The following is a 129,942-nucleotide window of genomic DNA, read 5'->3' as shown; positions in this document are numbered from 1 at the left end:
TACACTTTAAATACAATTTAAATAAATTGTTTAGCTGCAGAATTTTCTATATACAGCAAGCATCTGATTTCTATTTTGTATGTCTGTCTGTGCATGTGTGTGTTCACATCTTTTCGTTCACAGGGGAGCAAGTGTGTCAGTGAGTGTAGAGGCCAAAATATCAACCTAGACTTTTATTACTTAGGAGTAGTCCACCTTGTTTATTGTGGCCATGTCTTTCACTGGCCTGGGAGTACACAATTAGACCAGGATGGCTCCCCAGTGAACCCCAGGGATCCACTGTCTCTGCCTCTGTTGTGTTGGATGGTGTTACAAGTGAAGTTTACCACCACAACTGGATTAGAAAGTGGATTTTAATATAGATTCTTGAAATTAACCTCAGGTCCTCATGCTTGCATAGCAAACACTTTACCACCTAAGCCACTTCCCTAACCCTAAGTAGTTAGTTTCTAAATAAGGAAGCTCTTACTTTGCTAGACTTCTCCCAAAAGTGCCCTTCGATTAACTGTCTGGGAAAGAAAGAACCATTGGAATCCTAGAAAAGTGCTCTCACTCGCTGGCTCTTGCTCTCTCTCTCTCTCTCTCTCTCTCTCTCTCTCTCTCTCTCTCCCTCCCTCCCTCCCTCCCCTCTCCCTCTCCCTCTTTCTAGCTCTCTCTCTCCCTCCCTCCCTCCCTCCCTCTCTCCCTCTCCCTCTCTCTAGCTTGCTCTCTCCCTCCTCCCCCCTCTCCCCTCTTCCTTCCCTCTCTCTCCCTTCTCCCCTCTCTTGTTTTTAGCCATGCTCCAGTGTCATCAGAGCTCTCATACGTTTGTCTTCCTCAGTTGTCTTTTATCTCCCTTCCTTTCAAATTCACTACCCAGTTCTTTTCATTCTTCAGTTCATCCTTCTAACACGGACTCCTTTATCTATAGCTTCACCTTTCAGTAAGGATCACAAGAAACTACTGGAAAAAAGTACACAAGCAAGCATGCTTCTTGTATTAAAGCCCTACATACTAGAAGTAAATAAGAACCATGATCATATACTGGTGTGCACATGGATGTGCACATGTGTGCGTGAGTGAGTGTACATGTGCATGTGAGTCTGCGTGCGTGTGTGTGTGTGTGTGTGTGTGTGTGTGTGTGTGTGTGTGTGGTAACCCAGGAAGGAAGACATCTTTTCTTTAATGTACTCGGTCAAATGCTGGGTCTGACAGCTATTGCCGTGAGATGTGTACTTCCACATCTCCTGCAGTAAATCCCAGTTACAGGTGGATAAAAGATCTTGTCTGCTCTACACAGGTCTAGAGGGGAGAAAAGAGGGAAACCTGTTCTGTAAGCAGAAATATAATCAGAGGCAGGGCATCTTTCATAGTCTCCTCAGTGTCAACGATTTTATTAATGACTCTCATATTTCAGTTATATGTAGAATAATACAGGGTTTGAAGAAATTGTTATATGCAGCTTTCACAGCTGCTGTAATATTTTCTGGTCCTCCAGAGTGTATCGAGGTTCCACAGAGGTTGTGTTATTTGTGAGAAATGATTGCTTGGGACAATACTTAAGGCTGCAATTTACTTCGACCTCCTACCACCGCATCCATCTCTGACTTGACAGGTAAAGTAGAGAAGATTTTTGCAAGATGGTAAAATGTTGGGCAATTTATGGCTCCTAGACTTTCGTACAAAATTGTTTTCATGACTCACCTGGATATTTCCAATGGCATGGCACCCTTCCACCACAGCTGAGGACCAGGGCAGAAAGTTAAGCACAAAACAGAAGATGACTCTAGGTTCCACTTTGTTCCTCACATTTTGGATCATAATTTTCCAATCCTTCTCCTGGTTCTGTTTCCTTGGTGCTGTAACTGTTGACTGTATCCAAGTGGTTCCATATCTTGCTACAGTGACACAATACCACCAGCTCCATGCAACAGAAGGTTACTTTTGGCTCAATTAAGGTGGAGATGGGGGCTCTCTGGGACTCTTCTCTGTTGATGAACCATTAGGCTACTTCCCATTTCCAGTAACTCTCCTTTGGAATTTCTTCTACAATCACTAGCTGGAGAATGAATCACTGTTGCTGAAATGTCTTCTGTTCAGAGTGAAACCTAACAATCTCTACTCATATTTAGTTGTCCAAAACTAAACCTAGGACTCTGTCGAAGTTGTTGTGATAGAATAATTCTAATAACAGAAGTGGACTTTGGTCATATCAGGAACATTTGCTTCAGGATGAGACTAAATAAGTGGATTTCTTTACACACACACACACACACACACACACACACACACACACACACACACACCCATATGACTGGTTGGTTATGTTTCACTTAGCCACAAGACTAAACTCAAAAAATACATCTTTAAGTGAAGTCAGTGTTATACAAACCTGAGTAAGATATTACACACACACACACACACACACACACACACACACACACACGTTGACTATGTGGTCTAATCCATCACTCCTAAGCTAAACCTTCCACAGCATGTTGCTATCCTGAATTTGATAGGCACTCCTAGTACATGTTAAGTACTTTTGGATCTAACCATATTGAGGATATAGTGCCAGGGATGAAAACTGGCATACCGTGCAAAGGCAATTCCCCGAGTGAAGCTTCCAGCACTTAGAGATTATTCTGGGTGAGTTGGCGAGTGAGTGATGAATGTATATGAAGACGGGAGAGCTTGTGCACAGCTCTGTGGACTTTGTAAACACAATATGCACAGGCTATTCTAATGTTATACAAAATATTTGCTTCAGTAATTAAAGGTTACCATATTGAAACCTGTTTACGTTAAGAGCTATTTTTTAAACGTTTTTTAAACGTTCTGTATTTGTATCTAAATACAGAAACACATGGTATCACCATACACTGTTATTTTTTAAATTTGGATTTTATTTATTTACATTTATATTTTAAAATACATATTTAAATTTTCCAAGCTTATTTTCTTTTGGGCTAAAACTAAGAAAACACACACACACACACACACACACACACACACACACACACACACTAGCTGATTCCTAAACAGGGTCAGGCTTACTATCACTGTGCTCTACAATTTCTGTATCATGTCCCATCGGAGGGTCCTCGGGGCCATAATATTTGGAGTGTGACCTGTGATCACAAAGTCTTTGAGAAGGACCTGCCCTGGAGCTGTTTACATTTAACTTTAAAAAAAAACCAAGTAGAAGGAATACCCTCTTAAGTGTCTATTAACGTATATTACAGTAAATATAAACCAATAATATACAATGCAACAGTTGTCTATTAGAGATGTAACAATTGACTGTCAGTGCACTGGTTTATACGGGTGATCTGACCTGTTGTCAAGAGCAATGTTTTGTGCTATGACATTGGAATATCACTAGATGGCAGTAGTTCTTCAGTTACATCATATCTTCATGAGTCACTATAACAAAAGCAGTCAGCAGGCCGGTACTGATTTGGGATTCAGACTGCCAGGCAAGCACTTGAGTCTCAATCAGAAGGGTTACTCCTGGTCTTTCACTCACCGGTAAGCAAGTGTTTGTTAAACACTTAACTCTGATTAATTCAAGATTGACATGTGTGCTTTGTATGTGGTTTCTTTGAATTTATGGCATTCTTGAGAGGTCTGTTCTCAGCCTATCCCAGCGTGTTGTGATCTTCCATGTAAGGAAGATGGTGAGCCTGAAGGATTTTCAACATCTCAGTCAAGGTCCAAGTGTCTGCACCTCTGCCCTTCTCAGCCCCCTTACATCTTTCTTCACTCTGTGTTTCTAAGTTTTGAACTATCCTACTGGATCACGTTCAACTGCCTACATCAACCCCATTAGCATCCTCCTCTTCCGATGGATGTGCTGACCATATTCCTGCTTCTTGTTGCCCTATGTGCCATTCCCTATCCTTGCCCTGGATACTACACAAGTGTTGCTGTCACTCAAATCACTGTTGTACATTTTGTTTTGTTTTGTTTGTCTCAACTATTTAGTTGGTTTTCTCATTGCTGTGACCCAACAAGAAGTCCCTTGGGGGAAGTTATTTTGTTAGTGGATTGAGAATACAATCCACCATGATAGAGAAGACATGGTGGGACCATCTCTCAGCTGCGACTTCAGGGGCAAGTGGAGCTGATTGATCATATCTATGTGGATTTGGGAGGAGACATGGGACCAGAAAAGGTGGGACCTCGAGGTCTGCCACTTGGTGATCTACTTCTTCCAGGTAGGCTCAATTTTCCAAAGTTTACAAAATCTCCCCAACAGGACTACCACCTGGGGAGCAGTGTCAAAACACGTGCGCGCGCGTGTGTGTGTGTGTGTGTGTGTGTGTGTGTGTGTGTGTGTGTGTGTGTGTGTGTAGTCAAACCACCATAGGCTATGAGTGAACTTTTAGCCTTCATTTGAAGATTGTATACTTTGATGTAACGGACTGTCAGGTTGATGGGATATAGAATCACCTAGGAGATGATTTCTGAATATGAGTTTCTTATTAACAGAAGTGGGAACACCTACTTTCACTATGGATGGCACCATTTGGTTGGCTAGGGTTCTGTTGAGCAATAGCATTCATTTTGCCCTGCTTCCTGACTGTGGATACAAAGTGGCCAGCTGCCTCGTGTTCCTATTGCCATGACTTTCCCATCATTATGGGATGTCTTCTCAAACTATGAGGCAAAATAAACTCTTTCTTCTCTCACTATGCTTGTCAGGTACTATGTGATTACAACAGCAAAAGTGACCAATACATAGAAGACCTCATAGGTTATCGTTTTGATGTTTATCTAAAGACTACTTGTTAGTGTTGTAAAAATGCAGAGGCTTATGGTTTGGTTTTTACAAAATTAAATTAGGGCTTGATTAAGATTTGCCACAGACTTTAATTTTGCAGTCTATCAAGAAGTCTGGCAGCCACCCAATGTTTTGCCAATACTATAAATCTACTGAGAATGTACAAGCATGAAGCAGAGAGATTCCCAACACTTTTTGGAAAAAAGCTCTACTTTGGCACTTCTTACTTTTCCAGCATCGGCACAGTCCTAAGGCGGTTTGGCTTTAGTTAGTGCTCTTGTTGGATGCAGCTGAAAATGGGCAAAGGTTTGCCTGGGTTGGTTACTGAGGGGGTTGACTTTCAGAAACTGTGCCGCACGTATCCTGTCCACCATCTTCTAGAGGTTCTTTGCTTTATAGAGCCAACATGCACAGCACAGGATGAATTAGAGCTACTGCTCTGTTGTCCTGAGTCAGGACCTAGAGAATAAGAGAGTTATGATTGCAGCCCAGCCTGATGTCTTCTGAGCTTTGCCATATGACCATTTTCTTGTCATCTGGCATCTCCATAGGCTGGCTCAAGGTACTTGAGAAGTCATTGTAGTCTAACCAATACACAGCCTGTGCTGCTTTTAATTTATACCATGGTTTGAATGGAGTGGCCCCATAGACTCGTGTATTTGAATGATCAAAATGACACTATTTGGAGGGGTGGCCTTGTTGGGGTAGGTATGGACTTGACAGAGAAAGTAGGTCATTGTGAGGGCAGGCTTTGAAGTCTCTCATGCTCAAATTGAGACACATTTGTGTCACACAATCTCCTGATTCTTGTGGGTCCAGATGTAGAACTCTTAGCTCCTTCTCTAAACATGTGTGCCTGCAGGCTGCCATGTTTTTTTTTTTTTTTTTTTTTGTTTTTTTTACCATGACTAAAACCCTGAAACTATAACCCAGCCCCAATGAAAGGTTTCCCTTTATAAGACTTGCTGTGGTCACGGTATCTCTTCATAGCAACAAAACCCAAAATAAGACAAAGCAGAGCATCCTGAAATTTACTCTTTCCATTCACAACCCTTCTCCTTGTTAGACTTGAGTTGAAAAAAAAAAGTGGTGAAACATAGATTATTTTGAAGCACTGATGCTGAAATGTTGCCGATGACAGAAAGTGGATATAATCATGAATACAGAGACTGCAAAATGCTTATTATTTAACCCCTTTCCCAAAACGTTACTTTCTACCTCACTCAGATTAATAGGCTTTTGACTGGAAATCTTTTCTGATATTTTTCAAGGAAGAAAGATATTCCCTATATTATTTTGAATTTCTTTCTTTTTTCCTTCATCTATCCTCCTCCTATATTTTTCTTCCTTTCTTTTTTTGTTTCGTAAGACAGGATTATACTCTATAGTCCAGGCTATTCTTGAGTTGACTCCAAAGACCAGGATGGCCTCAAATTTAAGATCTTCCGTCTTTACTTCCTGAGTGCTGGACTTATAACATAAAACCTCCACACCGTATGAAACTTTATTCTTCTCTTCTACTTGTCTTGCTCTGCAGAATGGGCAATGAGGCTAGAGATCATGCCTTATTCATCTTTTCATGTTCAGTGAACAGTGAAGTATAGGATGCTGATAGGAGATGGTTGAATTTACTTCAAGCTAGGAAGGGACGACTCAGCCATCTTTCAGGTCAGTATGGCCCTACAGAATCCAAGCTGGGACAGAACAAAAGAAACACTGAAGGTAATGGCTATAATAAACTATATCCACAGAATGCTATTTGTTAAGCCTTGGGAGAAACTTCTTTTCATAATATTATGTAATGATGCCGGTAGTCCAGAAGAGAGGCATCTATAAATCAACTTAAATGTACCAGAGAGCTGATATCCCATGATTAGGGTGGCACAGCTGAATAAACAGAGCTGAGAAAGCAAATCTAGGCCAGGCTATTTCCAAAATAAAGCAGCCCTCAACCACTGAGCATAGTGAAAGGGATTAATATAGGATAGGAAAAACAGGGTAGGAAGATGAATTTCTTCCGTGGAAGTTGTATGAAAGGAAAGAGAGGTGAGAATTACAGTATATATGTTCACTTATCAATATGCTCTCTTTCATGACAGAAGGGGACTTGCAAATGTGCCAAATTGGAAATTTCGAGTTGGTGTCCAGGTGAGCTCAATGTAGTCTGATGGGTCCTTATAAGGATGCAGGAAGGCGAGAGTCCAAGACAATGTGATGGTAGAAACAGGTTCAGAGATGTGACACCAGGAGCCAAGAGTTGCAAGGCAAGAAGTGTCTCTCAAAAGCTTCCAGATTTTTGAGCTATCCTTTCCATAGTGAAAGAACAAAAACAAAAACAAAAAACCCAGGATTTGTTTTCTAGTTATACTACAAGTAGAGGAATCATGTGACTATGTCCATTAACTACAAATTCTGCCTCTGCCAAGAATCAAATATTGTTCATTCCTGGTGTGCCTATTGTCAGGAATTAGGTCATGAGAAAACTTATTCCAAAAGGAAGGTAACGACCAGATAAAGCCTGCAGCCTCACATTCTTGGAGCACATAGTTCTTCTGACATTACTCCTCCTACCGTTCTCTTACTGTATGCTCAAAAACATGTCTTTCTCTATCCAAATATTGAGTTGGCTGAATTCTCTCATTGTTCATGATTCAAAGTCCCACTAATGGGACTTTTAAAAGAGATCTTTTACCTTTACTTCTAAAAGGTATTTTTACCTCCGCTTATTCTACAGTAGAAGCACAAAGGAGCAAATGAGTTTTCCCATATACTCATCAATCAGTGTTCACAGGTAAGCAAAAAAGGGAGTTGGGGAAAGCTATGAGTATGCCTACACTCAGGGAAGTTGTGACCAACCTATCACACATGGGAAATGAACAAAGTCCTGGCCCATGCATTGGGAGCAGACTGGGCTTAAGTTTTGATTCTAGAGCACAGAAAGAAAAATTCTCACTCAAAGATGATTATCGTCTGCAACAGCCAAGTGCAGAAAAGAAAAGCTGTCTGGAAGCACAATCTACATCCAGAGTCTGTGGTTATTCTCACTTCAGTGACAAAGATTCCTAAATACCAAGTAAATGCTGATAGAGACTACACCGACAGTAAAGGATGGAATATGTTGTTGTAATTAAACATGTCTTGATGAGGTCATATGACCACAAAGTATTGACTACTGTAAATTCCCTTAAGTCAGGAAACCTGTTGTTAAATTTCTCATTTACCAAATATTTTAATACTCACTTTAAAACAGTAAATCACCTTTATTTTTGAATATGAGCATAAAGATAAAAGTGAGTGAAATTTATCTCAGAGTTATCTGCTGTATCTGACCTTTCTGGGCTGAATGTCCTTGGACAGGCTGCTTAACCCCAGCTCTCTGTTTCCTCATCAAAATGTTCAGTGGAAATGATATTTCAGATTTAGGGTAGGGAGTGATAAGGATGGAGCACAATGCATTATGCATGCTAAGCAGTATTAACCCCATAAGAGTGAGGAGAAAGAGCACTGATCCAAATTATCATGGCCAAGTTAATTAAAGCAAGCAATTAATTAAATAAATCTATTTTTATATATGTGGATAGATTGTCTCCCACCTAAAGGTGGGGTTTAAGAGATCAGCATTGGATATAGGTTGGTAAGATTAGGGATTTTATAATTGGGAATGAGAGAGAGAGAGAGAGAGAGAGAGAGAGAGAGAGAGAGAGAGAGAGAGAGAGAGAGAGAACACTCAGGGTGGTGGTGTTTCCAAATGGGGAATTTAGCTGGCAAACAGGTGTTGTTATAGACTCAGCATAAGCATAACAAGTTGGTCATAACCACATCTTGAAACCAAGACATGTTTGCAAAGTGGTCATAACAAGGTTGTCATAACAGCAGGTAATCATAACAATCCTTTGACAACGACACAGTTGTCATTTCCAGGAACAGGTAGTACAGAACCATTTGCAGTTAAGATTACTGGAGTAACATAGGCCTCTCCTTGAAAATCAGAGATTTAATCATAATAAAGATGAACTTATGGCTTTTAAGCTTAAGATAGAGGTAGGCTGGATTATTGTGGACTCTTCCACTGGGTTGCTGAGTTATCCCAATTCCTGGGTGGTTCATATCTTCCAGGATGCTTGTGGCAGGAAATGCAATAATGTAGAGAAGAAAAAAAGCAGGCACCATCAAAGTTTAGATATTAGCAACTGCTAAACAGCTATCCCCTGTTGAATGAATACTTCTACTAACTTGCTTTGCCTTTTGGTTCTCTTGCCACTAACTAAGCTGTGGTCTCTCTGCTCTAACACCCATTTTATTTTGTGACATTGGAGCTCCGACAAGGTGCTAGAATGGAACTTGCAGGTGGAAAGGACTCCAAAACTTTCTGGTCTTCATCTAGCATGTGGAGGTACCAGTCTAATTCCTCATTTGCTTCACAATAGTGCCAATGTGTTTTCTAGGCAACTATCTTGAATATTCACAAAGGTTGACTTGCACTCCCTCAGAGATTTAGCACTAGTTGACCAGTAACCCTTCTTTTGAGGCCCAAAATTCAACTCAACTCGCCCCTACTTAAAGTTTCTGACTTTTGTATCATCAATTTGGTTCTCTTGGAGGCAGCTACTTCTTCAAAAATGCTGCCTCCAATATGTCTTAATGTTTTCATTTTGGTTTTGACTTACCTACTTAAAAATCTGCATATATCTAGCCACTCTTCCTGATGCAACCTCTCTTTTCACATAGCAAGAACAGCACAAGTGTTTTGAGTCTTTATCCTGATTGATTTGTATTTTGTATGTGTGTGCTTTCCAAGGATAAGCTCTTACTTTGAATAAAAGCCAACCAAAAAACAGTTAAGGGAAATGAGACTATAATGCAGAAAATTGAACGAAAGACTTGAAAACTGATTCAAAGCCTTATAAGAGATGATGTTTAAATATCCCCAAAATATGAGTGGATATGCCACTTCTTTAGTAATATGGAAAATGTTATTTCAGACTCACTGAAATACTGAGTCAGTATACATGTACATTGTGACATTAAATGACAAAAACACTAGACAATCTACAAGTACTCATAGTGTAGGTAATGGACAAAATACTGTTGAGTAAAAGAAGCCAGCAGTTCATATAATAAGAAGACCAGTACATACAATTCTGTCTAAAAGGAAACTTATAAACTTAAAACAGTGAATCTGGCAGAGAACCATGTTGAAATATTAGACAGTTCTTGAGGAACCCTGTGGAAGAGTAGGAGAAGGATTATAGGAGGTAGAGGAGTTGAGGACACCAGAAGAACACATCCCACAAAACCAATTAAGAATAGCTCATAGTGGCTCGCAGAGACTCAAGCGGCAATTATGGAGACTGCAGGAGTCTGTGCTAGGTCCTCTGAGTACATACTGTGCTTGCATATATGCCGTGGTTGCTTATCTTCGGGTGTTTGGAGGGCTCCTAACAGTGGGAGCAGGGGTGTCTCCGACTCTTTTTCTCGCTCCTAGGGCTGTTTTCCTCTTACTGGGTTGCCTCATCCAGCCTTGCTATGAGGTTTGTGCCTAGCCTTACTGCATCCTGTTATGCCGTGTTCAGTTGAAATCTCTGGGAGTTCTTGAAGGGAAACAAGGGGAACAGAGCAACAGTGGATCTGGGGGAGAGGGAAGGTGTATATCAGGTTATTAGGAGTTGTGGAAGTAGTGGAGGCTATGGTCAGGATGTATTGTATGAGAGAAGAAAAGAAGATAAAGAAAAATGAGTCTGGTATTGAAAATCAACATCGTAGTTAACCTTGACCTGGTGTAAGGGGCACTGAGTGGGAGAAGAAAAGGGATCAGTGGTGTTGATAAGATTCTATTTCTAGAGGGGTTGGGGATTTAGCTCAGCGGTAGAGCGCTTGCCTAGCGAGCGCAAGGCCCTGGGTTCGGTCCCCAGCTCCGGAAGAAAAAACAAAAGAAAAAAGAATAAATAAAAAGATTCTATTTCTAGGCAAGATTGATAGTTTCATAGATGTAATGATTCCATTCATTATATAATAATTCATTGACTTTTAAATTTTTGATTTATGTATGTGTTAAATTCAATAAAACGTTTTTAAAGTATTTAAAGCCTGACATTTCTGAACTTCATTCAGAACTTATTTTGAAAATTTATTTTCAAAGTTTCTCTCTTACTAAGTTTTAACTTTCTTTCGAATGTGAGGCCTGTCTTTAGTTTCTTCCACCTTCCTATAAGTCTAAGTCACAAAACAAAGTGCTTCATTTATTAGCTCCATGTTACATATAGCCAAGCAGGCCTACAGCTTTACTATTGAGGGATTTTAGCTGGTTTTGAATTTCCATGGCTCAAGGCACTGCCTGATTCCAGCAAATGCTCAATAAATGTCTGTTGAGTGAAGGTTAGGGAATATTTACCTAAAATATCTTCATTACTCTTCTCACTTCTTTAATATAGTATCTTGTACAGTGAAGACATTCAAACATATTTGTTGAGCATTTGAAAATGAATTCTGAAACCATAATTACAGTTTAAGCTACATGGTGCCTCCCAGGAAAACTGACTTTACATTCTTTTTACTAGGCAATGAACTGTCACTAATTTTCTAGGTAATGAATGCCACTCTCCAAATAAATTTTTCTGCTTAAATTACTTTTTCCTGCAAATGTTTTTAGATATCTAAGAAAATAAATTCATTTGCTTTTCCATCTTCGGGATGCTTTTATTGATAATTTCAGAACTCGAATGCGATGATAATGATAATAGTTGCCAGGTCAGCTTGATCATAGGTTTATTCTGGCAAATACTTACTTTAAGATACTCAGCCTTAAATTGGATGGGTCTGGAACTGTGAAGGAAAGTAAGTAACTTCTGTACCAGCTTGTCAATCTCTCTCTATCCAAGGTAGACATCTCTAATCAATAACACATTAGAACTTTCAGCTTAGTAGACAAGAGCCACACAATGAATTATAGTTAGAGAGTAATAAGTTGGCAAAGCTTGGTTGTCTGCCATAAATGATATAACCCAACACATACCCTTTCAATTCCAAAGTTCTGTCTCCTGTGATGACTTCAAGGCACTGCACAGTCTTCAAGTACATTCAGAATCATCAAAGAAAAATTACAGTGTATTTTTCACATTTTCCAGTTAGCTTATTAAATGATCAGTCTTTGCAAGTGATTATTCATTGTGCGGCAATCATTTAACACAATTCTTCTTAGTTACACATTGCATTTCCAGAATGAGATTTAAAATTAGCACAGGGACAAATAACAAGTGTCCCCATGGAATGCAAATGCCTTCAATCTGAAATTCCATTGTCCCTGGAGTATCAACGGAGAAATGAATTTTCTTACAACTGTATCACTTGACAGGTAGACATTTGGTTTGCTTCTTCTTCCAAGGACTGACTTTGTAGAAATCAGGAACAAAGGTCTAGGAAATTGCCCCAGCAAATGTCTTGGGGGCTTAAGTGTTTTAATGATACCTTTGTGTTAAGTTTAATATAAAAATGTCTCAGAATCACTAACTTTATCCAATATTACGTATATTACACTGAGTGTCTAAGTAATTGCTGACAACTTGATAATATGGTATTATATGGTAGATGTGAAGAAAATTAGAGATCCATAGTTTTCAAATAAAGTGCAGGTGAGGAGACTATCAGAGCACCAGCAAATAGTGAGGGCCTTTTATCTCCTTCTCCTTAAAGAAAAAGGATTGTCTTCCATTTAGTCACCGGAGTTGAGGGAGAATATAATTTCTTCCCTTCAGGACCATGTACTCTCACCTAGTGAGCATACTTTCAGATTGGAGGTTAGAAAATGGCTGTGCATGGTGTTGAGTTATAAATGCAGTTTATGAAAATTTTAAGATATTGGTATAAAGGCATCATCTAAGTCAGAGTGAACAAAGGAGAAAGATCCCAGGACTGGGAGTTAACAAACACCTGAAATTCTGACTGTATTATTAATTCCAACTTTTAACCTTGTAGGATGTTTCCATTTGTACAATTTTGGAGCAAAATAAGGTAACCCAAGTTTCTCTCAGTTCTAACATCATAGAAGACAGTAAAGGTTCAGTAGGTTAAACAAATACATCAGAGATAACATAAAAGTTAGCCAAATAATTTAAGATGGAGTGAATTGTAAAATGCTTTAAAGGAGGGGTCTGAAGAGATGGCTCAGTAGTTAAGAGTACTGGTGTGCCCCAACCTGCGCGGGTGTTCAGTGGAAACCTGAGGAGGGGGTGAAAGAATGAGGGACAGGAGGCACAAAGAAGGAAAGCAAGTCATTGTCTGATCAAGCTCTCAAACTTTATTTCAGGGCAGTGGCTTATAATGGTAAGCAAGTGGGAAGGTCACACAGGGCCCAAGGCCAACTCATTACCATCATCACCTTCTCATTGTTCTTTCCAGAAGAACATTCCTGAAACATTCCTGAAATAGAGTGTGTATAAGTGGGCTTGGCTCCTGGCACTGGTGGCTCTTGCAAAGAACCTGGGTTTGATTCCCAGCACTCAAATGGTGTCTGACAACTATCTATTATGCCAATTTCAGGGGGCTATGTCACCTTCTTCTGTTCTCTGTAGATAATAGGCAAACAAGTAGTGCATAAACATGCAATAAATTATATAATATATTTATATATTTTATATATTTGCTTATGTACTATATAATTATACATATATACATTACACATTAATGCATTATACAATATATACATAATTATATATGTATATATGTGTGGTATATCAATCTATTTATTATATATAATAACAATAAAAGTTAAACATATTAAGATAAACATTTTAAAGGAGACTATACCTATTATTTCGTGATGAGAGTACCTTCCTCTGTGTGAGGAGGCATGAACTTATGGTTTAGATTAGTATTTGTTGCTTTCTTGTGGTAGCTTGAATGAGAATGGCCCTCATCAGTTCATGTCTTTGAATATTTGGTCCTCATTTGTGGAACTGTTTGGTAAGGATAAGGAGGTATGGACTTGTTGGAGGAGGTGTGTCAATGGTGGTAGGCGTTCAGCTTTCAAAAGACTCAGGATACTTGTGAGCTTTCAGTTATTTCTGTCATCATGCCCTTATTCTACCATCATGAACTCTAACCTCTGAAACCATAAGTTTCAGAAATTTAAACTCGTTCTTTATTAGTTTCCCTGGTCATGGAGTTTTATCACAGAAATCAAAGATTACCTAAGACAGTTGGTGTCAGGGAGTGGGCTATTTCTGTGACAGACCTGACCAAGTGATTTGAGGGAGGGATGTGGAAGGCTTTTGAGCTTTGGACTAGAAAAGCTGTGAGCTATGTGTACTATGGAGGACCAGCTTAAGAGGTTTCAGAAGAGAAAACTATGAGAAATATTATGATATTTTGACAAAGAATAAAAGAATATGCTTAAGAACTTTTCTGATGGTAAATTTAAAAGTAATGGACGAGTTTCTTTGGTAGATGAGATTTCAAGATAGCCTAATATGACTCTGTCATGTGATTATTAGCAATCGCATTTATACAGATCTACAATGAAAAAATATATGTGGGGAAAAAAAGAAATTCAAACTGTAGATCTTGAAGAGATAAAGAATATTAGAAAATTTAATTCTGTCAGCAAAGCTTATGCTGAAAGAAGTGAAAAAATTAAAAGGAGGCTTAATAACAGGATACAGGGAGGGCCACAATCAGGGCAAGAACCCACCCACCCAACCTTTCCTCCTGTGAAAGGAAAAGGCCTAAGAAATTTTCAGATTTTAGCAAGAAAAGACAAATAAAAAGGAGGGCAAATTCCATTCCAAGCAGTCCACTAAACTTGGCAGGATTGTCTGCATAACTGTTGGCTTTAGAGTCATAAAAGATACGTAAGTAAAGAGGTTCTGAAATCTTCTTCCATGGATGAGGGGAGGTGCTGAGGCCAGCCGTGTGAAAGAGGAGTCCTTAAATAAAAGCCCTGAGAGGTCATTATGTGAAACTATGAAAATGAAGCCAGATCTGTGCTAAAACTCTAAGGTTTTAGAGGTGACAGATCTGTGGGATGTCTTCCAAGGAGAACAGGAAGTTGGACCATCCTAAGACAGAGAAGAATGTTGTAGGTACCAAAGCTAAAACAAAGCCATCTAAGTTCTCTGATATCAGACATGGAGCTACAGAATTTGGAGTTTTTCCTGGAGATTTCAGTCTTCTTTGGTATTCTTTGTTTTCTCACTATGCCCAGATTCCTTCCTTTTGCAATGGTAATGTATATTCTGTGCCATTGTATGTTAGAAGTATATAATCTGCTTTTTTAAAACAACAACAACAAATGAGTTTAATTAAAGCTCTTTGACAGGATTAGAAGGATTCCATACATGAGCTTATGGGGGCCATTTTGATTCAGTATGCTTCAATTAGGGAGTGTATCTTTGATGGAGGAGGAGTGTCACTAAGGGGTCAACTTTGAAGTTTCAAGACAACTGAGTTATTCTTAGGTTGCTTTCTGACTCCTACTAGTTTTTTTTGCTGTTATGCCTGTGTCCTACCATAATGGACTAAGCTTCTGAGACCATAAGCCCAATTAAACTTTCTTTTATAGGTTGCCTTAGTCACGGTATTTTGTTATAGCAATAGAAAAGATACTTCTCTTCTACTTGATATATACAAAATCAGGATTAACTTCTTCGTTTTGTTGAAAAGTCTGCCAAAGCTGATATGCTGATTGCTTTTTAAGACAAGCTCAAATAATACAAATTCTAAAATGCTGTTGACATAAGCTTACCCAGCAATCCTGCTTCTCTTTGAATGATAAGAACTCCTGTAGCTGTGAGAGTACTTTGAGTGTGGATTGGAGTATCCCTTGACCCTCTGAGTCTCTTAATGAAGGTAGTCATAAGATATTTCCAAGCTCTTTCTATTCTCTCTCATTTTTTGATTGTGTCTGTGTGTAAGTGTGTAAGTATGTATAAATCACAAGTCACACTCAGGTGTCTTTCCTCAAGATGCATTTATCCCTTGCCACTTTTTTGTGGACAATGTCTATCACGGGCCTGGAGCTCCCTAGTAGGCTATGTTAGCTGGTCATTAGGTCTCACAAATTCAGTTGTCTCTACCTCTCTAGTGCTGGGATTATAAATATATACTACCATGCCCATATTTTATTTAAATGTGAAGTTCTGGAGGTTAAACTCATGTACATTTGCATACATATGTGCATATACAATATGTATATATTTCTATGCACACAATTTATATGTATACATTTTTATACAATTACTTGTAAATAAGTACTAAAAATCTAAATTTTGGAACCATCATAAGTATGAGGCTCAGGTCAAACAACACTATTGATAGTGTTTATAGTAGGTCCTGGCTTGCCCAGTAAATGGTACACAGGACTGGACTCCAGCCTATTTCTTTTAATTTTAGTACCTGTTTATTAGTTTATTTTTTTACTATGGTCATAAGAAATAACCGTGATTTATAAGTTCAAGCACTGCATATTTATAATCTTATAGTCTGAATGGGCTATAATAAAAGTGTTGGTAGTTTTCTTTTCTGGAAATGAAATAAAAGACTTTGCCTTTTATAGCTCTGAGAGGCTGTTTACGTTTCTTGGACTATAGTTGTCCTTTTCCATGTTCAAGGTTACCAAATGTTGCCTCTCCTTCACCCTTCTTCCGTCCACCTGCGTTCCTCTCCCTCAGGCTGCAGCTGAGAACAGTTCTCTAGTTTTGTAATTAGATGTGATGAGGAGTGACCTCATTAAGCGAGTGAAGTTCCCTACGTAAGGAAAGGCATTCGTGGGTTCCGAGGATCACAGTGTGGATACCTTTGGGTAAAATATGATTTCGACACTATCATTAGTAGAAGTCTGTAGGAGGACCTTTTTACATCAGACATGAGATGTGAGAGGAAAGTTTAAAACTTCCATGATAAAAAATAAGCAGAGCTCAGAGAGCCATGGGGAAGTACTTCTCCCATGGGGAAAGTGGGACTCGGCGAAGTGCATGGCTTGCTCAGCCTTGCTCAGCAAGTCACCCGGGCACCCAAGCTTCTTCACGTAGCTTCCTCTTCTGTGGCTCCTCTGAACGGGCGCTCACTATATAAATGGGTTTTGTTTTATAAAACCACAGGTAGACATCTCTGTTCTCCTAGAAGGATAGTTTTCTGAGAATAGGAATTTGTTAAAAGGTTTGAAGATGAAATGTCAAGAATGTTTGCCATTTTACAAAATAACCATTTTAATCCCAAGTGACAAAATTACTCAGTTGCCAAAGGGACATGGTATTTAAAAAAAAAAAGGTCACACAAAATTGAGGGGCTCAAAATATGATCTTTGGACCTTGGGACATTTAAGATTCTGCCTTCTGCTCTTGTCCATTCTTCAAGTGTGTGAATATGTAAACTTTTATCCATCATCCACACCCATAAGTGACTCACCCACACAGACTGTGTGTCAGGAGGCCCTGTGATCTATGGATGAACAAAAGACAGTGTGTGCTCTTACATGATTTATATAAATTCACCAAGGTACACAAAAGTGTGTCCTGAAGCTCACTTACACCAGGACACCAGGAATGTCAGATTCCTTGCAGTTACACATCTACAGAGGTAGACAGAAGCAACCATGAATATGCGATTCAGCAAGATCTCAGGATGATATTGACCTACTGTTTTAGAGGCAACAGTTGGATTGGTGCTCACCACATTCCTGTGTTCTGCACAGTTCTCTGGGATCCTGAGCAAGAGTTTGGAGAGGATAAGGAGCAGGACAAACAGCCAATTAGGGCATGCCCCCTCATATTCCAAGGATTCATCCCAACTGTCTGTGCTTTATTTTCGTTGGGAAGATTGCCAATGTCACTAATGAAGTGAACATTTCCCTTAATGAACATCTGGGAACCTGTAAACACCCTAAGTGCAATAAAGTCCACCCAAGCTGAAATTCTATGCAGTGTCAAATTTGAACCTATGTATGATTCTGATTTTACCTTTTCATTGGTTATTTTGTTTATTTACATTCCAAATGTTGTTCCCCTTCCCAGTTTCCCCTCCACAACCCCCCATCCCATTCCCCCTTCCCCTGCCTCTATGGGGGTACTCCTCCATCCACCCATTTGGGACTAACTATTGTAGCAAACCCCTATGCTGGGGCATCAAGCTTGCACAGGACCAAGGGCTCCCTTCCCATTGAAACTCTTCTATCATGTTCCCTTGCTCACAAGTAGATTCTTCTTATGTTCCCCCACTCTCTGTCTCTGTTGCTATCTCTCTCTGTCTCTCTGTCTGTCTCTGTTTCTCTGACTCTGTCTCTCTGTCTCCCTGTCTCCCTGTCTCCCTGTCTCTGTCTCTGTCTCTGTCTCTCTGTCTCTCTCTCTCTCTCTCTCTCTCTCTCTCTCTCTCTGTGTGTGTGTGTGTGTGTGCGTGTAAACAGCACTAATCAGAATTCACAATATAAATCGGATACCATTAAAGGCATGTTCGATATGATCTAAGTTCATATTCATGAAGACAGACCCTGGCACTTTCTTTCTATGCATGGAAGTCGGCTCAGTCAGTAACGAGCCTCCCAATGGCAGGGCTTATATCGGTTGTCCAAATGTCACTTAATAACCCCATAGACTCTGGCAAACATCAAAATGTGAATTTCCCAGATGTTCTGACTTGACTGTTGATTCAATGAGGTACCAGTTCATTGGTAAAGACCACAGCTTCTGTAAGAGGACTTCTCAAGACTAAAAACACATCACTGAATAACGAATGCCTTATCCTAACAGTCTCGCTTTCAGCAACATGCCCTGAATTGCTGCATCTTTTGAAAGCACTAGAGGTATGTATTTAAACCAGTTTTACTGAATGTTTTGAGCAAACATCAGTTCACATCAGTCACAGAGATTTTTCTAATTTGTACTTTCCTATAAAGTGCTCTCATTAGTCTTATTTGAAAGATAAGTTTTATTTATTTAGCTTTCTTTATTAGTTATAATAATTTGACACATAGTTGTTGAGTGCCTGCTATGTGTCAGGGACAATGTTAGGTGTAGGGTATGTAATGGTGAAACACTCAAATAAAAATCTCTCACTCAAGTAGTCTATTAAGCTCTAATATAGACCAGAGGGGAAAACAAAATAATGAAAATACATAAGCAATAATCACAAAGAAACAGAGGAGATGAGGCAGAGAAGATGAAGCGACTTTAGGCTGAACTTAAAACAATTGCCTCCAAGTTCATGAGCACATATTAAGACATAAATATCTAGTAAGGGTTTGTATCTGCTATCGTCGTAATTGCCCTTCATTTCTCAATAAATATTTTACAATAGGAATCTAGTTCATTAACACTGCACGAGATTCAATGTTCATCATATCTGAATTCATATTTGATTTAATGATTGAAGGTAATGAGAAATTTTAGTGTGTGCACAGTTCAAACTGTGACTTAAATCAGGAATGCAGAGATCTACAAGCCACAAGATGGCATGGTTGGTATTTACATAGAAAGGCACGTGTGTGTGTGTGTGTGTGTGTGTGTGTGTGTGTGTGTGTGTAGTGGTAACATTTTGAGGACTGTGATCTCTGTCTCTCCCTCCTCCTCCACTTCCTCCTCCTCCCTCTTTTTCTTCTCTCTCTCTCTCTCTCTCTCTCTCTTTCCCTCCCTCTCCCTCCCTCCCTCCATCCCCCTCCCCTTTCTTTCAATGAATAACAAAATGAAAGTATACAACAAAATGAATTCCTTTTTAAGACTACTTACCTGGAAATTTAAAAAAGGAAACACCCCCAAACTTGTACATGAAAACCGGTGTTAATAATGTGAGCCATTTCTACTTGAAAATTTGACTTTAAAAATTATGTGAATAGTATGAATTCCTCTTTTTTTCTAAAAGCATTTGCCACTAGTACAACCTGTCTCCTTTCTCTTTAGTGAAATGATTAAATAATTCACAAACAAACAAACAAAACAGGGAAACTAGCTTGGCTGTTAGTCAGTGACCTTGCCCTTTGACATATATCTTTTTTATAGATCAAAATATAACAAATTTGTGCCTTTGATTTCAGCCCCTTCCGGGCTCCCCTTCCCCACACTGCACTGGATGCACTGGTATTGTGTTACAGTTCCCTGCTCAAACACTCTCCCTGTCACCTCTCACTAAGGGAATGAGATGCTTGTTCTGCTCTTCACTCTAACTGGTTGCTTTTGTTGCCGTGAGCTCTTTCCCTCTTTGTTTCTGTAGATAACTCTCTGGAACCTTTAGGCTTGTGTTTAGAATTTAGCATATAGATTTATTCACTGTTCCTCAACCAGTCCCTTTGTGTGGTCTCCCTTTGTATATATGAGCCTCCATCCCTCTCCCAACACACCCAACGCAGCCTGCTCTAGTTGTTGGCATCATAAAGCTTTCTCTCTCTCTCTCTCTCTCTCTCTCTCTCTCTCTCTCTCTCTCTCTCTCTCTCTGCCTCTTTCTTTTTCTTTCTTTCTTTCTTTCTTTCTTCCTTTTCTTTCTTTCATGATCTTGTCCTCCAGCAGCAGGTCGTCATCCCTATAGAGGTACAAGGACTTCTCATGTTTTCCCTTGCTCTGGATGTACCTCCTGTAAATTGTAAATTTCAGTTCCATTCCAGGCAGGCAGTAGAGTGAATAACTCAAGCTTCACATTTTGCTAACTGATTCTCCTCACACGGAGGAACCTTTTTGCAGGTAAGTTTCTTGATTTAGGGTCTGAAACAGCTCATACTTCCTACTTGGCATCTTGGAGTCCACCTGACTAGTGCACACTGTGGAATGTGGCCACTAGTCTCGATTGCGATATTTTCTATGGGATCTTTTGGTGACCCTCTGAGTCCTCTGAGGCCTCTAGAAAGTCAAGCCCTCTTAGAGAGCACTTTGCTTTTAGCATTTTATAATTTGGTAACTAGGTGACATGTACTTTACACAACCTTTTCCTATATAGTTCCTATATACTTTTTGTTGACATTTTGTTTGTTCGTTTGCTTCTTGTTTTCAAGACAGGGTTGCTCTGAATAGCCTGGCTGTCCTGAAACTTAACCAGACTGGCCTCAAATTCTCAGAGATCCAATCTGCCCATCTCTACTTCCCGAGTGTTGGGATTAAAGGCATGTGCCATCTCTGCCCAGCTTTTTGATGACTTCTACCTTATGTATACTGCTCTTGTGTGTTGGTGGTAAGGTGGCAGGGTGGCTGGGTAGAGGCTAGGGATGAGTCCTCTAGTTTCCCCTTCTACGTATTCTGTGTCCTTTCTTCTGTAAAAGTTACTCAGAGACAACACAATTAGAATGAACGCCTTATCTTTTAAATCCTGTTTAAGTGGCATAGGGACTTTTGCAAGTCGTCTTTTAAGTCCTGCTTCAAAGAATGGTAAGACCGAACAAGTTAAATACAGAGTGATATTAAAAATGATAATTTAACCTTCAAAGAACGGATAGGTATCTTAGTGACATTTCTCTTGGACAAAGGATAAACGTAAGTCAGCTGCTCCCAAGGGCAGGAAAGGGTCTTTGTGTACTCCCCACCTTCCCCAGCTGTACCCTGGAGCTGTGCATTGGTACTGTTGCTTCCCGTTCTGTGTTTTAAAGATTGAGTACTTACAAAATGATGCTTATCCTGAATTGCTTGCTCTCTAAGAACCTTCACTCTGAATAAAGCAGACAGGTAGGGTTGTCTGTCTGAATGGAAGGAGAAGGTTCCATAGAAGCACAGTTGATGTGATGTGGAAATGGGACTACAAGCCAAAGGAATGCGGGAAGCCAGGAGAAAATGCAAGAAAGTGGAGGACAGAATTGGTTTTCTTGCCTCCTTTAGCTTCTTTCCACTGAGACCCTGGGATGGGCTAAAACCTCTTCATTAGCACAATAAGGGAAGTCCTGACACCAAGCTATCCCTGCTCAGCAGTTGTCAACTCTAAGCTAGTGGAAAACATGTAATCTATAATCTTCCACTGAATTGTACTTATTTTCATTTGTGTTTTTACTTTCTTGTCAGAGTGCATTAGGAAACATGCTGCATGTCCTCACTCTCTGAAAGGTTTATGTACATTATCCATATAAATATGTGCAGTGATCCAAGGACCCCACTTTAGAGAGGGAAGAAATTGAGTCCCAGGAACATTTGCCCAAAGGCACACATGGAACTGGTATACAAGACTTCAAATCTGGGCAGACATCTTAAGCACACTGGCCTCTCTTACATAAGATACTTCATTTTAATAGGAGAGAAATTTCACCATTTTCCTGCACGGTAGGTAAAACTTGCTCTGGGTTGGCAAAGAGTGCATGTGAAGCTCAGAGCCAATTTAGTTATACCAGGCTTTTGAGAGTGTGAGTGCTCAGGAAGATGAGCTAACATTCTGAGGCAGAGGACATAGGGAATAGTAACCTTGGACTCCACTTGGCTTGAGCTATGCACATGCCTCGTCTAATAACACTCTTGGTAGCATGATTCCATACCAGGCTGCACACACATGTACAGATGGGAACATCTGCAGTGGATGCACACACATATACAGGTGTCAGCACCTGTACTGAGCTGCGCACACACTCCACTCAGAACAATGGACTCAATTTCTCTTGCCTTCAACAACCGTCAAACTTAGACAGATTCTATTTAGTCATCTTCTATTTCTGTACAAAGTACAAAGATGGAAAGGTCAATCTGGCCTGAATTAGTTTTGAGTACATGCATGGTAAGGTAAAATTGTGTCCTAAAGTAAATTAGGAAGATTCCCCTACTTACCGTCTCATGCATAGACATCATTAGGCAGACGTATAGTCAAAAGTCAGATGCACATGGAAGGGATAGTTCATGTAGGGGAAAGATTATATATATTAATATTATATATTAATATTATATATTAATATATTAATATTATATGTAAACCTAATATCTAATGTGTTAATAAATAAAGTTTCAAAAGTTTGAAACTTCCAAACCAAACCTCCTAATAACCAAACTCCCTCTTCTTCAACCCTCATAGAAGGAAGCCCAAAAGAATAATCAGGGCCCTTGAGTGTGATCACTCATGGCCACACTGCTTTCTTGTAGTGTATTCTGATCTTTTCTATTGTTTTACTTTGAATAAAGTTTCCTTAGTGCATTGCAGTTTGTGTGGGCTTTTATTTTATTCTTGAATAAGAGGCCACAAACTTGGAAACGCCAGGCCCAGGTCCCAACCTGCTCTCTATAGCTCCATTCAGCAACTTCTGCTGTAGGGAATTGTTAGGCTTTAAGGCACCAAATACATTGTTTCCCAATAACTCACCACTGCAGCCCAAGAGTGAAGCACTTGGAAGGAAATGCGTTTGTTTTCATTGAATACCCTTATGGTTTTAACCATTTTAATCCAATTTGTGGCTGCAAGGTACCTAAGTGAGAAAGGCATTTGATACCAAGTTTGACCACCTGAGTATGATCCCTGAGCCCCATATCATGGAAAGAAAGAAGAGACTCCCACACCTTGTCTTTTGACTCTTACATGTGTTCCATGGCAAACGTATTTACATACGTACATACACATACATAATGTAAAGTTTAAGCACCAATGAACAAAACATGTCTAACAAATCTTTGAATTTCATTGTTTGCAAATCACACATAATTCTACTCTGAAGAACCAAAGGCTTTGATACTATTTCTCACTTCATTTTAGGGAAGAGTTTTTGGTTGCTTATCCAGGAATCACCAAATTCCAAGGTTAAGTACAGAAAAAAAATAAAATAAAAAAAAAAAAAAAACCACAGACAGTCCAATACATATATGCTGTTGCCAAGTTGCAAAGACATCGCTTCAATAAGACTTCAGGGCCTGTATTTTTTTTCTGCCAGAACTACTTTCTTCTTAGGCTCTAGGAACTCTGCATGGACCCATATGGTAGCCACTAAGGGGGCCACATAAATGTAAAAACATAAAATTGGATGCTTAAGTCTGCATTGTGGCTTGCCTTGTATGCGCCAGGCCCTGAATCCCAGGATCATAGCATAAACCAGGTGTGGCGGTACACGCCTTCCAACCAAACCCTTTGGGTGTGGAGTCAGGAAGATCAGAGATTCAAGATCATCTTCATCTAGGGCTGGAGAGATGACTCAGAGGTTAAGAGCACCGACTGCTCTTCCAGAGGTCATGAGTTCAATTCCCAGCAACCACATGGTGGCTCACAACCATCTGTAATGAGATCTGGTGCCCTTCTGGCCTGCAGTCACATATGCAGGCAGAATGCTGTACATAAAATAAATAAATAAATCTTAAAAAAAGATTATCTTCATCTAGATAAGGATTTCAAGGCAAGTTTGTATTAAACCCAAATGAATAAATAAATAAATACATAAATAAATAAATAAGAAAAGAAAGAAAGGAAGGAAGGAAGGAAGGAAGGAAGGAAGGAAGGAAGAAAAGAAAGAAAGGAAGGAAAGAAGGAAATTGAATGTACACGTTCTTACTTCATTTCGTGTGGAGACTGGGCTGTACTAGAAGAGACACTGAACATGCCAGTCTGAGAGAGTATTTCTTACTGCCTTAGCTGTTTCTTAATATTAACCAGTACAAATCACACATGCGCAATATATTGGATTCCAATAATAAGATACCTTGAAGAAATACTGGAGTTGACTTAGTTCTTTAATGGTGACATTAGCAACAGTCTATTGGTTCATAGCACCTGGGACATAGAGTTGGTCAACAGAAGACTGTTAGTTCAGCTAGGAGAATGAACTAGAGATCATGTTGTGATTGTTTACACTGATTTATTATTTATATTTATGAAAAATCCATAAGGAGGTGGGCCATTTGCCTCATGCATTTAGCAACAAAGAAACAAGCTAAGAGAATGTATGTGATTTGGACTATATTAAGCTACCAAAATTAAGAGATCAATGCTTAATCATATTTATTAACAGAAACCTGAGGTGTAGAACAGACAGACATCCTGCCTGTCCTGTGTGTGTGTGTGGTGTGTGTGTGTGTGTGTGTGTGTGTGTGTGTGTGTATGTGTGTGTGTTTGTGTGTGTGTTAGGGGGGGCGCTGGGGGGCATAGAAGACAGCTTTCTGGAGTCTGTTCTCTCTTTTTACCTTGTAGGCCCTGCAGTCAAACTGGTGGGGATCAAGAGACCCAGAGCCCTACAGAACTCTTGTCATTGTCTCTGTAGATATCAGCAAAACTAAAGAACTCTTAAAGCAGTGCTGTCTTAGTTAGGGTTTTACTGCTGTGAACAGACACCAGGACTTACAAGGACAATATTTAATTGGAACTGGCTTACAGGTTCAGAGGCTCAGTCCATTATCATCAAGGCAGAAGCATGGTAGCACACAGGTAGACATGGTGCAGGAAGAGATAAGAGTCTTACAGCTTCATCTGAAGATGCTCAGACTAGCTCCCAGGCAGCTAGGATGAGGGTGTAAAAGTCCACATCCACAGTGACACATTTATGCCAACAAGGCCACACCTCCTTATAGTGACATACCCTGGGCCAAACATACTCAAACCATCACAAGCGCTGAGTTGGGGGCCGTGAATCCTGGAAGCATGTAAGAAATTGGGGTCTGGTGATTGCAAATTCATTAAACTGTAGTTGCTTGGGGACTGAGTTCTGAGAAGATTTTCTGACTATGTGAGAATGGCCCTGATAACTTTTCAAATCTGATCAAAAGTTCATCCACCTGGTGTAATCCATGTTTGAAACTGGGTCTTGTCATACAGCCTAGGCTGATCTCAAATGTGTGATCATATCAGCTATATACAAAGATGGTTACAAAGGTTAAAAAGTATAGTTTGCCATCATTCAGGTTTTAGAACTTCTAGTTCTGTCTGAATCTGAACTCAGATCAATTTTCCTATGCTAACACTAAAGATTGAGCTTTGAGCTTTTTTAAAGCTGGAAGGAGAAATCTTTACCAGTCTAGGCTGCTCTGCTTTCTCCAGAGATGGTGGTGAGGAAATGAATTTCTGCCTAACAAAGTGAGAACAGATTGTTCATGACGGTCTGTTGTCCCCTGCCAAACTCCTGTGAGAAGCTGCCTTACGTTGTGATACTGGGCTCTGGAAATTGGCCAGATACATGTCCTTGGGTATTCTGAGACTCAGGGCCCAGATATAATCATTTTCTGTACCAAGTTACTTAGTGAGGGCATGCCCAGTGACAAGTAGAGTTAGGAAGTTTATTCCTTACTACTGGTATAGACGTGTTAGAAGGCAATTTTGCAATTTCCTACAATGCTAAGTCCTGGTCTCTTGAATATCTGATTGTCCTGAAGAAATGTGGAGTCTTCTCACCACTGTGACCCTCAGAGTAAATAAAGAGAATCACGCCAATTTTAAAACGCTAAACAGTGACAGACAGATGGGCTGTCAACATGCTGCATCCTGCCTGTAGGTGTATCTTATATTTTAATCTAAACTCTGCACCAAAGTTTAAACTTAATGATTGTATTTAAAAAAAAAAACATAACTAGCAACAGAAAACCCAGGTTGTCATGAAACTTGCGTTTCCTTGGCATTAACTTATGACCCTTGAAGCAATCAGGATTCCGAGCTCCATTGCAATGGGTCACATCTATTTATACAGTTCTAGTTACATCTAACTTATCAGAGAGCTGCTTCCCATTAAACTCATTAGACATTGAAAAGCTCATAAAGCCAACCTGTTCAAAATACTCATTCTACTCAGTATCCAGGTTTAGCAGCACGAAACATACAGCACTGCATACTGTCAGCTGAACCCTCACGTGGCTGACTGCGTGCTATGGCTATCTGCGACTGCCCAGTATCTCAGGAGAGTACTCACCACATATTATTAGCCTAAGAGAAGGTCAAAATTCAACATTTCATCTGTAGTGTCTACGGAACGCACATTACCTTTACTAAGACAGCAAAATCATTGAGTTGAATCACACTAAATGGGGATGTATTGACACCGCAAGTACATAAGCACTCTAATAATGTAACATTCGTATAGGAGATGGAAAGCATAAATTAGGGTATTACATACCTCTTGGGCCTCATAGACAATTTCCCAAATATTTAAAGAGTGGAATGTTTCAAAGGTGCCATTATCACAGGAGACTCTAACAAACAGGCAGGCAATGAACGTGTATGGGGATGGGGAGAGGGCTGTATCACGAACCAGCTGTATCACATCTGCAGTTTTATTCCTATTTCATCATCACCTGAATGTCCTCAGAAGAATGGAAGAAACTTTCTCCTGAGTTACAGGATGCTAACATTAGGGGTTGACAAAACCAGGGTTTCTTAGAGGGTGTCTTTAGAAGACCCATCCTTGAATGGATTGACATGAGAGCAAGGTTCTTGCTTTCAAAGTATTTGTGATCTCCCTGCCACCTCCTGGTGTGTGTGTGTGTGTGTGTGTGTGTGTGTGTGTGTGTGTGTGTGTGTGATTAAAGCTCAGAGGATAACCTCAACTGTCAATTCTCAGGCACCTTTCATATTTTTTTAAAGACAGGTCTCTCACTGATTTGCAACTTCTTGACTCAGCTGGTCTGGATGACTGGTGATCCTCAGAGAGGCTTCCCAGCTTGCCAGTCCTTGGATTACAAGTATATGAACATGTCCTGCCTTTTTTTATTTAAAACATGGGTTCTGGGTCTTCATGATTGAAGCAAGCACTTTATGACTTTATGGACTGCACCATCTCCCTTACTCCTTATGTGGCTTTAGAGGAAAACTGTTGGCTAATTAGCATGTGCAGGAGTGGCTCTATAGGGTTAAGTTTGGTTAATGTTTAATTTAGTGCAGTTTATATATTTACTTGCCAAAAGGACTTTTAAAAGACAGACAGCATCCATTAATGCTGTGCAGAGATTGTGAGCTATGGCATACACTTTACTACATCACAGGCACAGGTACAGAGGTGCATGCAGCCCAAGGGATCTGTGTGAGACCTCAAGTACAGGCTCAGAACTTGAGGGATTTGCATCTTAGGATGCTTGTAAATTAATTCATTTTCATTTTTCATGTTGTTCGCTGGAAACAAAGCTCTTCTTTTCTCTCTTTTTACAAAGACATCTATGAAACAAATTAGCAATGGAAAGTACATTCTCCTTGCATTTTCTGAATTTCATTTTTCTGAGATCTTCCCTCTCTGGTTATAATGGGTGCTCATCCCTTCCAAAGCAACCATTATACTGCAAAAATACTGAAGTCTTGCAAGAGCCAGGCTACTTACTATGGAAACATCAAGAAAACATAATTATTACACAATGGGACTTCCCTTCCCCCCCAACACTGGAGGAGAAGCATTTTTTAAAAAATATTTTCTGTTTCATGGTTTCTATTCTCTTTGTTTCTCCTTTCCACATGGGGCAGATCAGAATGGTTTATTACATACATTTGAAATGAGAATTTTAAAAGAAATCTACTTCCTTCGAATGAGGGAAGCTTAATCTTTTATGGCACCTCAGGGGCAAGTTTGGAAGCTTGAAAAATACAAGCGCTTCTGGAGCACTAAATTCCTTGAATGAGTTTATGGAAATGCTGGTCCCTCCAGGGGATGTAACATCCACAGCAGGCTCAGAGAGTGCATCCTGTGAACCAATTCTACCAGGTATTAAGCCAACCCGGACATGTTATGAGGCCGACTCTAGATTTATATCTTTAAACTGTTCTGAATGGTTACATTTAAATGCCTGATGTGAAGTCCCATCCCTTTCACAATGAAGGGAGATATTGGTCAGGCGTTCTGTTCATGCTGGACTCATTGCTGATTTTCCAAATTCTCTCAATGGTGACATCAAGTGCTTTCTTACAGGGTTGACCAAACATCAGGCAGGTTGGGGAGTATCGTCCTCTGATCAGAAGCTTGTGTCAGGCACCTGAAAAGGACTTTTTGTCGCAATGGTAGTGGTTCAGAGATTGAACTTAGAACCTTGTGCTAGGTACTGAATCATCTTTAGAACTTTAAATAGGATTTGGCTATTAACAAGTTAGAGAACATTAAGGAACTTTCAGCGCTAAAATAAAATTGTCTGGGGAATGTAGCTATAGACTCTCACTGAAGTCCAAATGATAAAACTGCACAAATGTACCATGGATATGTGGACCAGGAAATGGTTAGTGTGTGTTCCTGCAAGCTAACACATTCTCTGACTCTGTTACTGAGAGCACAGTATTTAGCTCATGCCAGGTGTCCACATTTCACTACTTAACATTAATGCTCACTTGATACCAACTACCATAGTTTGACAGAGACTGTGATAAACCAGGGCTTGTACAGAGTACTGATAAGGGACAAGAAAGCTAGGAAACCTAACAATATGGGGACTGTGGCCGTTCTGAGACCATGCCTAATTATGCTTATATATCCAATAGCTGGTTATTTGACTGATCTGAGAAAGCATGGGCCCACACACAGAAAGCCGTAGAGAAGTCACAGCTGACTCCGCTGTGAAGGGGAGTAACTTCCTCATATTAGGGAAAAGAAATATGGTGGATAATCTCTTATGTTTACTGCATGAGGTGGCATAATGTTGTGCTTTCCATCTCAGGGCCCAGTGTGAGAAGTGAACTCAGAACTGTCGAAAGCTTTCTATTTCTTGCTTCTTTCCCTATCATCTGTGCAAAGAGGCTGGGGATGTCAATGGTACCTGGAGTTATTTTTCCTGAAATGATAGATTTTACAAGGTGGCTTTTTATAATTGTTTCCTCCCTAGCTAAATGTTTCAGGATGTATCTGCTATTTTTCATGTTATCAGCCAATCCCCAGATGACTCCAGGGATAAGTAAAGTGCAGACTGTCAAATAATACGAAGCTGAGTTAATCAGTGATGTGAAAAACCAAGAATCGCCAAAGCATGAGACGACACTTGACCCTCCCATGTCCCTTTGGCTATGTGAATTGCCATGGTGACTGGGGATAGCTACAACAAATTTAAAATTTCAGCTTAATTTTTTTCGTGTGACAGTCAGCCCTAGTACTGAATTCCTTATATTTCGAGTGGTCTGGAAGCTGAGGCTGGAGAATTGCAAGTTTTGGGTCAGCCTGGGATATCTATCTAGAGTCTGCCTCAGAGAGAAAAGGATAGAAGAATGAAAGAAAGCATGCAAATAAAGAAATGGAAGTTTTCTCATCTCTAATTAGGCTTGGATTTGACCTTAGTGTGATTCCTATTGCATGTGGGTGACATGGTAACCAAATCTCCCAAGATACTTTCGAATAGTTTCCATTTGATTCATTTAAGTAACCTAAGGTTTTCAAAGGCTCATAAAACTAAGAAGATGGTAGTAGACAATGTGTGTGTGTGTGTGTGTGTCTGTGTGTATGTGTGTGTATGTGTGTGTGTCTGTATGTATGTGTGTGTATGTGTGTGTGTGTGTGTGTATGTGTGTGTGTGTGTGTCTGTGTGTGTATGTGTGTGTGTCTGTGTGTGTCTGTGTGTGTATGTGTGTGTGTGTGTGTGTGTGTGTGTGTGTGTGTGTGTGTGTCTGTGTGTGTGTCTGTGTTTGTCTGTGTGTGTGTGTCTGTGTTTGTCTGTGTGTGTGTGTCTGTGTTTGTCTGTGTGTGTGTGTCTGTGTTTGTCTCTGTGTGTGTGTCTGTGTGTGTGTGTCTGTGTGTGTCTCTCTGTGTGTGTATGTGTGTGTGTGTGTGTCTCTGTGTCTGTGTGTCTGTGTGTGTGTGTGTGTGTGTGTGTCTGTGTTTGTCTGTGTGTGTGTGTGTTTGTCTGTGTTTGTCTGTGTGTGTGTGTCTGTGTTTGTCTGTGTGTGTGTTTGTGTATGTATGTGTGTGTATGTGTGTGTGTGTGTGTGTGTCTGTATGTGTGTATGTGTGTGTGTGTGTATGTGTGTGTATGTGTGTGTCTCTGTGTGTTGTCGTGACATAGAAAATACAGAGAAAGCTAACAGCTGCTGAAGTTTTAAGCAGTGAGAACAACCGAAGCATGATAGAACAGTGATCCCCTGACCTCAGAAAGCTATAAGCAAAGAGCCTGAAAATCTAGCCATAGCATAATGGAGTCTCATAATATTAAAAAGATGGATCAAAGGATCACTTCTAGCTTTCTGTTCTTCAAACTACTAAAAGGCAATAACTAAGCAAAGCACAGCACAGAAATCCTTCAAGCTGCTACCTATACAGCCAACCAATTTTCCAGTCTGCTAGCAATGCCCTTCTCCATTTTTCTGTCTAACTGGTCATCCATGTTAATACAACCCAGAAATAAAGAAAAAGTCTTCAGTTCCTTGGTCATGCTGACCTATAGTCTTCCCACCTCAAAACAACAGTTTCCAGCAACAGACAGAAAATTGATGTGTGGGTAGGGAACGGGTTGTTACAGCACTGCCTGCCATTTGTTTACCTTCTGATTTGATCTAAGGATCCCGATGACACTTGAAGAGACAGAAATGCAGAGTCTCTCCTCTCTGGGGACTCAAAATGTTATCCAGAGAGACAAACACACATCAACCTAAATTGTCTTCCATTCTTCGTGAGTTCCTCATTCTTGCATGCAGTTCACTGTTAAATTTGTGGTTGTCTACACAGAATATCTTTTCCTTTGCTTTTCTTTCTACACCACTTAAAATTTATATTTACTTATATGTACATGTGTGAATGTGAACCACTCGAGTGCAAGTGCCCTAGGAATCGATAAAGGAGCATCGCATTCCCCAGAGCTGGGGATACAAGCTCATGAGCTGCCTCATGTCGGTGCGAGGAATGGAAAAAATCACTTTTTACTAGGAACCTACCACTCCACCTCATACGTCTACATCTTGGTGATCTTGGAGTTGTGCTTCTCGTCCATCAGTCTCCTGACTTGCTATTTCTAATACTCGTAAGATTTCAGTGCTTGTCCTTTCTCTTTCACTTGAAAAACCAAACTCCACAAATTCTCTTTAAAATTATTAAAAGCCCCCAATGTGGCCTTCAAGACTTGAAGTTGCAGGTTCCGAACCTTTGTACCTTTGCCTACAGACAAGCTGTATGGTGGTACTTTGATGCGGGCAACTTTTAGCCACTTGCAAGCCTTTTCTGGTCCTTTCCTCTGGCAGAAAAGTCTTTCAGTCTTTGAATATTTAAGCATCACCTTTCTCCAGGTCCTTTTCAACTTCTATCCTCCCAGTGATCCAACATCAACTTCTTACACTGGACTGCCCATTTATAGCAGTCTCACAAACTAGCCTGAAATACATCTCTGTGAATGGAGCAAAATCAAAGGAAATCTTTTTTAAAAGTGTATTTAGCCAATGATAAAATAAGAAGTACTAACAGACTATTTTAAAACTATATACAATAAACTATACTATCTGCTATTCTATAGACTATACCGTTCAATGGGTCTGTGCTCTGGAAGAGCCTATGATGGAGACAAGAATGACCTGTTGGTTCTTTTATTAATGCTCACCTTTAGGACCTGTTCTTATGACATTTGCAACCTAGGCATGGATCTTTATAATACTAGTGTGTATGGAAAGGCTCCCATAGTGAACCTTGATTAAAAAGAAGGACACTGCTTAGACTCCACCAAGTATAGCAACCATAAGAGACAGCACTGAGGGCCACCTGACTCAGTTTCAGTTTTCTTTACCTGACCAAATAGAAAAGCAAAAACCATGCCAGTCCAGACAATGCTCAGTCAAAGTCATCACCATGATCTAGTTCAACTTGTAGGAAAATAAGAGGTAATGGTAGACATTCTGAGGAACAAATCTTGGTTTTCCATGTCCCAGATCTTTTGTGGGTTTTTGTTGTTGTTGTTGTGGTTGTTGCTATTAAATTTTTTGTTGTTTTTGCTTTTTATTTGTAGACTTCAAGAGGAAAGCTTTGTTTGTCAGATGTAAAATGTAACCTCTGTGTAATACCATGATACATATCTTACTACTGAACAAAACAATCTTTGGTTGAAAGAGACTGCTTATTTGGCTTACAGGTAGCAATCCTTCATCCAGAAAAGTATGGCAGGAACTCAAGGCAGAAACAATAAGCTAGGAATTGAAGTAGGGACCAAGGAGGAACAATGCTCACTGGCCTGCATCCAGGCTTACATTCATCTAACTGTTTTTATGTCTTGGGATGCCACTGCTTGTGGGATCATGAAAGGTAGCCTGGTTCCTGGTTGAGCTAAGGCTAGAAACCCCAGCAACCCTGAAGAGACAGTAGGTGTTTCACCCGACTTCCGGGGAACGAGATCCTGTCACTAGACAGAGCCCACCATAGATTTGTGGCCATCAGTCACGTAAGGGCAATGCCCCAAGCCGCTCCACAGGTAGAGGACCTGACCACAGGTCATGTAGGTTCAAGACAGATCTCCATTTTAATGAGGTACCTAAAGGCCTGGAGTCTTAGCCAGTAAGCTTTCCTTCCTAGACACTTCTCCCAGCAAAAGGAATTTAACCTCAGGTCCACTCTGAGAAATGGGTATGGTTTTTCTCATCCACTTTCCGCCACGACAGTAAATGTGTTAAAACCTTGGACTGTCTCTTTTCATTGTGATCTGCCATGGGGAGCCACGGAGAAGGTTTTCACCTAAGGAGTCACAGTTTAATCTCCCACAGAAGGCCTCCCTGCACTCTCAGTCACCATGGCCAAGCCAAGCCCAAGCCTACAGCCACCACCAAGCCAAGGACTCCCCCTGCTGGACCAGCTGGAACTCCTCCTCTTTTCCCCCTAGGCCAGGACTACAAGCCCACAGGCCCCGACTCTGTTCTCAGCTCTTCCACCGAGGCACCGGGATGCCCCAGAGCCTGAGAACCAGATGGCCCTGGCCTCCTTGCAGGCACAGAGACTGCGCTTTACCACCTCGAAGCAGTGTCCTGAGGCCTCGCTACAGTCCAACACCAGCCCCAGGGACGGCGTGAGGTAATTGCAGTCAACTTCCCATGTTCTGCCTCCACGAACGGCCGTGCCCTGTGGTGGAGTGGATGCAGGACCCCATAACCCTACCGTTCACGGTCCCACAACTGCCCACAGTGGGTTGGACACTCCCAAATCAAAAACCAATTGAGAAAATGCCCCACAAGAACTGTGACAGGCCAGTCTGATAGAAATAATTCTTGTGATGTTTCTTCTGTCCAGGTATGTCAAGTTGACAAGTAAAGCTGATTATGACTGAAACCAACACTCAGTCTACTTTGAGATAAACACAAATTCTTGAAAGTGAAGGTATTGAAGGTGGGCATAACCTTTGACCTTTTTTTAATTTCAGAAGTAACATTCCATTGACTCTGGCCCATAAGGGGTCCACCAAACCGACCTCACACATTGTAACATTATATGTTTGAAGTAGTAATCTCAGATATGCATACAGACTGCAGTGCTCACCCCTGCCTTCCCTAATGCTACCTTGGGGAATGGAAAGAGATGTTTGGGTTTCCTGAGATGAACTGTTTAACACAACGACCTGAGATTGTTTTTTCCTAATAGACAAACTTGTAGCAGGCAGCACAAGAGCCCCACCCGCGTGAGTCAGTGATGTAACCAAGACGCACTGTAACCTCTTTCCGAGCTCTAGGATGCAAGGCACATCACATAAAAACTGATTCATGTAAACTATATGGCACAGCAGATGTCTGTTTCCTTATTTACCAACCTGTGGATCGCCCATTTATCATTCGGATGCACAAAGTGGGCTGCATTACAAACGTGATGAAATCACCACGGCCGTATTTCAGTTAAGGAGAGGCTGCCAACTCATTGAAAATATATGGAAATAAATCCACCTGATATATACGTTTTTGATCTCTTCCAGCAGGACATGATAAAAATGTCTGTGGGCAAGTTTTATTGCTGATAAAAAGCAGAGGCTGACAGCCCACGGGGGCAGGCTTGCAGAGCATAGAGCTCTCAGGTGCTATCTCCTCTCCACTGCAAATATCCTTTCCCCCTCAGATCTATCCAGGTAAATCACAGAGTATGAGATGTGAAATGGAACTGAGAAAGGCTTCCCCCCCACCCAGGAATTTCAACCTGAAACCCGTACTCTTTATGGGTTGTGAAACTTGTAAAGCTCCCATGAGTACATTTTTGGTGTGTATGTGGGGGTGGGGAGATTAGAATTTTGGAAGAGATCCATGAACCTCTAAATAACGCACAAGCAATAAAAATTATGATGCAACACACATAGTATAAAATTAGTTACTGTTTTCCATTTGGTTTTCTGAAACAGGGTCTTGCTATTGGTACAGGCTGGTCTCAGAATTTCTGTGTATCCCAGGCTATCCTTGAATTCACAATGCTCCTGCCTCTGTCTTCCAATCACTGGGATTTCCAATCACTGGAATTTCAGACACATGCTGTTATATGTGGCTCACATTAAGAGTTGTATGTTTGTCTGGTGGTGGTGGTGGTGGTGGTGGTGGTGGTGTGTGTGTGTGTGTGTGTGTGTGTGTGTGTATGTGTGTGTGTGTTTGTGTGTGTGTATGTGTGTGTGTGTGTGTGTATGTGTGTGTTTGTGTGTATGTGTGTTTGTGTGTGTGTGTGTATGTGTGTGTATGTGTGTATGTGTGTGTGTGTGTGTGTGTGTGTGTGTGTGTGTGTGTGTATGTGTGTGTGTGTGCGTGTGTTTGTGTGTGTGTGTATGTGTGTGTGTGTGTGTGTGTGTGCTTGTGTGTGTGTGTGTTTGTGTGTGTGTGGTGTATGTGTGTATGTATGTTTGTGTGTGTATGTGTGTGTTTGTGTGTTTGTGTATGTGTGTGTGCTTTTGTGTGTGTGTGCTTGTGTGTGTGTGTGTGTGAAGTGCATATTCTGCTCTATCTCCAGCTTACTTCTTTGAGACAGAGTCTCTTACTGAACCTGGAGCTAGGCTGACTACCAGCAATCCCCAGCCATCTTCCCATCTGCCCCGACCATAGGGTTATAAGCACACTCATGATCATGATGAAGCTTATCTTAGTGTTCTGTTGCTGTGAAGAGACATCATGGCCACAGTAACCCTTATAAAGTAAAGCATTTAATTCAGGGCTGCTTACAGTTTCAGAGATTTAGTCCACTTTTATCAAAGTGGGGCATGGTAGAATGCGGGCAGACATGGTACTGAGAAGTAGCTGAGAGGTCTATATTCAGGGCCACAGGCAGCAGATGGAAGAGCCCCTGGGCTTCGCTCACCCTCAGTGACACCCTTCCCCCTAACAAGGCCACACCCACTCCAATAAGACCACATCTCCTAGTCCTTCTCAACTAGTCCACTCCCTGGTGAGTAAGCATTCGAATATATGAGCTTATGGGGGTCATTTTTATTTACATCACAGTGCTACAGTGTGAGCCCAGGCTCTCATGCTTGGGTAGCAAATGTTCCTACCCACTGAGCCACCTTTTAGTCCCCACCCTATTTATTTTAAAGTATGGGTTAGTCGTGTTGGATACATTCATTCATGCTGTCGCAGAATGAATCTTTAATACTTCTGTATATTGGGGTTCTCACTGGTCCATGACCTTCCCAAGACAGAGGTCACTGTAAAATGTGGGAGCAATCTCTAGTTTGCTTCCAAAGAAAAAAGGTTTGAACTCATCCCCTTAACCTTTAAGATTTAGTCTATCCTGAAGGGAATGGTTGAAAACCCAGTTTAAAGCAAAGAAATGAAGTGTGGGTGGGAATTGAGTCTTGTGCTCTTGGTGTTGTTGTAAAATTATAAGAAATAAAATGCTGTCTTTTACCCCAACTAGGTCCAGTACCACAGTGCCCCAAGATATCTGGTAGACATCTTAATCTCAGTCAGCCAAGTTTCTCACTCACTCTGCTCCATCCCATATCACACTGCTGAAAGCCTCTCTCTGAGCCTGGCAGAAATCTCTCTACCCATCCAGTTCCCAAGGCACGTTTCACCATGCCAGAAATATATATCCCAACTCCATGGCGGCTTAGTGCCCCAGCCGCCACACACACAGCCCAATAACCTCTGATCCAATTGGTAAGATATAACTGCCCACCTAAACATACAAAGCCCTATACACATCCATCCCTTAAGAACATTCGTAACAACCTGTAATGGTACAGAGTGGAATCTTAACATCTGCCTCCATGCTCTCTCATTGGCTTCCTCCTCCAGTCTCCTTCCTTTCCAGTCTCCTCCTCTTCCCTCAAACTTTTCTCCCACCCATCCTTCCTTCTTGTCCAAAGACAGGCCCCATTCCATCTTGTACCTGCCTCACCTGTATGACATCATCCTACACTCTGGGACTCACAAGAATGTGGATGACTCTACAAGAGAAAGAGCTTCCTACACAAGCCTGACAAAATGAACTGAATACCCAAAATACATATGCTTCTTTCCTCGTGTATTCCTTATTGTTTGATATTGTGTTAAGAGTATAAGGGATAGGCAAGGCAAGCATCTTAGTTGCTTTTTTATTGCCATGTCAAAACACCATGACCAAGGCAACTTATAAAAGAAAGCATTAATTTGGTTGCTCATGATTTCAGAGGGTTAGGGTCCATGACCATCATGGTGTGGAGCATGGCATCTGGTGGGCAGACATGGTGTTGGAGCAATACCTAAGAATTTACATTTCATTCACGGGCAGGAGGCAGGGAAACAAACTAGGAATGGCTTGTACTTTGAAACTTTAAAGCCCACCCCCAGTAATATACCTTCTCCAACAAGGCCACACCTCCTAATCCTTTCCTAACAGTTCCAAACTAGGAACCAAGCATTCACATAGTGAGTGTATGTAGGCATTCTTATTCAAATCACTGCAGCCAAGATTTTTGAAATTCATACTAGTCATTGCAAACTTCCAGGATAGGAGTTTTTCTTTGTAGTAAATTATTTAGTAAAGAAGAAACCTCTTAGCTCAGAAACTGTGGGCTTATTATCATTCTCCTAATTATGAGGTAAACAAATCCCCAAATTGCAACGTTCAAATTTTTCCCTAAGACTCCCCTGGAGTTTCAATTTCTTTAAGAATTTTCCTCATTACTTATTCATTAAGCAGATTTATCAAGAAGTAGATAATATCATCTCTCTGGGGCTTAGGTTTCATTACCTTTCCTTGAAGTTAATAGATGAAGGTCAGCGATAAACATACCAAGAAGCTTTTAACCCTCTTGCTGCAATTGTTATTCTGGTGGTTACTGGCTTTTCAAAAACTTATTTTACTAGAGCATAGTTGTGAGACTTGACCTTTGGAATTCTCAGTGTAACCCCGAAGGATAATATTTTAAGAAACAAAAAGAGAAAACAAAAACAAACAAACAAAAAAAACCCCAACATTTGAACAGGGCCAAACTATCAATATACTAGCACATTCTGCAGACTTCTTTGCTAGGGAGAAGAAAAATGCATTAGGGTCCTGTTATCAAGATAAAGCAGGCAAAACATTTCTATTAAGATTGAATCAGTTTAAGAAGGCTTGGCAGCTCCCTGGGACGCTCGTGTGATGCATAGAAAAGAAGGAGGGAAGCTGAACATAAGTAGATCCAGATACTTATGTGTGTAAGCCGTGTACACTTGTGTGTGTTGATGTGAGCATGCATACATGTATGTGTGCATGTACATGTATGATGCAGCCTTACCTTTCTAGGGTAAATTTTATGCATAAAGTATAAGAGAGATGCCTGTATTATACAGAAGGCTTCCTATACACTTTAGCTATCCAAAACTTCCCTGTGTTAAAAAAGCACAAGTTGTGGTGTGTGTGTGTGTGTGTGTGTGTGTGTGTGTGTGTGTGTGTGTGCGCGCGCGCGCGCGCATGCGTGCAGGCCCACAGCTAAAGGCAGATTTCCTCAATTATTTTCCACCTTACTCACTGAAATAGGGTCTCTCAAATGGGTCCCGAGTCAGTTGTTTCAAGTGGTCTACTTAGTCAGCTTGTTCTGGGGGTACCCTATCTCTGCCTAGAGAACATTACAAGCAGTCCACCATGCCTACATGTCCCTTACATGGAGATCTGAACTCTATTCTTCACACTTGTGAAACAAGCATTCACCCACCAAGACACCTCACCAATCCCCTCATTTCCCCCCTTTATTTCAAGAAAAACTAGAAATCTAGCTTTATAAGAAAATAACTCATATTTTGAGTAGTCAGTACTTCAAATTTTTAAAAATCACATGTTTAGATAGAAGACTTTATAGTCCTTGTCTGGCTCTCCAGTGTAGGCCAAATGGGAAGGTTGGAACTCTACACTGTGACTGGAGTCAAAGAGGGAGCTGGGAAAGAATTGCAGGAGCTTAGCTCATTTTATCCTCTACAAAGCTCAAAGAAAGCAGATGCAGCCAGACAGTTTCCTGTGTCACCCACAGTGAATGTGTCAAATCAGAGCCCCTTCAGGGCACTTGGAAAGATTATTATAATGATATGTTGGCAATTTGAATTAATTACACACTGATCCACCACAGATTACAGTAAGTGGAAGAGAAAATCAAAGTAAACACTGAGCTGGAAGAGATCGGGGGGAGCCCCAGAGAAGGACAATCTTGAGAAAGTGATAGATGGGGAATTCAGAATCCCTCTCCTCACATTTTCTCCCTGAGAACATGAGTACGAGCACATGGCTACAGCAGTGCGGCCAAGTCTGTGAAACTTACTGCTCTTACATGAAGAAGTACTTTCACCATTCAAGTGTTTCAGAAGAAGTGTCCTGTTTTGTTTGGCCACAGAGTGAGTTTACACACCACTAAACTGGTATGTGCAGTTTGTGACCTCCGGATAGGTAATGGTCTCATTTGATCTTTATTTTCCCACTTGGAAAAATGTGGTGATGGCTTTTGAAATTTCTCCCAACATATTACTGGAAGAGATAGATGTCTCCTACAACACCTGTTGTAGAAGGTGGTGGGAGCACTGGAAAAAATTCCTAAATAAACACAATTAAACTAGGGAACAAGAATCCATAGCAAGCAGGGAAATATGTGATGGGAGATTTTTTCTTGAAAAAAAAAAAGATCGAAATTATAAAGTTTTATTCCAAAGCTATCGACATTTAAGTTACAAACATTACTATGTACAGAATATAAGAATGAACTCAGCAAAATCCAAGCAGAGATTGATTGGGAGGCAAGCATGATTTTCTTCTGACTAATTGGACTGGTACAGAGCACACTATCCTTTATTGAATGTTTGAACTTCTCTGTGTGGTAATCATGATGGACACTGCTGTAGAGAAGCCTGTGGAGTCTCAGTCAATTTCCCAAAGTGCCTCTCCTCATCTTTTGTATTCAAACCTTTCTCTTCTGAGGCATTTACCTTATAATCGTCCCTGTCTATTTTTCTCCTAATTGTTAATCATCTGACTCTAGTCGTTTCTTTGACAAGAGACTTGTGTTGAACCAGACCATTTTTCTTCCTCTTCCACAAGTTTTATAAAATCTTGCATTTGTGTGCAAACATTTATATAGTCTTACATTAAGGAAACACAAAACTGACAAACATGGAACTCTTGAAGCACCACCCAAAACAGAGGCAGTCTTTGAGTATATTGTACGATACTCAAGTAATTCTACAATGAAAAACAATAAATATTCCTTCATTCCTGTCTAACAATAACAATTAGACTTAATAATCAGACTTGATCCATCGTTATTTGAGTGGTACTCATTAGAATTACTTACAAAAGGATAAGCTTTATAGTAAAATTCTGAACATTAATATCATTCCAGCGTCCAAGTTTATTTTCTCAAGCTTATGTTCACAAGAAAGAGACTGGGAAAGGAGCTCAAGTAATTAGTTTATAATATTGTTTTTCATGCATGGACCAAAGTTTTTCAGAATGAGCATTTTTCATTTGTAAGAACCAAAGCTCAAAATATTGACACCAAATATGTCTAATGGCACACAAGATATTGTTCCTCATTAGAGAAAGAACTTTCAAAATAAAATATAAATTACAAATAAAAGGATAAATTAAAACATAAAAATCAGATGAATAGGCAGGGAGATTTATTTTTAGCTCTTTTTCAAGCTAAAAAATGATACCTGTGAAAAGTCACCGATCAGATCCACTTGCTTGAGGCTTGTTTTAAAACTGGAAGAAAGTGAAAAGAGTCACTTAAAAGAACAAGTGGAGGACCCAAGTTCAGATCTCCTGTAAAGCAGGATTCAGTTATGTGCATCTCTGAGCCTAAGTAGCCTGTGGAGAGATGGGAGATGGGAATAGGAGTATCCCTGGAAGCTTATAGGCCACCTATTGTAGAGTACACAACAGTCTCAAACCAGGAAGAAAATAAGGGTAGACACTTAAGACAGACAGATAGACAGACACAGACACAGACACAGACATACACACACACAAACGCACGCACAAACACACACACAACAAAAAAGAAGTAAGAAGTTGCAACAAAAGGGAAAAAAACCCATCCAATTAGATTTTTCTAAAGATAGTATGGTGTATGAATCTAGTAATTCATTTAGATTCAGTTACTTCACAGCCTCTACTCTGTAGAAAGTAATTTGGTTTTATTTTAAACATATTTTATTTTCATCATATGTGGATCCCTGTGCCTATTCAGTGCCTATGGAGCCCAGAAGAGGATGTTGGAGTCCCGAGAATTTGGAGTCATGAAGATTGTGAGCTGGGAACTGAGAACTGAACTTGAAGAACAGCAATCATTCTTAGCCACTGAGTCATAACTCTAGCCCTCTTCCCACCACCATTTTTTGAGACAGGGAGTTGTTATGTATCCCATATTGGTCTTAAGCTCCCTATGCAGCCCAGCCTGGCTTTGTCAATTCGTCTTCTAGCTCTATCTTCTGGGTGTTAGAATTGCAGGTGTATATACTATTACACTGGACCAAGAAAAAATGAATTGCAGAGTAGGGCTTAATAACTAGTAGTCTCATTTACTTTACATAGTTGGGCAATTGGCAATTGTCATTCTGTTAAGTGTCCCCTAGTCATTCAAACCAGACACTGCAAGTCCAGAGACAGAAGAGACATTTATTTGTACGACTAAGCATTTCATCCTGTGCTGATGTATTCTCAGGTTAAGATAGGTTTTGAGTCTTAAAATCTCAAAGTTCCTTGAAAGTCACATAAACAAAATGTAAAACAGAAGAGCAAAATACCTCTCAGCTGCACTAATGTCATTAAATTAACTGCATAAATTCAATCAGGCACTATACTTTCTCCTGCCAATGGACTCAGGGCTACTGAATATTTGCAAGGTTATTTTAGAACAATGCAAAATGATGGTGTAGAAAATTTCATCGTGATGCTGTTTGCACAAGGCTTTAAAATTTATAACCTAGGCTGAAGTTGTATTTTCTTGAGAAATGCTGACTTGCTCCTTTCCTCACCAAGCTATTGCTTCATTTCACCATGTGACTCCAAGGAACTTAGTGGCAATTTTGCATTCAAGTTTAGTGTTTTCTAGTCCCCAAACGCAGAGAAAAGGCAACCTGATACTCCAACCTCGTCTAAAAATTTCTTTCTTCTTTCAATACCTAGTATCCCTGGACATCAAGCCAGGGTTTAGATTCCGGAGCTGTGGTTTGGACCAATTCTGCTAAGAAAACATTTTGAAGAATGTTTTCTACTGACACATGTAGACTTTTGTTCCTGTCCTTAGTTCCTTTGAAAGGTAATTATAGAAAAAAATTTTTTTAGCATTTACATTATATGGGGTGTTGTGAGTAACTCAGACTTGAATAAAGTATACAGGAAGATGTGTATAAGTTTTATACAATATACTGGAAGAGACTTAACTTCTGGATACCACAGAGTTGGAGTCCTGGAACCATCCTCCACAGATACAAAGAGGCATCTATAATTAGCTATAGAAAAAAAAGAAGAAATGTTTCCCTCATTTAAAATAATATTGCTAGTACTTCTTCAGGTTGGCAAGAATAACAAACCTTCTGGGCATTTCTTGGTCCCCTGTAAACTCAAGAATAGTTCTATTTGCAAAGGTTGTAGGTAGGTCCCTTTCCTGGTTCCACAATGTACCCTGGAAAATTGTGTAATAATTCTGAGATCTCCAGGGAATAAGTCTCACCCCACATTATGACTTCTTAAGTCAAGATAGATGAAGGCAGTGATGTCAGATGCTAAGGTCTTCTCTAGACCTTGTTCTTTTCCCTATAGATCTTTAGGAAATTATTTTATTTATCATTTTAATTATCTATTTTTACATGCCAGAGTTTATTCCCCTCCAGGTTCACCCTCCAACTGTTCCACATCTCATACCTCTTCCCTGCCCGCCAACCCCCTTCTCCACGAGGATATCCCCACCCCACCCACCCCACCAGACCTCTGAACTCCCTGTGGCCTCCAGTCTCTTGAGGTATAGGTGCATGTACTCTGATTGAACCCAGATCCAGGAGTCCTCTGTTCTCTCTCTCTCTCTCTCTCTCTCTCTCTCTCTCTCTCTCTCTCTCTCTCTCTCTCTCTCTCTCTCTGTGTGTGTGTGTGTGTGTGTGTGTGTGTGTGTGTGTGTGTGTGTGTGTGTGTGTTGGAGACCTCATCTCAGCTGGTGTAGCTGCCTGATTGGTGATCCAATGTCTGGGAGATCTCAGGGGTCCAGACTGCTGGTCCTCCTACAGTGTTGCCCTCCTCCTCAGCTTTCTCCAGCTTTTTCCTAATTCAACCAGAGGGGTCAGCAACTTCTGTCCATGGCTTCGGTGCATGGATCTGCATCTGACTCCTTCAGCTGCTTGCTGAGCAGCAACTGGGGCAGGATAACTGTGAACATTACTTCTTCACTCATGGTACCAAGATTTTCAGTCTGGCTCTCTCTGCTGCTGGTTCATCCTGAACTGCAACCAAGCCTCTTCTTTAGGCCTAAAACATGGTCTCTTCCAACACTCGGAGAAGCCATCTCAATCCAGGGAGGCTTCCTGGAGCAGGGGTGTTTGAGCTTTTTTGGATAGGGCAATTGCTCAGTCAGCTTCAAGTGGACAAAAAGATGCTGGTTCCAGGCTGACCTGGCAATAGGTCCCTCTTTGGGTCTACTGGAGGGCAGTCATGATAGGCCTCTTTTTGTAAGCACTCCATAGCCTCAGTAATGGTGTCAGGTCTTAGGCTGGATCCCACTTTGGCCTGTTGCTGGAACTTCTTTTCCTCAGGCTCTTCTCCATTTCCATCCTGCATTTCTTTCAGACAGGAAGAATTACAGGTCAGAATTTTGACTGTGGGATAGCAACCCCATCCCTCACTTGATGCCCTGTCTTTCTGCTAGAGGTGGGCTCAACAAGTTCCCTCTCCACACTGTAGAGAATTTCATCTAAGATCCCCCGTCCCAGCTTTGAGTCCTGAGAGTCTCTTACTTCCCAGGTCTCTGGTACATTCTGGAGGGTCCTCCCAACCTCCTTCCTCCCAAGGTCACCTTTTTCCATTCTTTCTGCTGGCTTTTAGGACTCCAGTCCTTTTCCGCCACCTAATACCAGATCATCCCTCCCCTGTCCCTTCATCCCTCCCTCTTTGTGGTTGCTTTCTTCTTTCTCCCAAGGGGGACTGAGGGGTCCTCACTTGGGCCCTTCAGCTTGTTGACCTTTTTGAGTTCTGTGGACTGAATCTTGGGTATTCTGTACTTTTTTTCTTTTTTGGCTAATATCCACTTATTAGTGAGAACATACCATGCATGTCCTTCTGGGTCTGAGTTACCTTATTCAAGATGATATTTTCTAGTTCCATCCATTTGCCTGCAAACTCAAGATGTCCTTGTTCTTAATAGCTGAGTAGTATTCCATTGTGTAAATGGACCACATTTTCCATGACTCTCACAAATATGGCTGCTATGAACATAGTGGAACATGTGCCCCTGTGGCATGGTGGGACATATTTTGGGTCTATTCCAAAGAGTGGTATTTCTGGGTCTTTAGGTCGGTCTATTTCCAGTTTTCTGAGGAACTTCCAAATTGTTTTCCTAGTTGTACCAGTTTGCAATCCCAACAGGAATGGTTCCTGAGCCCCAAAGACCAACCTTGAGTCAACTCCAGTGTAATCCCATTAGGATCTTTATGTGCAAGCTCAAGCTTGGGCCACACCGCCATTTCTGATCAGCAGAACAGGAAGGAGCAGTGGCCTCAATTTGAAGCAGGTATTTATAGAGTCAAGGTATCTAGCCTGGTATGCATTTGATGGGAGCCATTATTGTCTTTAACAGAATGGACTGGTGCTTGGAGCCAAATCATAAACTTCTATATTTTCTCCCAATTCATGGTTGTTAGGAAGTGAAGTGCCAGAGCCAGGCCTATAACCTGAAGGTGCAGATTTGTTGGAGAGTAATTGGAAACTAGTGCTAGACACTGGCCTGTTAGTTAACTCGAGTTCAACCTTAGGTCAGGTTCTCTAAGATGGAGTCTGAACCCACTATCTAGTCTCTCATTTTCATCGATTGTATGTGTCTGAGCTTTCTGGTTGGGAGGTTTTTCAACGACTATTCTATTTATGGGCCTGTTTAGAAAGTTTATCTGCTCTTGAATTAACTTTGGTATGTAGTATCTTTCTAGAAAACTATCCATTTCATTTAGATTTTCCCAATTTTGTTGAGTATAGGTCCTGGTGATTTTTTTAATTTCCTCCATTTTTGTTGTTGTGCTCACTTTTCATTTCTGAGTTTGTTAATTTGGATACTGCCTCTGGGCCCTTTAGTTAGTTTGGCTAGGGTTTATCTATCTTGTTGATTCTCTCAAAGAACCAGCTTTTGGTTTTGCTGATTCTTTGTATAGTCCTCTTTGTTTCTATTTGGTTGATTTCAGCTCTGAGTTGGACTATTTCCTGCTTTTCCTTTTCGGTGTGTTTGCTTCTTTTTGTTCTAGAGCTTTCAGGCATGCTTCTAAGTTGATAGTGTACGAACTGTCTAGTTTCTTCACCAGGGCACTTAGTGCTATGAATTTTCCTCTTAGCTCTTTCATTGTGTTCCACAAGTTTGGGTATGATGTGTCAACATTTTCATTAAATTCTAGGAAGACTTTTAATCTTCTCTGACCAAATTAGTGCATTGAGTAGAGTGTTGTTCAGTTTCCACATGTATGTGGGTTCTCTATTGCTTTTTGCTGTTGTTGAAGACCAGCTTTGAGACTAGGGTGGTCTAAAATAGGATGCATGGGGATTATCTTCTTGTATCAGTTGAGGGTTGTTTTTGTGAGATTTTTGGAGAGATACCATGAGATGCTGAAAAGAAGGTGTATTATTTTGTTTTAGGGTGAAATATTCTGTAGATATCTGATATCAAATTCATTTTTGGTTCATAACCTCTATTAGTTTCTCTGTATCTGTGTTTAGTTTCTATTTCAATGATCTATCCATTTGTGAGAGTGGGGTGTTGAAGTCTCTCATTATATATTTTTATTTTTATCGGAGCTGGGGACGAACCCAGGGCCCTTCGCGGTTGCTAAAATGACACTCTACCAAAAGATCTCTCATTATTATTGTTGGGTACAATGTGTGTTTTTGAGCTTAGTAAGTTTCTTTTTATAGTGTAAGTGCCCTTGCATTTTGGAGCAAATTGATCGATTGAGACTTTCTCTTGGTAGATTTTTCCCTTTGATGAATATGAAATTGTCCTTCCTCATCACTCTTGATAACTTTGCTTGGAAGACCTTTTCCATCCTTTTACTCTGAGATAGTGTCTGCCTTTGTTATTGAAATTGTGTTTCATGTATGCAGAAAATGCTGGATCTGTTTTTGCCTCTATTGGCTATGTCTTTTATAGGTCAATTGAGTTCATTAATATTGAGATATTAAAGACAAATGACTTTGGTTCCTGTTTTGTTGCTATGGAGGTGGCATTATGTGCTTGTGGTTCTCTCCTTTTGCCTTTATTGTGAGATGATTAATATCTTGGGTTCCCTTGGTGCATCTATCTCCTCCTTTTGTTGGAGTTTTCCTTCTAGAATCCTCTTTTGGACTGGATTGGTAGATAGATATCCTTTAAATTTAGTTTTGTCCTCAAATACTTTGCTTTCTCCATCTTTGTTGATTGAGAGTTATGCTGTGTATAGTAGGCTGGGCTAGCATTTGTGTTCTTCAGAGTCTGCATGACTTCTGTCCAGGTTCATGTGACTTCTAGTACCTCTGTTGAAAAATCGGATGTAATTCTTATAGGTCTGCTTTTATGTGTTACTCGGTCATTTCCCCTCAAAGCTTTTAACATTCTTTCTTTGTTCTGTGCATTTAGTGTTTGGATTATTAGGTGATGAGAGGATTTTGTTTTTCTGGTCCAATATGTTTGTAGTTCTATAGGCTCATTGTACCTTTATGGCCATCTTTTTCTTTAGGTTGGGGACGTTTTCTTCTATCATTTTGTTCAAGATGTGTTCAGGTCCTCTATTCTTTTATTCTTAGAGTTTCTGCTTTTTCATTGTGTCCTAAATTTCCATGTTTTGTTGGGAGTTTAATTTTTGAATTTTCCTTGACTGTTGTTTCAATCTCTTCTACAATGTTACTCGCCTGGGGGTTTCACTTCTATCTCTTGTATTCTCTTCTTGATCTGTAATTCCCTGACCTCTTTCCCTAGGTTTTCCATTTCCTGGTTCCCCTCCATTTTTTTTCTTTTATTGTTTTCTACTTCTACTTTTTAGGTCTTGGACCACTTTTGTTCAATTCCTTTCCTTGTTTCATAGTGTTTTCCTGTATTTCTTTAAGAAATTTGATTCCTCTTTAAGGGCTTCTACCTGTTTACAACTGTGTTCCTGTATTTCTTTCAGTGTATTGTTTATATCCTCCCTAAAGGACTCTATTATCATCATGAGTCATGATTTTCAGTCTTCTTCCTGATTTTCAGTTTCATTGTTATATCCAGCGCTTTCTGTGTTGGGAGAACCAGGGTTCTGAATGATGCAATGTGTGTTGGCTTCTGTTGCTTATGGTCTTGGCTTGCTTCTTTCCATCTGGATGTCCTGGTGCTCTGTTCTGGGTGATCTCTGTCTGGAGCCTGACTCTTTGTGTCCCTGGGTTTCAGCTGGGTCTCCCTGGTAGGCCTAATAGCCCTGGCTATGCAGACCTCCTTTAGGGCCTTCCAGCAGGGGTATTCAGGTGGCAGAGAAGCTGCAGACTTACATTGTCCTAGCTGTAGTAGATCTCCTGGGAGGCCTTCAGATGGTTGGGTCTTCAGAGGGAGCAGTCAAGCTGTTGTCTGTGAGAAGCTGTTCTCCCTGCAGTGGGGAGTGGGTTCAATGGATTGTGTGGTTTCTGTTTCCTTCCAGTATTGCAGCCCACACTCCAGGGAGCTTTCATTCTTTAGTCAGTTGCCCGTAGCCCTTACAGGTGCCTGGGAGATCTTGGGGCCTGGGAGTATCAGTGCCTAGTTGCCCTGTGCAAGAGGAACTCCTGGGAGTACCTTCAAGCTGTGGTGTCCTGGGTGCACTGAATCTCCTGGGATGTCTCCGGTTGTGGTATCAGATGCCCTGGGTGTAGCAGATCTCCTGAGATGCCTAAGAATGTGGTATCAAATGTTTTGAGTGCAGTGGTTCTTCTGGTATACTTCAAGATATGATGTCAAATGTTCTACGTGCAGCAGATCCTCTGGTAAACCTCAGGTTATAGTGTCTTCTGGGAAGCAGACTAGCTAGCAGTCTGTCCCAGAGGAAAGGACCAGGCAGAAGGGGGTTGGTATTCAGCGGGTGGGGGATTTGGGGGAGATGATGGGTCCCAAAGTCCAGTTGCTGTGGGACTTTGTGGGGGGGCGGTTCTTACCAAACGCTGAGTGTAGTGGATCTTCTGGTATGTCTCAGGATATTGCAAATTAATCTTAAGACTATAATGTTTCCCAGTATAACCGATGTGGTAGTTTGAATAAGCTTGGCTCAGGGAATGGGACTATTTGGAGGAGTGACCTTGTTGGAGTAGGTGTATCACTGTGGGTGTGGCTTTTAAGACCCTCATACTAACTACCTGGAAGTCAGTCTTTTCCTAGCTGCCTTTGGATTTCCAGTCAGTTAGTATGATGGTCTTAAAGCCCATGCCCACAGTGACACACCTACTCCAACAAGGTCATGCCTCCAAATAATGCCACTACCTGGGCCAAGCATATTCAAACCATCACAGGGTCTTTTGAAGTTGGACTGAATGCATCCTGATATAGCTACAAGCCTATGGGACCCAAAGAATGGAATGTAGTGGTTTGAATAAAAATGGCTTCCATAGGTTCATAGGGTAGTATTGGTGGCACTATTTAGGAGGTTTGACCTTGTTGGAGTAGGTATTGCATTGTTGGAGGAGTGTGTCACTGGATGGGCTCTGAGTTCTAAAATGCCCAAGACAGGCCTAGTGAGTGTGACTGTGTCTTCCTGTTTCCTGCTGATCTAGATGTAGAACTCTCAGCACCATGTCTGCCTGCACGCTCCCATGCTTCCCACCATGATGACAATAGACTAAACCTCTGAACTGTAAGCCAGCCCCAATTAAAATTAATTTTTTTCTTTATCAGAGTTGCGTTGGTGGTGGTGTCTCTTCACAGCAATAAAACCCTAAAACAAACGTCAAGTCCAATTTAGGAATCAGCCACTGTGTCTCTTCTATCACTATCACTTTGTGGGAAACATTAAGGGACAAGGCTAATGAAGAGAACTCTTTATTGTAATAATTTAACTTTTATTCAGCAAGATGAACTCTAACTGTGCAACAGGCTAAACTGTATACCAGAGTCCTGTAATACAGGGCAAGTGCTTAGAAAGTTCACATGAAAGATCTGTGAGAATAACCGTGCTGTTTTTTCCTCCCAACAGTAAATGACACTTCCCATTTATCAAATGTACTCTGTGATGGGAGTAGTGATCAGAGGTCAAGTCTGGATGAAGTCAAGGTCCCATTCTCACTGGTGGCAAAGCCAGATGTCACTCTCTAACTCAGCCTAGGGAAATATAATCCTATTGGGTTCTGTTTTGTAAAACTTCCTAGCAATATCTCATGGATTTGAGTTGGGCATTCTGACTAACAATTATACCTAATCCTATGAGTTTGACCACTGGGACCTTTATCATTCACTCAGTTGGGGAACATGGGTATTTGGAAGATGTCATGTTACAATTATCAGAGGCTATTTTCCAGAAAGAAGAGGTATTGTAAGTGGCAAACAAACAGACCTTGCCTCTGCATTCAGAAAAGTGGGGGCATTGACCCATGGACAACTCAGATTCCATCCAAATTAAGATATTCAAGCCCAGACCTTGTTGGCTTAAATTCCATCTCTATCCCAAGTAGTGGTGGAGACATATTTCTGGAAGATCCATTCTGCATTCCTTACCCATTTTTCTAACCCTGAAAATTCCTTCCTTTAGGCATTCTATGCCTTTCCTCTTTTCCTGAAATAATAGGCTGGCTTTGTTTTATCCCAGCTAGGGAATCCTTTTCTAAGGAAATGTTTCAGTTCAAAGTGACCCAATGTAGTTACCCTGAAGTCTCTAGGCTTTTACTGATTTCCCTTAGTAGGTGCTTATTGTAATAAGAGGCTACAATTGTGAGAGATCCTTAATCCTGTTTCCCTGAGCTATACCTGGTATACCAACCAGAGAAACGGGGTCTGCTGAAAATCTGTGACCTGAACGATGGATCTAGAACCTGGAAATATCTCATTGGAGGGTAAACATGGTAAGTACTTCTACCTGGTAAATGAAGCTCTGGGTGTGCCATAGAGGCTTCTAACCCTCACAGTAAGATTAACCATCCAATCCCTTCTTATTCACAGCTCAATCCAGAGTACAAGGTGAGATTGGTTTAGGGAGATGGGTTGGCCCAGCAGGCCACACCCAGCAGTTGGATTCATCTATGAAGGTACTCTATTCCTATCTCTCAATACGGGGTATTGTTTTGGGTCAGTGCTGTATATTACAATGGACTTTACCTAGATAAGCAAGTTTATGAGCTCTGTGCATGGGTATGCCTGATTGGGAATGGATCTTACAATCTGTTAACCATTCCTGGCCAAGGGGATTTATTTTCTTGATGTTAACATAGGCAGGGAGCTGATCGTTATGATTCCCAACACAAAAATTCATCGGGAGTATTGAAAGGAATGCTTTTTTCTAGGCTCAGGTTCAGGGTACTTCCCGTTTCATCTTAGTCAGAAAATCCATGCCAGCTACCTTGATGGATGTAGAAGTAGACAGGAAGACTAGAAAGACTAGGACCTACCCAGCTTGGCCTTAAAGAAGGTGTCTGCTTGAGGACTTTGACCAGGACCAGATCTCTGGGACAGAATGGGGGACAATCCATCTCTGTCCCTTTAAGGGTTCCTTGTCTAAGCCCTAAAAATGTGTTGGAACTGGCTAATCATGGGAGTTAACCAGTTGGTAGTGCAGTAGGTTTCTTTTTGTTTTTTATGTTCAGACTTATTCTAATAACAATACATACGCCATCTTGTCACTATGGATGGAATGTAAGTTCAGGTTGGACAGGGGGGTTTTACAGTGCACTTAATATTCTGCATATCCAAATATGTGTGTAAATATGGAAAAAACCAGCCCACCCACCATTTACCTCTTACTTTTGGCACTTTAATAGTCACCGTTCTTACAGACAGTGGCCACACTGCCTATATATAGACATGGTTCTTACAGACAGTGGCCACACTGCCTGCATTAGGCTATGTGTACATTAGGCCCTTTATCCTTGTATTACAACTTACAGTACCTACTTCTGCTGGCGTTCAACTCAGTGTACAGCACTTGCTTAGCCTATGTGAGACCCTGCATTTAATGCCCAGCACCACAAAAAGGAAACAAAATACCTCTATTTTAAGATGGTGCTTAAGAATTATCCTATTACAAAGCAGCAAAAATATAACTTTACAATTATAAAAGAGCTAAATCAGAACCCACAATCAGTGTCTAAGTGTGAATCTAATAAACACTGCCTCTCTGCAGCTCTTACCAGCTTTCTGGGTTGTTAAACACACACACACACACACACACACACTCACACACACACACATACTCACACTCCCTCCTACTGAGGTATAGGGGCTTTCTAAGTTAGTTATATTTATATTTCATGGGCTCCTTGGAAAGTGTTTTCAGAAGGCAACAAACCTTAAAACCTAAAGTTCTGAAGTCAGCCCACAGGCAGACAAAATAAATGAACCAGGGCAACCAGCATTCTTTCCTGACACCCTCCCAAAGCATGGCCTACTCTGCATACAGTGTGTGTGCCTGGACTGCCTGCCAGCGCTCTACCCTCAGTGACTTTCACCATAAGGGTGTAAGGAGAACACTGTGACCAACTACTTTCAGGTGACAGATTTCTTCTGTGTTACCCTGACTCCCCTTAGCGACCTAGTTGGTAGATCAGTCACTAACAACTTGGTCAACAGGCAAATCAAGTTGACCAGAAAGTAAACCAATATTCAATACTGTGTTTTGTCTAAAACCTATGTTATTTATTGCAGACACTAACATGTAACCTCAATATGAGACATCTAACTAAAGCAAGCACTTCCCAGACCAAGGCAGCAGCTCTTCTTTTTTTTTTTTTTTTTTTTTTGTTTTTTTTTTTTCGGAGCTGGGGACTAAACCCAGGGCCTTGCGGTTCCCAGGCAAGCGGGCTTCCCCCGAGCTAAATCCCTAACCCCGGCAGCAGCTCTTCTAAGGCTTACGCTTATCCCAGAATTCCTGATACATGAAATAGCCCATACCAAGAGTCATGCCCCCCACAACAAAGCCCTGGGCTGCCACACGCATGTGGATCAAGCGAATGGACATCTTCGTGTTTCCCCTGCTCTTCAGCTTGTACAGCCCGTATGCAACAATCGCTGTGAAGCCTGCCATTCCGATGGGGACAAACGGTTTCTCCTTAGCTTTCCGAATAAACTTAGACCTTCATCGTACAGAGAGAGAGAAAGGTCTGTGTTGGTTGACATTGTGATTTCTTGAAGAGTCTTGGGAGGCGGCGTCCCTTTCAGTCCAGCGGCATCTGGCCTCCAACCGGAGTGCTAGAATACCGGCCGCCCGCTCTGACCACTGCTTGCCCTAGCCAATCGAAAGCCAGCAGCCGTGCAGATGGAGATTTCTCGAAGGGAAAGGTTTGGCATACAATACCTCAAAAGAAGTTAGGCTAAAAGCAATGGTTTTGTCCAAGCAATTTGAACCTCTTGGATTAACTGAGTGAACTGTGTTTTGAGTAGGCTATTCAGACTGGGGATACCAGGCACAGAAGAGGTTCAGTTGTATCTCTATTGTTCAAGAGACTCCAGGGGTCGAGGAGTTTAGCTCAGTGGTAGAGTGCTTGCCTGGCAAGCGCCAAAGCCCTAAGTTCGATCCCCAGCTCAAAGAGACTCCTGTTACCTTTTATTCATGGATTTACTCTATATGCTTCTTCTTATTATTGTGAACCTAAAAATTACTTCATTTTAAGTCACCTGTCACCTTTACCTTTTCTGTTTGGCAAGGGAAGGAAACCAACTCATCAAGGAAGGTGTCCCTGGGACTGGAGAACTGGCTCAGAGGTTAAGAACATTGGCCACTTCTCCAGAGGACCCAATTCAATTCTAGCACCCACATGGCAGCTCACAACTCTCTAACTCCTGTTTCAGGGGGGTCTCAACCTCAAACAGACATACATGCAGACAAAACATTAATGTTACATTAAATTTAAAAAGAAAGTATTAAATAAAAGACAATGTCCACTCGTATTAGTTGAAGATGGGTTTTGGGTCCCCGACAGAGCAAGGTAAAATCTACTTTTTAAGTAGTTCCCTGGGTATTTTCATGCCTATGCATGCCAGAGATAAGTCTTTTTTTTTAAGATTTTATTTATTTAATTCCTAAGCACTTTACTGTAGCTGTCATCAGACACGCAGAAGAGGGCATCAAATCCCGTACAGATGGTTGTGAGCCACCATGCAGTTGCTGGGATTTGAACTCAGGACCTCTGGTAGAGTAGTCAGTGCTCTTAACCTCTAAACCACCCTCTCCAGCTCCATAAGTCTTTTGACTTAACAGATGTAGTCAGCTGATTCACAGCTTCTGATATTCTCTCTATATAAACATCTTTTTTTATTAAATAGTTTACCCTTCCTATATGTAACACATTTGATGGAGGCTTTAACATTTTTCGATATAGGCACTAACATTTGCCATAGACAGTCATTTTGATGACCCACCATCTGTCAATGAGGTGCTGGGTGACACCTGGAAGAGAATGGGGAACAAAGAGCCGAAGAAGGGCGCCAAAGGCGAGTCTGATCAAGGCTACAATTTTGTTTTTTTTTCCCAAAGGCTGAATTTAGACCATGGGGTAACAGAGGGAGGGGGCTATGAAACATTCGCAGGCCAAGGACACAGTATTAGGTGTGGTCAGGGAATGGGGTTAATGTTGACAGAATGTCAGAAAAGGTCAGGTTTTGTCATATCTAGTCAGCAAGATGTTGGTTTTTCAGAAAGGTTACAGGTCATCATCATTGGGCATCTTGACTGATCAATGTATTTCTCAACAAGGTCAGAACTTTATCATTATTCATCTGACCACCAGATTTGTATTAGTCTTCTGCAGCTGGCTGAGTATTTTCCATGACGGTCATATAACGCTAACCATAATAACATCAATAATGGAGGGTTTTCAAGGGTGTCGCTCCCAACAACCATCATGGTGGTCCAGACTACACCTTTGTCCTTAGGCCCTCTTCTCTCTTGGAAGTATAATAGGAACCTTTTCAGAGGAAATGAAGAGAGTTTTTCCAACAAAGGCGACATATCCCTTCTATGTGCTGCAGCCTGAAAGCAGCATCTGCTAGATACCAAGACTATTGGATCTTCTATCAGGTACCCTCGGCAGTGTATGATTGCAGTATCTCGGGGACTCAGGACCATGTCTATGAATCTGAGATCTCCTTAGAGGGTTCAATAGGTGTCTATAAGGTGGTTGTAATCTTGCTTTTCTGGAAGGCAACGCGTATGCAGCCTCCAGTACACATATTGGAATTTGTATAAGCACTCATTTTCCTTTTCTAAAGTCAAAGCCTGTTTGGATGATAGTCTTCAGTTTAGCACCAGTGTTAGCTTGGACAGAGTTGGGCTCAAGGCCCCAAATTTGGTTACCACTATATAACTTTTTTAGTTCCATTCTTACAATTGAACATCAGTTGTTTAAAAAAAAGGACATTTGGTATTTTTTCAAGGGTTAGATTCTAAGGCAGGTGTTGCACTAAAAAGATTTTTAGCAAGGTCTCCTGCATAAGTGTTCAAGATTTGTCCCATCAGGACAAAGGAGCAGGGGTTTTGAGAGGGGGGGTCTTTTAGCGTCACTTGGGCCCTTCTAATAGGAGGCCTGATACCCTAATCACCTATTTGACTGATGGTCATAATTGTCCCGTGGACTAAGTGTTCTCCAACTATCATGGGAGAACACATGAGTCAGGGCCTTTAGGTTAATCAGACTCAGGAATGACGGAAGTCTGAGGGGCTGCATTGCACAAATTTTCTGACTCTTCCTTAACCATGAATGTAGTTCCTTGCTGAAATTATCCCCTTGAAGGATGTCTCTACTATTGTTTGAGGTAGAATTCTTGGAGAAATACCTTATTTTCAATTACATAAAAAAGCAATTCAGGGTTAGGTCAGTAGCCAGAAAAGTAGGGGGCCAAAGTAATTGCCTACTCGAATCCTGAAAAGAGGAACAGGCTTCCAGTTGCTTTTAAAAGTCAGATGAGTTACCTATCTCTATCCCTAAATTGGTGGCTTGTCAGTTTTAGGAACAGGACAAGTTATATAATAGACTGCATTCTCTGGGAACTCAGCCTACATGTTTCCCCTCTCTGTGTGTCATTCTAAATATTTAACCTGGAGACTGACATAGTTGGCCCTTTTCCCAAGAAGACTTTACATTTCCCATTCAGGTTATCTTATCCTTATGTCTCTTTATATTGTTTGCTTTCCTCTCTGAGACCAAGTAGGGTTGAGGAGGGAGCTCTTGGACTTGGATCCTTTTAATCATATGACTTTCAGAATTGGATTCTGATTGCTGTTCCTATGTCTCCTTGTCCTTTGTTTGTTTATACAGTCATGAGAATGGTCTTCTCTAGCTGCACTCCTGGTTTAATTAAGCAAGTAACAGAGTATCAAATAGGGAAAAACGTGGGCACATGCAAACCTTCCTCAAATCTCTATTTTACAACCTTCCCAGAAAAATCCCTGTTTTCGACTATTAAATAGGGTTGCTGCTTTCTGCATGGATAAGCATCTAATTTTTTGTCTTTGTTGGATCATGAGTCATCTTTTTGTCATGAGATAAGCAATAGTAGCTTTACTTGAGATACTGTATCCCCCTAGCTCTTCATGAGGCACCATTCCTTAATTAAGTGGGCTATTTAATTGTCCTCCTTCCTCATCAGAATGGAGGTCAACCTGGCTCAGGTTAAGGCCTAGGAAGAAATTTTGAGATAAAATATGCTCAGAGAAGGGTCAAATTCCATCTGCAGAACCTTCTCAGTGATCTTAATCAACATGTCACAATTCACATCAATATAGTCCGTACCCAAATGCCATTTCTTCTCCTATAGAACTGAATCCATTGGGTTACATTGGAAAACTCACTGTTCAGCCCAATGACAATTGACTAGACTCTAGGACTTTTCTTCTTGTTTTTAAAGATTTATTTGGGGCTGGAGAGATGGCTGGTGGTTAAAACAGCGATTGCTCTTTCTGATCCTGAGTTCAATTCCCAGCAACCACGTGGTGGCTCCCACAACCATCTGTAATGGGGATGCATGGATGCCTCTTCTGGTGTGTCTGAAGACAGCTACAGTGTATTCACATACATGACATAAATAATCCTAAAAAAATTTATTTCTTTAGTATGCTTATACATCATTCTGACTGCATATACCCAGCTTGTCACGAGGACATTTTGATCCGTTATGGGTAGTTATGTGCCACGTGGTTTTAGGTTTGGAACTCAGGACCTTTGGAAGGCAGAGAATGCTCTTAACCTCTGGAGCCATCTCTCAGCCCAGACTTTCTGTCTTCTTTATGACCTAAATTGTCCAAATAATTTTATTTACTGGATCTTGTGTCAGGAATGGGACAGAGAGAACATCTTCTTCCCTTTGAGGGTGCTGCTTCCTCTTAATTGGTCATTCTATAGTCTCTTTCAAACGCCTTATGAGGCTATGGGTTGATGGTTTCTGAACCAGTATTGATTGAGAGAGGATCGAGCTGTCAGAGGTATATCTGCTTTCATCAGTGTCTAACCTGAGAAATTTACTTCTAAGTCTTGGTGTGTCCAACTGCATAAAAACCCTGCATCTAATCATTTTGTGTGTGTCTGCAAATGGATGAAGACAACCTATGGAAATGCAGTAAGCATCCTCTCTCTGTAAAGAAAGTACTACAGGAGGTTGTCCCCCCCTTGGAAAATGTAGTTAGCATCCAGGAGGAAATTGAAACTTGACTCAGCCCTCCTAGAACTCCTGGGAATTTGGAGACACATCTCTAGCAGAGGTAAAATGGGCCGCATAGAGAATCTGGAGCATCTGAGATGGAATAGGAGAATCTATGTAGAAGGGAAGTGTCCTTGGCCTTTCAAAAGAAAACACCTGAGTTTTTGATCTTAGCCATTCTGTGATTAGTTTAAAATTGGAATCTCAAAGATCATTTGATTTGCATTGCCCCTGATGATAAGAATGTTGACATTTCTTTAAGTGCTTCTACTCGGCCATTGTAGATTACTCTGTTAATTTGTTTAATGTTGTACCCCATTTTTAATTGGGGTATTTATTTTTTGGAGTATAACTTCTTGAGTTCTTTATATATTTTGTATATTAGCTCTCTATCAGATGTAGATTTAGTGAAGTTTCCCCCCCCCCAATCTGTAGGTTGCCATTTTGTCCTACTGACAGTGTCCTTTGCCTTACAGAAGGCTTTGTAGTTTCATGAGGCCCCATTTATCAATTGTTGATCTTAAAGCCTGAGCCACTGGTGTTGGTTCAGGAAAATTTCCCCTGGGCTACTGAGTTTGAGGCTATTTCCTACTTTCTTTTCTATTAGATTCAGTGTACTGTTTTATGTTGAGATCTTTGATCCACGTGGACTTGAACTTTGTATAAGGTGATAGATAAGGTTCAATTTGCATTCTTCTACATGCAGATCAACAGTTAGACCAGCACCATTTGTTGAAGATGCTTTCTTTTTTTTCCCACTGTATAGATTGTTTTGGCTTCTTGGTCAAAGATCAAGTGACCATAGGTGTGTGGGCTTATTTCTGGGTCTTTGATTCTAACCATCCATCGACTTGTCTGTCTCTGTACCAATACCATACAGTTTTTTATCACTATTGCTCTCTGGTACAGCTTGAGGTCAGGAATGGTGATTCCCCCAGACCTTTTACTGTCAGGTTTGTTTTTAGCTATCCTGGGTTTTTTGTTTTTCCATATGAAGTTGAGACTTGCCCTGCCAAGGCCAGTAAAGAATTGAGTTGGAATTTTGTTGGGGATTACATTGAATCTGTAGATTGCTATGGTAACATGGCCATTTTCACTGTTAATCCTGCCAATCAATGAGCATGGGAGGTCTTTCCATCTTCTGAGATCTTCAATTTCTTTCTTCTGAGATGTGAAGTTCTTGTCATACAGATCTTTAACTTGCTTGGTTAGAGTCTCACCAAGGTATTTTATATTATTTGTGACTATTGTGAAGGGAGTCATTTCCCTAATTTCTTTCTTAACCTTTTGATCATTGTATAAAGGAGGGATACTGATTTTTTTGAATTAATTTTATACCCAGCTACTTTGTTGAAGTTGTTTATCAGTTGTAGGAGTTCTCTGGTAGAATTTCGGGGGTTGCTTATGTATACTATCTTATCATCTGCAAATAGTGATACCTTGACTTCTTTGCCAATTTGTATTCCTCTTGTTCTCCTTTTTGTTTTCTTATTGCTCTAGCCAGAACTTCAAGTTACTATATTCAAGAGATAGGAAGAGAGTGGGCAGCCTTGTCTTGTCCTTGATTTTAGTGGAATTGCTGCAACTTTCCAGTTAATTTGATGTTGGCTGTTGGTTTGCTGTATATTGCTATTATTATTATTTATTATGCCAGGAATTCCTGATCTCTTTAAGACTTTTAATGTGTAAGGATGTTGGATTTTTATCAAAGACCTTTTCAGCATCTGAGGAGATGATCATGTAACTTTTTCTTCATAGCAGCCTTATTTATAATAGCCAGAAACTGGAAGCACCCAGATGTCCCTCAACCAAAGAATGGATACAGAAAATGTGGTTCATTTACACAATAGAATACTATTTAGCTATTAACAACAAGGACATCATGAATTTTACAGGCAAATGGATGGAACTAGAAAATATCATCCTGGCTGGGGATTTAGCTCAATGATGAAAGCTTACCTAGGGCGCAAAGGCCCTGAGTTCGGTCCCCAACTCCGAAAAAAAAAAAAAAAAGAACCAAAAAAAAAAAAAAAAAGAAAAAAGAAAATATCATCCTGAGTGAGGTAATCCAGATCCAAGAGGACATGCATAGTATATACTCATTGATAAGTGGATATTAGCCAAAATGTACAGAATACCCAGGATACAAGCCACAGACCATAAGAAGTTTAACAAGAAGTTAGCTCCAATTGAGGATTCTTCAATCCCACTTAGAAGTGGGAACAAAAGAATTATGGAAGGCAGATGGAGGGAGGGACCTGGGTAGGAGAGGGGAAGGGAAGGGAAAAGAGGGGCAGGACCAGGTATGGGAGGAGGCAGCAGAGAAGCCCTGAGGGCCAGGAGAATGAATGGAAATATGTAGCTGCCCTGAGGGCGTGGAGTGGGAAGAATCTCTAGAAAGTTCCAGAGACCTGGAATGTGAGAGGCTTCCAAGTTCATTCGGGGGGTAGCAATCAAAATGCCCAATAGTAGGAGATGGAACTTGAGACCACCTCCAGTAGATAGAGGGTCCTTATTTGGGCATGGGACCACCATCCATCTTCAGAATTCTTGACTCAGAATTGTTCCTGTTTAAAATAAATAAACACAAGGCAAAAATGGAGCAGAGACTGAAGGAAAGGCTGTCAGTGGCTGATACAACATGGAATCTATTCCATGGGTGGGCCTCAAACCCTGACATTACTGATGCTATGTTGTGCTGTGAGACAGGGGCCCTAGTATGGCTGTCCTCTGAGAGGCTCTACCAGCAGCTGCTAGAGACAGATGCAGATACTCACAGCCAGCCATAGTACTAAGGTTAGGAACCTTTATGGAAATGTTAGGGGAAGGATTGAAGGGCCTGAAGGAACCTCCTATGGCAACCCCACAGGAAGACCAACAGTGTCAACTAACCTGGGCCCCTGAGAGCTCCCAGAGAGTGGGAGCCACCAACCAAAGAACATACATGGCCTCTGGCACATATGTAGCAGATGTTTGCTTTGTCTGGCCTCACTGGGAGAGGATGTGCCTAAACCTCTAGAGATGTGGAGATCACCTTCTTCTTTTTTTTTTTTCGGAAACTGGGGACCCGAACTCAGGGCCTTGCGCATGCTAGGCAAGTGCTCTACCACTGGGCTAAATCCCCAGCCCCTGGAATCACCTTCTTAGAGGTGAAGGGGATGGGGTGAGAAACCTCTGAGAGGGGTCCAAGAGGGGGCCAACATTGGAATGTAAATAAGTAAAATAATTAAAATGATTAATAAAAATAAATAAAATTAATTAAAATATTTGTTCCCACAGACTGCAGCTAACATACCAGGACCTAGCTAGTATTCCTGGCTAATTTGAGGTAGCCCTGAAAGTAGGAAAACAGTTGTCCACAAGATACCTCTGACAATTTCTAAGCCTTTATTATATTTGAGGCTCTCTTGGAATGATTTTCTCCTTGAAATCTCCTTGATTTAAGAGCCTTGAGCTCCCACGGAAGAAAAAGATCATACACTTTTACTTAAGATTTTTGTAGGAGTAAAGAGAAGTCTTAGGTGAGGGTAGCCCTTCTTCAGCCAAGTTCTTTAACCTGGAGGAGCATCTCTAATATACAAAGGGAAAGAGCTAGTATGGTCTGGTCTGTTCGGAGCATGCTGGACTGAGTTATGGGAATTCACTTTGTACCCTTGGCTCAACTCCTAACATCTTCCCATTTTTCCCTTCCTTCCCACCATAAGGCTGCTTCCCTACAGGAGGCTGAGGTCTACACTATTCCTCAAAGTAAAGATTTTGCCACTTGGAGGGAAAGTGTCCAAGAAAAACAACAAAACAAAGTATCCTCTGGTATATGATATCAGTTTGAAAAGGAAACCCCGGGGCCCTGTCAAATGTACTAGCCCCAGATATTAAAGAATACCTGCAAGAATACTTTATTAACTACTGTAATCCTCCTATACTAAATTGTGGTACAGCATGTGATGATTGAAGTGAAAAAGGAGTTGGGAAGAGAAAAGACTAGTAACAAAGAGACTAAGCCAAGAAAGTTGTAGAAAGTGCAGTTGTGTTTTGTCATATGGGATATTAGAAGATGTTCAACAGAAGGAATTATTATTACCATTCATAGATCTAAGCGTCATGGAAACTAAGAGGTTGAGTGGACCTGTTAGGGATGAAATAAAGCATTCACTCAGGGTGTGTGGCTCGTTTTTAAGGCTTGCAGGCAATGCTTCTTAACTAGAATTAGTTGTGATATGTAGGATAGGAAGATTTTGAGAACACTGTTATCATCCAATCTAGCTTAGTTGAAGCCATGCACAAGTATATATCAATTGTACCTCAAAAGTCAAGAAGGTCAAGTTATACTGGCTTTACCTCTTATAATAAGCCCCTCTTGATAACTTTTAAAAATTAGATTCAGCTTGCTGATCCCGCCCAGCCTTCCTGCTCCCAAACCCAGTGGGAGAGACCTCATCACTAAACAAAGAATTCACAGCTGAGGAATGCCGAATGGCTGAGAAACACCTAAAGAAATGTTCAACATCTTTAGTCATCAGGGATGCAAATCAAAACAACCCTGAGATTTCACCTCACACCAGTGAGAATGGCTAAGATCAAAAACTCAGGTGACAGCAAATGCTGGCGAGGATGTGGAGAAAAAGGAACACTCCTCCATTGTTGGTGGGATTGCAAACTGCTACAACCACTCTGAAATCAGTCTGGAGGTTCCTCAGAAAATTGGACATTGAACTGCCTGAGGATCCACCCTATACCTCTCTTCTTGACATATACCCAAAGATGCCCTAACATATAAAAAAGACACGTGCTCCTATTTCATCCTTGGCCCTTATTTATAATAGCCAGAATCTGAAGAACAGATGCCCTTCAACAGAGGAATGGATACAGAAAAAGTGGTACATCTACAGAATGGAATACTACTCAGCTATCAAAAGCAATAACTTGCCAAAATTCATAAGGCAAATGGATGGAACTGGAAAATATCATCCTGGAAGTAGCTTAATCCAGAAAAACACACATGGTAATGCACTCATTGATAAGTGGATATTAGCCCCATGCTCAATTACCTAGTGCACAGAACACATGAAACTCAGAAAGATGACCAAAATGTGGATGCTTCACTCCTTCTTTAAAAGGGGAACAAGAATACACTCGGGAGGGGATAGGGAGGCAAAGTTTAGAACAGAGACTGAAGGAACACCCAATCAGAGCCTGCCCCATACATATACAGCCACCAAACTAAATAAGATGGATGAAGCAAAGAAGTGCAGGCTGACAGGAACCGAATGTAGATTTCTTCTGAGAGACACAGCCAGAATACAGCAAATACATAGGTGAATACCAGCAGCAAGCCACTGAACTGAGCAGGACCCCATTGAAGGATTCAGAAAAGGACTGAAAAGAGCTTGAGGGGCTAGAGACCCCTGCAAGACTTAACAATATAACCAACCCAGAGCTTCCAGGGACTAAGCCACTACCAAAGACTATATACATGGACCCTGGACTCCAACCTCATAGGTAGCAAGGAATAGCCTAGTAAGAGCACCAGTGGAAGGGGAAGCCCCTCGTCCTGCCAATACTGAACCCCCAGTGAATGGGATTGTTGGGGGCGGTTATGGGGGGAGGATGGGGAAGGGAACACCCATATAGAAGGTGAGGGGGAGGCGTTAGGGGGATGTTGGTCTGGAAACCGGAAAAAGAATAACAATTGTAATGTAAATAAGAAATACCCAATTTACTAAAGATGGAGAAAAAAAAACTTAATCAAGTTTTGATGAAAAAAAAAATTAGATTCAAGGACTGGAGAGATGGTTCAGTGGTTAAGAGCACTGAATGTTCTTCCGGAAGTCTTGAGTTCATTTACCAGGAACTACATGGTGACTCACAACCGTCTGTATTAGGATCTGTTGCCCTCTTCTGGTGTATCTGAATACAGCAACAGTGTTCTTATATATAATAAGTAAATCTTTAAAACAATTAGATTCAAGACCCTCAGAATTCCCTTTCTACTTCATAATAGTAATTTTCAATAGTTGGGTGGAGATCTTGAGAGGTAGAGGAGCTAAACTAGTGGAAGAAAAAGATAAAAAGCTCAATCAACGGCTGTGTCAATTGTGTGATACATTAATCCCAGAAAATCCTATACCACCATCTAGTGGTCACCTAGTTCAGAATCAAGAAACCAACACAGTTTCACACTATCTCTCTTGTTACTGTCCTCAGAGAGAGCCTTAAATTCTTAGGTGACAAACTTTCCCCAGGGCCATGTCTAATCTGGAAAGTAAACACCATTGAAAAATGTCCCTCTTTCATCTCTGTGAGGAAGGCCAGACTCCATTCACAAGGACTTAATCTTTGATTAAACATAAGAAAAAAGAAAAAATGCCCTTAACGTTTGTTTCTGGACTGTGAGGGGGCTTAGTGAGTCAAGAAACCTTTCTCTCTTTGAGGACTGGTGAGGCCACAGGAAAAGCTCTTGTATTTACTATTTCTGTGGATAAGCTTTGGGTAACTCTCAATGTGGCTGGGATCAAAATTACTTTCTTTACTGACATGGGAGAGATTATTTCTTCCTTGATGATCTTCTCTTGATCACACAGTTTCTAGGCATCCTTACTGTTACTAATGGCAAGCTCTAACAAGCTTACTTAACACTGATCTTAACCTGTATGATAAACATCATCTTTTCACTCATTCCTTTTTGAACCTACATAGTTGTTTCTTTGTCCCCTGTCTTATGCTGTTCGATTGCTCTGCAGCGACACCGTGACAAGGCAACCTATTAAGAGAAAACATTTAATTGGAGCTGGCTCACAGTTTTAGGGGGCTAGTTCACAATCATCATAGAAGGAAGCAGACAGACATGGCAGTGAAACAGTAGCTGAGAGCTTTGCATCCTGATCTTCAGGCAGGAGGGAGAGACTGAGACTGGTGTCCACAAGGTCACACTTACTCCAAGGACATACCTTCTTAATCCTTCAAAACAGTTCTACTAGCTGAGGACCAAGCCTTCAAACATACAGACTTATGGGACATTCTTAGGTAATATTTGTCCTTCTCAGGTCTCTGATGAGGTTGAAGACTAGATAGTTATAGTCTCACATATATACTTATGTTGTTTAGAATTTAAGAAAATGTTTTAAGGTCTAAAAAGATGTTTATAGTTTGGTATGTTGATGTTATGATAGAAAATGATTTAGGTATAGAACTTTGAATTCACCAAGATAGGATAGATAGTTGAGTACTTTCTTCAGAGTTGTAAAATACAAATATGGCTATTGTGAATATAATTCTTACCTGAGAGTTCTAATAATGGTTTTGTTCATATAGTTTTTGATCTTAGAAAAAAAGCCATTTATCGGACTAAAAGGGGAAGATATTCATATGACATTTTTTTACACTGTATGGAGGTGTGTCTCTATGTTCCTTCCTCACCTGCCTAAGGCATTCTCTGACTGCCTTAACAAACATTAGTAGTCAATAGCTGGGAAAACTTTCATGAATAGATATATATATCTGTGTCATTATTGGGAAGCTGGTGGGTCAGAACAGTCTAGCAATAGATTCATCCATATTATATCCTTTGGCTCTTACTTTCATTTCATCCCATCTTCCATGTTCCCAACACCTTGGTGAAGAGTGTTAATATAGATGTCCCTATCTCTGGATGAAGCGTTTACAGTTGGTATTTTTTCAGTGCTTTGGACAGTTATATGTCTCAACATCAGCCACTATAAACTGAAATAAGAAGCTTCTGTGACTCGGGTTGACAGCTGCACCAATCTATGGATATAAGTATTTAGAAGGCAGTTTGATAGCATGAGAATTTAGAAAACAACATTAATAGATTCACTCCTTTGGCTTATGACTTCCCTAGCCGTGGGTTTTGACCATATTTACAATACCAGGCATGAATTCCCTCCTGCTGAGACAGCCTCCAATCCAATCAAGAGAGCAGCTGGTTACCCCCCTAGACAGCATTGCCACCACTGCACCAATGGGTGCATTTTCTAGGGCATACCTCATAAGCAGTGCCATAGGCTGGAAAACAAAGTCACCAAACACACTTGAGCTTTTAGGGGACATTTAGATCTAGACCTTAGTATTCTCATGTATTATATACATATGAAAACCAATTATTTAGATTAATTTATAATCAAGATGGAAACAAAGTAAAAGAACTTTAAATTTCTCAGCCTTATCCCGTATAAGAGAATAAAAAATGTGTTGAGGCATAAAACCAGGGGCCATTGGCCAAAGGATCTCTTGTTAAGGAGATCAGAATGAATAAAAAGGAATGCTTTTCATTATGACAATGAAGGGTGCCGCATACTTTGCAGGTCCAGAGTCCCAGGGCCTTGAGAAAAAAATGGTTTAAAAGGAATATTCCAGACCACTAGAAAATGGTGGGGAAGCAGGACACCTTCATGTTTTTTGAATTACTGTCCAAGGCTACTTCACGTCTCTATTTAACTACATTGGGTAGCATTCTTTGGCTATTCTACCTGTGGTTTTAAAAGGCCAGAGGGCAGCTTAAACTTTGACTCTGGAAGGCATAGGCCATACACTTTGACAGCATCCATGTGGTTTTCACTCTGCAGGCACACAGCATGCATAAGCTGTAGAGGTACTGCACTTTCATCTAGATTTCTGAGAATGTCTTAGAGGCCCATAGGAATCAGGAACAGAACACTATAGGAATAAGACTACTCCAGGAATGAGAACTCCCAGAAGAACAATCCAAGAGGGGACCCTGTGTTAAGGCCACTATATAATGTCCACATAAAGGACTGGTGGAGTCATGGAAATAGGTCCATCTCCAAGAAACCAGAACTTTATAGAGTCATTGTACAATGAGACAGTTTGGTATGATACCCAAGTCTGTGAGACACATGCATAAGGTCTTACGTAGAAAACTTGAAGGAGTAAAAAGCCTCCTGGAGGTGGCAGGAATCTAATTCCCACTCCCATGTGTTTCAGAAGGCATGGACTCAAAGCAGTTGCTTTCAAGCCTGAAGATTGCATTGCATTGCACATAATTGTTTGATTTCACAGGCTCACACGGTAGGAGAATTTGTCTTAATATTGCACCCACAATCCTGTTTAAAAGCACTGGTAGGAAAAGGAGGAGATTCTAAAGAATGATATTCATGCCTGTCCTTTGAATATCAGACTATCCACCACTATTTTAAACTGTAAATAATTGTTCTTACCTGGAATGAAATGGTTTGGAGTATCTAAGGCTGTTCTCTACAGAAAATGCAAACCTTCCATTCTACATACCTATCAAGGGCACAGACATAAGGAAAAAGATTTCTCTGCCAGACCAGGACTGGGTGAGAGTCTTAAACATCTACAAAAAACCCTTTATTTTTCAAAATGAAGAATCATTAAGACTCCCATTTTCCTTGGCTAGGACAAATAAAAAAACTGTCTCTGTAATTAAAAAAACTGAAACGAGGGCTGGAGAGATGGCTCAGTGGTTAAGAGCACAGACTGCTCTTCCAGAGGTCATGAGTTCAATTCCCAGCAACCACATGGTGGCTCACAACCATCTGTAATGAGATCTGATGCCCTCTTCTGGCCTGTAATCACATATGCAGGCAGAATGCTGTACATAAAATAAATAAATCTTTAAAAAAAAAAAAACTGAAACGAACAGGCCTATATTCTCTTTCACTGAGGAGAGAACTGGGTAACCTGCCTTAAACTTGAGTTTACATATTTTCTTTTTTTTTATGTCTCTGTGGTCTATTTTAATTTGGAACATTTTATTGAATATTTATTGTTTACTAACCCTGACAGATGATCTTTTTTTTTTTTAATTAACTTGAGTATTTCTTATTTACATTTCGAATGTTATTCCCTTTCCCAGTTTCCGGGCCTACCCCTTGTTCCATGACTTTCTAGAAATTATAAGACGGTCAAAGGCATGCTGGGAAAGAAATTATTAGGTTTTTTACTCCCCTAGTTTTTGACTAGACTATAAGTAAATCCATTTTCCTTTACCAATTTCTGTTTCACATTAAAAAAAAATAATGAAACCAAGATAGCAGATTAGGTTCTTAAACATTTGGCAAGAACAAGCAAATCAACATAAAAATCTAAAATAAAGAAGTGAAGATCATCTTCAGAAAGTACTTGCTTATTCAATGAGTAACTGAAGCTGAGCTACACAGAGATACCATAGTACCACAATCACTTGTTCTGTGAAGCAGAGAAATTAGCTTCTCACAACAGGCTAGGACAAATATCAGCTTTTTTTTCTGACCAGATAAAGCATTTAAAAAATAGAGTTTAGAAAATAAAATAATGCTTGACTTTAAACTATGCTGTTGTTCCTAGTTCTCTATCTTAAGCAGTCCTAAGGAAGCTGCAAGAGGAAGAATGAGTCTTACAGTAGGTGTTATGATGTCAGACATTCTATAACCTCTGAACTCTGCCTCTAGACTACAAGAGCTGCTGTTGCCTTGGGATTTCTACAACATACTTCTTGCCAGTTGAGTCAGAATGAAGGCTCTACTTTGTCTATACCATGTTTTATGCTTTCTTGGCTACTGCTGTGCTGGTAAGTCATAGATAAGTGGACATCCTTATGTATTTTTCTTTCTTTCTATGTCCAAAGACCATTCTTCTGTTCTTTCCATCCCTATTTTCTTATCGCTTTCTGAATTAGTTCAGTCTCCTTCTCCACCTCCTCTCATTCTTTTCTCTGTTCAAGTTGGCATTTATACATCCACTTCCCTTCCTTTCCTTCCTTCTTCTCTCTCCCAGGACTTTCTTGCTCCACCTTTTTAATTTCTCTGCTCAGATGTGACACCTTTGTCTATCTTTCCTTACACAAACCTTGTTTTCATTTTATTGAATGTTCAGAGATAAAGAGATGTAGCATCGCATTGTTGTCCTCATGGCAATTCATCTACTCACATAGGAAATCAATCACACGCAAAAGAAGAGGCCACATTGAATATGCAACAGGAACTTTCTAGAAGAATCTGAATATATTCACTAAAACTCAGAAAAAGATCTTCAGTGTTGAAATCATTTTTAATGCTATGCCTCATCATCCCTATTCCTATCATAATCACTTTTCAATTGCCCCGAATGTCAAGACTGAGTTCAAGCTCATTGACTGGAAATCTGTTATCAACATACAACTACTTTTGATATTCACATGGCTGGCATCTATACCTGGAAATTGCCAGGGCATTGTCCTTGACCCCATGGTTGATTCTTTCTACAGCTAACTGTCTGAAGAATTTGTGAGTATGGAAGAAAGAATGTTCTTGTGTTTACTTGGACATGGTTAAGGAATTTTCCCTTTCAGGACTCTGGCTAGTGAATTATTTCAAGAGAAACTGAAAGAAGATGCTGATAAGAATCCTTTCTGGTACTCAAATTATTACAATGGACTTTCCCCATTACAACCAAATTGTTCTGTCTTCCTCTAATTTTATTTTTCCTTCTCCCCCTCATTCATTCTATTGAATATCCACTATTGTCAGTCAAGTGCTGAAAACTCATTCTGAGCAATAAAGAAAGATAAATGAATTAAATGAAGTTAAATTGTGCCCGAATCAAGCCTGATGACCTGAGTTTGATTCTGGAAAAGAATGAACTCCTGCAAGTTGTTCTGTGGTTTTGGGTCTGAAAAATCACTGAAGGAAGGCCTTAGACTCAGCTAGCATGCAAAAACTGAAAGCATTTATTCTGCAGAAACAACTAGCATTATTGGGGTCAACCCTTCTCTAAAAATGGAGATCCCAAACAAGGCACGCAGGGCCTTCTTATAGGGGGAACCAGGGAACACTCTCTAGAAGGATTGAGTAATCTAAAAACTTCCTTGGTGGTGCTAGGGTGGTCAATGGTCTGCATTCCTATGTCATGAACATTCAACCATGTGATGAAATAGGGCCCAGTGCAGATGGTTCATCCTGAGTTAAGCTATTTCCCCATTTTTGGGAGGCTTTTCTTTAGGAGGATCTTTTTCTGGATTTTTTGGTCCTGTTCTGAAGCTGGTGTCTTATGACTTGGTTCTGGGAGTTATGGTCTATTCCTGAAGCTGGTGCCTTATGGCCTTTTTAAAAAAAAAAACAAAAACAACTCACTCCTGGTCTTTAAAATGGAGACAAATGAGGTTTATATTTGTCCTTTCAGTATATACAGTCATATATAAAAAAATAAAATGAATTTATAATACTAAAATGAGATTATTTTAAAGGAAAGATACAATCTCTATTTTTAAAGACATGTTAGTCTTTCATCAAAAATAAAGGAAGACCTTTTGTCATCTGAAGAAATTGGATTTTATCACAAATGTTTTTTTTTTTTTTTCCTGGAGCTGGGGACTGAACCCGGGGCCCTGCGCTTGCTAGCAAGCCGCTCTACCACGAGCTAAATCCCCAACCCCGGATTTTATCACAAATGTAATGAAACAGGAATCTTAGTTTTAGAATGGCAGTATTACCAAGGTTAAAAACAGAATCTGTTTATAATTATTTAATCTTGTATTAATTAGTTACAAAATCTTGTTCATCTTTTTTTCTCTAATATTTATATCATTAACTCCTTTGTCTTCATTCCTATGGCTACCGTTTTAATTCAGATAATCATGATATTGATTCTGAATACTTCTATAACTGTTTTAGGGCTATCATCTATATTCTTTTGTCTTTTAAGAACTCTTGGAGGGGGACCAGGAAGGGGAGCAATATTTGATGTAAATAAATAAAATAATTAAAATAATACTTTTAATTTTTAGAATTTGCATAAAATATATTTTGATCATATTACCCTACCTACTCCCCAAGTCCACTCTACTTCTCTACCCATCCAAATTTATGTGCTTTCTCTCTTAAGATTCAGAAGTTTTAAAATGTATTTGTTCCATTACTCCTGGGTGTGGGGCTTGTCCCTTGATGTGGCCATCCTAGTACTTAAAAAAAAAAAACCAAGTCTCTTCCCAGCAACTAACAAATGTCAATGGCTCCTCAGTTAGTGTGACCATGCCAACCTTTCTCCTTCTGCTAGGACTTTTTTTTCTTGGTTTGAGTTCCACAGGTCTTATGCATGCTGTCACAAGACCTGCATTTTGAGTTTATATATGCAAATTTGCTCTTGTACCTGAAAACACTGTTTCTTTGAACTTATCCACCACCCTGGCTCTTATGATCTTTTCACTTCCTCTTCTGTGAAGATCCCTAGCCTTTTGAGAGATAAGAGGTATGGAATTTAGATGTCATACTAAGTGTTAAGCTTTCTAAGTCTTCTTATTCTCTGCATGCTGACCAGTTGTGGGTCTCTGTTAAATGCCATCTTCCACAAGAAGAAGCTTCTCTGATGACAGTTGACACACTGGATGTTTGGGTATAGCAATAAGTTATTAGGGTGTTTTAATACTATGTCCATTTTAGCAAGAATAATTATCATAGGTTCTTGTGGGTCTCCCTGCCCTCATGGATTGTCAACTTATTTGGTCCATAAGGGCAAAGGAGAGATGTCAAACAGGGTTCAAGCCCGTGGTACACGTGGTGAGTAAACCACATGGGGACCTACAGTCAGTAGTCAGGGTTTGTTTGCTGAGGGGCTGTGTGATGGGATGAGAAGGCCAGTAGGCAAGCAGGTGGGCACTTTATGTCTCAGGGTTCCTATTTGGAGTTCAGATTGGCTGTATGTGGTCCCAGATTGTTGCAGTGTGGAGAGTTGCAGTGGAGGTGGATTTGTTGTAGGAGGAAGTGGAGACTAATGAGTAGCCAGGCAGGTGAAATGGCTTTGGTTCCTATCTCTGGTACTCTATATTCTTTTAGTAGCAAATTAACTTCTCATAAAATCGTACATGTTGCTACCATTAAATTTATACATGAATAATAGTTATTTTTCCATGGAAATTTGTATTTAACTTTTACTAAGAATACCAAATATTCACAGCAAGTGGAAAGAAAAAGTAAAATTAAAATCCTCATAACTCATACTGTATTTCTAGTAACAATTACCATGCCATTCTTTCCATTGTGCTTTTCCCCATATAATTTGATTTCAATCTTAAATAAGTGGGCTTTGTTGAAAATAATTTTATTCAATATATTCCGATTCTAATGGTTTCCTCCCAGATTTTTACTTCCCCAGCCACCTTAACTCCATGTTTTCTTTTTCTTTTTAGAAAACAAAATGGCAACCCCCCCAAAAAAGAACAAAAGAAACAAAGAAAAAGCATACACACATGAAACACATGAAACACACACACACACACACACACACACACACCTACATAAAACACCAAATTGGAAACTGTATAAGAAAAACAATACGAGACAAAAGTCCAAAAAAAAAAAAAATACAACTTGTAGTTTTTGTTGGCTGTCTACTGCTATTGTGAAACTCCATTGAAGAAAACTAAGTTTTTCCTTTGAACAGGTTGTCAGTTGGATAACTTCTTGTTGGGAGATGAGAGGTTGTGTCTACTTTCCTCTCAGCACTGGGACTCCATCTGGCTTGAACTTGTGGAGGCCTATGTATGCCAACACAGTCTCTGTGGGTTTCTGTTTTTACCTTGTTGTATCTGGAAGACACTGTTTCCTTTGGTGTGATTCATTGAATCATCCACCTTTTTTTCCACATAACAATTTTCTGACCGCCGAGGGGAGGGGTTTGATGGAAATATACCACTTAAGACTGAGTGTGAACGAAAGGTAGACATGGCCACTCAAAGGTAAGGTTGAGAAGAAGTTTTTATTGTAGATATGAGGAGAGTGGCATCCAGTGGCATCAGGGAGAGTCAGGTGGCATCTGGAAGAGTCCAGAGCAGGCAGAAAAAAGTAGACTGAACCTGGCCAGTAGATTGAACTAAAGTGGGTCATGGGGAGAGAGGGGGGAGGAGAGAGAGGAGGAAGAGAAAGGAGCAAGAGGACAAAGCAAAAGAGAATTGGTCGAGCCTAGAGAGCACAAAATGGCGTTTTTTAAAAGTAAGAATTAGAAGCTGGGGGAAGGGGAGACCCTGGGCTGAGGGGATTTAGGATGGGATGCTAGGTGAAAAGATGGGAGGAGCAATACAGGGTAGGCACCCCAGGTAGCCTTTTGTTCTGAAGATCTGACATTCCAGCCTTTTTTTTTATCCATTTTTTTATTATTATTAACTTGGAGTATTTTTCTTATATGTTACATTTCGAGTGTTATTCCTTTCCTGGTTTCTGGGCAAACATCCCTCCTCCCTCCCTTCCTTATGGGTGTTTCCTCCCCTCCCCCCATTGCTGCCCTCCCCCAACAGTCTAGTTCACTGGGGGTTCCAGTCTTAGCAGGACCCAGGGGCTTCCCCTTCCACTGGTGCTCTTACTAGGATATTCATTGCTACCTATGAGGTCAGAGTCCAGGGTCAGTCCATGTATAGTCTTTAGGTAGTGGCTTAGTCCCTGGAAGCTCTGGTTGCTTGGCATTGTTGTACATATGGGGTCTCGAGCCCCTTCAAGCTCTTCCAGTTCTTTCTCTGATTCCTTCAACTGGGGTCCTATTCTCAGTTCAGTGGTTTGCTGCTGGCATTCGCCTCTGTATTTGCTGTATTCTGGCTGTGTCTCTCAGGAGCGATCTACATCCGGCTCCTGTCAGCCTGCACTTCTTTGCTTCATCCATCTTGTCTAATTGGGTGGCTGTGTATGTATGGGCCACATGTGGGGCAGGCTCTGAATGGGTGTTCCTTCAGTCTCTGTTTTAATCTTTGCCTCTCCCTTCCCTGCCAAGGGTATTCTTGTTCCCCTTTTAAAGAAGGAGTGAAGCATTCACATTTTGATCATCCATCTTGAGTTTCATTTGTTCTAGGCATCTAGGGTAATTCAAGCATTTGGGCTAATAGCCACTTATCAATGAGTACATACCATGTATGTCTTTCTGTGATTGGGTTAGCTCACTCAGGATGATATTTTCCAGTTCCAACCATTTGCCTACAAATTTCATAAAGTCGTTGTTTTTGATAGCTGAGTAATATTCCATTGTGTAGATGAACCACATTTTCTGTATCCATTCCTCTGTTGAAGGGCATCTGGGTTCTTTCCAGCTTCTGGCTATTATAAATAAGGCTGCAATGAACATAGTGGAGCACGTGTCTTTTTTTTATATGTTGGGGCATCTTTTGGGTATATGCCCAAGAGAGGTATAGCTGGATCCTCAGGCAGTTCAATGTCAATTTTCTGAGGAACCTCCAGACTGATTTCCAGAATGGTTGTACCAGTCTGCAATCCCACCAACAATGGAGGAGTGTTCCTCTTTCTCCACATCCTTGCCAGCATCTGCTGTCACCTGAGTTTTTGATCTTAGCCATTCTCACTGGTGTGAGGTGAAATCTCAGGGTTGTTTTGATTTGCATTTCCCTTATGACTAAAGATGTTGAACATTTCTTTAGGTGTTTCTCAGCCATTCGGCATTCCTCAGCTGTGAATTCTTTGTTTAGCTCTGAACCCCATTTTTTAATAGGGTTATTTGTCTCCCCTGTGGTCTAACTTCTTGAGTTCTTTGTATATTTTGGATATGAGGCCTCTATCCGTTGTAGGATTGGTAACGATCTTTTCCCAATCTGTTGGTTGCCGTTTTGTCCTACCCACAGTGTCCTTTGTCTTACAGAAGCCTTGCAGTTTTATGACATCCCATTTGTCCATTCTTGATCTTAGGCGTAAGCCATTGGTGTTTTGTTCAGGAAATTTTTCCAGTGCCCATGTGTTTCAGATGCTTCCCTAGTTTTTCTTCTATTAGTTTGAGTGTGTCTGGTTTGATGTGGAGGTCCTTGATCCACTTGGACTTAAGCTTTGTACAGGGTGATAAGCATGGATCAATCTGCATTCTTCTACATGTTGACCTCAGTTGAACCAGCACCATTTGCTGAAAATGCTATCTTTTTCCATTGGATGGTTTTTGGCTCCTTTGTCAAAATCAAGTGACCATAGGTGTGTGGGTTCATTTCTGGGTCTTCAATTCTATTCCATTGGTCTATCTGTCTGTCTCTGTACCAATACCATGCAGTTTTTATCACTATTGCTCTGTAATACTGCTTGAGTTCAGGGATAGTGATTCCCCTGAAGTCCTTTTATTGTTGAGGATAGCTTTAGCTATCCTGGGTTTTTTGTTATTCCAGATGAATTTGCAAATTGTTCTGTCTAACTCTTTGAAGAATTGGATTGGTATTTTGATGGGGATTGCATTGAATCTGTAGATTGCTTTTGGTAAAATGTCCATTTTTACTGTATTAATCCTGCCAATCCATGAGCATGGGAGATCTTTCCATCTTCTGAGGTCTTCTTCAATTTCTTTCTTCAGTGTCTTGAAGTTCTTATTGTACAGATCTTTTACTGGCTTGGTTAAAGTCACACCGAGGTACTTTATATTATTTGGGTCTATTATGAAGGTGTCGTTTCCCTAATTTCTTTCTCAAACTTGTTTCTCTTTTGTATAGAGGCAAGGCTACTGATTTATTTGAGTTAATTTTATACCCAGCCACTTTGCTGAAGTTGTTTATCAGCTTTAGTAGTTCTCTGGTGGAACTTTTGGGATCTTAAATATACTATCATATCATCTGCAAATAGTGATATTTTGACTTCTTCTTTTCGATCTGTATCCCTTGACCTCCTTTTGTTGTCTGATTGCTCTGGCTAGAACTTCAAGAACTATATTGAATAAGTAGGGAGAGAGTGGGCAGCCTTGTCTAGTCCCTGATTTTAGTGGGATTGCTTCAAGTTTCTCTCCATTTAGTTTAATGTTAGCCACTGGTTTGCTGTATATGGCTTTACTATGTTTAGGTATGGGCCTTGAATTCCTATTCTTTCGAGGACTTTTATCATGAAGGGGTGTTGAATTTTGTCAAATGCTTTCTCAGCATCTAATGAAATGATCATGTGGTTTTGTTCTTTCAGTTTGTTTATATAATGGATCACGTTGATGGTTTTCGGTATATTAAACCATCCCTGCATGCCTGGGATGAAGCCTACTTGATCATGGTGGATGATTGTTTTTGATGTGCTCTTGGATTCGGTTGCCAGAATTTTATTGAGTATTTTTGCGTCGATATTCATAAGGGAAATTGGTCTGAAGTTCTCTTTCTTTGTTGTGTCTTTGTGTGGTTTAGGTATAAGAGTAATTGTGGCTTCGTAGAAGGTATTCGGTAGTGCTCCATCTGTTTCAATTTTGTGGAATAGTTTGGATAATATTGGTATGAGGTCTTCTATGAAGGTTTGATAGAATTCTGCACTAAACCCGTCTGGACCTTGGCTCTTTTTGGTTGGGAGACCTTTAATGACTGCTTCTATTTCCTTAGGAGTTATGGGGTTGTTTAACTGGTTTATCTGTTCCTGATTTAACTTCGGTACCTGGTATCTGTCTAGGAAATTGTCCATTTCCTGAAGATTTTCAAGTTTTGTTGAATATAGGTTTTTATAGTAAGATCTGATGATTTTTGAATTTCCTCTGAATCTGTAGTTATGTCTCCCTTTTCATTTCTGATTTTGTTAATTTGGACACACTCTCTGTGTCCTCTCGTTAGTCTGGCTAAGGGTTTATCTATCTTGTTGATTTTCTCAAAGAACCAACTTTTGGTTCTGTTGATTCTTTCTATGGTCCTTTTGTTTCTACTTGGTTGATTTCAGCTCTGAGTTTGATTATTTCCTGCCTTCTACTCCTCCTGGGTGTATTTGCTTCTTTTTTGTTCTAGAGCTTTTAGGTGTGCTGTCAAGCTGCTGACATATGCTCTTTCCTGTTTCTTTCTGCAGGCACTCAGCGCTATGAGTTTTCCTCTTAGCACAGCTTTCATTGTGTCCCATAAGTTTGGGTATGTTGTACCTTCATTTTCATTAAATTCTAAAAAGTTTTTAATTTCTCTCTTTATTTCTTCCTTGACCAGGTTATCATTGAGTAGAGCATTGTTCAATTTCCAAGTATATGTGGGCATTCTTCCTTTATTGTTATTGAAGACCAGTTTTAGGCCGTGGTGGTCGATAGCTTACGCATGGGATTATTTCTATCTTTCTGTACCTGTTGAGGCCCGTTTTTGACCAATTATATGGTCAATTTTGGAGAAAGTACCATGAGGAGCTGAGAAGAAGGTATATCCTTTTGCTTTAGGATAGAATGTTCTATAAATATCCGTTAAGTCCATTTGGCTCATGACTTCTCTTAGTCTGTCTACATCTCTGTTTAATTTCTGTTTCCATGATCTGTCCATTGATGAGAGTGGGGTGTTGAAATCTCCCACTATTATTGTGTGAGGTGCAATGTGTGTTTTGAGCTTTAGTAAGGTTTCTTTTACGTATGTAGGTGCCCTTGTATTTGGGGCATAGATATTTAGGATTGAGAGTTCTTCTTGGTGGATTTTTCCTTTGATGAATATGAAGTGTCCTTCCTTATCTTTTTTGATGACTTTTAGTTGAAAATTGATTTTTTTGATATTAGAATGGCTACTCCAGCTTGCTTCTTCTGACCATTTGCTTGGAAAGTTGTTTTCCAGCCTTTCACTCTGAGGTAGTGTCTGTCTTTGTCTCTGAGTGTGTGTTTCCTGTAGGCAGCAGAATGCAGGGTCCTCGTTGCGTATCAGTTTGTTAATCTATGTCTTTTTATTGGGGAGTTGAGGCCATTGATGTTGAGAGATATTAAGGAATAGTGATTATTGCTTCCTGTTATATTCATATTTGGATGTGAGGTTATGTTTGTGTGCTTTCATTCTCTTTGTTTTGTTGCCAAGATGATTAGTTTCTTGCTTCTTCTAGGGTATAGCTTGCCTCCTTATGTTGGGCTTTACCATTTATTATCCTTTTAGTGCTGGATTTGTAGAAAGATATTGTGTAAATTTGGTTTTGTCATGGAATATCTTGGTTTCTCCATCTATGTTAATTGAGAGTTTTGCAGGATACAGTAACCTGGGCTGGCATTTGTGTTCTCTTAGGGTCTGTATGACATCAGTCCAGGATCTTCTGGCCTTCATAGTTTCTGGCGAGAAGTCTTGTGTGATTCTGATAGGTCTGCCTTTATATGTTACTTGACCTTTTTCCTTACTGCTTTTAATATTCTTTCTTTATTTTGTGCGTTTGGTGTTTTGACTATTATGTGACGGGAGGTGTTTCTTTTCTGGTCCAATCTATTTGGAGTTCTGTAGGCTTCTTGTATGCCTATGGGTATCTCTTTTTTTAGGTTAGGAAGTTTTCTTCTATGATTTTGTTGAAGATATTTACTGGTCCTTTGAGCTGGAGTCTTCACTCTCTTCTATACCTATTATCCTTAGGTTTGATCTTCTCATTGAGTCCTGGATTTCCTGTATGTTTTGGACCAGTAGCTTTTCTGCTTTACATTATCTTTGACAGTTGAGTCAATGATTTCTATGGAATCTTCTGCTCCTGAGATTCTCTCTTCCATCTCTTGTATTCTGTTGGTGAAGCTTGTATCTACAGCTCCTTGTCTCTTCTTTTGGTTTTCTATATCAGGGTTATTTCCATGTGTTCTTTCTTGATTGCTTCTATTTCCATTTTAATTCCTTCAACTGTTTGATTGTGTTTTCCTGGAATTCTTTCAGGGATTTTTCGATTCCTCTCTGTAGGCTTCTACTTGTTCTCTAAGGGAGTTCTTCACGTCTTTCTTGAAGTCCTCCAGCATCATGATCAAATATGATTTTGAAACTAGATCTTGCTTTTCTGGTGTGTTTGGATATTCCATGTTTTGTTTTGGTGGGAGGTGGGCTCCGATGATGCCATGTAGTCTTGGTTTCTGTTGCTTGTGTTCCTGTGCTTGCCTCTCTAGCCATCAGATTATCTCTAGTGTTACTTTGTTCTGCTATTTCTGACAGTGGCTGGACTGTCCTATAAGCCTGTGTGTCAGGAGTGCTGTAGACCTGTTTTCCTGTTTTCTTTCAGCCAGTTATGGGGACAGAGTGTTCTGCTTTTGTGTAGTTTTCTTCTCTACAGGTCTTCAGCTGTTCCTGTGGGCCTGTGTCTTGAGTTCACCAGGGCTTTTTCTTGCAGCAGAAAAGTTGGTCTTACCTGTGGTCCCGAGGCTCAAGTTCGCTCAGGGGTTCTGCCCACAGGCTCTCTGTGGTGGCAGCAATCCAGGAAGATCTCGCCGCCCCTTCGGGAACCTCAGTGCACCAGGGTTCAGATGGCCTTTGGTGTTTTCCTCTGGCGTCAGTATGTGTGTGCAGAGAGCAGTCTCTTCTGGTTTCCAGGCGTGTCTGCCTCTCTGAAGGTTTAGCTCTCCTCCACAGGATTTGGGTGCAGAGAACTGTTTATCGGTCTGTTTCCTTCAGGTTCGGTGTCTCAGGCAGGGGCTCCTGCCTCACCTGGGCCCTCCCCACGGGGCCCAGGGGCCTTATACAGTTTCCTCTTGGGCCAGGGATGTGGGCAGGGGTGGGCAGTGTTGGTGGTCTCTTCCGCTCTGCAGCCTCAGGAGTGCCCACCGGACCAGGCGGTGAGGTCTCTCTCCCACGGGGTCTGGGAGCAGAGAGCTGCTGCGGGCCGGGATCCTCGGGTGTGGGACTTCAGGTCACCTTTTTAAATCTCCATGATGTAAATAAACTTCAAACCTTTTCTTTCTGCCCATTTACCTTGAGACACATGTTGCTGATTTCTGAGAGCAGTCATTGCAAAACAAATTCCTTTAAATAAAGGAATAGTAAAAAAGTTACATTGCAACCAAATTTGTGAATTTTTTTTTCAATATGAAGTCTGCTAGCAAGATAAAATGAGTCTTCTTTCTCAGCATGAACCTAGTAGCTCTAGAAAAATGAGACCTGATTTTACATATGAAATGGTTGACCAGGCAGCTTCCACTTGGGGGTGGGGGTGGGGAGGAGCTGAGTGCCTACTGCTGCAAAACTGATAAAGCTGTAGCTAGCCATCAGATCTGAGAAAGATAAATTGTAGCAGGAAATACCCAATTGTTTTCTGTATCAATTGAAATGGCAGCCATTTCACTACCTGGACAGTTACCCTAGGTTCTCTCATGATCTTGATAGTTTTGTTGGGGGCAGAAGTAGTTGGTGTTTGGCTGTCACACAGCATTCCATTTTCAGCTGCCAAACAAGACATCGTCGGCTTCCTGCTGTCAGACCCAGAATGTCTGAGAGATTTCCTGTGAAGGAGGAAGTTGCGAAAACTTACCCCAGTGAGGTAGACAGATTAGGGCAGCCAACCTAACAATGGACAGGGCTCTGGCACTGGGTGAGGCATAGAACCGTTTTTCCAAGTGGTTAGTATTACCATAATCTAGGTAGAGACATCTGTGTTTCAGTATCATCTTTGGAGACCTTAGGGCTGCTTCTAGGCATTTCTGTCTATCACAGGAAGCTTTACATAAACACTTCAAATGCCACATTCAGCAGATCTCTGAGGAATTGAAGACTGTGTATTAAATATTACTTGTTTTTAGTTACTTTTTTTAGGTTTAATCATGAAAACATGTACAAAAGGCTTATGCCTATAAAATGAATTTGCATGGTTGTGAGCATAGTTCTGAGCACATTAAAGAATTTGATTATGAAGTGACTGATCACTAACTTACGTGTCTTACCCATATTTAACAGTTTACAAGTTGGTAGCATTTATAAGATTAATATTTTATAGCTTTATCCCTGTTAAAAATTTCAGTTGAAGATTCAATTGAAGATCTGTCAGCATCAAAATAAAACTTTAAACTGTAAGTGCAGTCTAAAGAGAAATAGAACTTTATAAAACATAAATATAGCCCCATCAAGACTATTTTATACTTCTGATCCTTTTATAGTGTATCCTTATAGACTATCACAGACTTTGTATGATTCAGGTTGTCTAAATAACTAAATGTTAACAAAGTTAGCAGAAACACAGTGGCTGGACATATCTTCAAGTCAGTTACTGTTAAATTGAGTAGATCTTAGGAGTTAATAAATCTTACTTATCAAACACTTATCAAACATGTTGCTTCTTCAAAATTTCTAGAAGTCTGGTGTTGAACAGTTAGCAAAGGTACAAATAGTTAGACATATATCTCTTAGGTTTTAGATTTTTTAAATTATTTTAATTTTTTAATTAATTTTATGTTTGTGGATACACTGTCTTTGACACCAGAAGAGGGCATCAGATCCCATTACAGATGGTTGTGAACCTTCATGTGGTTGCTGAATTGAACTCAGGACCTCTAGAAGGGCAGCCAGTGCTCTTAACCACTGAGCTATCTCTCAGCCCTCTTTTTTTTTTTTAAAAGTTAATTTTTCCCCATCTTTACTAACTTGGGTGTTTCTTATTTACATTTCGATTGTTATTCCCTTTCCCGGTTTCCTTAAAACATCCCCCTAATCCTTCCCCCTCCCCTTCTTTATGGGTGTTCCCCTCCCCATCCTCCCCCCCTTGCCCCCCCCCCCCCCACAATCACCTTCCCTGGGGGTTCAGTCTTAGCAGGACCAAGGGCTTCCCCTTCCCCCGGTGCCCTTACTAGGCTTTTCATTGCTACCTATGAGGTTTGGGCCCAGGGTCAGTCCATGTATAGTCTTTTCTCCAGCCATCTTAATCAGTTTCTGTTAACCTGAGTTGGCCTTTATAACCTTAGGAATTGATCATACAAAAATCCAACTCCACATTCTAATCCAAAATATTTTAGAGACCTGTTGTTGCCTCGTTGGCCTAAAATGGAGACAATGCTAAGCAGAAGGCTGAATGGGGCAAAGAGGGTTTATGATTGTTGCCTTAGTTGGTTTATAACATGTGATTTTATTAATCAAAATGGTGAAGTTACATTGCATGTACTATTTTTTAAGTAATAAAGATGGCTGCCAGCCACATGGTTGATTCTACCCTGATGAGGTCATCAGGCAAGATGGAGGCAAGTTGAACCTAATTTACATACATACATACATACATACATAGTACATGCAGGTATACATACATACATACATGCATGCATACATAATGATATGGTAGATTTTTTTAAACAAGAATGGAATCCAAGTAGCACACACATAGATACACACACATATACAGTATAATATAGAACATTATGTCTTTATAGATTTTTTTTTTGGTTCTTTTTTTCGGAGCTGGGGACCGAACCCAGGGCCTTGCGCTTCCTAGGCAAGCGCTCTACCGCTGAGCTAAATCCCCAACCCGTCTTTATAGATTTTTAATTATCAACTTTTTGTTACAAGTTTAAAGCTGACTTTTTGTTAAAGATTTTATATATTTTTAAAACTTATACTAGGAAACATACAGATCCTAAGATATTTTAAGATATAGTATTAGATTTTTTTGAGAGCAAAGAACTCATAGAGATAAAGGATTTTCTTTTTTTTTCCCAAATTTTTCCCTTTTATTTTTTAAATTTTAATTAAAAAAATTATTTACGGGCTAGAGATGGCTCAGCGGTTAGAGCCCCAACTGCTCTTCCAGAGGTCCTGAGTTCAATTCCCAGCAACCACATGGTGGCTCACAACCATCTGTAAAAGATCCGATGCCCTCTTCTGGTGTATCTGAAGACAGCTACAGTGTACTTATATATAATAAATGAATAAATCTTTTAAAAAATTATTTACATTTGAAATGTTATCCCCTTTCCCAGTTTTCCCTCCAGAAACCTACTATCTCCCACTGCTTCTATGAGGGTACTCCCCGCTTTATCCACTACTCCCTCCCACCTCCCCACCCTGACATTCCCCTATACTAGGGTATCGAGCCTTGACAGGACCAAGGGTCTCTCCTCTCATTGATGCCCAAAAAGGTCATCACCTTCTGCTACATATGCAGCTGGAACTGTAGGTCCACCTCGTGTACTCTTAGGATGGTGGTTTACTCCTGGGAGCTTTGGGTGGGGGTGTCTGGTTGGTTGATGTTGTTGTTCTTCCTATGGGCTTGCAAACCCCATTCAGCTCCTTCATTCCTTTCTCTAACTCCTCCACTGGGGACCAAATTCCCAGTTCAATGGTTGGTTGCAAGCTTCTGCCTCTGTATTGGTCAGGCTCAGGCAGAGCCTCTCAGGAGACAGGTATAACAGGCTCCCGTCAGCATTCACCATATTGCCTGGGTTTGGTGGGATGGATTCCCAGGTACGGCAGTCTCTGGTTGGCTTTTCCTTCAGTTTCTGCTCCACACTTTGTCTCCATATTTCCCCCTGTGAGCATTTTTGTTCCCCCATCTAAGAAACATCTGCACTTTGGTCATCCTTCTTGAGCTTCATGTGGTCTGTGGATTGTATCTTGGGTAATTCGAGCTTTTGGACTAATATCCACTTATCAATGAGTAATTACCATGTGTGTTTTTCTGTGATTGGGTTAGCTCACTCAGGATGATATTTTCCAGTTCCCTCCATTTGCCTATGAATTTCATAAAGTCATTGTTTTTGATAGCTGAGTAATATTCCATTGTGTAGATGTACCACATTTTCTGTATCCATTCCTCTGTTGAAGAACATCTGGGATCTTTTCAGCTTCTTGGTATCATAAGTAAGGCTGCTATGAACATAGTGTCCTTGTTATATGTTGCAGCATCATGTTGTAGAAGTTGTATAGCTGGGTCCTCAGATATATGTCCAATTTTCTGAGGAACCTCCAGACTGATTTCCAGAGTGGTTGTAGCAGTTTGCAATCCCACCAACAATGGAGGAGTGTTCTTTTTTCTCCACATCCTCGCCAGCATTTGCTGTCCTCTTAGTTTTTGATCTTAGCCGTTCTGACTGGTGTGAGGTGAAATCTCAGGGTTGTTTTGATTTGCATTTCCCTGATGACTAAGGGTGTTGAACTTTTCTTTAGGTGGTTTTCTGCCATTCGATATTCCTTAGCTGAGAATGTTTTGTTTAGCTCTGTACCCCATCTTTAATAAGGTTATTTGGCTCGCTGGAGTCTAACTTTGTGAGTTCTATATATTTCAAATATATAGAGAGTGCACAGCCTTGTCCTGTTTCTGATTTTGGTGGGAATGCCTTGAGTTTCCCTCCATTTAATTTGATGTGGGCTATAGATTCACTGTAAATTTGCCTTTATTATGTTAATATATGAATCCTTTGTAACCCTTGTCTCTCTAGGATTTTTATCATGAAGGAATGTTGACTTTTGTCAAAGGCCTTTTCTGCTTTTAGTGAAATGAAATGATCATGTGTTTTTTTGTATTTCAGCCTGTTTATGCACTGGGTTACATTTATCAACTTATGTATGTTAAGCAATCTCTAATGTCTTGGATGAAGCTGACTTAGTCATGGTGGATGTTTTTTGATTTTTTTTTTAAATTAATGTTTGCCAGTATTTTATTGAGTATTTTTGTATCTATATTCAAAAGGGAAATTGGGGGCTGGAGAGATGGTTCAGTGGTTAAAGCACTGGCTGCTCTTCCAGAGGTCCCAAGTTCAAATCCCAGCAACCACATGGTGGCTCACAACCGTCTTTAATGGGATCCGATGCCCTCTTCTGGTGTGTCTGAAGACAGATACAGTGTACTCATGCATAAAATAAATGAATAAATCCTTAAAAAAGGGGGGGGGAATTGGTCTGAAATTCTCTTTCTTTGTTGAGTCTTTATGTGACTTGGGTATCAGGGTAGTTGTGCTCTCATAATGTTCCTTATGTTTCTATTTTGCAGAATAATAGAATCCTGTGCTGAAGCCAACTGGCCCTGGAACTTTTTTGGGGGGGGGGTAGGAGACTTTCAATTATTGCTTCTATTTCACTGGAGGTTTTGGATCTGGTTAAATTGATTTTCTGTTCTAACTTTGTTACGTTGTATATTAAAGAAATATATCCATTTTCAGGCTTCCCAGTATGGTGGAACTGTGTGTATCCTTATGATTCTCTGGATTTCCTTACTTTCCTTTTGTCTCTAATTTAACAAATTTATATCTCTTCTCTCCTGCTTTTTATTAATTTGTCTAAGAGTTTAATCAACCTTACTGATTTTCTGGAAGAACAAACTTCACGTTTCCTTGATTCTTTGCATTATTCTTTTTTGATTGATAGATGTCAGCTCTGTATTTGAATATTTTTTGTCTATACATTTTGGGCATGATATATTCTTTTAGCATTTTTAGGTGTATGATCAATTTGCTAATATGCGATCTCTAGATTTTTATGTAGGCACTTAGTGCTATGAGCCTGCCTTTTATTACTGCCTTCATCAAATCTGAGGTTAGGCATGTTAGTCTATTTTCATTCTCATTCAGCTATAAAAAGTTTAAAATTTTTCTTCTTGAAATCTGTCTTGACAATTTTTTATTCAGTAGTGATCTGTTCAGTTGCCATGAGTGTGTATACTTGCTGTTGTTTCTATTATTGATATTAATCTTTAATATGTGGTGGTCAGAGATGACAATTTTAAATATGTTGAGACTTGCTCTGTGCCCTAGTGTATGCTCTCATTTTGGAGAAAGTTCTATGAGCTTTATTTAGTGTTTTGGTGAAATGTTCTATAAATGTTAGTTCCATTTGGTTTATAATGTCAGTTAGCTTCAGCATTTTCCTGTTTAGTTTTTGTCTGGATGACCTTTGTATTGATGAAAGCGGGCTATTGAAGAAATCCACTATCCTTGTGTGAAGGTCAATATGTGATTTTGGCTGAAACAAACTTTTATAAACTTGATTGCCCTTGTTTTTGGTGGATAAATGTTTAGAATTACAATATTCTTTTGGTGTATTTTTTCCCTTGGTAAGAATGTAGTGTCCTTCCCCATCCCTTCTGATTAGTTTTGTTTTGAAGACTATTTTGTCAGATATTAAAATAAAGACGGATGCTTGCATCTTGAGTCCATTTATCCTGAAATGATTTCTATCCTAGATATAGTGGTGTGTTTCTTTGATGTAGCAGAAGGATCCTGTTTTCTAATCCATTCTGTTAGTCTTTGTGTTTCTATTGGGGAACTGAGTATTGATGTTGAGCGTTATCAGTAAGCAGTGTTTCTTGATTCCCGTTATTTTGTTGTTATGGTGAATGTTTTGCTCCCTTTTGATTTACTGTTCTGGGATTATTTATTCTTTGGGTTTTTTTCTTGGTGTGGTTAAGCTCTTCAGACTGAAGTTTTTCTTCTAGCACATTCTGTAGGGTTGTAGTTGTACACAGATATTACTCAAATTTGGCTTTATTATGGGATGCTTTTCTTTCTCCATCTATTATGATTGATGATTTTTCTGGGTACAGTAATCTAGACTGAAGTCTGTGGTCTCTTAAAGTTTGTAGAACATTTTCAGACCCTTTTAGCTTTTAGATTAAGGAATTGAGTGCTATTCTAATGGGCCTACCTTTATAAGTTACTTGATCGTTTTCCCTACCAGCTTTTAATATTTTTTGTTTTTCTAGACATTTAGTGTTTTGATTATTATGTATCCTGTGCAGTTTCATTTCTATGTGGTGTGCTATATACTCATCTTTTAAAAACTTTTTATTGGTTCTTCGTGAATTTCACATCACACACCTCAATTCCATTCATTTCCTTCTCCCACCTTCCATCCTTGCAACCTCCCCTCAAGAGAATAAAAAGAAACTCATTGTGGAAGCTGTAGCATGTCCCAGTGTGTCCCACAGTATACTCCTTTTGTTCATTGCAATGAGTCATGGGTCTGGTCCAAGGCCTCGGGCTTCTGCTGCCTTATCAATACAGGATCCTCACTGGGAGTCTTCTCAGATATCCTGTTGTTTTCCTGTGTCATGGAGATCCTGTCGTTTTGAATCTGTAGAACCAACCCCTTTGTGCACTCCAGCAGTTTATCAGTGGGGTAGATTTTGGGATGGTCCAATTCATAGTCACTGGATCTGGGTCGGAGAGAGGTATCTGGGCCAGCTCTCCCACATTCATACCCTAGGGTTGGCTCATCAACAACCTCCCACCCCCACTGCAGCAACTTGGGCCAGCTCTACCCTGTTGCCCAGGCAAAGTGCAGGGCCTGATCTCTGAGTGTTGCAGGAGGTGAGGTACAGGCCAGTTCACCCACTCTCATGACTGTGAGGCAGTTCTCCCACCTGCCATAGGTGTTAAGGGACAATCTGCACCACCTCACAGCAGAAAAGTTGCAGGGCCAGCTCTCCTGAGCTCACACCCTTGGGTCCAGTTCACTTTCAGCCCTCATATCCAGGGCCAGCTCCACCGAGCTGCCCAGGCAAAATGCAGGGCCTGCTCTCTTGAGTGCTGCAGCAGGTGAGGGACAGGATCAGCCCTCCGGACCTTAGGGCCACCTCTCCCGCCTGTTGTAGGTAGCAAGGGGTGAGGGTTGGGACGGCATCTCCCCCTTATCCACACTGCTGAAGGGCAGACAAGTTGCTTGGCCAATGGTCCCATCCTTAGATCCTTGGAGCCAGCTCATTCACACCGTAATTTGCAACATCAGCTCTACTGTGGTGCCCAGATGAGGTACAGGACCTATTCTCCAGAATTCTGTGGCCGTGGAGGAGCAGGGCCAGCTCTTCCCTGCTCATACCTTTGGGGATGGCTCAACTACATAACGTCCACATTCAATGCCAGCTCTACTTGCTCTCCAGGGGATGTGCAGGGCCTGTTCTCTCAAGTGCTGAAGTAGGTGAGGGTCAGGGCCAGCTCTCCTGCTTTTATGACCATGAAGTCAGTTTGCATGCCTGCAATAGGTGACTAAGGGTGAGGGGGGCATCTCTCTGAACCCATGTCACTGAACTGCAGAATCCATGTCACTGAACTCTCAGCCCATGTCACTGAACTGCAGAAAAGTGGCAGGGCTTATTTTCCTGAGTACTGCAGCTGGCCAGGGATGGGGTCAGCTCTCCTGATATTATGTCCCCAGGGCTAGATCTTCCACAATGCCCAGGTGAGAATGAGGCTAATTCTATACAACCTTCAGATATCAACATATCCGCAGGTGACAGCGCAGGCCAGGGACATCCACCTGGCCTTTGGTGGTAACAGATGTCTGCTGCTACAGGGCCACAGATCCAGACATAGCCCCCAGGGGCAGCAAAGACCAGGACCCCACCATGGTCCCAAGGAGCATCACCTGCTACTCACATCAGGCTGCTCACCACTCCAGTTCTGCCTCTCTTCATTGTGCCCACATTCCTCTGTTTCTCTTTATCTTTCACTTTTCCACCACTTACTTGCTTCTCTTAGTGGCACCTGGGGTTTCTAATTATCTGGGGTCATTTCAGGAGTGGTCTATGAAGTACTATGCCACACTTGTGCATTATGGTGCTTGGTAGAATTCATCCCAACCTGGTCTTCCTTAAAGGCCTATGTGGCACCAACTGGTGGTCATCTCAGGTTAGGTCCCTTTCTGGTCCCCATGGCATTGGTCTGATGATCATCTCAGGCTTGTTCCTTATCCATACCCACCTAATTGGCCCCATGTGACAGTTGTCTGTCTCAGGCTTACTTTTGCCTAGGGGGCTGGAGTCCCAGGTGGGGTTCTCTTAGTCTCCGGCTTGCTCCCTGCCCTAGGAACTCATCCGGACCTGCACAGTGCTAGACTGGTAGCCATCTCTGGCTCCCTTTTTCCAGGGAATGTTAGGCTACTAATCATTCAGACATTCCCAGAACAGAATACTGAGCATAGATATAACCTCTCTTCTCTCTACAATCCTTTATGTTTCTTATACCTTGATACATATCTCCTTCTTTAACTTAGGGAAGTTTTCTTCTATGATTTTGTTAAAAATATTTTCTCTGCTTTTGACTGGAATTTCAGGCTTATTATGTATAGATTTGGTCTTTTCTTAGTGGCCCAGAGTTCCTGAATGTTTTGTGTATGGGATTTTCAATTTAACATTTTATTTGACTGAGGTATCTGTTTATTCTATCTTTTTTTCCTCCATCTTTATTAAATTGGGTATTTCTTATTTACATTTCAATTGTTATTCCCTTTCCCGGTTTCCAGGCCAACATCCCCCTAGCACCAGCCCCCTCCCCCTCCCCTTCTATATGGGTGTTCCCCTCCCCATCCTCCCCCCATTACCGCCCTCCCCCCAACAATCACGTTCACTGGGGGTTCAGTCTTGGCAGGACCAAGGGCTTCCCTTTCCACTGGTGCTCTTACTAGGCTATTCATTGCTACCTATGTGGTTGGAGCCCAGGGTCAGTCCATGTATAGTCTTTGGGTAGGGGCTTAGTCCCTGGAAGCTCTGGTTGCTTGTCATTGTTGTACATATGGGGTCTCGAGCCCTTTCAAACTCTTTCAGTCCTTTCTCTGAATCCTTCAACGGGAGTCCCATTCTCGGTTCAGTGGTTTGCTGCTGGGGTTCTCCTTGTATTTGCTGTATTCTGGCTGTGTCTCTCAGGAGAGATCTGAATCCGGTTCCTGTCAGCCTGCACTTCTTTGCTTCATCCATCTTGTCTAATTGGGTGGCTGTATATGTATGGGCCACATGTGGGGCAGGCTCTGAATTGGTGTTCCTTCTGTCTCTGTTTCAATCTTTGCCTCTCTATTCCCTGCCAAGGGTATTCTTGTTCCCCTTTTAAAGAAGGAGTGAAGCATTCACATTTTGATCATCCGTCTTGAGTTTCATTTGTTCTAGGCATCTAGGGTAATTCAAGCATTTAGGCTAATAGCCACTTATCAGTGAGTGCATACCGTGTGTGTTTTTCTGTGATTGGCTGTTTATTCTATTTTGATCGCAATGCCTGAGATTCTTTCTTCCATGTCTTTTACTCTGTTGGTGAGGCTTACCTCTGATGTTTCTGTTTTGATTTCCTAAGTTTTTCATTTCCAGTTTTATCTTAGTTTGGTTTTTCTTAGTGATTCTGTTTCTGCTGTCATGTCTTGAACTATTCTCATTATTTTGTTCTACTGTTTATGTTTTCACAGACTTCATTAAGGGATTTATTAATAGTTTCTTTATGGTTCTTATATATTTGGTTGTGAGCCTAGCCTTTAACGGCTGAGCCATCTCCAGCTCTCTTTATGGTTCTTGAATAGAGTCACAATTGCTATTTTGAAGAACTAGTCATGTGATTCAGCTATATTTCATTTCTCAGGGCTTATTTTAGTAGGGTTGTTGCTGTGTTCTGGTGGAAGCGAGCATATTTTCTTGGTTGTTAATGTTTGTGCTTTGGTGCTGATGTCTAGGCATCTGCTGTTGGGTTGATTGAGGTGATTGTTTTGTTGCTATCTGGCCTTGTCTTTGTTAGTGGATGTTCTATTCCTTGGTTTCTGTTGTCTTATTTTTTCCTTCATTTGTTTGTTTCTTTCTTTCTTTTGACAGTCTAGAGTTTTTTATTCAGTGGGTCCCTGAGTCTAGAAGAGGGTGTTGGGCATCTTGGTGGTGAAGCGTGGCTTGTGCTGGCACCATAACATGCAATGCAGCAATGGGCATTTGATCATGGAGTCGTGGAACTGCTTGACAGCCTCCCAGGGGCACCTGCCAGCTGCAATCTCTTCCACCTTCGTGATCTAGATGGAGTGCACGCAGGCATGGATTCAGGCACTCATGTCATGGTAGCAATGTGTGGCTGTGCCAGCAGTGGTCCTGTCCTGGTACTCTCAGTACATGTTGTGTGTGTCACTGAGGCAATTGTAGAGCAGCCAGATGCCAGAGGTCTGCATAGGCAGGACAGGGGTGACTTCTCAAACACCCACCTGCAGTACACATTCTCCCTGGATGATTTCTTCATCCCTTTCAGCTGTTACATGGAGTACCAGGTGTGGGACTGGGCAACCACATGGTTGGGTGCAAAGATGCACATTTGGTATAGTGGCAGTGCCTGGCATTTTGGGGTTGGCAAGAAGCACCCCACACTCCTGAATTGTGTCTGACACCTTCATGGAGGTGTGTCCTCTTTCACCGCCACTCACAAAATGCCTCTTGTCCTTTCTTAATCTTAGTAAAAGTGTGGTAGCTGTGAGTTTCATGGTAGAGAGTGATTTTTCGTGTCAATTGATGGTACACAGGTGTAGAGGTGGGTTAAGAGGAAATGCTTAAAGGGGCTTCAGGAAAGAGCTAAAAGGATCTTGTTGGGCTGGAGAGATGGCTCAGAGGTTAAGAGCACTGGCTGTTCTTCCAGAGACCCCGAGTTCAATTCCCAGCAACCACATGGTGGCTCACAACCATCTGTAAAGGGATCTGATGCCCTCTTCTGGTGTGTCTGAAGACAGTGACAATGTATTCACTTACATAAAATAAAATTAAATCTTAAGAAAAAAAGCAATTATTTTTTTAAAAAAAGGATTCTATCTAACTGAGAGTCAAGTTCCCTGGTAATTGCAGTGTGGTGGGAAGATGGGATTTTGCAAGTCAGCTGCAGTAGGACAAAGAATAATCTGAAGAAACAGGTGAATGTTCTAGGGGGACTATGGGTCTGAACTATGAGCTGGAATCTGCAGTCAATAAAGTTGAGGTAGGAGAAGAGACACTTGTAAGCAAGTTGTTACCAGGCGCAGAATGAGAATGGAGAGATCCTTATGGAGGGCATGAACATCAGAGTGAAACACTTATCTGAGTCCCTGCCAGTTTCAAGCCCTGCAGGCCCTGCATAGAAAATGTTTTGAGGTATGGTGGGGCGTTAATATAAAGGAATGAAGATGGGATACAAGGAAGGGATGGTGGAGAGGGACCATGGGAAGGAGGAAATCTATGTTCACAGCAAGGTTTGGTGGAGTCTCCAGGGAATAAAGATAGGACTGGAAGACAGGCCCCTGCAAGCATGTAGCTATAGGACTCAAGTAGCTATAAGATGGAAAAGATTTTAACAGAAAATAGGAAAAGAGTGAAAAACATCTACCTGCATCCAGTACCAGAGTGTTCACAGCAGGATCCGGGTAAAACGTCTTTCTGTGTATCCTTGGCTGACAGAAGGCCAGGCTCAAAGCAAGTTCTATGGAGTCCTCAGGTATTGAAGGTAGGATGGGAGGAGAGGCACATCAAAACAGTCTGTTACTGGGTTGGGGATAAGACTGGAGAGATTGTCCTGGAAGACAGAAAGGAGAGTGGAGAGTGCCTACCTGAGTCCTAGACTGTTGTGGACACTTGGGATCTGGGCTTATTTTTCAATTTGGAGAATGCTTCATCTGAAATGGAGTTTCGATTTATGGAATTTATTAAGATCCAGGTATAAAAAGCAAGTTTTTGAGAATCAAATATTTGTTGTTGAAGCAGTATAACTACAAAGGAGCCGAAGGCCAATAGAAGGCCTTAGATAATAAATGAAGAACTGGGTTGTTTTATAACTTTGAATTTGACCTATGCTGTCAAAAATGCCTTTTATAAGATATTATATGGATAATTCTTTATTATCATCAATTAGATTATTGCACATCCTTTTCTTACCCTAGGAAACCGTTATACCTGGACATTTCAGGAGTAAATGACCCAGAAAGCATTCCACATGGCCAAAGAATCTGCCTCCACCCCAAGTTTAATCCCAAAGATGAAAATGATCCAGTGGAAGCAGATATTGGCTTGATCATTCTTGAAGAGCCTATTTCCGGGGATGAAATACCACTATCTCAGTTCACTAATATATCCTTGAAGAGCTGTTCTAAGTGCCAATACCAAAGCTGTTATGTGTATGAATATCAGAGTAAGTAAAAGGAGTCAAGTTACATTATTTTGTGATATCGGCTCTAGGAATATTACTCATTTTCTAAAGAAATTCAATCTCTAAAGAGGGGAAAATAATCTAGAAAAAGTAGTGGAGGTCATTACTTATGTCCACAACACATCAATCCGTTGGATGATAAACTGAAGCATGAGAAAGGAAAGGGCTATGCCTGGATTTAAGTCTCAACTCTTGTTACAGAACTCTCTCTGTACCCAGGTATTTTAACTATTTCTTGTTGCTTTGATGAAAGATCTAACAGAGATGATTTGAGACAGGATAGATTTACTTTGGCTCGTAGTTTCAGAAAGTTCCATATTTGGCTGCTCGTCTCTGAGTACTGAGAGAACACTATTGCAGTTGAAATGTGTGGTAGAGACTGCTTTTCACTTCTTGGTGGTCAGGCAGTAGAGAGAAGGGAGGAGTATAGGAGAGAGCAAGAGTAAGATATTGGCACAAGAGTATGTCCCCAGTTAACTACTTCTTCAACTAGGGTACACTTTATACCTTTATATCTCAATACTGTCATATAATATCCATCAAATGATTAATTCATTGTTTTGTTCAGAGTGGTCATAAGCTAGATGTTTGGAAATGCTATAAGACATGTCCAGAGGTGAGCTTTACTTAGGTGCACCAAGGTGTTTCTTAATCCGATCAAATTTATAATCAAGACTAACCATCATGCCAGCTAGTAGTAGCGAATACCTTTAGTTTCAACACCCAGGAGGCAAAGGCAGGTGGAGCTATGTGAGTTCCAGGCAAGCAGGGTCTACAGAATAAGTTCAAATATAGCCAGAGCCACACATAGAGAAACCTTGTCTTGAAAAAAAAAACCAAAACAACAGACTAAGCGTCACCACAGTAGTTCAAGGTGTGAATGGTTCAGAAAGTACAAGGTAAGGAGAAATATAAAGAGAGAAGAGAAAGGAAGGAGGAAAGAACAGGGAAGGGATGAAAGGGAAAAGAAGACTGTCTTGGGAAAGATTCTGTGATTGAATTGAGGGTGGTGACAAACCAAAGTCTGTGATATAGTGCCTTCCATCTCAGCACCATCCTTTACATATGCCTTTAGGTAGCAAGAAGCTCGGAACCACTAGAGTAAAGAAGATAGATGTGCAACTTCTAGATTTCTCAACATGCCACCATCAGCATTCCTATCTAGAGAAGACTGTGGGCTTGTGTATTCAGAGTCAACCACGGGAAGACTGCTGGGTAATCATATACCAGAATAATATTAAGAACAAGAAGGAAATGTAAAAATGTACAATTATATAAATAGCAATTAAATATTAGGTAACAGAATATAAGGAAGTTGGTGTTAGGAAAATATGTGAATCTGGGAAGTTTCATTGGATATTTGAGTGGCATAGAGTTTACACAAAGAAAGGCTTTAGAAACAAATGAGAAATACAAAAAAGAATCAGTGGACACAAATACATTTTATCTTTCTTTTAAAAATTATTAGAGCCTCTCTGTAGGTTATAATAAACATTGTACAGCTCGACCTTAGCTGTGGGGAGGTTTAGAAGACATAGATACAACTCATTCCACCTATTCATGTAGAAAAGCTGTAGAAATTAAGCCTTATGCAAGAAAAATTTTAGGTACTTAAATATCTTGACAATTTGAAATCACACACACAAATTAATATTGAAAGACTTCAAGAAAAGCAGTAATTTGAACTGTGGAAATCCTGGCTGAATTACTGTAGCATATGACCAGCCTTGAGTGCTAAGTCTTGAGAGATGAGAAATTCTTAAGTAAACAAGAATGAATGGAACACTGTTCGAAACCCTGTTACAAGTTGAGATGAGGGAGTAACACTGTAGAGTTACTAACTATATAGTTAGTAGCCTTGTGTCATAGAGGATCATCACCAGGGATGAGACAAATACCAGTACTGTTTCTGGAAACATTGACCATGAGGACTCATGTTAGTTTCTAGAAACATACTGTTGCAAAAGGAATTTCAGCAAGCACTGGCTGTTTATTGGGTGAGATAGAAAAGAATCAGCTGAGATCATTCCTTAGAATGGCAGTCTAATGGTGGAGATAAAGGTGCCAGAGTGGATACAGACATCAAAGGATTTACAGTAGTATGGAGGTGTTAGAAAAATCATTTGTGGTACCAGCACCCAAAGCCCACCCTCTTGTACAGAAGGCAAAGTGTAGTAACCCCATAGGACGAATAAGTACAGAAGATATCTGCACAGTATGAAATTGGCACTGAAGGAAGATTAATTTAAGATGTGTTGAAGTTAATGTTTCAACTACTATTTAAAGATAAGTAGCCATTTACCAAGTAGGATAAGAAGTATGAAATGATATGACGGTACTCAGGTAAAAAGGAAGCAGAGTAAGACAAGCCTGAGAAATGTAGAAATAGCTCGGTTTGAGGGGAAAAGTGCTGTTTAGATTACTTACGAACTAGGAGAGAAATAAGAGAGCAGTAATCATGGGGCGGATTCCGCAGGTGTTATTACCTTATAACATGAACGTGCTGTATTAGTTAGAGAATGGGGAGATGTGCAACATTTTGACAAGAGAAATTACATGACAAAATTTATATTCTGTTCTATACTCATAGTTGGTCTGAAAATGCTCTAAAATGGAAGTCCTGTTGGTGAAATGTGAAACAACAATTTACAACTAACCTTATCTGAACTAGGGTAATGACAATGATGATAGGGCAGTTCATGTTCTCATAAGTTTATATATTTTTGAAAGGTGATCAATAATAAGTAAATAACAGAAGTGACATTAACTATTTTGAGTAAAATACACCAGGATAATAAACATAGAGCAGGGTTTATTATAACCTGGAACTCTGAAAGAATTGGACTCCAAAGACAGTGTTAGCCTAAAATACCTGCACTACAAGATAGAAGTAAGGGTTTTCATCTACATGACTCCACTCAGTACAACTAGGCAATGAGAGAAGGCATTTTTTTTAAAAAAAAAAATAAAAGTGTTTGAATGGAATTTTGGGAGAACTGATGAAGCAAGTCATTTGAATGTCAGAGCAGTACTACAAGTGTAGTGCATAGGAAAGACCAATACTTAGATTTTGATGTGTAAATATGTCTGGAATATTTAAATAACAGAAAGGCAAGCTAGGTGGCTATAGTGTCTTAGCCAGCAGCAGCAGTAGGTGGCATCAAGGTAGCAATAAACGTTTCTAAGGCCTTATAAGCTATTATGACAACTACTCTTCTAACATTTTTAAGACTTGAAAGCACTAATTGGAGAGTTTTTAAGCGGAAATCTGTATTTATTGATCATTCTTAGATTTCAAGAGGATAAATTTGGATGCTGTGTTAAGATCCTATGTGAGAAGGACAAGAAGTATGCCTTTTCATAAAGACACTATATTTCCTAACAACAATAAAAGCATCCCTAGATAGGAAAGTTATTTAATAACTAAAATGCATTTTGGGAAATTACAGTATCAGAATCATTGTTGAGAGACTGGTAACAGAATGTGGAGGAAAGAGAGGCACTAAGAATGATTTCAAGTTTTTTTTTTAATTTTCATTTTTTACTCACTGTACATCCTGATTACAGTCCCCCCACCTCCCTTCATCCCAGCTTTACCCTTATAACTCCCTCCCCCATTGCCCCTTCCCTTCTCCTCAGAGAATGGGAGCCTCCCTTGAGTATCACTCCTCAAGTTATTATTTTTTTAAGTTATTTTTTTTAAGTTGAACTTTTGTAGTGGTGCTGTGATTGTCACTAGGAAAATAAAGCAAAAGGAAGATTTCGTAGGAAGATCAGTGGTTCTTTTAGGTTTTAACATTAAGTTTGATATAACTTTTAGAAATACAAGTTCAGTGCTGATAAAGTGGCTGATTGTAAGAGTTTGAAAATTTATAATTAGTACTGACACATTCTATATTCTCTTATCATATGTTTCAACTGTATATGCCCATGTCTTGCATTGGGGAGCTGTGTGATAATATTATTTGAATTTTCCCCTCTCCCTCACATAGTATAAGGATTGTATACACAGTAGACTGCATAAGTGACATATATTTCTTGGTTTCCTCATTCAGATACAGCGAGCCAGTCCTGTTCTATGTCTCCTAAAGAACCACTGGGAACTAGTGGGCCTCATACATAGGACTTCAAAGATATGTCAAAATCCCACAGTCATCATTAGAACAACTCCTTACTTTACCTGGATAAAACGATTCATCAAGGCATCTAAGAAGCTACTGAATCCTACTTCCTCTTTACACTGTAGGACATTGTATGAAAATGAGCATGTTCCCCAAATCAGGCATAGCCATAATTATATCCCAACTCTGGTCTCCCAGAATTCCTCCTTGGGGGTTTTACAAAGAAACTTAAGTACTTCTCCACAAACGAAACTTATCACCAGTGTACCAAAAATCTTTAATTTTAGTGATGCAAATTATTTTGCTGATAGCCAGAGATTGTTCCTTGATAAAAGCCAGACCCCACAAACTGTCACGTCATTGCCTGTTGCTGTACTTCCAAAAAATTTTGGACAGAATTTAATTCAGTATCATCAGGATACCGCTTCACATAATACAAATAGTTTAAGTAAATCTCCATTACCTCAGCTTATTTCTGACACAGCTATATCATATACTCCTCCTAAGACTGATGATGGTTTTAAACCCTGTGCTTCTGCAGCACATAATACTGGTGAGTCTTTTGATAAAATCATGGCAGATATAATTAAACAATCGAGTCCATCAGAAGTTGATGGAGTGGAGCCTGTGAATTTCCATGAGGGTAGCATGACTGATGGTTCTTGGACAGAAAATACTACTGATTTAGATAAGCACAGGAGTCTTTGGAGGATGATGTCAAATGGACCTCAGGATCAATATATAACTAAGTCCAACTTATCACCAAATTTCTCTTTATCTGAAGGAGAGGAATCCTGGAGACTCTTTACTTCAGGTTCAGCTGCTAACAAAATAGACCTGCCCATGGAACCTCTATTACAAAATGATATGTATGCGATGCCTCCTTTTGAAAGTGGGGTTCCCAAGCCAGGTGGTATAATTGAAATCTGGAATTCTCCTGAATACTATGCTCTAAGTTCTCAAGATCAACCAGTTACTGTTCCAGTAAGAGTTCAAGATCATCCTGTAAGTGATGCTAATAGAGTCCAGATTCTACCAATGGACAGCATAGGTATGCCCTTGACTCCTAAATTGGCTACCTATGAATCGATTAATCTTGAGGCTAAAAGCCCTCCACACCCAAATTAGCACAGTACAATGCCATCACAAGGCCAGTCTTCATTTATGGCCATGATGCAGCCTATAGTTGAAACTGAATTCCAACTAAAAGCTGAATCTGAGAGAGTTACACACCTAGATTAATCTTAGCCTAAAGTATCTCTAAGGTGAAGTAGACATAGTAGGAATTCTTGTCTGTATCAATGCTCACATATTACTGAGACAAATTACCTTTAGTCCCTTGGAACAACTTATGGCCTCATCTCATTTGAAATGCCGTTTGTTCTTATAGAATATTATGTACACACTTATCTCTTTTCAAAAAGTTAAAATAAAAACAAATTGAAAAGCAAATAGCTTTCCTGCTAATTAGATTTTGTTTTGTTCTGTATTTTGTATGTTTTAAGAGGATTCTTTTTTACACATGGATCAATTTGATGTTTTTTTTGAAAGCTTTCATGTTGAAAATTATTTCAGGATAATTGAAGAATCACACAGTTTAAAACCACCACCAGGGGCGGGAAAGGTTGTTCAGCATTTAAGAGCACTGACGGCTCTTCCAGAGGTCCTGAGTTCAATTCCCAGCAATCACATGGTGGCTCACAACCATCTGTAATGGGATCTGTTGCCCTCTTCTGGCATGCAGGTGTACATGCAGATAGAGCACTTCATATACATAAAAAAAATCATAAAAATTCATACAAAAAGTTAGCTGTGTTACATTTTTCCTAAATTGTAAAATTTTTGAAAAACTATAGCTCAACATCATAATCAGAATGTTTTTTTCCCCATCTTTTTTTTTTCCACGTGGAAAGGTTTAATGAGAGAAGAAGAGTAGAATAGGGGAGAAGTAAAGGCCAGCCATGAGCACGTGGAGGAAGGGGATGGGGAGGAGAGAAGGCACAAAAGAAGAGGTAAGAGGAGCAGAGAGAGCAGAGAGAGAGAGCTTTTCCATCTTTATTAACTTGAGTATTTCTTATTTACATTTCCCGATTGTTATTCCTTTCCTGTTTCCAGGCCAACATACCCTTTAACCCCTCCCCTCCCCTTCTATATGGGCTTCCCCTCCCCATCCTTCCCCCATTACCGTCCTCCCCCCAACAATCTAGTTCACTGGGGGTTCAGTCTTGGCAGGACCAAGGGCTTCCCTTTCCACTGGTGCTCTTACTAGGCTATTCATTGCTACCTATGAGGTCAGAGTCCAGGGTCAGTCCATGTATAGTCTTTAGGTAGTGGCTTAGTCCCTGGAAGCTCTGGTTGCTTGGCATTGTTGTACATATGGGGTCTCGAGCCCCTTCAAGCTCTTCCAGTTCTTTCTCTGATTCCTTCTATGGGGGTCGAATTCTCAGTTCAGTGGTTTGCTGCTGGCATTCGCCTCTGTATTTGCTGTATTCTGGCTGTGTCTCTCAGGGGAGATCTACATCTGGTTCCTGTCAGCCTGCACTTCTTTGCTTCATCCATCTTGTCTAATTGGGTGGCTGTATATGTATGGGCCACATGTGGGGCAGGCTCTGAATAGGTGTTCCTTCTGCCTCTGTTTTAATCTTTGCCTCTCTATTCCCTGCCAAGGGTATTCTTGTTCCCCTTTTAAAGAAGGAGTGAAGCATTCACATTTTGATCATCCGTCTGGAGTTTCATGTGTTCTATGCATCTACGGTAATTCAAGCATTTGGGCTAATAGCCACTTATCAATGAGTGCATACCATGTGTGTTTTTCTGTGATTGGGTTACCTCACTCAGGATGATATTTTCCAGTTCCCTCCATTTGCCTATGAATTTCATAAAGTCATTGTTTTTGATAGCTGAGTAATATTCCATTGTGTAGATGTACCACATTTTCTGTATGCATTCCTCTGTAGAAGGGCATCTGGGTTCTTTCCAGCTTCTGGCTATTATAAATAAGGCTGCTATGAACATAGTGGAGCACGTGTCTTTGTTATATGTTGGGGCATCTTTTGGGTATATGCCCAAGAGAGGTATAACTGGATCCTCAGGCAGTTCAATGTCCAATTTTCTGAGGAACCTCCAGACTGATTTCCAGAATGGTTGTACCACAGACTGGACTTTTAAATGTAACTCATACCTAAAAATTTCCATAACTGTTTCTTGTTTCTACTGCATGTTGTTAATTATTGTTATTCGTGATGTAATATATTTTATTTTATTCTCTGGCTATCTTTAGTCTTTTTTTTTTAATCCAGTCATTATCCCCCTCCCAGTCTGCCCTCAGACAGTTTCTCATTTTATTCCTCCTCCTTCTCTGACCTCCATCTCTAAGAGGGTGTACCTCCCATCCACCCCTCCCCACTGTGCAAGGCCTCCCCACTCCCTGGGGTTTCAAGTCTTTTCAGGCTTAGGTGCATCTTCTCTCACTGAGGCCAGACCAGGCAATCCTCTACTGTCTGTATGTCAGGGTCCTTGGACCAGCTACTGTATGCTGCCTGATTGGTGACTCAGTGTATGAAAGATGTTGGGGTTCAATATAGTTGAGACTGCTGGCCTTCCTATGGGTGACCCTCTTCCTCAACTTCTCACCACCTTTCCCTACTTCAATCACAGGAGTCCCCAACTGCAGTTCATTGGGTGGGTGCTGGTATCAGTGTCTGTCTCAGTCAGCTGCTTGTTGGGCCTCTCGGAGGCTACTGTCTGTAAGGACACAATAACATCGGTAATAGTGTCATACCTTGGAGCCTCCCTTGAGCTGGATCTCGATTTGTGCTAGTCACTGGACCTCCTTTCCCCCCAGCCTCTTCTCCATTTTATCCCTGCAGTTCTTTTAGACAGGAACAATTCTGGGGCAGACTTTTTGATTGTGGGATGACAACCCCATCCCTCCACGTGATGCCCTGTCTTTCTACTGGAGGTGGCCTCTACAAGTTGCCTCTCTCCACTGCTGGGCATTTCATCTAAGGTTCCTCCCTTTGAGTCCTGAGAGTCTCTCACCTCCCAGGTCTCTGGTACATTCGGGAGGGTCCTCCCAACCTCCTACTCTCTGTTGCTTGTTTCCATTCATTCTGCTGGACCTCAGGGATTCACTCCTGTACCCCCCCCAACCCAGTTCCTGATCATGTTCCCCTTTTCCTCCCCCCTCCCCTATCCCATCTAGGTCCCTGCCTCCCTCCCCTACCTGCCCCCTCCTGCTTGCTTTCTTCTCCCTCCCAAGTGGAATTGAAGCATCCTCACTTTGGACCCTTCAGCTTGTTAACATTCTTGAGTCCTGTGGGTTGTGTCCTGGGTATTTTGTACTTTTTTGGATAATATCTGCTTCTTAGTGAGTGCATACCATGCATGCCCTTTTGTGTCTGAGCTATCTAGTTCCATCCTTTTGCCTGCACAACTCAGGATGTTCTTAATAACTGAGTAGTACTCCATTGTGTAAATGAACCATATTTTCTGTATCCATTCTTCCGTTGTAGGTTGTCTCCAGCTTCTGGCTATCACAAGGTCACTATGAACATAGTGGAGCATGTGCCCTTGTGGCATGGTGGGGCATCTTTGGGTATATGACCAAGAGTAGTATAGGTGGGTCTAAGAAATCAAGTAAGTAAATAAATGTATAGAATTGTAAAAGTATTATAATAGCCAAAGTTATTTTGAAAAAGAAATGATGACAAACTTGTAATTTACAGTAAAAGTTAATTCAAGATTTGGGTAATCAAGGCAGCATGATGTAAGGACAAGCATGGGCAGATTGATGAAACAGAAAGTCTAGAATTCCTTACATCTATGCGTCTAGTGAGTTTGAAGATTTCTGGGCTAATCAAGGGCAAAAGAAACAAATACAAGTTTTTTGTAGCTAAGTCAAGGCTCATAAGACAGCATACACAAATTAGCTCAGAGAGAGATCCATCAACCTACATTGAAGACCTAACAGTATAAATATTTAAGAACAAAACAGGAGGAAATCTTTGATACTTTAGATTACATAGATTTCTTATGACAATAAACATGATTCACTAAAATAATAAAATTGGTCTGGGAAGATGCCTCAGGCAGGAAGTAAAGTGCTTGCTACTCAAACAGGAGGCCCTATGTTCAGATCTGCAGTCATCTGCATGAAAGTCAGTGGCTGTAGTACTTTGGGGAAAGAGACAGCAGAATCCTTGGAGCATGCTGGCCAGTCAGTCTAGCTGAATCAGAGAGCTCTAGGTTCGGTGAGAGACCTTTGCTCAAAAACTAAGTAGAGAGTAATAGAGGAAGACATCTGATGTCTATGTCTGATCTCTGTATACATATGCATGCATGTATACTTGGGCATATACTCATATATACACAAAAATGATAAAAATGAATCCTTTCAAAATTATAAGTATTTCAAAAACACTATTTTATTGGGCACTAAAAGATCTGTAGCATACTGATAGAAATTATCAGCATTTTTTCTCCATTGATCCATCAGTGAACATGGGCTATTTCCAAAGTTGAAAGTGTTTACATGTATCTTTATCTGTATGCATGTAACACGTGTGTCTGATGTATGCAGAGGCCAGAAGAAAAAGGCAGTTGTGATCCACCATGTGGTTGTTGAGAACCAAACCTAGTACTCCTAGAAGAGCAGCATGTGCTCATACCTGTTAAGCTAATGTACAGGTGCTGCCGTGGACATGGGTGTGCAAACATCTGAGACTGCTTTCAAGTTTTTCAACATATATCCAGAAGTGGAATTGCTTAATCACACAGTAATCATGTTTAATGTTTTGAGGTATTGCCACACTGGTTTCCATGGTCTTTACTCTCACCCCTGCTTGCTGTTTTCTTTAAGCTATCCCAATGGGGATGAAATTGTATCTAGTTAGGATTTTAACTTATGCTTATACAATTAATGATGCTGGTCATCTTTAAAACAATTTTTGAAAATCTTATTTATTATTGGATGGATGTCATCAAGGTTAGTTCTAAGGAGGCATGTCTGGAGGCATGGGTTTAGGAATCAGTTTGCCAGGTTTATGCAACAAGCACCTTCACCCACTGAGGTATGTTACTGCCCCCTACCTAGAGGAGACTTTAATTTACTGCATAGTCTTCTGTTGTACGAATATGCTATCAGATATTTAAACACCTCTTTAATGCTGATATTTGTATTACTCCCAATAAAGTTCAAAATGTCAAGCAAATTATGCAATTTTTAAAAACCAAATAGTACTTTATATTTGGCTTTTTCTTTTTGTAAAAATTCCTTAATGGCTTTTTATTTCATTTTGTTTTGTTGTTGTTTTCTAAGACAAAGTCTCATATAGTCCAAACTAACTTAGGACTGTTATATATGCGCAGGCTAACCTGAACTTCTGATTTTCCTTCCCAGGGCTATGATTACAGGCTATAACAACATCACAAAAGGAAAAATGGAAAGACAGTTTAGGACTGGGGTATTATCCTATATGCTCACTGTTCACACAGATGGCTTTTCTACAACAGGCTTCAACAAGGCACACACACCCCCCCACACACAGAGAGAGAGAGAGAGAGAGAGAGCCAACGTTTCACTTACACTCATCTGTCATCTTTTCCTCATCAGGAATATTATGAGAATTTTGCAATTTAAAATCATACAGTCTGTGAAGAATACAGAAACTAGGACACAGCATATTTAAACTATTGTCAGTTATATCAGCCGAAGGCCACCGATGCTTATTTTTAACCCTCAAAGGGTCTCTTTGTGGGCTCCTCCACCACCCTCCTCTTCCCCAGAACCTCAGGTTTTAACCAAACCCATAGACTAAAGATGGCCATTGTTTGCATTCCTTGTTGCTATTTCCATATAGCTCTTTTGAAATTATGAGCGTATAGTATCAGTTGAAAACTGAATGAATGATACTGCATTTCTGCAGAATTTTACAGGGTATAGGGTAGGAGATGAGCCATAGGTGGACGAATCAGCCATATTAGAGAACCTGGGAAGGCAAGTGGAGTAGAAAACCTGATTCATCTACTAATTTACTGGCTCAGGGTTTGTCAATCACTACAGCCTGGCAAATGAGATTGGAGAAGAGACCTGGGAGGGAAGGGGTGACGCAGCAAGCTGCATACACTGGAAAAAAAAAAGGGGCAGGAGACAACTGCGTAATCATACTGCGGCACCAGTTCCTCCATACCCCCGCCCCGAGTGGCTGGAGCAGCTGCTTGCAGAGGTCTGCCCACTGCGGCTCTCTGCAGTCTCTAGCCTGTTCCTTCAGGGCCTAAAGGCAGCTCCGAGTCTCCGCCCTGACAGCCGGGTTTCAATTCTGCTCTCCCAGCTTCAGCACCGCCTTTTATCCCCACTGCTTGCCGCCTGTCAGCACTCCAGCAATCCACACGCTGCTGCTTCTTGGTCCATCTCCGCCCGATCATCGCGCATCTGCTATATTGGTGAGTCTTCCTGCGGAGGTCAGGTCTCCTGATCTGCAGGCTTAGCCACCATAATAAGTGCAGGCGATCTTCAAACAATGGCTGAGTCGGCCGAGCATAAGGAACTGTCTGAATCCAACCAAGAGGAGCTTGGTAGCCAGGTAATGGCGGAGGGGCCTGGGGGAAGTCAGGACTGCAGTGAAGGTGTCTCCACTGAGCCTGGAGATGGCGGGCAACAGGGTGAAGAAACCGTGGCTGCTGGAGCCGAGGAAGAGGGAAAAGGTGAAGAAGCTGCTGCAGGGTCTGGGGAAGATGCAGGCAAAGGCGGAGGTGCTGCTGAGGACTCAGACTCAGACCGTCCAAAAGGACTTATCGGTTATCTTTTAGATACCGACTTTGTTGAAAGTCTCCCAGTGAAAGTTAAGTACCGAGTGCTGGCCCTTAAAAAGCTTCAAACAAGAGCTGCCCATTTGGAATCCAAATTCCTGAGGGAATTTCATGACATTGAAAGGAAGTTTGCTGAAATGTATCAACCCTTACTAGAGAAAAGACGACAGATCATCAATGCAGTCTATGAACCCACAGAAGAGGAATGTGAGTATAAATCAGACTGTGAGGACTATTTTGAGGAGGAGATGGATGAGGAGGAAGAGACTAACGGCAACGAGGAGGGCATGGTGCATGAATATGTGGATGAAGATGATGGCTATGAGGACTGTTATTATGATTATGATGACGAGGAAGAAGAGGAGGAGGAGGAAGATGAGAGCGCTGGGGCCACTGGAGGAGAAGCGGTTAACGAAGAGGATCCTAAGGGAATTCCTGATTTTTGGTTGACTGTTTTAAAAAAATGTTGAAGCACTCACTCCTATGATTAAGAAGTATGACGAGCCTATTCTGAAGCTGCTGACAGATATTAAAGTGAAGCTTTCGGATCCTGGCGAGCCTCTCAGTTTTACACTCGAATTTCACTTCAAGCCCAATGAGTATTTTAAAAATGAGCTGTTGACGAAGACTTATGTGCTGAAGTCCAAGCTTGCATGCTACGATCCCCACCCTTATAGGGGAACTGCCATCGAGTATGCCACTGGCTGCCACATAGAATGGAACGAAGGGAAGAATGTCACTTTGAGAACCATCAAGAAGAAACAGAGACATCGCGTCTGGGGAACTGTCCGAACCGTGACTGAAGATTTTCCCAAGGACTCTTTCTTCAATTTTCTTCTCTCCTCATGGGATCAAATGGAGGGATGAAAATGATGATTTTTATGGTCATAATTTCTGCGTGCCCATGAATTCCAAGATGGTGTTATTTTTCTCAGGAGATGCCTTTTGAATCTCAACAGGAGGGTGTAGTTAGGGAAGTTAATGATGAAATTTATGACAAAATTATTTATGATGATTGGATGGCTGCAATTGAGGAGGTTAAAGCCTGTTGCAAAAATCTTGAGGCATTAGTAGAAGATATTGATCGTTAAAGCAGAGTAGATGCTTCTGAAATTAACTGCCCTGTGTGCAGTTCCTGAAGACACAAGCAGTTAATAGTGTCTCGTGTTCTGCATTTTTTCCTGTCATGCCAGTTTAAAAATTCAAATACTAATTAATCTGACCTTGCATTGTAGTGGTATGATGTTTTCAAGATATGTAGACTGTGATAAATGATTAAAGGCATTAATATAGTGTGTAGTATAATCCTTCTGAAGTCCTTGTGCCATGTATCTACTAATCTGTGGCTGTGAATATTATTAGAAGTGCTAACTGAAATTATTTGTTTGCAAAGAAAATACTGGAAACCTAAGAGTGCTTTGCTATTTTTTCCCTTATTTTCTTAGTGCTTTAGTCAATGGACTTAATTATTTTTGTGCCTGCTTCATTTTTAGGTAAATATACAGTAGAATTTAAAACCTGAATGCCTAAGAGGCCTCCATATGGTTGAGAATTTCAGACAAAAATCATATTTATTATTGATAACAGCTAGTGCAAAGCTTCTGATTGTATGTGACTGTGATAAATAATAAAACTCAGTTGTATTGAAATTACTGTTTATCATTGACATGTGAGTTATAGTATTTCAAGTGTTGCAAGTATTGTACTGTGTAATTGTGTAAACTGTGATTACAGTGTACATTTTTCTTTTATAAGATACTGAATCATTCATTGAAATGGACACTTCATTTCTGAAAATATATTTCATATTCTGTTCATTCACTGAAAAATAAAATGAATAAAAATTTCATGGTGTTATGTTTTAAAAATGAACTTTTACCTATAAAGACAGTATGTTTATTAGAAGACACATATAAAAATATTAATAATATATACATTAATTAAAGTCAAAAGACATTCTTATTCACCAAAGATGAACACTGCTACTACTTTGATTTGTTTTCCATAAATTATTTTTCTACAAGTTATTCTTATGTGTTTATGCATGTATGCAAATTTACCAACACTGTCTAACCTGCACATTCCAAAATGATTTATAACTGATCTAATTTTAATTTTCAGATTGAGTTGCAGAGAAACAAAAACCTTAATTTTAATTCAATCCAGTAAATTCATATAAGGTAAGTACTGTTTACAAAGAACAGATTCTTATACAACATAAGAATTTTAAATTTATTATCTATTAAATCTATTTTAAATTTCTTATCTATCTATAGTGTTATGTGTGTACACCCCTTATGACACTGGGGGGCAGCACTGACTGGGGACAGTGGAATAAGCTGTTCAGACTGTCCAGAGATGAATTTGCTTTTGTCCTTTGAGGACACTCAGATGTCCCCCTAAAAGGCTTTTCCTTATGACAAACTCTGTGAGAAGCACACCTATCCTCCTAGGATAAGGGACCTTGGTCACTTTTGTGTCACAAAGAAGCTTGGGTGGCAAGAAAATGCTAATTCTGTTTTGTTATTACTGTCTACCTACACTTCCATCCAAAATATTTGTGACGTAATCTCTCTGAACTGTAACCCAAGTGGAACAAAAGCTTTGCAGTAACTCTCCTATCCTCCACTGAACATGCCACCTTCTTTAAATTGTGGTCCAGAGAGGTAAGTTTCTAGCACTGCTTATTTTTCTTACTTCTGTCAGGTACAACGGAGGAAGAAAATAAAAGCCTTACCTTTTTCTATTCCATTCTAGGCAGGAGCTTCAAAGCCAAGATCTTCTCCCAGATACAATAATAGATGATCTGGTGCTATTCTTTTGAGTTGCAGTAAGTGGAAGTATATAGGGAAACAGACAGCTTACTACTATAAAGAACCATGTGATTCTGCCAATGTGCACCCTGGAAATACAGATTGCTGCATACTTTTCACAATGATTAATATAGACCTTTGGAATTTACTACTACCCCCAAACTTACCCCAGAGATATTGGTTTCTTTTTATTGTGATACTGTTACTATGCACTAAAAAAAATCAGGAACATAAAAAATACTTTTATAGCTGGGGGTGGGGGCATTCTCCTGTAATCCCAGAAATGGGAAGGTGGGTATCTATAGGAGGGTCAGGAGTTCAAGGCCAACTTCAGCTATATAAAGCATTTAATAACAGCCTGGGCTATGTGAGACACTGTTGTAAAAACAAGCAAGCAAACATCAGAATCATGGGTGACTTTCCTGCTGTTTTGCAAAGAATTCTTAGTGCCCTGCAGCTTCCCATGGCCCTTTCGTTTGTCTCTATGAGCTAGAATGGTTAATGTGCTTCGTGTGGATTTACCCTAATAGCAGGCTAGGACCCCATTGCTATAACTTTCATGTTAGTGTTCTCTGTCAAAGGATGTAAGAAACATTGTAACCAGCAACCAGAGCTTCCAGGGACTAAGCCACTACCCAAAGACTGACCCTGGACTCTGACCTCATAGGTAGCAATGAATAGTCTAGTAAGAGCACCAGTGGAAGGGGGAGACCTTGGTCCTGCCAAGACTGAACCCCCAGTGAATGTGATTGTTGGGGGGAGGGCAGCAATGGGGGGAGGATGGGGAGGGGAACACCCACAGAGAAGGGGAGAGGGAGGGGTTAGGGGGATGTTGGCCCGGAAACCGGGAAAGGCCTTTTCAGTCCTCACTGCAGAAAAAAATGGTACACATCACAGAGAATAGAATGGATCCGTGTTAGAACATAATGGAGAATTGACTCTCTATGCTTCGGTGGAATATTTAGGGGGTTACTGTAGATTAGATACTGGCAAAAGTAGGAGCCATTTATTAATACTAGATCAATAAATATTAGCCTTGTTGTATCTTGGAAAACTAGAAAAATGATAAAGTTATACTTGGTAAACAGTTGAAACCTGGATGGCAAGATTGCTCAGCAGGGAACGGTACTCGACACTGAGCCTGATGACGTGAGTTTGATCCTCAGAACCCAAATGGGCAGGGAGATAATGCACTCTTGCAAGTTGTGCTCTGATCTCCACAGATGCATGTGTGCATGCACACACAATGTAAAAAAAAGATGCACATATTTTAGCTTCTGTATGTGGGTATTTGATATTAAGGAGAGTGACATAGTACTCTTATTTTGCATATTCTTAGACAAATTAATTGGCCTAGCTTTGTCTCATTTTATTATACTTCCCAAGTAACCTTGTATAAGGCTATTATTGTACAAAATGAATTATGTCCAACAAGAGACTAATATGGCCTATCCGTATGAACCAGGCCACATTCTTGATATCAGGGATATCATTCTTCTTTTTCTTTTGTCTTTTTCCCAGGGAAACAATTTGAGGCTCTCATTGCTCCCCTAGTTTGGAGTGGGATGGAGGCTCATTTGATTTATCCTTAGTGTTAGGGTCTTTCAGGCCTTGAGGTTAGGCTATCAATCTCAGGCAACCACATAGTCCTGTACTAGAGTTTAGGTCCCAGGTGTGTTAAAAATATGATTTGGAGGCTGAAGGGATGGCTGATCAAGTAATAACACTGTTGCAGAGGACCCAGGTTCCAGTCCCAGCCCCCATGTCAGGGAGTTTCAGCTGCACATACACATACAGACACGGACATATATGCTCACACACATTTTTTTTTAAACTTGCGGATGGAAAGATGGCTCATTGGTTAAGAGCACTCCCTGTTCTTGAAAAGGACCTGGGTTCAGTTCCCCAGAAGCCCTATCAGGTGGCTCACAATCATCTGTATCTCCAGTTTCAGGGAAATTTATCACCATCTTTCGGTCTCCCTGGGAAGTGTACAGATAGCACACAGATATACATGCCTGCAAAACATCCACACATATAAAAAAATAAGTCTTTAAAACATTAAAATGTAATATATATACATATATAAAATTTCACCAATTTTAATTCTTTCTATACTTTCATTTTTTTATTTAGGATTTACATCCTGATCTGCAGCCTCCTCTCAGACCAACCCACCCACCCCATACCCCTCCCCCATTCCCTCCTCCTCTTCTTTTCAGAGTCACAGCAGGACTAAATGCATCCTCTTCCACTGAGGCTAGTCAAAGCAGCCCTGCTAGGGGAAGGGGATCCGAGGCAGTCAAGAGAGTCAGAGGTAGCCCTGATCCAATTGTTAGGGGACCTGACTTGAGCCAACTGCGCACCGAAAAAAGAAGGAAGACCCAAGGGAGAATGCTTGAATGTCACTCAGAAGGGGAAATAAAATAGACATCAGAGATGGATGGAGGGAGGGAACTGGGTGGGAGAAGAGGGGGTGGGGCGGGGTTCAATTGTGGGGAGATCAGTGGTGGGGATGAGAGGGTTGGGAGAGAAAACATAAATCAAGGGGCCATCTCTGGGGCAAGCCAGAGACCTATACTTACATTTTTAAAATAAATTATTCATGTGATTTTGGACTCCAGAAGGTTATTTGAGGTAATGGTTAGGAAGGACTTCTGAGGATTTTCGTCTTCTAGGGAATAGTCTGAAAAACACAAATACAATAAAATTCTCTTTTTAGTACATGATAATAAAAAAATAAGGTATTTGGTATTATATACCAGAGGGGCTAGGTTTTAAGATTAGGCTATCTGAATTCCAATCCCAACCCCTGTAACTTAGCAGTTGGACAACTGAGGTATATAAATATTATATGAATCTATCTTTGTTATTTTTATTAATCTTTATATTTGTGAAATATTCAAAACTATACATTATTAAATTACTAATTAATAACAATTTTTACCCCAATTACTTTCCAATGTAAATAAAGTAAAAGCTCACACTTTGCATTTCAAGAAGTCTCCAAGATATCTGCATATACTTAGACTAAGTGCCAAGCTGAGCAGCAGTACTTAAATTATTCACGAGACCAGTACATTAGTTACTTTTTTATTGTTGAGGCAATACACCACAATCCAAGGCAATTTATGAAAGAAACAGCTTATTTTGGCTTATAGTTCCAGATGGATAAGATTCTATCATGGTGGGATAGTATAGAAACAAGTAGCAGACAGCAGAAATAGAAAGTGAGGGGATTACATATTCAACTGCAAGTAGGAAGGAAAGAGAGATAACTGGAAGTGAAACTATGCTACAAACTTTCAAACCCATTCCAATATTTTCCTTCCTTCAGCAGTGCTACACCTCCCTGTAACTGCCCAAAACACTACTACCAACTGGGGACCAAGTTTTCAAATACCTGAGTCTGAGGAGGACATTTGTCATTCAAACCCCCACACCTGGCTCATAAGAAGGATCAATTACTTTTGAGTTATTTCCACACCGCCAAGTATATTCATAGATTTTGATCTGTGTATACTAAGCCCAATATTTATTTGAGGCCATTTGCTCAGCGGCTGCTGTTGCTTGGATAAGAATGTCCCCCATAGGCTCATATATTTGAATGCTTAGTCATCAGGGAGAACTACTTGTGAAGAATTGGGAAGTGTGGCCTTCTGGGAGTACATGTGGTCTTGTTGGAGGAAATGTGTCACTGGGGGTAGGCTTGAGGCCAAGCGAGGCCCAATTTCCCTCTCTTCCTGTTGCCTGAAGATCCAGATATGGAACTGTCAGCTATTTTTTCAGCATCAGTTCTACCCACCATGATGATAACTGACTAAATCTTTGAAACTGTAAGCCAGTCCCAACTAAATGCTTTCCTTTATAAGAGTTGCCTTGGTCATGGTGTCTCTTCACAGCAGTAAAAGAGTAACTAAGACAGTGACCAACAAATATATCATGAATCTCATTTTAAATATGTGGTAACCAAAGACAAATAGAATATAGAATATAAAAATTATGTGAAACTATAAGCAATCCATAGGTATATAACATTTAAGTTTTCACTTAGCATACAAATATGTGCAACATGAAGTATGCTATTTATAAAAAACAAAATATTTTAAAAAGAAACAGAACACGTCTGTGAGATGTATTTTCTTCAGATTATCTGCCCAATGGCACATTTTAAAAATAGGAAGGAGTGTTCAAAATGAAGCAGTTTCTGTCTGCCATTTAAAAATAAACACTATTATCTGTTGGTTTATCTAGTCTATGTGTTCAAAGACAATAAAACTGAAGTTCAAGCACACTATATGTAACCTACTTCCTCCATAGTCTGCTTGCTCATATACTGTCATACCACACTGACTCCGCATGCTTGGGTTTTTGTGTGCCTGCCCATTTCTCTGTGTGTGCACAGATAAACCTGAGATGGAACATGAAGTACAATAGGGATGTGTGAGGAGGGACATGGGCATTCCACATAAAGGACCCCAGTCTTCTGTGGCTTTGCTCTTTTAGGAATATGAAGATGAGGTCAGCCTAACTTTTGGTCTCTGACAGTGTAGGCGTGGAACCATGTCTTCCGAGTATGCCACTGAGTATAGTGGGAGCACATACATGCTAGGCAAAAGGAATGGGTGAAGCATCACTGCTCTATCCCACGTGTTTTATGAACTCATGCTTTCTGTGTAAGGATACATGTGGTCTGTGGTTGGTGAGAAAAAGAGTTCTGGTTGTAAGCAGGTGCCTTAAACGGTTTTGCAGAGGTTGGGGAATGTTTACATGTTTTTTTTTCCCACTCTGAAGTCTAAAGTCTTCTCTTGTGCCCACTGAAGTGATCATAGGTAGTGTAAAGACAGATTGTTGATCATTTCTTGACTTTTTGCTAAGTTTAAGTAGAGAAGTTCAGGAAGCAACCTAGAGGAAATAAAAAATTTAAGTGGAGTGTCTTAGAAATGAACAATGGGGGATTGGGGATTTAGCTCAGTGGTAAAGCACTTGCCTAGCAAGCGCGAGGCCCTGGGTTCGGTCCCCAGCTCCGAAAAAAAAAAAAAAAAGAAATGGACAATGAGGGAGGTTTTTACATTAGTTCAGCTTTGATATAACTAAGATATCTTAAGAAATCTTACCCATCAAATATTCTTTTGATGAATGAAATATGATTGTGCCTTGATCCTAAGACAGAATGGGAGCTCAGGTGTACAGCAGGTATGTACATATACACAAGAAATGGTACATAAAAGGGCTACTGCTTGTAACATCTGCAGAGCACATCCATGTTAATCCTCCTGTAGATGCATTTAGAAGACTAGATAATATGTGGTTATTACATAATCTGTGGGGCACAAAAACACATTCCAATAATTTTTTTTTAAAGAAACTGAGGTCACTTTTCTTGTTTTCTTGGAGTTTTCTCATAAGAACTCAGAATTCTCCTTGTATGATTTTGTTCTTGTACTGTGCTTTGAAAACAGTTCATAACTGAAGGAATTCAGGGCAGGAAGGAACTCAAGAACTGAAGAACTGGCTCGCCTTTTGAATTGTACTCTGGATCACGATTAGTTAGGCTTCTTACACAATCCAGCCCTACTTGCCTAGGGATGATGTTGCCAACTGTGGGTTGGCCCCTCTCACAGCAGTCATTGGTCAAGATAATTCCTCATAGTCATGGCCAGAGCCAAATCTGATCCACTCAACTCTACAGCTGAGACCCCATCAGAAGCCTGTAGGCTGTTTCAGCTGATAGCTGAAGCTACCTAGGACTCCTTATCACTTGTCAGCCTGACATAGAAACACAACACTTAAAGCCACAACCTATTAATTCTTGTCTCCAAGATCTCACATTTAAGATTAAAATATAAAACACCATCCAACTTTTAGATTTGAATTTTATGCTAAAGCTTTTGACTTGCATGTATGTCTGTGTGCCTCATGCATACATGAGTGTGATGGTTGTGAACTACTATGTGGGTGTTGGGAAGTGATCCCAGGTCCTCTGCAAGAACAAGTGTTCTTAACACCTAAGCCATCTCTCTAGTCCCCAACAGCCTAAATTTTATGTTCCACAATCTAAAAATTTTAATACTTTAAAAGTTCAAAGTCTATTTAAATATCCAGTGTCTTAAGTGTGGAATACTGTAAAATAAAAACAATATGCTACAGAATTTATTATTCCAAGATGGGAAAAAAAACAATGTGCAGTTACAATGAGATCAAGGCAACTCCCAAAATTCAGTAGTGTCAATCAAATCCTTTACTTCAATATCTCATATCTGGAAATTACTCATGGTCATATGGGCTCCAAATCACTCGTGCTCTGCCATCTGCAGCACATTTAACTTGTCTCAAACATAAGCTCAGGTTGCTTCCCACTGTCCTGGTGAGCAATCCATGCTCCTAGCATCTCCAATATACTGGACTTTCTTTACTGATGCTTCACTTCACCAGTGACACTCAGGGTGTCTCTACAGGGATTCCAACTCTGCCACAAAGTGCCAAGCCTCTGCTACACTCTGTGACTTCTTCATGCCTTCAAAACCAATTCCATGTGGAAGACTTTATTTGCCGAGTTCTTTCTGTTGGCTTGTTATATACCCTTGTCTCCCTAATGCTGACCCTGAGAAAAATATTGCTCAGATTTCACCTTAATGATTGTAACCTCTTATTAACTACAGCTAATTCTGACTCAAATGGCCCAGAAAAGAGTCTTCACTTCCTTTTGAAGGTTTTCAAACCAGGCTTGCCCAATAAGAGTGTTAAGAGAAATGCAGATTGTCTACTTACCAACTTTTCTAGTTCAAAGTTCTGAAACTTTCCACAGTCTTCCCCATTAAACAACATGGCCATGTCCATTATAGCAACACTACACTCCCAGTAACAACTTCTGGTCTAGTTTCATTCTGTTGCTGGGATAAACCACTCACACAAAAGCAACCTACAGAAAGGAAGTTTAAGTTCACAGGTACAAGTCTATTAACAAAGGATGTCAGGACAGCAACTCAAGCAAAAAATGCGGCAGCAACTATGGAGGAACACCATTCACATTCTGGCACTCTGGCTTAGTCCTTGACTCATATTCAGGTAGACTTTTTGTACATCCCAAGAACACTTGTGTAGGGATAGTGCCACCCACTGTGAGGTGAGCCTCCCCAGATCATCAATCAAGGCAATCGCTCACCAACATGGCCACAGGCCAATCTGATCTGATCAATCCCTCACCTGCGACTTCAGTGACTCAGGTTGTGTCAACCTGATAGCTGAAATTAATCAGGACAAGTAACTATTTGCTTTCACTAAATTTCATATTTCAAACTTAACATGCTTTCATACTATCACATTCTTTCTTTGTCATCCACACACACATACAAGCCTGGGTGATCCAGAGTGAGAAGCTCATAGATTCTCAGAAGAAGCCAATATCAATGAGCTCATTGACATTTAATAATTCTCCCTCAACCGTGGGTCTTCAGAAAGAGATAATCTGAGGAGTGGGCTACAGCTGGAGTACTCAGGTACTGACCCTTGACCTCGGGGTGCTACCTCATCCCTCAGGCGTGATGGCTACGGGCGCAGATGTATGAGACATTCTAGAACTCGGGGGTCCAGAGGGAGATGCCCCTTCTGGGACCATCAGCAAAAAGGATATTATCAACCCGGACAAGAAAAAGTCCAAGAAGTCCTCAGAGACACTGACATTCAAGAGGCCGGAGGGCATGCATCGGGAGGTCTATGCACTACTTCCCAGTGACACCGGTCAGGGGTACCGGACAGTGAAGTTGGGATCCAAGAAGGTTCGACCTTGGAAGTGGATGCCATTTACCAACCCAGCTCGAAAGGATGATGCTATGTTTTTCCATTGGCGCCGAGCAGCGGAGGAGGGCAAGGACTACCCATTCGCCAGGTTCAATAAGACAGTGAAGGTGCCAGTGTACTCAGAGCAGGAGGACCAGCTCTACCTTCATGATGGTGCATGGACTAAGGCAGAGACTGACCATCTCTTTGACCTCAGCCGCCGATTTGATCTGCGCTTCGTAGTTATTCACGATCGGTATGACCACCAGCAGTACAAGAGGCGTTCTGTGGAGGACCTGAAAGAGAGGTACTACCACATTTGTACCAAGCTTGCCAACGAGGGCTGTGCCAGGTACAGATCTCAAAATACCAGTATTTGATGCCGGGCATGAGAGACGGCGGAAGGGAACAGCTGGAGCGATTTACAACCGAACCCCAGAGCAGGTGGCAGAGGAGGAGTACCTGCTCCAGGAGCTTCGNAAGATTGAGGCCCGGAAAAACGTGCTGGAGAAGCGCAGCCAAGACCTGCAGAAGCTGATTACCGCAGCAGACACCACTGCAGAGCAGCGGCGCACAGAACGCAAGGCTCCCAAGAAGAAGCTACCCCAGAAGAAGGAGGCCGAGAAGCCGGCTGTTCCTGAGACTGCAGACATCAAGTTTCCAGATTTTAAGTCAGCAGGGGTGACATTACGGAGGCAGCGGGTGAAGCTGCCCAGCTCTGTGGGTCAAAAGAAGATCAAGGCACTGGAACAGACGCTGCTGGAACTTGGTGTGGAGCTGAGGCCCCTACCCCCACAGAGGAGCTGGTGCATATGTTCAATGAGTTGCGGAGTGACCTGAGGTGTTACTCCACGAGCCCAAGCAGGCCTGTGCTAATCTGAAGATGAGCTACAGATGCTTCGGCACAAGCGTGAGGCCCTGGCTCGGGCAGGAGTGCTGGGGGGCCCTGCCATACCAAGCAGTGGGACCAACCCCGGCTTCTGCTGAGCCAACAGTGTCTGAATCTGGACACCATCATTGATGTCGTGGGTGCACCGCTCACACCCAATTCGCGGAAACCACGGGAATCAGCCTCCAGCTCCTCTTCTGTGAGGAAAGCCAAGAAACCATAAGGGGCCATCAGAGTAGGTGGTATGGTGTAAATAGAGCTGTTAAGTTGGAAAAAAAAATTCTCCCTCAGCTCTGAACGTACACAGAAGTGATAAAATGTGGTTTTTCATATGTGTACATACTTACCTATGTGTGAATGTGCTTATTTCACTGAAGGATTCACCAGTAATAAGTGCAAATATTCAGATAATTTTTTCCATTCCAAATATTGCCTAGATGTTGTCAAGTATGCTCTGATAGGGGAAGAATCAGTAATATGTGATGCCATTCCTTACTATGACAAAGTGCTTTTTATTGCACATACTAGAGGAACTGAACAGTTTTTCTTTGTTAAGACCCATATTAGCCAATCCAATATATTTACATTTCATGTCCAAGTACTAACTTCCATACTCTTACCATAAATTAAATATGGTCTGTAGACCATTCCAGTGCTAGAATGGGTATGTATAGGATTGGCCCACTTTCATTCTTTCTCATATGCATATCATTTTTTCTGGCACCATTTATCAATAAGACTACATTTAGCAGCTATGAAAACTTTGTAAAAAACCATTTGACCTCATATGTGCAGGTTTTCGTCCTGGTCCAAACTATTTGTCTACTCCATTTGTCTATGAGTCTGTCTTTATGGTTGTTTCACTTAGTGCAACTTTGTAATAAGTTTGACATTATGACGTGAAAGTCATAGAAGTCTATTTTTATTTTCAAACTTATCACCCTATTTAGAGGTCCTTTGAGACTTCATGTGAATTTTTAGTACCTTATTTGTACAAAATCATCCATGATATTTTTGTAGCAATTGAATTTATTTACTAGATTGCTTTTGGTAGCACTGTCATTTTCACAATACAGAATCTTACAGGTCATGAATATGAGATGTCTCCATTTATATCTCACTGAATTTCCTTCAGTCCTGTTCTGGAATTAGTAATGTACAAGTTTCCTGCTTTGTTAGTTACATTAATCCTCAAATATTTTATTTTTAATTTTTTTATTTTTTTTTCTTTTCTATTTTTCAGAGCTGGGGACCGAACCCAGGACCTTGTGCTTGCTAGGCAAGCGCTCTACCACTGAGCTAAATCCCCAACCCCTAAATATTTTATTTTTCTAATATTATTATAAATTGAACTGTGGAATTTTTAAATTTACTTTTTTGATTTTTTATTGTTAGTGCATGGAAATGCAACTATTTGATGGTATATTTGAACTTCACCGAATTCTGTAGTATTTTGTGTAATATTTAGGAGATTTCATATATATTATGTCATTTATACATTTACTTTTTCCTTCCAATATTGAAGCTTTGAATTTCATTTTTTTCCTGATTATTTTTCTCATTTTCAAAATTTTGCTTTATTATATTTTCCCTTTTTATTAAAAATAGATTCTTTTCTCAAACAATATATCTTGGTCAATATATGTGGTCAAAAGTTTCTGTCCGTCTACTTCTCCCAGTTCTTCCTCACATTCCCTCCCATCCCATCTGGATCCCCTCCCCTTGTATCTCTCATTAGAAAAGAATAGGCATCTAAGAGATAACAACAAAACAAAATAAAGTATAATATAAAACAAAACCCATCCCACTGAAGGTAGGAAAGGAAACCCAAGAGAAGGAAAAGAGGACCTGGTGCTAATCCTGTGCTTGCTGCTTCAGTCTCTGTGAGCTCATATGAGCTTTTCTTGGTTGATTTAGGTGAACTTGTTTTCTTTGTATCCTCCATCCCCTGGCTTTTATATTCTTTATGCCCCATTTTCTGTGGGTTTCCCTGAGCCCTGTGGGGAAGGGATTTGATGGAGACACCCCACTTAAGGCTGAATAATAACCTTTTTTTTTAAAAAATCACTCCCCACCCATGGATGGATCCCTCCCAAACCCATGACTTACCTATTCTCAGCTAGTCTAGAAGCTAATAAATGCCAGCAATACCTTTTCTGCTTCAATGCCAGGGTTATAGGCATGCATTGGATGCCTATGTTGTCACATGAATGCTGTGATCCAAGCTTCAGTCTTCACAACTGCTCAGCAAAGGCTCTTAACATGACTCATCTATCTAGTCCATGGATAATCTTTTTTTTTTATTAACTTGAGTATTTCTTATTTACATTTTGAATGTTATTCCCTTTCCGGTTTCGGGCAAAGATCCCTAATCCCTCCTCCCTTCTTTATGGGTGTTCCCTCCCACCCTCCCCATTGCCGCCCTTCCCCCAACAATCACGTTCACTGGGGGTTCAGTCTTAGCAGGACCAAGGGCTTCCCCTTACACTGGTGCTCTTACTAGGATATTCATTGCTACCTATGAGGTCAGAGTCCAGGGTCAGTCCATGTATAGTCTTTAGGTAGTGGCTTAGTCCCTGGAAGCTCTGGTTGCTTGGCATTGTTGTTCATAAGAGGTCTCAAGCCCCCTTCAAGCTCTTCCAGTTCTTTCTCTGATTCCTTCAATGGGGTCCTGTTCTCAGTTCAGTGGTTTGCTGCTGGCATTCGCCTATGTATTTGCTGTATTCTGGCTGTGTCTCTCAGGAGAGATCTACATCCGGCTCCTGTCCTGCACTTCTTTTGCTTCATCCATCTTGTCTAATTGGGTGGCTGTATATGTATGGGCCACATGTGGGGCAGGCTCTGAATGGGTGTTCCTTCTGTCTCTGTTTCAATCTTTACCTCTCTATTCCCTGCCAAGGGTATTCTTGTTCACCCTTTTAAAGAAGGAGTGAAGTATTCACATTTTGATCATCCATCTTGAGTTTCATGTGTTCTATGCATCTAGGGTAATTCAAGCATTTGGGCTAATAGCCACTTATCAATGAGTGCATACCATGTGTGTTTTTCTGTGATTGGGTTACCTCACTCAGGATGATATTTTCCAGTTCCAACCATTTGTCTATGAATTTCATAAAGGCATTGTTTTTGATAGCTGAATAATATTCCATCATGTAGATGTACCACATTTTTTGTATCCATTCCTCTGTTGAAGAGCATCTGGGCTCTTTCCAGCTTCTGGCTATTATAAATAAGGATGCTATGAACATAGTGGAGCATGTGTCTTTGTTATATGTTGGGGCATCTTGTGGGTATATGCCCAAGAGAGGTATAGCTGGATCCTCAGGTAGTTCAATGTCCAATTTTCTGAGGAACCTCCAGACTGATTTCCAGAATGGTTTTACCAGTCTGCAATCCCACCAACAATGGAGGAGTGTTCCTCTTTCTCCACATCATGGATAATCTTTTAATGGCCACATAATTTAATATTATAAAGATTTTAATGCCAATATTTTTAAGGGATACTGATCTGCCATTTTCTTTTCTTATAATTTGTGTTTGTTGTTTTGGTATCTGTTTCACACGGTCTTTAGAAAACAAAGAAATGACATTACCTTCCTTTATGGATACTGTCTCTTACTCTGCAGTCCAGATTAGCTTTGAATACATACTTCTTCTGCCTCAAGCAATTCAAACAATATCTATCCACTAATCCAGTCTTACAGAAAATACTACAAAGAAAAGTCCAACCCAAGAAGGATAACTACATCCAAGAAAACACATGAAATAAGTAATTACATACAAGCACAAACAAGGAAATCACACATAAGCTCACTCCCCTCCACTTCTCTCTCACATACACACCACCACCACCACTACCACCATCACTTCCCTCATCAAAATAACAGGAAATAACAATCACTGGACATTAATATCTCTCAACATCGGTAGACTCAATTACCCAATAAAAAGACACAGGCTAAAAGAATGGGTGTGAAAACTGGATACAAGAAACACAGCTCAGCCATACTGATAGACATTAGCTCAGAGTATAGGGCTGGAAAAAAAAGTTTTCCAAGCAAATGGACCCAAGAAGAAAGCTGGAGTAGGCATCCTAATAGCTAATAAAATAAACTTTCAACTAAAATTAATCAAAAGAGTCAGGGAAAGACACTTCATAGTCATCAAAGGGAAAAAAATCCATCAACATGACTTTCCAATTCTGAACATGTATGCCTGAAATGTATGGCCACCTACATTTGTAAAAGAAACATTGCTATAGCTTAAACCACACATTAAACTCCACACACTAATAGTGGGAAACTTCAACAGCCCACTCTCACCAATTGACAGGACATCCAGATAAAAACTAAACAAAGAAACAATAAAAATAATAGACATTACAAATCAAACGGACCTAACAGACATCTATAGACTATTTCACCCAAAACAGGAAAGAATATACCTTCTTCTCAGCAACTCCTGGATCCTTTTCCAAAACTGACCATATAGTCAGTCACAAAGCATGTCTCAGTAGATACAAGGAAATTGAAATAATGCCTTGTATCTTATCAGGCCACCATGGATTAAAGCTGGTTTTCAACAACGGCAGAAACAACAGAAAGTCTACACATTCATGGAAACTAAACAACTCTCTGTTCAATGATCTTTGGGTCCAGGAAGAAAGAAAGAAATTAAAGACTTCTTGGAATTTAATGAAAATGTTCACACTTCATACCCAAACTTATGGGACACAATGAAAGCAGTGCTAAGAGGAAAGTTCATAGCATATAAAGAAATTAAAATGTTCTTATATCAGCAATTTAAAAGAACGTGAAATTATGACTGCCTCTCATGACTTCATTTGGGGATTACAGTGTTTTGTTGAGGGGAGATCATGATGTCCTATATCTGGATACAGTTTTTTTCTTATCAAAAAATAGTGAAAAACAGTTGTCTAAACATCTTATTTGGCTATAAGTATAATGTCCAGGCAATGTAATGTATTTAACCATTAAAGAACATTACAATAATTTTATTTTTTGGTTATTGTCTTAGTTAGGGTTTTACTGCTGTGAACAGACACCATGCCCAAGGCAAATCTTATAAAAACAACATTTAATTGGGCTGGCTTACAGGTTCAGAGATTCGGTCCAGTATCATCAAGGTTGAAGCATGACAGTGTCCAGGCAGGTATGGTGCAGGCAGAGCTGAGACTTCTACATCTGAAGGCTGCTAGCAGAATATTGGCTTCCAGGCAGCTAGGATGAGGGTCTTAAAGCCCACACCCACAGTGACACACCTACTCCAACAAGGCCACGCCTACTCCAACAGTGCCACACCTTCTAATAATGCCACTCCCTTGGCTGAGCATATAGAAGCCATAACAGTTATACTTTCCTGCTGGTGTTTAATACCACACAGGTGCCCAAAATTAATCTGTCAATGTCACTTTAGGATCTGGTCTTCAGGAGTTACTTAAGTGTAATAGGAACCTCTGTTCTTCTAGCCTTCCTTTAAAAAAATTATTATTTTTTAAATCACAAGTCTCCATGGCTTTCCTGAACAAAAATCAAGTAATTCCTCCCAGTTACAGAACATTCTTTAGAGATGCCTCCAGGTACTACTTGACCTTGAAGGGCAAGAGGGAAAATGTTCTCCATTTTAGTCCCTCTGAGAACATTAGTATAGCATTCACATGTCGATATTGAAGACCCAGAAGGTCAGTTATACCAGTCTGGTACTTTTAACTACTTGAACAAAAACTAAACACTTAAATATGCTTTGATTACACATACATTTTTTGTTTGTTAATCCAGTTCTTGTAATTATTATGAAGGATGGACCAATAACTGTTGATTTAAGCAGAGACTTGTCATCAGACTTTGTGCATATTTTATATAAGTTGCTCAGACATTTGTAAGTTCCTTAAGTTTTCAAGCTTTCTTTTCCATTCTGGAAAAACATCTAGCCATCTTATGAAACATCAAAACATTACCATTGCTTTAATAAGAGAAAGTTGAACCCAAATGACATACATAATAATTAATATTTATAATTAATATATATAATTAATATTTATTATGTGCATACTATTTATTAAACTATGAGGATTAGAAAGTTCCCAGGTAAATGTCATAGAAAACACAAGATTGTCTTTATATAGTACCTAGAGTGATCTACTATAACTGTGTTTTTGCTTTTTTATTTTTTTCTTTAAAATTGGGCAGTGTTTTATTTTCATTTATAATTTAATAAACACTTCTTGATGACTGCACATGGGGTGGTTCAGAAAGATCACAGCAATGGTGTTTTCCTGCCACTGTAGTCTTCCATAGTGAGTGGACTTGTATGATGTCACTGTCAAACCAGCAAGACTGCATTTATGCACCCATCATTTTCAGGATTGTTGGTAACTTGAGCATACTTTCCCCAAATCACCTTGCCTCCTTGTGTCATAAGGCCCAGCTCATTCACATTCACTTCAATGACTGTGCCTTTGGTGATCACACCCAGGGTTGTATATAATGGGGTGGATGGATTCTTTTTCACACCGAGTATAGGCAGGCAAAAGTCAGCCTTAGGGTGTGTGACATGGGTTTTTTTTGAAACATAGACCCATTGGCCTAATGAACCTTTCATACTTAGGTGGTTTTCTTGTAAAACCATCAACAAAGCAGACTTGTGTAACCATTCTCTTCCTTGCCTTCTTTTTTCTTTTTCCTGTTCGAATAACTTTCAATACTTCTGTTTCTCCTTGGGCACGAACTTTGGGTAGAGGGACCTCCCATTTCCCCCCTTTTCTTTCCGTTTCTGCTTAATCATGTTGTAAAGTACTTTTGCTCTCGACTGCCCCTCTCTGTCCAGCAGGTAGGCAGGGACTGCTCCCTGTGGAGTCTTCTTGTCATCCTTCTGCTTGGTGTTTCCTTTTTCATGCATCTTAATGGTCTTTTTCATTTGTATTTTCTCGGCATGGCGCTGTTTATGGTAGAGCTTAGCCTTCAGGCCGATCATTTTTTTGCCTACTTTGAAAGTTCATGGGCCTCCCCACCTTCTTTCTTTCTCTTTTTCTCATGGTAGTCCAAACGATATCCATATCGTTTGCACTGCAATTCAATATATTCATTTTGTGGCATGATGACAGCCATGGAGCAGCTGTCGGCGACCTCCCAGGTTCCAAAAACTTCTTAATTCCTGGGTATCACTAGCCCATGAGCCTCTGCTTTTGCTTTTGCATGAATGTAAGAAACAAAACCAGGGCTTTCTATCACGAGACAAATGAGAGGCACAGTTCTGTACTTTTTGATTGTTTTCTTTTTCACCTTTCTCCTTGTCACAGACTAAGAGTGCTAGACTCACCCAGGAAGGGGGACTTTAAATAATATTTTGAGACAAAACATGCTTGGGTCTGAAGTGGGAAGGCCAAATTCCCCCTTCCAAGCCAGTTTCTCATTGAGATCAAGTTCCACATAAAAATTCAATTAATGCACAAAAGGCATTTTTACAAAATTGCTGTTGAATTCTGTGACCACTGACTGAGCCCCAAACACCCACCATCCTTATAATCTACATAGATTTTTTTGTTCAGATGATCCTTACATCTTCGGCCATGCATTATGAACAATCCTCAACACTTTATAAGTTTATAGGTGAGTGGCAGTGAGTACGTATGAAAAGTAGGACAAAGTCAACAGAAGTATCTTTTATCAATGTCTAACCTGAGACCCTAGCAAGATTTGGGGTGACCAAATGCTTAGAAGCCTGAATCTACAACCAGCTTATGAGTGCCTGGAAATGGAGTCAGATACCTTGAAAAACTTAATAACTTTGTCTTTTCTTCAATGTCGTGCTAACAAGAAAATTCTGTAAAGATCCTGAATTCCTTCAGGCATGAACAGTACTGTGAAAGTGTAAGTCAAATAAACCCTTTCCTCTACAACTGCCCCCCCAAAAGATAGGTAGATCTGAATACCTTCAAGGAAGTATCCCAGGGATTATTAGGGCCATGTGTCCTAACAAAAGAAAATCAGGTTTTTGTTTGAGTGTCTGAGGATTTAATTCTTTCCAGTGTTTGAGAAAGCAGTCAAGTGATGACTTTCTTGGAACAAGTTTGTTCCATCTGCAACAAGATAGAGAAGGGGAGAGGGAATCTTGGTTCAGGCTTGTTCTCTCTCTACTCTGATTCCCTAGCCTACCTGAATGGGCATTCATAGTCTGTCATCAGGGAGCAGCTAGTGTGGTCTGGATTTTTCCTGGGGAGAGGCTAGATTAGGTAATGGGATATCTGAACCTTACCCATGCTCTAGTCCTCTGCCATATCCCACATTCTTCCTTTTGTATTCCAAAACCCTCAAAAACACATATTTAGGAGGAAAGTTAGAGAAGTCTTGGGTCAGAGTTGCCCTTTCCCTACCCTCATTTCCTAGTTCACCTGGATGGCTACGTCTAGTCTGTGAGCAGGGAACAGCTAGTATGGTATAGTCTACTCCTGGAAAGGTTGTAAGTAGTGAGATTTCCATGCCTTACCAGTGGCTCAATCCTTAATGTCCTCCATAAGCTTTGACAGAAACCAGAAGCTCCATTCGCCCACGCTCCAGCTTCACATAATCTAGTGATCAGACAGAACTGGAGACAGAGCCAAATGCAGAAAATATAGCATGTAGGCTCCAGCTCATTATCCCATTGATATGCTTAGGGGAAGCCCAGAACCAAGACTTATCTATCTTATCCTGGAGCCCATATGCAGAAATCAGCAATTAGAATTATAGCTGCAAGAGGGAAGAACCAGGGAACAATTACCATCAGAAATAACTTAGTGTCCAATGTCTGGGATGCATTTGTAATTTTCTGGGACCTAAAGGGCTTGGGAAGTTACAATTCTTTGGCTCTGCTCTCTATACCACCCACAGCTCATATCATAGGTTTAGGCCAGCTCCACTCCATAGCTGCTGCTGTGGTGCTCATCCCACAGTCCTGCCATTTCCTGCAACTTTTATACCACCAGCACCAGTACCACACAGCACTCACATAGTACTCTTACATATTACCAAGTTAGGCTGACAGCATAAAATGCAGCTTTGGCCCCTCTGGACTACAGCATGTGTGTACTGATCCTGAAGAAATACTTTCCAGATGATTCATCTCAATGATCCTGATCTCATTAATCACAGCTGATTCTTCAGCCCCAGATAACCAGTATCTATTATCCCCAAGGCAAAACTTTCACTCTAGAGGACTCTTATTAATCACAGCTGAGTCTTCAGCCCTAACTAATGAGAACCACAGATCACATTAATAGCCCTGGTATAGTATTTAAGAGACTCTCAAACTTCTCTTGGAAACTTCAGAAGCCAAACCTACCATTAGCCATGGCTGACAGGGAGCTCACAGATATTCATCACATTCCTATTTAGTCCCCAGATGGGCAGGCTGGAGGCCTTTGGGAGAAATAATTCTGGTTAATGTAAGCTTCATACCTGTGACTTCGCCCTGCAATATAACATTGCCCAACCAAAACAGGTTACATGCAACTCATGGGTCCTTTTAGACTCGGCCAGCAAGGTTTCAGACATGTGCTGGGCTTGCATTTAGGCCACTGCTACTTGCCATCTATTTAATTGTATTTCTTTTATCTCTTAATGTAATATTTTTATTGATTATTTGAGAATTTCACATCATGTGCCCTAGTCACACTCACTTCCCAGTCTTCCCATGTCTGACCCCACCACTCTTGTGACAAGAAGAAGAAGGAGAAGGAGGAGGAGAAGGAGGAGTGAAGGAGGAGGAGAAGGAGAAAACAAAAAATCAAAAATCATGTCCAATTTGTGTTGTCCATAAGCGCTGGAGCATGGTCAAACTCCCAGTGGCCAGTCCCTGAAAGAAAAATGGGTCTCTACCTATACCCCACTAGAAGCCATCAATTGTGGAGAGCTATACTTCAGCATCAATATCACAATTTTTAAGAGTTCTCTTCAGTGCTTTTCTGTCTAAGCTGTTTCTTTTTTGAGTGATGTGGGGGTATAGATAGGAGTTATCATGAAAGACTTCTGTCTCTCTGTCTCTTTCTGTCTCTGTCTCTCTGTCTCTCTCTCTGGTTGTCTCTCTGTCCCTGTCTGTCTCTCTGTCTCTCGCTGTCTCTCTGTCTCTCTCTGTCTCTCTGTCTCTCTCTCTCTGTCTCTTAAAGATTTATTTATTTATTATATGTAAGTACACTATAACTGTCCTCAGACACACCAGAAGAGGGCATCAGATTTCATTACAGATGGTTGTGAACCACCATGTGGTTGCTGAGATTTGAACTCAGGTCGTCTGGAAGATCATTCAGTGCTCTTAACCAGTGAGCCATCTCTCCAGCCCACCTTCTCTTTTACAATTGTGAGTATGCAGTCACTGATACCATCGACAAGTAGTTTTTTCCCCCTTTATAGTCAGCAGGACCATGGATCATGGACTTCCACATGGTTTCTAGCAACAGTGTGGGCCATGGACACCCACATGGTCTTTGTGTTAACAAATTCCATAGACCTCAGCATGCTCTCTGGTGGCACTACAGACCGTAGACATCATTATGGCCTTCTGCCGCAGCAAGACTGTAAACCCTGACATGGCCCTCCTTGGAAGGGTAGGCCACTAACATCCAATGGCAGCCCAGACCATGGGCAGCCACTTGGCTTTTTGTGATAGCACTGGCCTTGGACATCCACATGGCCTCCAGTGGCAGCCCAGCCCATGGACAGCCACAAGAACCTCATGTTTTAATACAGCATGGGGCAGTAGATCATGGATAACAGCATGGCCTTCAGGGGCAGCATGGACTATAGAGGTCTTTTAGGGTGGAGGCCAGGGGATCCAATACATTCTTCATTTCCAATATTCCTATCTTTGCTCAGAGCTTTGTGATCTTACAGCCTGGTTAGTGCATTTGGAGGCGAGTCTGCCCAAGCTAAAATCTGCTGTACGTCACCCTGTCAGCCCTATTTAGCAACTACATGTTCCCCATTCATCACAGCCTTCTCTCATACCTGTCACCACCATTGCATCTCTAGTTCCATTTTTCTCCATTGAGCATTCACCACTCGGTTCTTCTATCTTTCCACCTCTCTATTGCATATTTGTTTGTCATAGTGACACTGGAAACTGCAGTGTGTCACCCAGTATATCTATATCTATATCTATATCTATATCTATATCTATATCTATATCTATATCTATATCTATATCTATATCTATCTATCTATCTATCTATCTATCTATCTATCTATCTATCTATCTATCTATCTATCTATCTATATTGCCCAAACAGCTTTACATGCAAATATTCATTGTAGTGAGTTACTGATCTGGTTTCTTGTTTCTGAAGTACCATAAATACTGGGCCATTGCCAAGGCTTATATCAGACATCCTGCTGTTGTCTGTAGTCAAGGTGATGCTATGTCTATGCCGGGCATCTGGGGGCTGCTCCTGGTTGCCACACACCTCTGGGTCTCTATGTCTACCACTCTGTAATCGATCAGGCTTCACCTTTGTGCTTGTTGCCTGCTGGCCACATACTGCCTCCACTCTCCATCTCCCAGCAAAGCAAGCAACACAGATTGGAGCTGTAGTGGCTCCAAGCTGGGGCCAGCCTGAGGGCGTAGGACCAGCCCTATTCATTAATACCATGTTTCCATAGGAGCTCTCATCACACACACACACACACACACACACACACACACACACACACACACACACACACACACACACAGAGACCACCCTGTCCTTGATGCTTGTTGCCTCAGGGCTCATCAGACATAACTGTTGATCTTGTAGGGTGCAGGGGAGCAACAGGTTCTTTAGGCACAGCCTTTGTGCTTCCAGCCTGCTGGCTGAGATGCCATCTCTCTTTCCAATTTCCTGAGTTCAATTTTCTAAAAACATCTTCCCATAACGACTTGCCTTTTATTTTCTTTTAGTTGTTCTGAAGGTACCATGGGCTTTGCAGACTGCTCTTTTACCACCTTCTCACCCCTCAGAATCTCCATGGTTCTCTCAGACTTCTCAGAGCTCCACAGTGGGTGCCAGCAGATGCTACCATCTTGGCTTTCTCCTACTTGCTCATTTTCAACAGTTTATCTACCCTCCCTGCTACATCTCATCAACCACCACGAGGCTAAGGGTTCAAGGTTACAAGTACCACATATAACATAAAAGGTGTTCACAAATTGGGTATAACCTCGATTGGGAGAGAGATGTAAGATCATTTCTGGTATGGCACAGAGGACATCTAATTGAAACAAAAGTAGTAATAGTCCCAAGAATCATCAGGACAGAAAGGTTCACAGCACAACTGTTGAATACTTGCAAGGACAATCTTGGCCACTGTCATAACAGTATCATTTGTGCTCCTGGAGATCCCGTGGAACTAACGACCAGGCCAAGGATGATATCTGTTGTAGAAAAGCAGCAACAGGAGCATTGAAACTAGATGGCACAAACCTCCCTTTACTATCAGAAGTGAGACTCTAGAAGGAGAATCACCCAGGGTGTCTGATGTAAGATTTCCAGAGCTTAATCCCTTCTTGTTTTCATGACCCTATATCAGTGAAAGGGTTCTGATACATTAAATGCACCCTCTTGTTGCCTCTGGAGGCTTTTTTTTTACTGAAGGTGTTCCCTTTTTGACAACAATTAGTGGAAATTGTGAAATATGTAGGAAATACAGGAACTTTGAACAGCTTATCAAACTTTACCCAGTAAGAAACCAATTCATGTCTCACCTCCCAGGTCTCTGGTGCATTCTAGAGGGTCACCCCCACCTCCCACCTCTCACCTCCCACCCACCTCCCACCTCCCACCTCCCACCTCCCACCTCCCACCTCCCACCTCCCCTCCCACCTCCCACCTCCCCCCTCCCACCTCCCACCTCCCACCTCCCACCTCCCACAGTTGCCTGTTTCCATTCATTCTGCTGGGCCTCAGGGCTTCCCCTATTCCCCCAAATACATGATTATGTGCACCTTTCTCCTCCCCTGAAATGCCCAACAATGGGGAGAGGAAACTTGTAGAGTCCATCTCCAACAGAAATACAGGGTTTCAAGTGGAGGAATGGGGTTACCATCCCATAGTAAATGACTTTGACCCAGAATTATTCCTGTCTAAAAGAACTGCAGGGACAAAAATGGAGAAGAGACTGAGGGAAAGGAGTTGCAGGGACCAGTCCAAATTGAGATTCAACTCAAGGAGAGGCTCCAAGGTCTGACACTATTACTGATGCTATGGTGTGCTTATAGACAGGAGCCTAGCATGGCTGCACTCTGAGAGGTCCAACAAGCAGCTGACTGAGACAGATGCAGATACTTACAGCCAACTAATGGACAGAATTTGGTGACTCCTGTAGTTGAATTAGAGAAAAACTGGAAGAAGCTGAGGAGGAGGACGACCCTATAGGAAGACCAGCAGTCTCAGTTAACCTGGACTCCCAAGATCTCTCAGACACTGGGCCACCAACCAGGCAGCATACCCCAGCTGATACAAGGCCCCCAACACATATACAGCAGAAGGCTCCCTGGTCTGGCCTCAGTGAGAAAAGATGCACCTAACCCTTGAGAGACTTAAGGCCTCAGGGAGGGAGGAGGGTTGGTGGTGTGAGGAGGGATGTGATGACACCCTTTTGGAGACAGGGGAGGAGGAATGGGATGAGGAACTGTCTGAGGGCAGATGGGAGGGAGGTAATGGCTGAGTGTAAAGAAGATTAAAGATAATTTTTAAAAACGAAAGGAACCAGTTCATCTAACTCTCAACTCATGCCAAGAGCTACTCAGAGATGCGGAGATATCCTACCCTGTTGGATTAAGTCCAAGTTCATTATTTTGCAGTAGATGGCACTTCTTGTCCTCCAGTTTACATTTAGAACAGGGCAGTGTATAGAAAAAAATACAGGCATTCCTTTTTTTAAGGCCAATGGGTCAAAGAGACATTATATCAACTTGAGACACAAACTAGAGTTATCCAAACAGAGGGAACCTAAATTGAGACCATACCTTCATAAAATCTGGCAGAAAGTAATTTTCTTAATTATTGATTGGTGGGGGAGGGCCCAGCCTAATTTAGGTAGTTCTATCCGTGGGCTGGTGGTCTTGGGTTCTATAAGAAAGCAGGCTGTTCAAGCCAGAGGAAACAAATCAGTAAACAGCACCCTTTCATGGACTCTGCATCAGCTACTGCCTCCAGGATTCTGTCCTGTTTGAGTTCCTGTCCTGATTCCTTCAATGATGAACAGCAATATGAAAGTATAAGCCAGCTTTGCTTTGGAGAGCCCTTTGCTCTCCAACTTGCTTTTTGGTCATAGTATTTTACTGCAGTAATAGAAACCCTAACTAAAAAAAGTTGGTACCAGGATTATGGGGTATTGCTGTGACAGACCTGACCATGTTTTTGGGTAGCTTGTGGAAGGACTTTGGAACTTTGAGCTAGAGAAGTCATTGAGAGTGTTGAGAGCTCAATGGGATATTCTGTGGACTTTGGAAGATAACAATGCTGAGAGCAGTGAAGAAGATGGAGGCATAGTTTGTGACGTTTCAGAGAGATGTTCAAAGCTATTTTTAATTGAGATTCTGTCATTTTAGTCAGGTGTGGCTGGAAAGTAAGCCACGGTTAGCATGCAGCATGATTGAAGTGAAATCTTCTAGAAAGTGTTTGCTCAGTGTCAGAACACACAAATGGTGTTTGATCACAGCAATAGAAATCCTACTTAAGACAGTCAAGGCCCACTTATAGAGGAACTAGAGGAACAAAATTTATAAAATATATATGGGACTTATGAGAGTGGCTTACAGATGTGGTCCAGCTAGTTCAATAATGACTGAATACCAACAGAAAGCCTAAGAATTCAGTGGTTGGAGACAGGAGGGAGAGAGGAGAGAAGCCGTGGCAGGACAAGATGGCAGGTGATGTTAAGATTCTGCTCTGTGTATTTACAGGTTGTTATTAATGTTCTCAAGGGATGGATAGTACCGGGCTTTGTATGTTTAAGTGGGCAATTATATCTCACCAATTGGATCTAAGATTATTGTGTTGTGTGTTCCTTTATGTGAGGGTTTGAGTGTAGGAAAGTGTGCGGCTGGGCTGTGTTTCCGCCAAGATATCTAGCAGATATCTGGGGCACCGCGGTACAGACCTAGTGGGGTAAAAGACCATTAATACTTCTTTTATTTTAAT

The 129,942-nt window shown here is 40.8% G+C and overlaps 2 protein-coding genes and 5 pseudogenes across 2 annotated transcripts; 3 read left to right on the top strand and 4 right to left on the bottom strand.

The window, feature by feature from the left end:
• Nucleotides 1–52,135: 52,135 nt before the first annotated feature.
• On the bottom strand, nucleotides 52,136–52,410 carry LOC116902688 (annotated as a pseudogene).
• A 34,916-nt stretch (nucleotides 52,411–87,326) lies between these two features.
• Nucleotides 87,327–87,433, bottom strand: LOC116904750 (annotated as a pseudogene).
• A 1,623-nt stretch (nucleotides 87,434–89,056) lies between these two features.
• LOC116904270 lies at nucleotides 89,057–90,231 on the bottom strand (annotated as a pseudogene).
• A 109-nt stretch (nucleotides 90,232–90,340) lies between these two features.
• LOC116904268 lies at nucleotides 90,341–106,737 on the top strand. Its single transcript, XM_032907214.1, is given in 6 exon segments — nucleotides 90,341–90,406; nucleotides 90,551–90,648; nucleotides 91,091–91,338; nucleotides 92,432–92,571; nucleotides 95,412–95,558; nucleotides 106,044–106,737. Coding segments are annotated over 6 exon segments (1,248 nt in total). The 3' UTR covers nucleotides 106,593–106,737.
• Nap1l2 (nucleosome assembly protein 1 like 2) lies at nucleotides 102,621–105,133 on the top strand. Its single transcript, XM_032905999.1, is given in 4 exon segments — nucleotides 102,621–103,744; nucleotides 103,746–104,117; nucleotides 104,119–104,229; nucleotides 104,231–105,133. Coding segments are annotated over 4 exon segments (1,377 nt in total). The 5' UTR covers nucleotides 102,621–102,997; the 3' UTR covers nucleotides 104,378–105,133.
• A 6,811-nt stretch (nucleotides 106,738–113,548) lies between the features above and the next one.
• LOC116902687 lies at nucleotides 113,549–114,990 on the top strand (annotated as a pseudogene).
• Nucleotides 114,991–121,099: 6,109 nt separating this feature from the next.
• On the bottom strand, nucleotides 121,100–121,882 carry LOC116902686 (annotated as a pseudogene).
• Between the last annotated feature and the right edge of the window lie 8,060 nt (nucleotides 121,883–129,942).

This window comes from Rattus rattus, chromosome 6 (assembly GCF_011064425.1).
Source record: "Rattus rattus isolate New Zealand chromosome 6, Rrattus_CSIRO_v1, whole genome shotgun sequence".
In the NCBI taxonomy this organism is placed as follows: domain Eukaryota; kingdom Metazoa; phylum Chordata; class Mammalia; order Rodentia; family Muridae; genus Rattus; species Rattus rattus.
The sequence above is the reverse complement of the archived record's forward strand: the minus strand, read 5'-3'. Positions and strand labels throughout refer to the sequence as shown.